General features: G+C 48.1%; 3 protein-coding genes and 4 long non-coding RNA genes across 13 annotated transcripts in view; 3 read left to right on the forward strand and 4 right to left on the reverse strand.

Moving 5' to 3' along the window:
• The first annotated feature begins 7,687 nt into the window (after positions 1–7,687).
• LIN9 (lin-9 DREAM MuvB core complex component) lies at positions 7,688–72,125 on the forward strand. 5 transcript variants are annotated; one of them, XM_045453256.1, is made up of 15 exons: positions 7,688–7,835; positions 14,920–14,952; positions 16,874–16,968; positions 18,211–18,315; positions 28,166–28,299; positions 29,853–29,978; positions 38,236–38,393; positions 42,307–42,440; positions 44,808–44,927; positions 45,213–45,314; positions 49,537–49,617; positions 65,295–65,420; positions 69,831–70,010; positions 70,169–70,266; positions 70,722–72,125. In XM_045453256.1, the coding sequence occupies exons 1-15, from the start codon at positions 7,757–7,759 to the stop codon at positions 70,825–70,827; spliced, it is 1,677 nt and encodes a 558-aa protein (XP_045309212.1). In that variant the 5' UTR covers positions 7,688–7,756; the 3' UTR covers positions 70,828–72,125. The 5 variants fall into 5 exon arrangements, with proteins under 5 accessions (XP_045309212.1, XP_045309216.1, XP_045309214.1 ...); XM_045453257.1 differs by lacking the exon at positions 7,688–7,835 and adding an exon at positions 8,425–8,682; XM_045453258.1 differs by lacking the exon at positions 16,874–16,968 and having other exon boundaries at positions 7,753–7,835.
• A 3,112-nt stretch (positions 72,126–75,237) lies between these two features.
• On the reverse strand, positions 75,238–77,411 carry MIXL1 (Mix paired-like homeobox). Of its 2 annotated transcripts, none has more exons than XM_045455780.1 (2): positions 77,127–77,411; positions 75,238–75,937 (listed from the first exon to the last, which is right to left on the reverse strand). In XM_045455780.1, exons 1-2 carry the CDS (start codon positions 77,409–77,411, stop codon positions 75,632–75,634), a joined length of 591 nt encoding a protein of 196 aa, XP_045311736.1. In that variant the 3' UTR covers positions 75,238–75,631. The 2 variants fall into 2 exon arrangements, with proteins under 2 accessions (XP_045311736.1, XP_045311735.1); XM_045455779.1 differs by having other exon boundaries at positions 75,238–75,961.
• Positions 77,412–96,276: 18,865 nt separating this feature from the next.
• Positions 96,277–104,686, reverse strand: LOC123585274. The gene is made up of 2 exons (XR_006706029.1): positions 104,466–104,686; positions 96,277–96,486 (listed from the first exon to the last, which is right to left on the reverse strand). It is a non-coding gene; the product is annotated as an uncharacterized LOC123585274 (long non-coding RNA).
• Positions 103,612–136,555, forward strand: ACBD3 (acyl-CoA binding domain containing 3). 2 transcript variants are annotated; one of them, XM_045453261.1, is made up of 8 exons: positions 103,612–103,980; positions 120,276–120,417; positions 121,072–121,212; positions 124,003–124,161; positions 125,655–125,829; positions 128,601–128,787; positions 130,793–131,077; positions 134,397–136,555. In XM_045453261.1, exons 1-8 carry the CDS (start codon positions 103,695–103,697, stop codon positions 134,606–134,608), a joined length of 1,587 nt encoding a protein of 528 aa, XP_045309217.1. In that variant the 5' UTR covers positions 103,612–103,694; the 3' UTR covers positions 134,609–136,555. The 2 variants fall into 2 exon arrangements, with proteins under 2 accessions (XP_045309217.1, XP_045309218.1); XM_045453262.1 differs by lacking the exon at positions 103,612–103,980 and adding an exon at positions 108,880–109,341.
• LOC123585277 overlaps positions 122,695–140,699 on the reverse strand; it is a 28,952-nt gene continuing 10,947 nt past the window's right edge. Inside the window, exons 2-3 of the long non-coding RNA XR_006706032.1 lie at positions 139,706–139,718; positions 122,695–122,705 (exon numbers count right to left, since the gene is read on the reverse strand). This is a non-coding gene — a long non-coding RNA (uncharacterized LOC123585277). The remainder of the gene's footprint in view (positions 122,706–139,705; positions 139,719–140,699) is intronic.
• On the forward strand, positions 125,887–127,820 carry LOC123585275. Its single transcript, XR_006706030.1, has 2 exons — positions 125,887–127,089; positions 127,330–127,820. It is a non-coding gene; the product is annotated as an uncharacterized LOC123585275 (long non-coding RNA).
• Positions 135,379–139,387, reverse strand: LOC123585278. Its single transcript, XR_006706033.1, has 2 exons — positions 139,337–139,387; positions 135,379–139,092 (listed from the first exon to the last, which is right to left on the reverse strand). It is a non-coding gene; the product is annotated as an uncharacterized LOC123585278 (long non-coding RNA).

The following is a 140,699-nucleotide window of genomic DNA, read 5'->3' on the forward strand; positions in this document are numbered from 1 at the left end:
TCTGTCTCTCTCTTGTTCTCTCTCTCAAAAACAAACATTAAAAAAAGAATCTTTTTTTTTTCAAAGAAATCTGCCTCCTGCTGGAGAGGCCCAGTGTGGAGACTACCAGGAGGGGGAGAGGCTCTGAGCCTGAGCCTGCCTGGAAAGAGGGTGGGGGTCTCATAATTCGATAATCGAATGTACTGCAACATGATTTTACTTAACTCTACTAGAAACATCGACCAGAGAGCCTCAGCTCTGAATTACAAGAAAACCCAGACGTAGGATCCTCATTCTACTAGATCAGTGAGCTGAGGACCACCCAGCGCCCCTGCTGATGTGACAGCAGGTGTATCTACCTGGGGGGCAGCGAATAACGGATACGGTCAGTGTTTACTCAGGAAGAACAGAATTATCCAAAAGCCAAGCGGAGACCTGACACATTCCGGGAAAGGTGATCTCAACAGAAACAAAGTCATGTTTACTGGAGTTGTCTTTTTTTGTTTCGCTCACTGATCGAGGGTGTCCTTGCACGCCGGGGACACATACGTGACCTGAAGGGATAGTCCTTCTGGGTTAGAATCCAAAAGCCACTGGGTTGAGCCGTCCAGTCCTTCCGGTTTGGAAGCTGTGGTGACAAGAAACTCCTCCTTGGGTCGCTGTGGTCTCGTGGGCTCCCCTCGTGGAGGTCCCCCGATTCCTGTAGAAAATTCTGGACAATGACAGTGTGTTCGTGTGTGTAGAGGGAGTAGGTCTTTCCACTTTCCCTCCCTGTGGGATAACCTATCATAACGTCTTCATAGTCTGTTACACGAGGTACCTGGTGGAAGAGATTGTGTTATTCCACGTTATTCCTTCGAGGAAGTGTTGTTTTTCCTTAGTCCGGGCTCCATGTCACAGACTGAGAAACAGAGACCTTCGTAAGTCCCCTGGGGTCCACTGAGCATAGCCTTTAGAAGTCGTGTCTCAGAAACACGGCAAACACCATGTGGCTCCTTCTGGGTACAATTTAGGGGAAGGGGACACAGGAGAGGGGGCAGGGGGCTGGTCTGCGTGCTGGGATGTGGGCCTGCTGTCTTACCTGTGTGGCCTCACGCAGAGCTCACTTCAGCCCTGGGAAATGGCTTTAATGATCCCTTCTCTGTTGTGTTTCGTTTTGTTTGAACCAAACAACACTTGGGGCACCTGGGGGGCTCTGTCGGTTGAGGGTCCGACTCTTGATTTCAGCTCAGGTCATGATCTCAGGGTCGTGGGATCGAGCCCTGAGTTGGGCTCTGCGCTGAGCACGGAGCCTGCTTGGGAAACTCTCTCTCTCCTTCCCTCTGCACCTCCCCCATTCACGCTCTCCAGTGAAATAAACTTAAAAAAATAATAGTCAAATAAAGTTGCCCAGCAGAGTGTCTTTGACTTTGCATTTCCATTAAGTGGCTTAGAAAAGCATTCCATAAAAAGTGACCACCAAAGATTTTCAGTGGCAAAAAAAGCCAAAAAGTCCAAAATTAAGGTTTTTCTTCTAACAGCCTTATTGAGATAGAATTCGTATACAAGTCGCCTGTTTACGAGGTACAATTTTAAACAGTTCAATGGTTTTTGGTAGAGTTGTGCCAACATCACTACAATTTTAGACCCTCCTCGTCACTCCCAGAAGAAACCGTATTCCCTTTACCAGTTATTCTGTTCTACCTCCCCACCCCCGCCCAGCACCCATCCCATCAACGATCTGCTGTCTCTGTAGATTTACTTATTCTGGACATTTCTTATAAATGGAGTCATACAGGGACGCCTGGGTGGCTCAGTCAGTTAAGTGTCTGACTCTTGGTTTCGGCTCGGGTCCCGATCTTGCGGTTTGTTGAGTTCGAGCCCCGTATCGGGCTCTCTGCTGTCAACACAGAACCCGCTTTGGATCCTCTGTCCCTCTCTCTCTCGGCCCCTCCCCCACACATTCTCAATCAAAAATAAATGAATAAATTTAATATAAATATATGGAGTCGTGTAATATGTGGTCTTTTGTGACTGCCTTCTTTCACTTAGCATGTTTTTAAGGTTCAGCCATGTTGTAGTACGTACTAGTACTGAATTTCTGAATAATATTCATTATATGGACATAGCTTTTAAAAATAGCTGCTTTTATTATAAAGTAAGAATTTCACTGTAGAAAAGTGATAACAGATATAAAGAAAATAAAAATCACCCATAATTCCACCATCCAGGGACAACCACCATTGGATACCTGTTGTTCTGGATTTTAGTTTATGCATATATATTTGTAAATGGAATCACACTGCGTGCACTGTTTCTGCAACATGGTTTTTTTTTATCGTTGTAAAGTGTGCATAATCTACACTTTACCATTGTAACCTTTTTTTAATTTGTTTTTTAAAAATGCTTATTTGTTTACTTTTGAGAGACAGAGCATAAGCAAGGGGGATGGGGCAGAGAGAGAGAGAGAGAGAGAGAGAGAGAGAGAGAGAGAGAGGCACAGAATCTGAAACAGGCTCCAGGCTCTGAACTGTGAGCACAGAGTCCGACATGGGGCTCAAACCCACAAACTGTGAGATCGTGACCGGAGCCGAAGTTGGACACTTAACCGACTAAGCCACCCGACTAAGCCAGCCCCAAGATTTAATTTTTTTAATGTTTATGTGTTTATTTGTGAGAGGGGGGAGGGGCAGAGAGTGAGAGAGAGGGAGGGAGAGAGAGAATCCCAAGCAGGCTCTGCGCCATCAGCACAGAGCCCGACATGGGGCTCGAACTCACGAACTGTGAGATCAAGACCCGAGCCGAAACCAAGAGCTGGACGCTTAATCGACTGAGCCACCTGGGCGCCCATAAAGATTTTAAGTAATCTCTATGCCGAACGTGGGGTTCGAACTCACAACCCCCGAGACCAAGAGTCGCACATTCCACGAACTGAGCCCCCACTTGAACCACTTTTAGGTGCACGGCTCAGTGGCGTTCTGCAGTCACACTGCCCTGCGACCGTCACCGCCGCCATCCACTTCCAGAACTTTCTCATCGTTCCAAACTGACACTCAGTACCCGCTGCACGCCAACCCCGATTCCTCCCTCTCCCTGGCAACCACAGTTCTCCCTCCTGTCTCTGTGAACGTGTCGACTCTAGGTACTTCGTAGAAGGAAATCCTCCAATATTTGTCTTTTCGCAACTGGCTTATTTTACGCAGCAGAATGTCTTCAAAGTTCATCCCCGTGGTAGCATAAGTGAGAACTTCTCTGCTTGTGGATATCGATATTCCATTTTGTGTCCACGCCACGTTGTTTATCCACCCGCCATCGACGGACCGTTGGCTCGCTTCTGCCTCCGGACTACTGTCTTGACTACTGTGAACAGAGCCGCTATGAACACGGCGTACAAGTACCTCCGGTCTTTTGGGGGTACGCCCAGACGTGGAACTACAGGATCATACGGAAATTGTGTGTGTAATCTTTTAAGCAACGACCACAGAGGCCGCGCCATTGTACATTCCCCTCCACCGCGGACAGGAGTTCGAATTTCTCCACGACTTTGCCGGCACGTTTTATCTTTTTGGTCCTAGTCACCCTGGTGGGTGTGGAGGGGTATCTCATTGTGATTTTGACTCGCATTTCCCTAATGACTATGCAGTTGAGCATCTTTTCATGTGCTTATTGGTCTGTTGTATCTCTTTTTGGATCCTTTGCCAGTTTGGAATTGGGTTGTCATTTTATTATCAAGCTGTAAGGCTTCTTTATACATGGTTTGGATGTACGATTTGCAATTATTATCTGCCACTCTGAGGATTGTCTTTTTGTATTCTTGATCCTGCCTTTTTTTAAGTTTTTATTTATTTATTGGCGGGGGAGGGGCAGAGAGAGAAGGCAAGAGACAGAATCCCAAGCAGGTTCTGCACTGTCAGAGCAGAGCCCAATGTGGGGCTCGATCCCAGGAATCACGAGACCATGACCTGAGCCGCAATCAAGAGTCGGACGCTCAACTCACTGAGCCCCTCGGGTGCCCCGCGATAGTGCCCTCTGAAGCATACGAGTTTACACAGCAATCACTCAGTGTTTGATAAATGGGTGATGGGACTGGAAAGACTCAAACCCGGTAAGTCTAAAATGTAGCTCTATTGACTTTTCTTGTGTTGTATTTTTACCCAGAGTTTTTGATGAGTTTAGTGTCCTTGTCCGAATGTTAGTTTTTCTGTTTCTAATGGAGGCAATGACAGCCTTGTGATGGGTGTGTTACCGTCACACCCCAGAGGGAGAAACTGAGGCAGGGAGAGAGTGGACCAGACTCCTGATTCCCTCACCTGGATGTTGTCCTTGAGCAACTTTCCAGCTTGTTGGGAAAACTGAGCAAGCCGATGACTACAAACTCTCTTTCATAAATATCCAATACAGAAGCTCACTGAGAATAATAGTTTAGTGCCTTGCTTGTGGTCACGCAGCTAATACGGGTAGATCTGGGACTGGGATATAGCTTCAGGCTTCAGAGTATGAGGAGACTCATTTACGGCTTTTGTTTAAAATGCAGATTATGGGGCGCCTGGGTGGCTCAGTCGGTTGAGCTTCCGACTTCGGCTCAGGTCATGATCCCACGGTCTGTGAGCTCGAGCCCTGCGTCGGGCTCTGTGCTGACAGCTCGGAGCCTGGAGCCTGCTTCGGATTCTGGGTCTCCCTCTCTCTCTGCCCCTCCCCCGTTCATGCTCTGTCTCTCTCTGTCCCCAAAAAAATAAATAAACGTTGAAAAAATAAATAAATAAATAAATAAATAAAAGTAAATACACATTAAAAAATTTTTTTAAATAAATAAAATACGGATATGTCTTTATTGAAAACACAAAGAAATAGACTTTCCATGCTCATGGAAGAACAAATATTGTTAAAATGTCTATATGTCCCAAAGCAATCTACACATTTCATGCTATCACGAAAATACCAGCAGCATTTTTCACAGAGCTAGAACTAACAATCCTAAACCTTGTATGGAACCACAAAAGCCAAAGTAATGTACGAAAAGAAGAGCAAAGCAGGAGGCGTCACGATTTCGGACTTCGAGCTGTGTTACAAGGCTGTAGTCATCGAAACTGTATGGTACCGACACAAAAACAGACACAAGGAACAGGACAGAAAACCCAGAAGTAGACCCACAACTATATGGTCAACTAATCTTCGACACAGCAGAAAAGAATATTCAGTGGGAAAAAGACCGACTCTTCAGCAAATGGTGCTGGGAAAACTGGACAGCGACACGCAGAAGAATGAATCTGGACCAGTTTCTTACCCCACATACAAAAATAAATTCACAATGGACTGAAGACCTAAACGTGAGACCCGAAACCATAACATCCTATCAGAGAACACAGGCAGTAGTGTCTCTGACATCGGCTGTAGCAACGCTTTTCTAGATGTTTCCTGAAGCAACAGAAATAAAAGCAAAAATAAGCTATGGGACTACGTCAAAATAAAGAGCTTCTGCACAGCGAAGGAAACAACAAAACTGAAAGGCAGCCTAGGGAATGGGAGAGGATATTTGCAAATGACATATGAGATAAAGGATATTCACATACACACACCATGGAATATTATTCAGCCATAAATAAAGAATGAAGACTTACCATTTGCGATAACGTGGAAGGAGCTAGAGTGTATTATGCTGAACAAGTCAGAGAAAAAAAAATACCATATGCTTTCACTCATTTGTGCAATTTAAGAAACAAAACAAACAGGAAAAGGGACAAACCAAGAAATAGACTCTTAACTACCGAGAGCATACTACTGGTCACCAGAGGGGAGGTGGTGGGGGACGGGGGAGATAGGACATGGGGATTAAAGAGGGCACTTGTGATGAGCACTGGGTGATGTCCGGAAGCATTGAATCACTATGCTGTAGGTCTGAAACTATATAACACTGTACGTTCGCTATACTGGAATTTTTCAAAATGATAGTAAATAAAGTTTGAAAAACAAGAACTCGGGCGCCTGGGTGGCTCAGTCGGTTAAGCGTCGGACTTTGGCTCAGGTCCCCATCTCCAGGCTCGTGAGTTCGAGCCCCCTGTCGGGTTCTGTCCTGACAACCTAGAGCCTGCTTCGGATTCTGTGTCTCTGTCTCTCTCTGCCCCTTCCCCACTCTCGCTCTCCCTCTCAAAAATAAATTAAAAAATAAACATTAAAAAAAATAAAAAACAAACACCAAACTGCAGATTATCAGAGGCAGGGCCTCAAGTTACTTAAACAGCAGCCTTGCTTTGGTCCAATGATACTCTGACCACAGGTTTACTTTCCCAAAGGTGGTTTCCCTCACTCCTCTACCTGCCTGCTCTTCCCTTCTCAGATCTGACGTCTTAAGCTCCTCTCCACACTGACATGACTTTGACAAATAGGGATGCACGCCTTTCGACTTCTTAGAGGGCCCATCAGAACGTGTCTAAGAAGGCACAGGAGGGGTTAAATCAGTGACCTAAGGATTATTTTCTAAAACTGAATTTTTCACCCTGTCTGCTCACACTCTGCCCCCTTCCTCCCCCCCCCCGCAAGCCGGCAGCACCCGGTTTCTAAGGCACAGGCTGGTGGTGATACTCAACCAAAGTGGCAGCGACAGCTAACATTGGAGTCAAAATGTGTCACCAACTACGAGAATGCCTTTATCTACCAGCTCATTTAATCCGCAAAGCAACCTTGTTATTATCTGCACTTGTCAGGGGCGAGTGTGACTGCACAGAGATTTAAGGTAAGAAACAAACCCGCCGGGGATTATACAACTAGCAGCCGGAACCCCAAGCAGGTTTTCAGGGCTCCGGAGCCCATCCTCTGAACCTCTAGCGGGACTCGTGCAGGCAGGCATCTCTCCCCTCTTTGGCCGGCCTGCCCCACTGAGCGTTTCACCACCACCACCGCCCCCCCCCCCCCCCCAACGAGACTGGACTGGTTTCCAAGACTGTCACCTTGTCACAGGGCCATCCATCGCCCCCATTTTTGTTCTTCAACACAAATGCAAGCATGTCACCCCTATCTTTGCCAAGCCGACTCCCCCATTGCCCCAGTGCAAGTCCGAGGGCTTCCTCGGCCCGGCCTCCGAGCGCTGATCCGGCTTCACCTGTCTACCACGCCTCCGCTTCTAGTTCCTGGAAGTCACCCGTGTCGTCTTTCCATTACCCCTTCTGCCCACCCCTCCCCCACCCCCACGACCCCCGGAGGGAAAGGCTCGGGGCTCGTTAACTTCTGTTAAATGCGCTGTGCACCGGCCACGGTGGCGTATCGCTGGACCGTGAAACGTGTCCCCCAGCGGGGCGGGCTCTCATCGGTGTCCCGGGCACACTCCCGGACAGCGGCCCCGCCACCCTGCCGCGTCGCCGCCGCCGCCGCCGCCGCCGCCTCGGGTCGCCAGGCCGGCGATGCCCTCCGCGCTCGCCGCGCGGTGTCGCGGCGAGCAGAGCAGCCGCCCTGCGGCGGCGGCGGCGGCCCGAGCGCCCAACGTGGCCACCCGGCCGGGGCTGTCCCGCAGGTCCCCGCCGCCACCCCGCGGGCCCCTCGGGCCCGCCTGCCCCGCCGCGCCCCCCTCCGTCCGCAGCCGCGCCCGCGGCGGGGGCCCCGGGAGGGCCGGGCGGGACGCGGCCGCTTCCCCGCGCGCCCCGGCGCCGGGCCGGGCCGCGGCCGCCTCCCCCGCCTCTCCCCCCCCCTCCTCCCCAGGCCCGCGCCCGCTCGGCCGCACCCCTCCCCGGCCCGCCTCAGCCGGCCGCGCCGCGGGCAGCGAGCGCCGCATTCGAACCTCCCTCGCAAAGACAGTCTCCGCCCCACAATGCACCGCGGCGGGCAGCCTTTGAAAAAGCGGCGCGGCTCGTTCAAGATGGCGGAGCTCGACCAGTTGCCTGACGAGAGTGAGTAGCGCCTCCGAGCGCGCCCCTGCCTCCCGCCGGCCGCCCGCCCCCCCCCGCCCCAGGCCGCGCCGGCCGGGGCGGGCGGCCGTGCACTCCGCCGGGCAGGCGGGGCCGGCCGCCGGCCCCGGCGCGCTCCCCCAGGGCTCCCGCCGCCGTGTTGCCGCCGCGTCGCCGCCTTTGTTATGGTGCCTGTGTGTGTGGGTTTCTGGGGTGGTGTGAGCGCCGGGGCCGGAAACCGAAAGCCCGGGGGGCAGCGGCGCGCGCCGGCCGGGGCGGGGGGTGGGGGTGGGGGCGGGGGCCGCCGCCCCCGGGCCGCACGCGGGCCCCGGGCCGGGTGGGGGAGGAGCGGCCCCGGGCCGCGGGGGGCCGTCCTCGCCGCCCGCCCCGCTCGCCCGGCGGGGTTATGTAACTCGCCCGGCCGCGGCCGCGAGGGCCCGGGGCCGGGGAGGGGGCCGCCCCGGCCGGGCCGGGCGTCCTGTGGCGGCTCCTGCCTCTGCGGGCGCCGGGGGATCCCCCGCTGCCCGCTCCCCCCCTCCCCCCGCCTCCTCCTCCGGCGTGTCCACCCCTGGAAGTGTTTCCGTGTCACAGCGCTGGCCCCTTCCCCCGGGACCACAGGTGGCCGTGGACCTTCCCGGGGGCGGGGGGGCGGGGAGGACCCGGGCCGCCCCCACCCCGCACACTTCCCCGTGCGCGCGCGTGCCCTCCTCCACGGCCGAGAGCATCGCGGCGCGCACCGCCCGTGCCCTTCCTGGCTCGCCTCCCTCCGCCCCCGTGACCCGGGTGGTGCTCGCCCGCGGCCAGCGCCGGAGGGCGCCAGGCCCCTGCTCCGGGCGCCGTGGGACGCGAGGTGGGAATCCGCAGCGCCGTCGTCTGAAGTCGGGGGGAGGCGGTCGCTCGAGTCGGTCGCAGAAGGGCCCCCGCTCCCCGTCCGGTGCGTGCGTGCCCGCCCGTCAGTCGCGAGGGTCCCGGCGGAACGGAAGCGGGTCCCCGTCGCCGTGCGCTCCCGCCGGGCGCGCGGGACACGTGGACACTTGTCCCAGGAGGGCGGCGCGCAGCCTCCTCCGTGCTCTTCGTGGGGGTCGCGGCCTCCGACCGCGTCGCGGAGTTAGGAAAGTTCGAGTTGCCCAACGGGCGGAAAGTTGTGTGGGCAGAGTCGGAGTTGTGGGTTTGTTGTGGGCCCAGAACCGAGTGCCCGCGGGGTCGTCGGGGTGCTGGCCCCCGCCACGGGGGGCCGGGGAACCCTCACGTGGGGCTGGAGTGACTGGGGAGCGGGGTTTTCAATGTTAACGTTTGCTAATTGCAGCAGGTGGTCAGGTGTGGCTGCCGCCCCCCCCCCCCCCCCCCCGCGTTGGACGTGGCGCAAGGGTAGACCTGCCGTGAGCGTTGTTTCCGGTTTGGAGAGGACAGGGATTGTGGCGACGGACGTCCCCAGGTGAGGGTGGGCCTGCACGCCACGTGCCGGCCACCCGGGAGTCCTTGCTCTCTTGGGGACGGGGGTGGTCAGCGCGTGTCAGGAGTCACCACCACCGGACCTGTGCTTTTGAAGGCCGGTCCTTCTGTTGACATGAGATGAGGGGTGTTTGAAGCGGCTTTCTTGTAACTGTCATTTGGAATATTTGCTCGTCACCGTTAAGTATTTATTGAGGACCTACTAGGATTCTTGGTAGAGACTTGCGGGCCGTGGGTACCAGGATTCAAACGCCAGCGACGCTCTCAGGCTGCGTCACCATCGTTTGTGTCACGTTGTGACCTCTCCTGGTCGCAGGGGTGCACATGGGCCGTGCACCTGTGTGCGTGCAGGGACGTCTTGTTTAGCGAGACCACAACTTGCTGCGAGCAGGGACTGCCGCCCTCGTTGGTCACACGCGGTGCCACGTGTCAGGTGGATGTGAACACTTGATTTATGTTGAATTGACACGCTACTAACGAACCTGGAGAAGATTGGTGGGAAGTGATTTTCAGTTTGATGCTGGAAATAGCAGGTTTCTTTGCCAATTTGAGTCGAAGGGACTGGCCAATGCATTAGCCAGGAGCCAGTGTAACGTTACCAATAATGAAAGCTGCCATACGCGTACTTGCTGTGACCCAGATGCTCCTTAAGTGCTCGTTTCGGTTGACGGAAGTCCTCTCGCCAGTTCCTGTGTACGAGGAAACCCAGGCCTCTCCTTGCAGCCGCTGCATATCTCACATCTGCTGTCGGGTGTGAAATCCTCAACTTCAGGGGTTCAGGACCGACCTCATAGTCCCCCGCCCAGGATGAAGTCCTCCCAGTAGTTCCTGCCTTAATGAACAGCTCCCCCCAGCGCTCATGAAAACTTGGGCACTTGCGTCTTCCACCTCCCGTGACAAGGACCTGACCACGTCTTGTAACTTTCACCTTCTCCCCATCACCCGACACCCCCGTGCACCAATCCCTTCGGCCTCCCGGCCTCCCATTAACCCACTGCCCGCCCCTACCCTGTAACTTCCAAGGAGTCAGAGCAGTCCTTCTAGAGGGCATGTGTCATCCTGCTGCTGGGGACACTATCACAGCCACGGGGGCCTTTGGACTCTGGCCACGCCCACCTCTCCAGCTTCGTTTGGTACCACTCTTCTTCTCCTACTGTCCCTTTTTTTTTTTTTTAAGTTTATTTATTTTGAGAAAGAGAATGAATGGGAGAGGGGCAGAGAGAGAGAATACCAAGCAGGCTCTGAACTGCCAGCTCGGAGCCTGGCTCAAGGCTTGAACCCATGAACTGTGAGATCATGACCTGAGCCAAAATCAGGAGTTGGATGTTTAACCAGCTGAGTCACCCAGGAGCCCCTCATCCTGTCCCTTTGAGCTAAATTTGACCTTTTTCAGTCCCTGTACTCACCAGGCTTTCTTTTTTTTGCAAGGCCTTTGCACATGCTCTTCTCACCATCTGGAATGTTCTTCCTTTTCCTCGCTTGCAGTTGATGTCTGTTTATCCTTTACATCCTTTACCCCCAAGCTTCTTTAGAAAGTTATTTTCCATCCTCCCGGACAAGGTGACACCTTCTTATGAAATCTTTTTATTCGGTCTTGTAACTTCTTGCTGGCAGTGGTCACAGCTGTGGCTTTGCGTCTGTCCATGAGATTGGTTGGAAGCCCCCCGGAGAAGGCACCGGTTCTGGTTTTCTTCCTGCTTGCCTTTCCGGTTCATGCCTGACACCTGCCTTACTTCTCTGACCCTTTCCCATGACCTGCTCCCTGAGCACAATGGCCTTTGCCCTGCTGCTCCTTGAATGCTCTAAACGCCCTATCTCAGGGTTTTTGTACCTGGTATTTCTTCTGCCCAGACCCACTGCTTTGACCTCCTGCTCCCTCAAGACTAGTCCTTTTTAGATGTTACCTCCTCAGAGAAGACTTCCCTCAGCACCCTATGTGAAGTACCCCCCCACACACACACACACAGTGAGATCACTTCGTTTGTTTCCTTTATGACAGCTGCACATACCATTATCATTTCCTGTACTTGTTTATTGTGTGTCTCTTCCCACTAGACTGTAAGCCTGCTGAGAGCAGAGGCTCTGTCTCTTCCGGCAGCTGATCCCAGCCCCTGGAATGGTGCTGCAGGAGGCATTCGGTGAATACTTTGTTGAATGAACGAGCGAACGAACATATTCAGCACATAGCACATATACACACGTACAGCCCGTGTCCTAACTTCTGTGCACCAGCCTGTAAAATCCATGTGCTTAGCCTAGAAGTTTTTTTTTTTCTTATTGATCAAAGTAATACTAATGATAAACACGATATAAAAATTAGCCATGTGCTATGGGCACTGTTCTCTGAGCACTTTCACATACGGTAACTCGTTTAATCCCTGTTTCACAAATGAATCAGCAGCACAGAGAAATTAAGTAAATTGTTTAAGGTAACACAGCAAAAAAGTGGCAGAACCAGGATTCAAATATAGCTAGTCTCGATGTGTGCCCTTAACCATTATGCTATGTGGTCCCTCGAAAAAGAAAAAAAAGGCTAAAAGGGGTAGGTCAGAATCCCTAGGACAGAGTCTTACCTTCACGGAGCAGGAATGGATATCCTTGAGGCTCGCACCTCTTCCTTCAGATCTCTGCTCAGATATCACCTTCCAGAGCAGCTAACTGATCATGAGCACCTCATGGAAACAGTCTTCCCGCTCCCACCCCCTGCCCACGTTCCTGATATCCTGCCGCCCCCCCCCCCCCCCCCCGTCCCTGCCCAGTGCTTATCACCACTCGATGTATCTGTTCATCTCCCCTCCTTAGAATGTGAAGTGCATGACAGTGGGGCCTTTGGCTCTTCTGCGTTGCTGTTGAAGCCCCAGTGCCTCGAGCAGGGACCGGGGGTGCAGTCAGCACTCTGCGTATTCGCCGGGAGAGTGAATGCTCACTGCTCTTTCCAAAACCAACCAGATTCTCTTGGCAGCCAGGTGGATACGTGCCCTGTCCGCCAGCTGCTTCCCCGTCATGTTGTGCTGCGTGAGGCTTTTTAGCTAGCCTTTATGGCCTCGCTCCCTCACTTCTCCCCCATGCTTCTACTTCCGCTGTCATTAAACCCGGCTGCTGTTTGGAGGCTGTTAAGGTGTCCTGTTACCCACCCGTTCTCCACATCGAGGCAAGAGAGTCGAGTGAGAGCAAGAGTGGCTTTGGTGTTGATGGCTTGTCTGTTTCTACAAGCCTCTCTCATCCTGCCTGCGGAGGAAAAGTCGGCTGAAGTTCGGGATCTGAGCTGCGTGAGAACGTTTCGTAGCCAGAACTGCCGTACCTTATCCATGGCTTTTCATTTCAAGTCTGTTGTCCATTCGTACGAGTTGTGAATCATGGCTGCTTCTTTCTGTTAAACAACAAGGAGAATGACTCTGCCTTCTCTGATTTTTTACCTAGTTCATAGTCCTCTTTCTTACTTTATCCCCCGAGATCATCCTGTATTTGTTTTTGTGTTTTAGGAAATGCCGTAACGGATTGGCTCCTTAAAGATGTTTATACACATTTTGAACATGCCATTTAAAATTTTGTCTTTTCTCAGTGCAGGTAAATGACCAAACTTTTGAATAACTTAACTGCTGCCTGATTGTAGATTATATTCCATCAAACATAAATGGATGTCACAGTAACTGAGATGAGAAGTAGCTGGTTCTAAAATAAAACAGACTTATGGGCGCCTGGGTTGCTCGGTTAAGCGTCCGACTTCGGCTCAGGTCATGATCTCGCGGTCTGTGAGTTCGAGCCCCGTGTCTGGCTCTGTGCTGACAGCTCAGAGCCTGGAGCCTGCTTTGGATTCTGTGGCTCCCTCTCTCTCTGTCCCTCCCCCACTCCTGCTCTGTCTCTCTCTCTCTCTCTCTCAAAAATAAATATTAAAAAAAATTTTTTTAATGAAACAGACTTAAAAATGAGGAATGATATGTAATAATTTGACTATGACTATAGTAACAGAAAAAAAAAGGTGTTCTCAACAGTTTTGTTTTTGTTTTTAAAGTTAAAAGAGGGAGTTTTTGCTCATCGGAATTCTGTGAACAGTTTCTATTCTGGAGCACAGAAAGGGTTTTCCTGTTGATTTTTCAACATTGAGATAAAATTGATACTTAACATTGTGTTAGTTTCAGGAGTGCAACATCATGACTTGATACATGTGAAGTGATCATCTCACATGGGTTAGTCAACATCCATCACCACCCATGGTTACGCTTTTTTCTCCCACCACGAGCACTTTTCAGATCTGCTTTCTTAGCAGCGTTCATGTTGCTGTGCTGTGCATCACATCTCCAGCGTTTATTTCTCTTATAGCCGGAAGTTAGTGCCTTTTTGATACTTCTGCCCATTTTGCCCACACCCCCAGCCCTCGCTTTTGGCAACCACCAAACTGTTCGCTGTGTCTGTGAGTTCGGGTGTGACTTTTTGTTTGTTTTTAATTTTTTTAATGTTTATTTATTTTGGGGGGGGGGGGCAGAGAGAGAGGGAGACACAGAATCCGAAGCAGGCTCCAGGCTCCGAGCTGTCGGCACAGAGCCTGATGCGGGCTCGAAATCACGAACCGAGAGATCGTGACCTGAACCGAAGTCAGACACTCAACTGAGCCACCCAGGTGCCCCTATTATTTTGCAAGTGACCCGGACTTCTTTGCAATATACGCATCCAGTTCTGATACTTTCAATGTAGCGCGCTCCCTGCCTCATCAACATGTACTTCCCTGTGGTTTCTCCGCTTCCGCTCGCCCCCAGCGCCCGCAGGACAGCGACCAGAGCCTGGAGGCCGGCTGTTTAGAGGGGGGCTGAGGGTTCCCCGCGACAGAGCCCCTCGGACCTTTGTTAGCAACAGATTCTGGGTGTGTGAGGAGCCTCCGGGTTACTCAAATACACACGAAGGCGTGTTTTCGTCAGAGAGCCCTCCAACTGTGTGCCAGCCCCTCTGGGCTGCTCTGACTCACACACCTGGATTCTAGACTCCCAGGGGACCCCCTGCCTGATTGACAGTCCCGCTGGATCCTTTTCACCTTCTCTTTTCTCCACTCCGCTGCCACTGCTGATCTTTGCTTCAGTAAATGGCCGTGTTCCTTTCTCTTTTCCTTCTCCAGCACCAGGACACTTCTGGGTGAGGATCCCAAATCCCTCTGTGCCGACGCTTCCCTGCCTTCCCTCCCCCAACTCTCACAACTTCCACAGGACTCCCGATAGCTCTCTCTAGCTTGTCCTTACTTTGCCTGAGTTCTGGCCTGCAGCTGGGATGGCCCGCTGGTTCTTTCTTTCTATTTTTTTAATGTGTGTTTATTTTCGAGAGAGAGGAGCGCAAACGGAGGAGGGACAGAGAGGGAGGGAGGGGGGAAGAGAGAGAATGCCAAGCAGGCTCTGAGCTGTCAGCGCAAAGCCCGCTGTGGGGCTCCATCCCAGGAGCTGTGAGATCACGACCTGAGCTGAAATTGAGAGTCAGACGCTTACCCGACTGAGCCCCCCAGGTGCCCCAGCTCTGGTTACCTCTGATCGCACACCCCCCTGCCACTTCAGTCTCTACGCCCCTAAAACCAGATGGGCCACTTTCGCCCTGTAGCCAAGTTCTGTTTCTCTCATGTCGATTCTGAAATAACACTGAGTTGTTTTCCTTGCAGGCTCTTCAGCAAAAGCCCTTGTCAGTTTAAAAGGTAAGATCATAGCGCGATCCTTCAGGTATGGCATAAGGTGGAAATTTAATTCATTAAATTAATGGGGATACAATGTTTCTCTTTTCTTTCTAAATTAGGCTTCATTCTAACTTTTAAGTATTGGTTTTCACTGATGAAATTTTAAATTCATAGACTGTTATAGGAGAATTGGTCCTTGGTTGTTGGAAATTACTAAGAAATCTTTTCCCCTGGGGTGCCCGGCTGGCTCAGTCAGTAGAGCATGCGACTCTTGATCTCAGGGTTGTGAGTTTGAGCCCCACAGTGGGTGTAGAGATTACTTATGAATAATAAAATCTTAAAAAGACATAGAAAAATTTTCTCTAGAATTATTGATTAAATAACTTTTTTATAATTTGCAGGTAATCTCTACCCCCAATGTGGGGCCCAAACTTATGACCCCCAGATCAGGAATCACACACTCTACCGACTGAGCCAGCCAGGTGCCCCAAACCCCAAGAACTTTTTAACTAAACATTGCAGACATCATAGTAGAATGAAAGCATTTTTTAATTAAGGCTTTTAAAAAATGCTTATTTATTTTTGAGAGAGAGAGAGCACAAGTGGGGTAGGGTCAGAGAGAGGGAGACAGAGAATCCAAAGCAGGCTCTGAGCTGTCAGCACAAAGCCTGACACGGGGCTCGAACCCACGAACTGTGAGATCATGACCCCAGCCAAAGTCGGGTGCTCAACCCATTGAGCCACCCAGGCGCCCCTAGAGTGAAAGCATTTTATTGAACAGCTGTGCTCAGCTGTATTTTTGCATGAGTTTATTTTTTAGGAATCTTGCCTTAAAAGTAATAATGTAAGTCTCTTGAAATAAAAGAATGATAGTACTTTTCTCGGAAGAAAAGCTGTACATGTTCCTTGGTCTTGATCTTTCTTTCTGCACGTACACTGGCCACCCCTCTTACTGTAGTTTGTTTTGAGATTTTGCTTGAGCAGGATTCTGCTGGGTAAGTAAATCCTGAACCAGGCTGTGCTCAGAGTACTTTTAGTACTTGTTCAGTACTTTTAGTTTTTAGAGCTACTGTGTTGTGTGTTGCGTCGGTGATTTTCCACATTAAGTCCCGGCTTGAGAACGCTTGTGTCTACGACTGCCCTGATGTGTTTGCCTGGCAGGGTCAGCCCCACTCTGCCTTTTTTGTGCTTCTTAAAATGTACACCTGAAAAAAGTATTCCGTTATTCTTTTCCTCCCAATATTAAAACCATTTCGCTTTCAAAAAGTACATGTACAAGTGATATATTTCTTACAGAAAACGGTTAGAAAATGCTGATGAGCACCTAGAAGGAAATAAAAATAACTGTCTTGTGTGTATTCATCCTAGTTTTCTGTGTCTTTATATAAACATATCCTTTTTATAAAAATTGAACTCGCTCTCTTTATTTTCATAATATCTCTAATCAGTTACCTGATCGGATTGTTTCCAGTTGCAGATAGCTCTGAAGACATTTCTTTGAATCAAGGAAAACAGAAACACCCACACGTTTTATTTTTGTATAGCCAGGGTTTCACATATCGAAGCAGGAAACGTTTAGAAATATACTCTAAATTCAAAGTCAGAAGCTTTTTCCATTTTTCCACTGCCTGTTTTCAATCAGATTGTGCTTCTTAGCAAATTAGAATGAAGGAATTACTAAAACACAAAGAAAGAAACCACACATATTTTAATAGGAGAATTTAATACTTTCAAGATTCAGTGCTTTGTCCAATTACGTAGCGCTTGACAAAAAAAAATACGGAAGAGATTTTTCATTTGTAATAAACCAAAATTACTATGCTCAGTATATTTTTTCCATATTGGTAAATATTTCAGATATATTGCTGTTAATAAAAAGGCAATGTTTGTAGTATAAAATCCTTTGAACTTAAATCTTATTAGTAATAATTACTTATTACAGAGGGAAGCTTATCTAACACACGGAATGAAAAGTACAGCTCTTTACAAAAAACACCTGTTTGGAAAGGCAGGAACACGGGGTCTACTGTGGAAATGGTAAGGAATTAGTGTTTCTTACTCTTTAGAATATGATAGCTAAATTGTCTGTATTATTGTCATGTGCAGATTCCTACAGGACAGCAAGAGTTTCCCAAGGTTTTCCCCATCTCCAGGCATTTGAGTCTTTAAGTGTCATTGAGTAGTATACGATCATACGCCATCAGTAGCCTTTGATAATCTGGTCATCAGGCATTTGTTAAGCAATTGCAGTGTCTTTAGTAGGCAAGACGAAAAACAAACAAACAAAAAACCACACACACCAACCTCTGATCACTCCAAATCATACTTTATTTAGAATACAGAAAATTTCACATGCTGCCTGCAAAAAGATATAGAAGTAAGTGGTAAGATCTCAAAATCTCACGTAGGTCAAGGGTAAGTACAGGTATGATAGAAGGGACTTCCTGCCAGGGCTATGGAGTGTCAAGACTCTCGGTGGGTTTAATTTCAAGGCCCGGCACCTCTAGCCTTGACTCTGTTGGATGCTGGCCATATGCTGTGAACCCTCTGTGCCTACCTCCCTTCCAGCTGGGCGGGAGACCGTGTCCAGTGCTGGGACAAGGATTTGAAACAGGATGTGGGTACGATTGGGATTTACTTCTGTTGTCCTTCTCTGTTGCTGAGGCCTCCGAACCCAGGGTGGACTGTAAAATTGTTCGTATTACTGACCCTTAAGCGTATGATGTCTTTTGGGCACTTAAGCCAGTTAGTTCTGGTTCTGTGGTCTAGTTCGGTTCTCCGGGCACTTATCAGATACCTGAGATAGGAATCCTGTGCTTTTGTTCACAAATGGAAATTCGGGTAACAGTTCTCGACAGAGTGTCTAGTATGTTATTACACGTTTCAGTTGAGTCTCTCGCGTGATCTAGTAACTTTGTCCAGCCCAGCCCTGTGCGGCGGACGCCGTATGATACACCCCCTGCTGTCGGTCTGAGCACTGACACGACGAGGTCTGGAATTGTCAGAGCTTACTTTCCTCTTGCACGTTCGAGGCTTCTAAGGCCACTTGGGTTCCAGTTTTACTCATCAGCTAGGTGTTTGAATTGTAAACAGATTGCATCAGTGTGCACGTCACTGCTTTGTAAATCTAAGATCAGTCACGCCTGACTTTGAGCGCTTGGTATCACCGACACTCCATCCTTCCAGCCTCAGCTGGATCACCCAGGTACAGGATTAGATTTTGGAAGAAAAATGAGAAGTGTTCGGTCTTTTTATTAAAGAAACAAATTTCTATCCTAGCCTTTCAGAAACTCAAAGCGAAGTCGACTCTTTTCTGACGAAGACGACAGACAAATAAATACCAGGTCCCCTAAAAGAAACCAGAGAGTGGCGATGGTCCCGCAGGTACGTGTGTCACAAGCATTTTGTTCCACGGGAAGGGAGGTGAGCACGTGCTCACGTGATCAGGTTTATTTTTATTATTCTGTTACGTCTCAAGTAACAAGTTCTTCTTAAGTCAGTGCTCCAACTCAGCTCCTGTATTAGTGACCTAGAAAGGCCATTATTTTATTGGTGGACTTTTTCCCAGCGTAGAAAGCCAGACCTGTCTCACAAATGCACACTTGCAAGCATGGAGAGGAGAGTGGACTGAAAACAGGTAGGATTTGGTAATAGGGAGTCAGTTCGGAGTTTTGTAAGGAAATGAGAGGGGAGAAAACATTTTACTTAATGACTGGAAAGTATGTTTTGTGTGTGTGTGTGTGTGTGTTTAAACATTTATTTTTGAGAGAGAGAGCACTCACAGGCAAAGGGCAGAGAGAGAGAATCCCAAGCAGGCTCCACGCTGTCAGCCCAGAGCCTGATGTGGGGCTCAATCTCACGAACCATGAGCTCATGACCTGAGCTGAAACCAAGAGTCAGGTGATGAACCGACTGAGCCACCCAGGCACCCCAAAAAGTTCATTTTTTAAAGTATGATGTGCTATCCCGAATTGGATTCTGGGACAGGAAAAGGACATTAGTGGTAAAGTCTGTAGTTTAGTTAATACTGTTGTGCCACTACTAATGTCTTAGTTTTGACAAACCATGGTTATGGAAGGTGTTAACATTAGGGAGAGCTGGGTGAGGGGCATATCTTTGCAACTTTTCTGTAAATTTACAATTTTTCCAATCGTTAATTTTTACCTCTACCCGTTCCCTAGGTCTGCTTCCCTCAGTAACTAGTGACTGCTGTAATGAGTTTGATTATCCTTTTAGGTCTTTATAGGGCTTTTCTAAAACTTTAAATAGGTGTTCACAGAAAATATGTGGTATTCTTTAATGTTTCTGGTTTTAAAATTCTATTTGTAGTATTATTTTCATGATAACATACACATCATTCTGTAATTTAGTTTTTCATTTAAAAGTCTGTTTTGGGGGTGCGTAGGTGGCTCAGTCAGTAAAGCGTCTGACATTGGCTCAGTTCATGCTCTCATGGTTCACGAGTTCAAGCCCCTGCATCGGCTCGCTGATATCAGCACAGAGCCTGCTTTGGATCCTCTGACCCTCTCTCTTTGCCCCTCCCCAACTTGCGTGCGCTCCCTGTCTCTCTTTCTCTCTGAAAAATAAACAACCGTTTAAAAAAAAAAATGGGGGCACCTGGGTGGCTCAGTTGGTTAAGCATCTGACTTCGGCTCAGGTCGTGATCTCACCATCTGTGAGTTCAAGCCCCACATGGGGCTCTGTGCTGACAGCTCAGAGCCTGGAGCCTGCTTCGGATTCTGTGTCTCCCTCTCTCTGCCCCTCCCTTGCTCACGCTCTTTCTCTCTCTCTCTCAAAAATAAATAAAGATTAAAACAAAAAATTTTTTTAATTAAGTCTGTTTTTGAGATTTGGCCATGCTGATTGATTGAGGTAGATGATAGGTAGACTTCAGTGTTTGGTTTCTTTTTACCGTTATATGTTATTGAGCCTTACGATACCGTAGTTTGTACGTTCTCTGGCTTACGGGCATTTAATTGGTTTCTAAGTTTTTACTAGTACAGATAATGGTGTCGTGAACACCCCAGGCCTGTCTGTATAAACTTGCAGGTGTTTTTCTAGGACAGATGCCTGACATGTGAAACTGCCAGATCACAGGATGTGCACATTTAAACGTTTTGTTTTATTTGCTTTTAATTTATCTCCAAGTTACTTAGCATCTAGTGCAATAATGATTTCAGGAGTAGATTCCAGTGATTCACCCCCCACGTATAACACCCAGTGCTCATGCCAGCAAGTGCCCTCCCTAATGCCCCTTCCCCGTTTAGCCCACCCCCCGGCCACAGCCCCTCCAGCAGCCCTCAGTTTGTTCTCCGTATTTAAGAGTCTCTTCTGTTTTGTCCCCCTCCATTTTTATATTCTTTTTGCTTCCCTTCCCTTGTGTTCATCTGTTTTGTCTCTTAAAGGCCTCATATGAGTGAAGTCATACGGTATCTGTCTTTCTCTGACTAATTTCACTTAGCATAACACCCTCCAGCCCCATCCCCGTGGTTGCAGCAGTTAAACATTGCACAGCAGTCCCACCTCGTCCTCAGAGGCCCCGTGCTGGCTGCTGTGCTCTCCCCACAGCCCGTCCCGGTGCCTGTTTCCCCATCGTTTGCTGCTCCGCACGGAACCAAGCGTCTGATTTTTGCCGATCCGATAATAGCATCTTCCTGGTTTTCGTTGCCATTTCATCTGTGAGTGACCTCGAGTACTTTTCACATAGGTTTAAAAATGATTTCTTGGGGCCTCCTGGGTGGCTCAGTTGGTTAAGCATCCGACTCTTGATCTCAGCTCAGGTCTTGATCCCAGGGTCATGAGTTCAAGCCCCGTGTGGAGCTTGGTGCTGGATGTGAAGCCTACTTTTATAAATTTTTTTTTTTTCAACGTTTATTTATTTTTGGGACAGAGAGAGACAGAGCATGAACGGGGGAGGGGCAGAGAGAGAGAGGGAGACACAGAATCGGAAACAGGCTCCAGGCTCCGAGCCATCAGCCCAGAGCCTGATGCGGGGCTCGAACTCACGGACCACGAGATCATGACCTGGCTGAAGTCGGACGCTTAACCGACTGCGCCACCCAGGCGCCCCTGAAGCCTACTTTTAAAGATAAATAAATGAATAATCAAAGAAGAGAAGAGAAAAACGATTTCTTTCCCGTAAACTGTTTATGTCTTTTTTCCTATTTTCTGTTAGACTGTTGATCATTTTCTTACTCGTTCATAAGAATTTTTTATACGTTAAGAATATTAGCCGTTTGGCCTGTTTATATTGATTGTAATTTTTCTGTTTGTAGCTTGTTTTTTGACTCTGTTTCTGCATTTTTTACCATGCAGGACTGAAAAAATTTGAAGGGTCAAATACAACTCTTTCCTTTTAGGACTCCCTGGGTTTATACTTACTCGGAAAGATCTTCCTTAGTCTGACATTTATAGTTTTTGAATTCACGTGTATTTAATTCATTTTTTTTTTAATGCTTCAATTTTCACTTCATCTGGGATTTATTTTAGAGTAAGGGATTAGGTGAGACTGCAACCTTGATTTTTCCCAGAGGACTACTTAGTGGTCCTGGTCTCATTGACTGAGTGGTCCATCACGATTTAAAATGCTGCCTGCATCCGGCTCTTCACCGGCTCAGGTCATGATCTCGAGGTCGTGTGATCCAGCCCCCTGTCGGGCTCCTCGCTGGGTGTGTTGGGATTCTCTTTTCTTCCTCTGCCCCTTCCCTGCTCGCGCTCACTCTCAAAATAAATAAATATACGTTAAAAAATTAAAAAAAATTAAGATGCTGCCTGCATCACAAGCTACATTCCTGTATATACATTCCTGTATATATTTGGGATTATTTCTAGACTTTGCATCTCTTTCTGTCTAGTATGTCCCTGTATGTGCCAGTGTCAAATTGTTTAATATGCTTTTACATAGTGTTTTCTTATCTGGTAAGATATTATTACATATCCTTTTCTTAGGTTCTCAAAAGTATCCTTGCACGTTTTTTTTTTTTAAGTTTGCTTTTTTTTTTTTTTTTTTTTGCAACGTTTTTATTTATTTTTGGGACAGAGAGAGACAGAGCATGAACGGGGGAGGGGCAGAGAGAGAGGGAGACACAGAATCGGAAACAGGCTCCAGGCTCTGAGCCATCAGCCCAGAGCCCGACGCGGGGCTCGAACTCATGAACCGTGAGATCGTGACCTGGCTGAAGTCGGACGCCCAACCGACTGCGCCACCCAGGCGCCCCAAGTTTGCTTATTGTGTGAGAGAGAGAGAGAGGGAGAGCATGAGAGGGGGAGGGGCAGAGAGAGAGGGAGAGAGAATCCCAAGCAGGCACTGCACTGTCAGCGTGGAGCCCGATGTGGGGCTCGAACTCACGAACCGGGAGACCATGACCGGAGCTGAAATCAAGAGTCGGACGCTTAACCAATCGAGCCACCCAGGTGCCCCTTCTTGCACAATTATTTTTCCATAGGAACTTTAGAGTCACCCCAACTAGGAGAAAAATTTTGTTGGGATTTTTATTGGTTTCCCACTAATATGAATTACTTTATGTCCTATGACGTGTTTGTAACACTGAGACCGTCCATCCGAGAACTGCTGGTAGGTTCCACTTATTCGGGCCGTGGTGTTCCTCTGTAGACTTTACAGACTTTTCCATGTTGATCTTGTACATTTCTTCATGGTATTCCTAAGTATTTAATACTGTTGTGCTGGTCATTTTTGCTTTCATAAACAGGATATTTCCCATGTTTTATTATCTAACTGATTCTCACTTATGCAGAGAAAAGTACTGATTTTTTTTTTTTTAAGATACTGATTTTTCAGAAATGTTTATTCAGAGAGAGAGGGCGAGCGAGCGCAAGCATGAGTGGGGGAGGGGCAGAGAGAGGAAGAGCGAGAATCCCAAGCAGGCTCCGCACTATCAGCGCAGAGCCCAACACAGGGCTTGAATCCACGAACTGTGACATCATGACCTGAGCCAAGACCAAGAGCCGGTTTTTTAACCTACTGAGTCACCCAGGCACCCCTTGTTTTGTTTTTCTGTTTATCTATTTTGAGAGAGAGCTGCAAGCGGGGGAGGGAGAGAGAGAGAATCCCAAACAGGCCCCGTGTTACCAGTGCCAAGCCCAGTGTAGGGCTCGATCCCACAAACTGTGAGATCATGACCTGAGCCAAAGTCAAGAGTTGGACGCTCAACCGACTGAGCCAGCCCCCCAGGCGCCCCTAGGATACTGATTTTTGCACGTCAACTTTGTATTCGCCCACTTCGTTAGATTCTCTTACTATTGTCAGTGACTACAGTTGATTTTCTTGAGTTTGCTAGGACAGCCATATCACCTACAAATAACGATTTTTGTCTTCTCCTTTACAGTTTTTATTCCTCTTACTGGGTAATTCCATCAAAACAACGTTAAAAAATAGTGATAGTCAATACCTTGGTCTTATCTCCCATGTTAGTGACCGTGGTTTTAGTACTTTGACGTTGACTGTGATGATGACTTTTGGGTTGGAATGAGGAGAAATAAGTTTTACAGGTTCAGAAGGTGTCCATCTATGTTTATTTTCTTGGTCAGTAGAGCTAAAGGTTTGTCCGTTTTGTTGATCTGTTCAAAGAACTTTGGTTTCATCATTTTGTCTCTTATTTTTCTATTTCATTTATTTCTGCTCTAATCTTTTTTTTCCTTGTTTTTTTTAACTTGTTTTATTTTTTATTTTTTAAAATTTACATCCAAATTAGTTCGCATATCGTGCAACAGTGGTATCGGGAGTAGATTCCTTAGTGCCCTGACCCATTTAGCCCATCCCCCCTCCCATAACCCTCCCGTAACCCTCAGTTTGTTCTCCATATTTATGAGTCTCTTCTGTTTTGTCCCCCTCCCTGTTTTTATATTATTTTTGTTTCCCTTCCCTATGTTCATCTGTTTTGCCTCTTAAATTCCTCATATGAGTGAAGTCATAGAATTTTTGTCTTTCTCTGACTAATTTCACTTAGCATAATACCCTCCAGTTCCACCCACATAGTTGCAAATGGGAAGATTTCATTCTTTTTGATTGCCGAGCAATACTCCATTGTATATATATACCACATCTTTATCCATTCATCCATCGATGGACATTCGGGCTCTTTCCATACTTTGGCTATTGTTGATAGTGCTGCTATAAACATGGGGGTGCATGCATCCCTTCGAAACAGCACCCCTGTATCCCTTGGATAAATGCCTAGTTGTGCAATTGCTGGGTCGTAGGGTAGTTCTACTTTTAGTTTTTTGAGGAGCTTCCATACTGTTTTCCAGAGTGGCTGCACCAGCTTGCGTTCCCATAATCTTTTTTTTAAATCTTTTTTTCATGTTTATTTATTTTTGAGAGAGAGAGAGACAGAGTGTGAGCAGGGGAGGGGCACAGAAAGAGGGAGACACAGAATCTGAAGCAGGCTTCAGGCTCCGAGCTGTCTAGCACAGAGCCCGACGTGGGGCTTGAACCCACAAACCGTGACATCATGACCTGAGCTAAAGTCAGACGCTTAACCGACCGAGGCACCCAGGCGCCCCTCTGTTCTAATCTTTACTTAATTTTTTTCTTTCTGCTTGCTTTGGGTTTTCTTTGCTCTTCTTTTTCTAGCCTAAGGTGGAAGAATAGATTATTATTATTATTTTTTTAGACCTTTCTTCTCTTCTAATATAGGCATTTATTCTATAAATTAACCCCCAACCACTGCTTTAGCTGTATCACTTATTTAACTATTGGTACGTTGTGTATTTTCATTCTGTCTACTTCTACTGAGATTTTTTTTTAGCGAATGTTGAACTTTATCAAATATCTTTAGCACCAATAGAGGTGATCATATGATTTTTATTGTTTTAATTCATTAATAATGGCAGACTGTGTTAATAGTTTTCTTATACTGGACCGTCCCCACATTCCACTTGATTGTGTTGTTCCATTCTTTTGATATTGTGATGTCATATCTGGCAACCTTTTTTTTTTTTTACGCTTTGAGAAAATTGAGATGTCATTGATGTATAATGTTATATAAGTTTCAGGCACACAACATAATGATTTGATATTTGTGTACATGGCAAAACGATTACCACAATAAGAATAGTTAACACATCTGTCACTGTAGTTCCAAATTTTGTTTCTTGTGATGAGAACTTTTGTTTAAGTTTTATTTATTTATTTTGAGAGAAGGAGAGTGCTTGTGTATGTGTGTGCATGGGAAGGGCAGGGGCGGAGAGAGAATCCCAAGCAGGCTCTGTGTTGTCAGCACAGAGCCTGATGTGGGGCTCGACCTCACAAATCAGGAGATCACGACCTGAGCCGAAATCAAGAGTCAGACACTTAACCGACTGAGCCACCCAGGCGCCCCTCTTGTGATGAGAACTTTTAAAATCTCTTCTGTTAGAACCTTTCAATACTCAGGACACTATTTACTACAGTCACCACACTGTACGTACATGCCCACGAGCACTGACTTCATAACTGGAAGTTTGTGTCTTTTGACCCCTCTCCCCTATTTCAGTCCCCCCCGCCCCTCCCAGCAACCACCAGTCTTTCTGTATTTATGAGTTTGGTTTTTGGTTTTTTGTGTTTTTTTGGTCTGTTTTGTTTTTCAGGGAGTTTTTTTTTTAGATTTCACATATGCGTGAGATCATACGGTGTTTGTCTTTCTCTGACTTACTTCACTGAGCATAATTCCCTCAAGGCCCATACGTGTTATTGCAGGTGGCAAAGTTTCATTCTGTTTTTTATGCCTGAGTAATATTCCTCTGTGTGTGTGTGTGTGTGTGTGTGTGTGTGTGCGTGTGCGCACACGTGCATGTGAATGTGCATACCCACCACATCTTCATTACCCTTCATCCATTGGTGGACACTTAGGTAGCTTCCGTGTTTTGGCTGTTATAAATAATACTACAGTGAGCATCGGTGCAAATATCTTTTCAAGGTAGTGTTTTCGTTTTCTTCAGATAAATACCCAGAAGTGGAATTACTGAATAAGGTTCTATTTTTTTTTAATTTTTTTAATGTTTATTTATTTTTGAGAGAGAGAGAGAGAGACAGAACACAACTGGATGAGTAGCAGAGAGAGAGAGGGAGACATAGAATCTGAAGCAGGCTCCAGGCTCTGAGCTGTCAGCACAAAGCCCGACGCGGGGCTCGAATGCACGAACCATGAGATGATGACCTGAGCCGAAGTTGGACACTCAACCGACTGAGCCCCCCAGGAGCCCCAAGGTTGTTTTCAAATTTTTTGAGGAACCTCCGTGTTTCTCATAGTGGCCGCACCAGTTCGCATTCCCACCCACAGTGCAAGAGGGTTCCTTTCTCTCCACATCCTCACCAACACCTGTTGTTTCTTGTCTTTTTTATAATATTGGCCACTTTGATAGATGGGAGGTGATGCCCCATTGTGGATTTGCCTTTCCCTGACAATGACTCCTGTTGACCTTTTTGTGTACCTCTTGGCCATCTGTATGTCTCTGGGAAAATGTCTCTTCATATCGTCTGCTTGGTTTTTTTTTTGTTTTTTTTTTTTAAACATTTTATTTATTTTTGAGACAGAGAGAGACAGAGCATGAACGGGGGAGGGGCAGAGAGAGAGGGAGACACAGAATCGGAAACAGGCTCCAGGCTCTGAGCCATCAGCCCAGAGCCTGATGCGGGGCTCGAACTCACGGACCGCGAGATCGTGACCTGAGCTGAAGTCGGATGCTTAACCGACTGAGCCACCCAGGCGCCCCACGTCTGCTCATTTTTTAATTGGATTGGTTTTTTGCTGTTGAGTTGCATGAACTTTTTATATATTTTGGATATTGACCCTTGATCAGATACACAATTTGCAAATATTTGCACCCATTCTGCAGGCTGCCTTTTCATTTTGTTGATGGTTTCCTTTGCTGTAAGGAAGCTTTTTAGTCTGATGTGGTCCCACTTGTTAATTTTTGCTTTTGCTGCCTTTGCTTTTGGTATTAAATTAAAAAAAAAAAAAATCCTCACCAAGACCAAGCTCTAGGAGCTTACCGCTGACGTGTTTTCCTAGGAATTTTATGGTTTCAAATCTTACATTCAAGTCTTTAATCTGTTTTGAGTTTGTTTTTGTGTGTGGTGTAAGAAAGACAGTGGTCCAGATTCATTCTTTGACACGTGGCTGTCTAGTTTTCCCAACACCATTTGTTGAAGAGACTGTCCTTTCCGCATTGTACATTCTTGCCTCCTTTGTTGTAAATTAATTGGCCATATGTGCACACATTTATTTCTGGGCTCTCTATTCTGTTTTATTGATCTACGTGCTTTTATGCCAGTATGATACTGTTTTGATTACTGTAGCTCATAGTATAGTGTGAAATTAGGGAATGTGATGTCTCCAGCTTTGTTTTTGTTCTTCCTTCTCAAGATTGCTTTGGCTACTCTGGATCTTTTGTGATTCCATAACATTTTCAGATTGTTATACTTCTGGGGAAAATGCCATTGGAGTTTTCATAGGGATTGCATTGAATTTTAGATTGCTTTAGATACAATGGACATCTTTTTTAAGTTTATTTATCTTGGAGAGAGAACGAGTCAGGGAAGGGCGGAGAGCGAGAATCCCAAGCAGGCTCCTCGCTGACAGCATGGCGCCCGATGCAGGGCTTGATCCCATGAACCGTGAGGTCATGACCTGAGCCGAAACCAAGAGTTGACGCATAAATTGACTGAGCCACCCAGGTGCCCCCATAGTATGAACGTTTCAACTAATATTAATTCTCCCAGTCCATGAGCACGGAAGGTCTTTCCAAGCACTTTTAACATTCTTGCAAATGAGTGATATTTTTTGAGATTTCCTTTTGTTATACTTTGGCAGATTTTATTGTTACGCTGTCTACATAAAAATAGTTGGGAAGCTCTTTCTTCCTTGAGTTGAAGCATTTTGATAGCACTGGTGCTGTGGTTTGATCGAGATTCACCGGTGAACCTTCTGGGCCTAGTGCTGTGTGCTTGCATTTTCTCTCTGTGTCACACTTCTCTTCTTCCTGTATGTAGTGCAGTGCTAACATGATGGGGACGATCACGTCAACTTCCTTATCAGAATAGGTTATGAAACTGGAGGTTTTACCTTTGTAAGAAATAATCAGAGTGCTTATTTTATTAAGTAATAACAGAAAATGTTGTTGTTGAACCTTTTCGAGTACTTAACCATAATCTGCCTTCTTACACGTGTCTTTGATGTTACAGATGTTCGTTTTTATTTGATGGACCTGTAATTAATCTCTTTTTATTGTGTAGAAATTTACAGCAACAATGTCAACACCGGATAAGAAAGCCTCACAGAAGATTGGTTTTCGATTACGTAACCTACTCAAGCTTCCCAAAGCACATAAATGGTGCATATATGAATGGTTCTACTCAAATATAGATAAGTATGTATCTGGCTTACATCGTGAATATCACTTGAACCAGAAATTGAACTTTTTCAAATGTTATAAGCCATCCTCTTTCCTATAGGTCTGTTTTGATTCTATTTTTTCTGATTTCCTTTTTCTATTCTCCATTCTAGTTTCCCCCCCCCCCTTTTACAGAAGTTGTTACACATTTTTATGAAAAGTCAAATGAAAGTATAATTTCTATATCATAATTTACAAAGACTGTGGAGTGGATACCCTAAAACAGAGCTCCCTTATTTGTAATGAACCAGATGTGGTTTATAAATCTTGAGATTTTTTCTTTTTTTAGAGAGTGAGAGAGAGAGAAAGAGAGAGCGGGAGAGGGGCAGAGAGAGAGAGAGAGAGAGAGAGAGAGAGAATCCCAAGCAGGCTCTGTGCCCAGCTCAGAGCCCAATGCGGGGCTCATCCCACGACTGTGGGATCATGACCTGAGCTGAAATCAAGAGTTGACACTTAACTGACTGTGCCACTCAGGCGCCCCAGATCTTGAGATTTTTAAATGCTAGTATATTGGGGCACTCCCGCCTGACTCAGTCAGGAGAGCATCCGACTCTTGATCTCAGGGTTGTGAGTTCAAGCCCCATTGGGTGTGCTACTTAAAAAACATGCTAGTATATTGGTAGAGAAGCAGTTACTAATGGTAGAAATGATTCAGTGAGATTTTTAAGATAAGCTTTTTATTTGGGACATAGTATTTATATACTTTAATTATACATAAATGTTTAAATAGAACATAGAGATCCGGGCGAAATCCAATTATTCACCAATAGTAACAATAGAAACAATTCTGAATTCTTATCCATCCTAATCGAATCGGATCTGTGCTAATCACTGATGCTTGCTCTGCTGGCTACTTATCTTGACTTCCCCTTCCTGGTTTCTAAACCAGTTGCCTACACTGCAGTGACTCTCATGGATGGTCGTATCTGACCCTGAAACTCGTGTGATTTGATTGCTAAGTCTGGTTCCTGGTTTCCCAAACTCATGAATGATTGTTGTATTTTTGTCCACAGCTTTTTCCATAGGCTTATGACACTCCCAGGGTGTCCTGGTGTGATCTGAGTTCTTCTGGAATTTCCAGGAACTGGTCTAACCCTCTCGAGTCCTCCAGTTTTCTAAAAATGATTTCATCTCCAAGAGGACTCCTTGGTGTTGGCATTGCCTTTGGGGCGGAGATACTTTGTAGCCGACGTTCATCCTCCCAAGATATAATGACAAATGCGAGGCTGCTTCCCAAAGGATACACTCTCCTGTGAGATCTCACAAAAAGCAGTGTCTCCTAGAACCTCAGGCACAGACCTGTTTCACAAGTAGCTTGTAGCACTCGTGGTTTCCCAGACTTTCACAAACACCACTTTTGGTTTTAGCGCTTTGAATCTGTGCCCATTTTATACGTGTTCTGGGTAGAAGCGTAAGATGGCATTTGGTGATTAGTATAATGTTGAAAATTGGAAAGCATATTTTGAAATTTATGCGTCTGAAGCAGCTTGTTGTATGTTAACCTTTAAAATCCCATTTCTGTTTTACAGACCACTTTTTGAAGGCGATAATGACTTCTGTGTATGTCTGAAGGAATCTTTTCCCAATCTGAAAACAAGAAAGTTAACAAGAGTAGAATGGGGAAAAATCAGGCGGCTTATGGGAAAACCACGGAGGTAAAAATAACATTTTTATTTAAAATAAAATCAATAAATTACTCGATAGTATCATTACACATTGGTTTTTTTTTTCATCTTCACAAGGACTGATACTGGAAACCTAACTTTTCAAAATAATTGTATGTTAAATATATCCTGTTAACCAGCCTTTGTTCAGATGACAGGCTTTGAACACACTTTTTTTTTTTTTTTTTTTTTTTTTTTTGATTATTTTCTTAACTATTTGGCAGGGGGGCTGTTATTTGGGGAGCGAGCTCTAGTGGGGGAGGGGCAAAGAGAGAGGGACACAGAGGATCGAAAGCAGGCTCTGTGCTGACAGCAGAGAACCCGATGTGGGGCTTGAACTCCGAAGCCATGAGATCATGACCTGAGCTGAAGTCTGATGCTTAACCAACTGAGCCACCCAGGTGCCCCTAATTGTTTTGCTTTTTAAAAAACATTTATTTTGAGAGAACACAAGGGCGGGAGAGGGGCAGAAAGAGAGGGAGAGAGAGAGAGAATCCCAAGTAGGCTCTGGGTGCCCGATTTGGGGGTCGATCTCAGGAACACTGAGATCATGACCTGAGCTGAAATCAAGAGCTGGATGCTTAACCAACTAAGCCACCCAGGTGCCCCCATCTGACTCTTGATCTCTGCCCAGGTTGTGATCTCAGGGTCATGAGTTAGAACCCCATGATGTTGGGCTGCCCACAGTAGAAAAAAAAAAAAAATTGCTGACACATCTTAAGAGTTCTCTTCAACAAGAAAAAATTTTAACTGTATATGGTGACAGATGTTGACTAGGTTTATTGTGGCAATATTTTTTGCAATATATACAAATATCGAACCATTCTGAGAGCACCCCCGAGCGGGGGAGGGGCAGAGAGAGAGAGAGAGAGAGAGAGAGAGAGAGAGAGAGGGGCAGAGAGAGAGAGAGAGAGAATCCCAAGCAGGTTCTGTGCTGTCAGGGCAGAGCCTGATGTGGGGCTCGATCTCATGAACTGTGAGATCATGACCTGACATCAAGTGTCAGACATTTAACCACCTGAGCCACGCAGGTGCCCCAAATTCCCACTTTCTGTACAAAATTTGAAATAATGTGGTTCTCCCAATTTTTCCCTTGTACACCTAAAAGTTATATAAGGTGTTATATGTCTGTTATAACTCACTAAAATAAGTGAAAGCACATTCTATCTCAAAAAAACAAAACCCCAGAAGGAAAAATCAAGTGAATCTATCTGTTATTTTCTGAAAATTGCTTAAAAAACTTTTTTTTTAGGGGCGCCTGGGTGGCTCAGTCGGTTAAGCATCCAACTTCAGCTCAGGTCATGATCTCACGGTCTGTGACTTCCAGCCCCACGTTGGGCTCTGAGCTGGCAGCACAGAGCCCTACATGGGGCTTGGACTCCAGAACTGAGAGATCATGACCTGAGCCAAAGTTGGACACTTAACTGACTGAGCCACCCCATCACCCTAAAACTTACTTTTCATGTGACATTACTTCTCCTTTTCCAGTTTTATCTTTCTTTCTAACACATTGGAAAACCTTGTATTACTTTTTTTTTTTTAAGTTTATTTATTTTTGAGAAGGGGAGAGAGCACGAGCCAAGGAGGGGCAGAGAGAGAGGGAGACACAGAATCCGAAGCAACTCCAGGCTCCGAGCTGTTAGCACAGACCCCGACACGGGGCTGGAACTCACGAACCGTGAGATCACGACCTGAGCCAAAGTCAGACGCTCAACCGACTGAGCCACCCAGGCACTCCGGAAAACCTTATGTTACTTTTGAGTGAAATTTTGAAATTTGGGGCACCTGGCTGGCTTAGAGGAGCACGTGGCTCTTGATCTTGAGGTGGTGAGTTCGAGCCCCGATGCAGTATAGAGATTACTTAAATAAATGAAACTTTAAAAATTTTTTGAAATGTTAGGTCATGAGTTCTGATATTCTCTGCCTATTAGAGGCACGTACAAGATTTTTTTCACTTTATTTTTTAAGTTTATTTTGAGACAGAGCGAGAGGACATGCATGCATACGCAGGGGAGGGGCAGAGAGAGAGGGAGAAAGAGAGAGTCCCAAGCAGGCTCTTCACTGGCAGTGTGGAGCCCACCGCGGGGCTCGAACCCACTAACTGCGAGATCATGACCTGAACTGAAGTCAGACACTTAACCAACTGAGCCACCCAGACGCCCCAAGACTTTTTCACCTTAAATGGTGGGAAAGTTCAGGGAAGGCATGGAAATATAAAGTGACTTGAGCAAGTAGAAACAGAATTTAGTTTCAATGATTTTTTAAAAAAAAATTTTAATGTTTATTTTTGAGAGAGAGAGAGAGAGACAGTGCAAGCAGGGGAAGAACAGAGAGAGAGGGGGACACAGAATCCAAAGCAGGCTCCAGGCTCTGAGCTGTCAGCACAGAGCCTGATGTGGGGCTCAAATTCATGAACTGTGAGATCATAACCTGAGCCAAAGCTGGGCACTTAACCGACTGAGCCACCCAGGGGTCCCAGTTTTAATGATTTCTATAGTTAGCAATGAAACACAAGGAGAACTTTTAATGGAACTGGTAGGATTTCATCTATGTATTGAAAGATCACATTGCTGATATGTCTTTAAAATTTCCCTCCTTTGTAAGAACAGAATTAAAATGAGATGGACCCGTGTGTTTCACCCTGGTAGTTTTTGGTCTTTGGTAATTAATTCCTTTAGGCCATTTTGGTACAAAACTGTGACTTTACATGTTTGCGTAAATTGAGGTTCTTGTTTCTAATTATTGTCCATCAGGATCATATGTTAGTCACTTTTTCATTGTTTTCTTATAATTCTGTAGCTTAAGAGTGTCGGGGCGCCTGGGTGGCGCAGTCGGTTAAGCGTCTGACTTCAGCCAGGTCACGATCTCGCGGTCCGTGAGTTCGAGCCCCGCATCAGGCTCTGGGCTGATGGCTCAGAGCCTGGAGCCTGCTTCCGATTCTGTGTCTCCCTCTCTCTCTGCCCCTCCCCCGTTCACGCTCTGTCTCTCTCTGTCCCAAAAATAAATAAATATTGAAAAAAAAATTAAAAAAAAAAAAAAAGTGTCGTTGAAATATTTCTCATTAACTTATTCCGCTACCTTTCTATAACATTGCTTAATGGTTTAGTTCTTTATCTTTACTTCATCAAAGTTAATTTACAGTTGAAATGAAGTCTTTATTTTCAACAAAAGTTTGTAGTTTTTCTTTTCTCTGAGGAAGTCAAGGTACAATACATATTATTGCTACAATATACTTCTTAAAATACCCTAAAAAAATGATAAAATGCCAGGAAGAAAATGTGCAATATACAGATGGTGAAATGGGAAGATGTATTTGAGGTTTGATAAGAAGACTTAAGGTTCTAAGTTAATCTGTAAATTCAAATCAGTCTCAATAAAAATATCAGTAGAACTGGGGCGCCCAGGTGGCTCAGTTGGTTGAGCGTCCGACTTTGGCTCTGGTCATGATCTCACAGGTCGTGAGTTCGAGCCCCACGTCAGGCTCTGTGCTGGCAGCTCAGAGCCTGGAGCCTGCTTCGGATTCTGTGTCTCCCTCTCTCTCTCTGCCCCTCCCCTGCTCATGTTCTGTCTCTCTCAAAAATAAATAAACATTAAAACAAACAAAATCATTGGGACTTTTTTTTTTAAACTAGATGAACTAATTCTCAAATTCAGATTTAAGAGAGGTGAAATCAAGCAAAAAGATCTAGGAAAAATCTGAAGCAGCAAAGTAACTATGCTTACCAGATATTGAAGTCGATTACAAAGTGATCATCATTAACAAAGTATAGTAATGGCACGTAAATAGATGGATTAAGAAAAGAGAATCCAGATAGTGTCACAGATGTCTCTGGGAATTTAATGCATAATAGCAGTGGTTGCCTCTCAAATACATGGAGGGAGGAAGAGGCTAAATTATTTACTTCATGGATATTGAGACCACTCTAGAAACCTAGAGAGAAAAGAAGCCGGTTTCATAATTTTTATTTTATTTTATTTTTTGAGAGAGACAGAGCATGAGCAGGGGCGGGGCAGAGAGAGAGGGAGACACAGAATCCAAAGCAGGCTCAGGGCCCTGAGGTGTCAGCACAGAGCTGGACGCGTAGCTCGAACCCATGAAGCGCGGGATCATACCCGGGGCTGAAGTCAGATGCTCAACCGACTGAGCCACCCAGGCACCCCTAGATGATTTAAATATTTTTAAAATGAGGGGCGCCTGGCTGGCTCAGTCAGTAGAGCATGCGACTCTGGATCTTGGAGTTGTAAGTTCAAGCCCCAGCTTGGGTGTAAACATGACTAAAAAATTAAAAAATCTTAAAAAATGAAACAGTAAAACCGGTAGAGAAATTTATGGGAGAGTTTTGCTTAATCTTGAGTGGGAAAGGTCTTTCTAAGAGTCCACAAAGCTAGGCATCATAAAGGAAAATATCAACAAATTTAGCTGCATAAAAATAACATTTCAGGACCACCTTGGTGGCTCAGTTGGTTAGGCGTCTGACTTCGGCTCAGGTCATGATTTCATGTTTCTGTGAGTTTGAGTCCCGCGTCGGGCTCTGTGCCGACAGCTCAGATCCTGGAGCCTGCTTCGGATTCTGTGTCTCCCTCTCTCTCTGCCCCTCTCTCACTTGTGCGTGCGCACACTCTCTCTCTCTCTCTCTCTCTCCCTCTCTCAAAAATAAACATTAAAAATAATAATAACATTTTGCATCACCCTCTCCAAAAGAAACATGAAATCAAAAGACAGTGACAAATATTTATAATTCTTATCCACAAAGCCCAATTTCCTAATATGTAAATAACTCCTGTGAGTCCATAAGAAAAAGTCAAAAAATCCATGATAAAAATGATTATAAACAGTACATAGGAAAGAAGAAAAAATGGATCTTGTAAACACATGAAAAGAGGTCAGTCTTACTCATAGTAAGAAATGGAAAAATCAGAGTATGCTAGGATACCGGTTTTTAGTTCATAAAGCTTTAATATGTTATGTTGGCAGGGGTATGGTGAGTGGTCACGCTTGCTGGTGAGAGTAAATTTAGATAACCTCTGTGGAGGGCAATTTGATAATCTCTCTCAGATTTACAAATGTCCATACCCTTTGACCTAGTAATTCTACAACGTTAGGTTACAGAAAAGTCTGTACCTGGGTGTTACTAATTACAGTATTACTTCCAGTAGCAAAAGATTGGCAAAACGTGAATGGCCAATAATAGGGGAATGATTCATTCAAATGTGGTATCTCAATATAGTAAACAACTTGGAAACCACTTAATGTAAACCAAAACAAAATCAGAGATCATTCCTTGTGTGCTGACTTGGAACAGATTGCTAAGATACATTAAGAAAAGAAGGCAGAGGGGCACCTGGGTGGCTCAGTTGGTTGAGTGCCCAACTTCGGCCCAGGTCATGATCTCACGGTTTGTGGGTTCGAGCCCCGCGTGGGGCTCGGTGCTGACAGCTCGGAGCCGGGAGCCCGCTTCGGATTCTGGGTCTCCCTCTCTCTCTGCCCCTCCCCCGCTCATGTTCTGGCTCTCTCCGTCAAAAATAAATAAACATTAAAAAAATTTTTTTTAAAACTTACGAGATTAAGCTTACCAAGTGTTTGTGAGGCTCTGGGGAAACTTGGAATCCTCTGTGCTGTTGATGGGAACATAAAATGGTGCAACCACTTTGGAAAACCGTCTGATAGTTTGAAGACCTCTTTAGAGAATTTAGGTTCACAACCGAATCAGGAGGAAGGTATAGAGATTTTCCCATATACCCCCGGCCCCCACAGAGATGCAGCCTCCCCCGTCCTCAGTATCTCCCACCAGAGTGGGTTGATGGGTTCACTCCCGGTTTTGTACAGTCTACGGGTTTTGAAAAACGTACACTGACATATCTACCATCAGGATGTCGTAGAGCATTTGCTCTGCTCTAAAAATCTCTCGCACTTCAATTAGTCATTCCTCCCCCCACAGTCCTGGCTACTGGCAACTGATCTTTTGATTGTCTCCAGAGGTCTCCATTTTCCAGAGTGTCATATGTTGGAATCACACGGCATGTAGCCTTTTCAGATTGGCTGCTTTCACTTAGTGGTATGCATTTCAGGTCCCTCTGTATCTTTTCTTGGCTTGACAGTTCATCCTTTTTGTTGGTTTATTTTTTAATTTTTAAATCAAAAAAATTTTTTGAGAGCGCGTGGGTGGGGGAGGGGCAAAGGGAGAGGGAGGGAAAGAATCTTAAGCAGGCTCCACGGTCAGCGCGGAGCCCGACGTGGGCCTCGATCTCCCAACTGAGATCGTGACCCGAGCCGAAATCCAGAGTCTGACGCTTCACTGGCTGAGCCACCCAGGTGCCCCAATCGTTCATCCTTGTTAGGACGTCTCGGTTGCTTCAAGTTCTGGCAGTTGTGAGTAAAGCTGCCATAAGCGTCTGTGTTGAAGTTTTGGTGCGGATGGAAGTTTCCATCTCATCCGGGTAGATACGAAGGAGTGTGGTTACTTGAGGGTATGGTAAGAGGGTGCGTCGTTTCGTGAGAAACCATCTAACCGTCTTCCAAAGCGGCCGTGCCATTTTGCGTCCCCACCTGAAGGAAGGAGGGTTTCTGTTCCCCATCCTTGCCGGCATTGGGTGTTGTCTGCGTTCCAGGTCTTGGTCGTTTTAATAGGTGTGTACTAGTGTCTCATTTAATTTGCATTTCCCCGATGACACACGATGTGGAGCATCAAATAGGCTTATTTGTCATCTGTATGTCTTCTTGGGCGATAGTTGGCTTCTTTTGTTTTTCGTTTCTTTTTTTTTTTTTTTAAACGTTTATTTCTTTTTGAGACAGAGAGAGACAGAGCATGAACGGGGGAGGGTCAGAGAGAGGGAGACACAGGATCCGAAACAGGCTCCAGGCTCTGAGCTGTCAGCACCGAGCCCGACGCGGGGCTCGAACTCACGGACCGCGAGATCGTGACCTGAGTTGAAGTCGGACGCTTAACCGACTGAGCCACCCAGGCGCCCCATGGTTTTCGTTTCTTGAAAGGTTAAGCAGACACTGACCATCTGACCCAGCCATTCCACTCCTAGGTATTTAGTGAAGAGAAATTAAAGCAAAAATGTATACAAAAACCTATCCACAGATGTTCGTGTCACCTAAGTTGTAATCGCCCCAAAGTGGAAACAGCCCGACTGTCCACCACTAGGTGAACAGATAAACGAGTTATGACACACTCGTGGAGCAGGATACTGTTCTCCAGTAAAAAGAATGAACCATCGACGCCTGCAACAACATGGATTACTCTTGGGGTAATTAGGCTGAGTGAAGGAAGCCTGACAAAAAGAGTTGGTACCAGATGATTTCGTTTATATGGAATTTTAGAAGATAGAAACTACAATGACAGAAAGCAACTTGGTGATTGCTTGAGAAGTGCAGTGTAGAAGGAGGGATAGTAGAGTACCACGAGGAGACTTTGGGGAGTGATTGACGTCTGGAAATGTTCATTATCTTGTCTGTGGTGATGGTTTCGTGGATCTATATTTTGTGGCATGAAAGCTGTGTTGAAGTCACTTTGGTTCATCCCAGTATTTGAGAATAGAAGTATGACAGGCCTGTGGGGCTCTGTTGGTTGAGCGTCCGACCCTTGATTTCAGCTCAGGTCGTGTTCTCGCAGTCATGGGACTGAGCCCCGTGTTGAACTCTGCGCCGACAGCAGGGAGCCTGCTTGGGATTCTGTCTCCCTCTCTCTCTGCCCCTCCCCTGCTCGTGCATGCGTGTGATCCTCCCCCCCCCCCACTCAAAATAAATAAACATTAAAAAAAAAAAAGAAGAGGAAGTAAGGCCCTAAAGATAAGAGTAAATTCAGTGTTTATGCTTCAAGGCAGGAAGTATGATTAAACATTTACACAGTGGTAAGCCTCATCTTTAATTCTGTATTGGTATGCTCACTGGGTCACAAGGAAGATATCTTGTTCTTCTGAATAGAATATTGTAATTGAATTTGGTCCCAGGAGGAGACCTGGGATCCAGATGCCGTGGTGTCAAAGGATAGTGAACCAATCCTCCTCCTTTGTAGGAAAGGACGATCTAGACTTGCTTGTATGTCTTTGAGTCTTGCAAGGTCCTGTTTTTAAAAAGATCTAGATAATTTACTTTGAAGAGAAACAATGACTATTTCTAAGAGCCTGTTTCTGAACAAATTCCTCAAGAGAGGAAAAGAGGGCACGGTGAGGTGGATGGTCTGATGTCAAGTTTCCCTATAGGATGGTTATCAGTTTATATGGTTTTTGTAATTTATTCCAGATGTTCTTCTGCATTTTTTGAGGAAGAGAGATCAGCATTAAAACAGAAACGGCAGAAAATAAGACTTTTACAACAAAGGAAAGTTGCAGACGTTTCCCAGTTCAAAGATCTCCCAGACGAAATCCCTTTGCCCCTGGTTATCGGAACCAAAGTTACAGGTGAGTGAGCACAAGTTCATTACTGATTTGATTTGTAAGGTTTCACCATGCCGACTGCTAGCCACTAGACACGTGGTTTTAAATTGAGAAGCTTACGCTGTAGCTCTGTAGTAACATGCGGTACAAGGTACTGTTTGTTCGTCTATGACATCCCGTTTTAAACTACTTAGGGAAAAGCGTACCGGTTCGAAGCAATGTCTACTACGACGTAAGCCGGAGCAAACTGACACAAAGACGAAATCGACAGTTCACTGGGGTCCCTGCAGCTGTACATTGTTTACATTTTGAATTTTTAAATTATTCCGTCTTTGGCTTTCACATCATTTACTTGCCTTTCTAACCGCTCTTCAGTGGTTAGCTCACAAACACATTGTTCTTGCGCTCTTTGGCTTTGGGGTAGTCCATTTCTAAGGACTGAATAAATGAAATTATTCAGTAGGTAGTTGGTTCAAAGTTTTATTTAAGGATATAAATTCTGTCAGTTGGTGGATATGATTCTGTGTATTCTTTTTGGTTACAACGTGGAAGGAAAGTAGCACCAAAGCCTCAAGTTTAAGGTAATTCTTCATAATGTGGTAAACTAAAATCATAACTTATGTAATATAAAAAAATAACAAGGTGTTGAGTGGGTAGACAGATTAGTAACTGTACTGAAAGTGTTTTAAAAATGGTTGGATTTATCAAGGAACGTTTTCTGGAGGAAGGGTAACCTCGAGTTACGTTAATATCACTTTTTCTAGTTGTAGAAGTGGTACGTATTTCCATGACGCCGTAGAGAGGAGTAATTCCAAGGAAAGGTGGATAATAGAGAAGAGCCTATGTGGTGCATATGAGATGCGTACAAGGAGGTGAACGGATTTGGTCACGACTTGCCACGACAACTTACCACATACAAAACTTACCAATGACCTCTCTCCTGACAAAATTGGTCTGGGGGTGAGGCTGGCAATGAAGTGAGGGATCTCAAAAAGTCTTGAAAAGATACATTAGTTCTAGGGGTGCTTGGGTGGCTCAGGCAATTGAGCGTCCGACTTTGGCTCAGGTCGTGATCTCGTGGTCCATGAGTTCGAGCCCCGCGTCGGGCTCTGTGCTGACAGTTCGGAGCCTGGGGCCGGCTCCGGATTCTGTGTCTCCCTCTCTCTCTGACCCTCCCCGTTCATGCTCTGTCTCTCTCTGTCTCAAAAATAAATAAACATTAAAAAGCTGCTTGATGGGGCGCCTGGGTGGCGCAGTCGGTTAAGCGTCCGACTTCAGCCAGGTCACGATCTCACAGTCCATGAGTTCGAGCCCCGCGTCAGGCTCTGGGCTGATGGCTCAGAGCCTGGAGCCTGTTTCCGATTCTGTGTCTCCCTCTCTCTCTGCCCCTCCCCCGTTCATGCTCTGTCTCTCTCTGTCCCAAAAATAATAATCGTTGAAAAAATAAATAAATAAATAAATAAATAAATAAATAAAAAGCTGCTTGAATAAAAAAAAAAAAAGAAAAGATACATTGGTTCTAAAAACCCCATATAAAAAAGCACAGATACAAAATCTACAGGGTAACTACAAATCAGAGAAGCGTTGAAAAGAATAGAGAACACAGAAACACAGGACTTTTTTTTTTTTTCAGTGTATTTCTTTAGAGAGAGAGTGTGCACACACGTGTGCAAGCAGGAGAGGAGCAGAGGCAAAGAGGGAGAGAGAGAATCCTGAGCGGGCTGTGTGCTGAGAGCAAAGAGCCCATTGTGGGACTTGATCTCACACATAAACCAGGAGAACATGACCTGAGCTGAAACTAAGAGTCAGATGGACACTCACCCCAGCCACCCAGGTGCCCCCCAGTTAGGAAATTTGTAAAAGTCAGTTGCTTCAAAATTTTAAGGACTGGCAGTATTATTTGAAGAGACTGAGAATTTTATAGAGGGTCTATGAGTAGGTGTTCTCATGACAGTGGAGAATAGGTTGGACTGGATGTATGAAGATATGAGAAAAGTGTGTAGGAATCCATTGCTGGGGCTCTTTTTTTTAATGTTTATTTTTTATTTGAGAGAGAGAGAGAGACATGTACACAGGTTGGGGAGGAGCAGAGAGACGGGGAGAGAGAGGATCCAAGGCAGGCTCTGCACAGATCCTCTCTCTCCCTGCCTCTCTCCCACTTGAGCGCACACTCATTCTCTCTCTCTCTGCCCCTCCCCTGTGTGCTCTCTTTCTCCCTTTCTCTTAAAATAAATAAACTAAAAAAAAATAAAAACTGCTAAAAGGCATACCTGAAAAACCAATAAAGAAGTTAGTTTGGGGAGTGCCTGGGTGGCTCATTTGGTTAAGCATCCGACTTCGGCTCAGGTCGTGATCTCGCGGTTCGTGGGTTCGAGCCCCGCATCAGGCTCTGTGCTGACAGCTCGGAGCCTGGAGCCTGCTTCAGATTCTGTGTCTCCCTCTCTCTCTCTGCCCCTCCCCAGCTCACACTCTCTCTCTCAAAAATAAATTAACATTAAAAAAATTTTTAAAAAGAAGTTAATTTTGAAATTGTAACAAGTAATTGAATGAAAAGATGACGGGAAAGAAAGACAGGGAAAGAAAAAACACGGGATAACTAGAAAATAAAGAGCAAGATGGTAGGCTCAAGTCTAGTCCTATTTTCATTATTTTAAATGTCAATGAACTGAACACTATACTTAAAAAGTAGAGACTATCAAACTGGGTTTAAGAAAAAGAAATGCCCGGGGCGCCTGGGTGGCTCAGTCAGTTAAGCGTCTGACTTCACCTCAGGTCATGATCTCACAGTTCATGGGTTTGAGCCCCGCGTTGGGCTCGAGCCTGCTTGGCATTCTCTCTCTCCTTCTCTCTCTGCCCCTCCCCTGCTCACTCTCTATCTCTGTCTCATTCTCTCTCTCTCAAAATAACTAAATAAACATTAAGAGAAAGAAAGAAAACAAGAAAGAGACTCAGCAGTCACCGTGACCAAGGGTTTACATAGGTGCCCGCTACCTAGCATGTTCTGGAACTGGACCCCCTGAACGAAAGGAGGTATGCCACATCAACCACGTTGTTGGCGCACACGGTGTAGGTCCAGTAAACCATCTTTGTTAGTGTGGGAACAGTGGGAACGCTGGACATTCAAGTTCCCGGATGCTAACCTTGCAGACAGGCCTTTCTAAGGAGAGCAGTCTTAGGCCTGGTGGATTAATCTTTTCTGAACAGCATCGTTGTCTTTTTTTTTTTTTTTTTTTTTTAGTTAAACGGCTCCAAGTGTTTCACTTGTGTATAATAACCAAAGTTCTTCTGTTGACTTTTTTTTTTTTTTAATTTGGGGTTCAAAGCAAGACTTAAAAATATTTCCCCCTGGTAGGGGCACCCGGCTGGCTCAGTTGGTAGAGCATGTGACTCTTGGTCTTGGGGTCGTGAGTTTGAGCCCCACGTTAGGGGTAGAGATTATATACATACATACATACATAAATTTTCCCATGGTAGATCTAGGATTTCGTTCATGTATCAAATTAGTGATCATCATTATAGGTGTTCTTTAAAATTTTTTTGTTTCTCTCAACCTAAAATGCATGCTTTGTGTGATACTATAATAGACGATAAAATAATACTATACTTCCTACGTTAAAAAAAATTTTTTTTAAGTTTATTTATTTTTGAGAGCAAGAGAGACAGAGCATAAGCTGGGGAGGGGCAGAGAGAGAGGGAAACACAGAATCTGAAGCAGCTCCAGGCTCCGAGCTGTCAGCACAGAGCCCGACGCAGGGCTCGAACCCACGAACCACGAGATCATGACCTGAGCCGAAGTTGGACGCTTTACCGACTGAGCCCCCCAGGCACCCCCCTGTACACTTCCTACATTTTAAATCACATGTTTAGAGCAGTTTTATATTTGACAGTTTGTTGTATCCTTCCAAACAGTGTGATGCCTTTTCGTCTCTTTTCCCAGCACGATTACGTGGTGTTCATGATGGTCTCTTCACTGGACAAATAGATGCCGTGGATACTTTTAATGCCACTTATCGAGTCACTTTTGATAGGGCAGGGCTCGGGACCCACACCGTCCCTGACTATGAAGTCCTGGTGAGTATTTCGTAATACACGCACATTTATGCCTTTAAGGACGCTCTGTAGAATCTTCTTACAGGCCATTTTGTGAGGGACTCCAGATTCCAGGTTACAGAGGAAGAGATCCCGGGGGGTTTGGCACCTGGAGCAGAACGATATCAAAGTCTTTGACGTTCCCAGAGCTAACGTCCTTCCCCACGCAGCATTCGAGTGTGACAGCACTAATCACTCCTCACTGAACAGTCTCGGCCACAGAGCACTCTTGGTCCGGCTGCTTCACTAAAGTCTACTCCTCTTGCAAGAGGATTTGAAAAACATGAAGTAATGTCTTGCACTTTAACATTTGTTCTCCTCTTTTAGCCTCAGAATTGTGTGCTTTTTGCATGGTGAAATTAAGATGGAAGTACGTGAAGTAACTTACTCAAGACCCTAGAGTGGGCCCTGCCAGGCTGAGACCAGGATGCAGGCCTTTTGAATTCGTGATACAGTCCTTTCTACTACTAGACCACTACTTCCTGATCGTGCTTGATTTAGCAATGCCTTGAGAGTTCTACACCTTTCTGATCAGTCAACATAATTTTAAGAACTCAGACAACTCTGCAATCCGATAAAGTTTTTATAAAGTGAATAATTAACTGTTCATAACAGTTGGTTTCCTCTGAGCCTCATGGGAATTAAATTATTCACTCTCAACCTCCCTTTTTTTCATTTCTATTATAAACGTGATTTTTAGGGATTATGAACTTAAATTTCAGAGCACCTGAGTGGCTCAGTCATGTGAGCGTCTGACTGTTGATTTTGGCCCAGGTCAGGATCTCACAGTCATGGATTGAGCCCCATGTTGCTTCTGTGCTGAGCTTGGAGCCTGTTTGGGATTCTCTCTCTGTCTCTCTCTCTCTCTCTGTCTCCCTCCCCCTTCCCGTCTGCCCCCTCCTCTGTTTGTGCACTCTACCTCTCTTTCTCTAAAAAAAAAAAAAAAAAAAAATCAAAATTTCTTTGTCTCCTTAGTGCAAAGAGAGAAGAATCTTCCTTTTCTGATTTCTACTTTTTTTTTTTTTTAATTTTTTTTAACGTTTATTTATTTTTGAGACAGAGAGAGACAGAGCACGAACAGGGGAGGGTCAGAGAGAGGGAGACACAGAATCTGAAACAGGCTCCAGGCTCTGAGCTGTCAGTACAGAGCCCGACGCGGGGCTTGAACTCACAGACCGTGAGATCATGACCTGAGCCAAAGTTGGCTGCTTAACCGACTGAGCCACCCCGGCGCCCCTGATTTGTACTTTTTTTTTTTTTTTTTTTTTTTTTAATTTTTTTTTTTTCAACGTTTATTTATTTTTGGGACAGAGAGAGACACAGCATGAATGGGGGAAGGGCAGAGAGAGAGGGAGACACAGAATTGGAAACAGGCTCCAGGCTCTGAGCCATCAGCCCAGAGCCCGACGCGGGGCTCGAACTCACGGACCGCGAGATCGTGACCTGGCTGAAGTCGGACGCTTAACCAACTGCGCCACCCAGGCGCCCCTGATTTGTACTTTTTAAAAAAAATTATGACTGTTTATCTTGAGGACTTCCTTATCAAACATACTTTTTAGAAAGGAGAAATACGAGAGAGAGAAAGTTTGGACTATCCATAGAGCAACGTGCCCCAGCCTTCAGGTTTTTGTTTTTGTTTTTGTTTTTTTCTTTAAAGGATGCAATCTTTCAACCTGTCCTTTCAAAAAAGGAAAATTGCCTGTCTGGTTCATTAATGTAATTTGTAATGTGCTTTATGAGATCACCCACACATTTCTCCCTGGCCAGATAAGAGTGGACTGGACTGGCAGTGGGTGGCAGGGAGACCGCCTGCGGCACTCAGCAAGCACAGGTGGCCACAGGACACTTTCATATTAATCTGGGATTTTCTGTTTTGATCCTTTGGTCTTTTCCTTAATTGTTTTTTCCGTTCAGCCTTTTGATAGCAAAGTCGTTTTTTTTTTGTTTTTTTTTTTAATGTTTTAATTATTTTTGAGGCAGAGACAGAGCACAACTGGGGGAGGAGCAGAGGGGGAGGGAGGGAGGGAGGGAGAGAGAGAGAGAGAGAGAGAGAGAGAGAGAATCCCAAGCAGGCTCCTTGCTGTCAGTACAGAGCCCAACGCGGGGCTTGAACTTACAAAGTGTGAGATCATGACCTGAGCTGATCTGAGCCACCCAGGTGCCCCAGCAACGTAGTATTTTCACACTATGACTTAAGGTTTAGCCCCCTGACCTCTGTAGGATAAAATATTCTGTGATGAATCCTGGCATATGGGCTAGTGCGTCTCTCCAGCTGAAACGTAATGTTTTTAAAGCCGAAACAATTGGTAAAGTTATTTGAGTCTTGTGGATTTCTCTCTTTTCTCAAAGAGTAATGAGCCTCACGAGACGATGCCAATTGCTGCCTTTGGACAAAAACAGCGGCCTTCTCGGTTTTTTATGACGCCACCACGGTTACATTATACTCCTCCTCTCCAGTCACCGATTACGGTAAATATTTTTTAAATGGCATCTGTAAGTGATGCCATCATAAATGATTCTTACGCATGTGAGTTGCATTTGTATGAAATACACATCTGTGACGGCACCTTCAGGAGGTGGCTGCGTTATCTTAAGTCGTCAGTTAAATGAGTACATAGTTGCTTCAGCTCTGTATTTTCCTTTTTGTAAGATTTGTAACGTAATATCCATTAAAATAGGAATTACTTTTATCTAAAAATAAAATGCTTTCTTTTGAACCGTCAGTGGTTAAATGATTCCCTTTTGTTCCCGTAGGATAATGACCCTTTACTAGGACAGTCACCGTGGAGAAGTAAAATTTCCGGCTCTGACACTGAGACGTTAGGCGGTTTCCCCGTGGAGTTCCTGATCCAAGTGGTAAGAATTGCTCAGAGTAGCTTGGTGTGCTTCTGAAAAAAACTCAGTGTCTTCTGTGTTGTTAAAGCTGAAAATTTGTCAATGACCAAATACTTTTACTTTTTTTTTTTTTTTAATCATTGTGTTGTTTTTAAGAACTCTTGTTATTTCCAACAAAGCTTGAAAGTAAAAGTCACAACAGGCAAAAAAAGACTTAGAAGTCTTCTTTGTTGAGCTTTTCTTAGGTTTGGTTCTTACTATTTTGCTGTGTTAGGACCTCTAACATTACAGCATATGCTCTGTCACATTCTGAATGGTTACCTTAATAACTTGTTAAGTATGAGGGGTTTTTTGTTGTTGTTTATTTATTTTGAGAGAGAAAGAGTGCAAACGGGGTAGGGGCGGAGAGAGAGGGAGAGGGAGGGAGAGAATCCCAAGCAGCCTCCGTGCTGTCAGCACGCAGCCCGACACGGGGCTCGATCCCATGAACCATGAGATTCATGATCTGAGCCGAAATCAAGAGTTGGACACTTAACTTCCTGAGCCACCCAGGCACCCCAGAAGAAGAGGGCTGCCTGACTCTTGATCTCAGGGTTGTGAGTTACAAGCCCCATGTGGGGCATAGAGATTACTGAAAAATAAAATCTTAAAAAATAATAATAAAAGAAGCGGTTAGGAAACCAAGAGTCCGACGCTTAACCACTGAGCCGTCCAGGTGCTCCTGAAGGCTTGTATTTAGTGACCTCAGCGCATCCCGCCGCCGTCAGCTGAGCTGTCCTGATGCATCAGGTTGCTAAGTAGCGATCAGACACTGAGCCATGCAAGCCCCACCTGAAGCGAGTGTAGAATCTTCTGTAGAACAAGATCCCCGAAGAGCCTGATTCAGAAGAATGCAATGAGCTGTTTTCTTTGAATATGCCGTTAAATAAATGATTTACTTTTAATCATAGTCTAATAATGTTTGATTTGTTTCTCTTCCTTTTGTGAAAAGAAAAACCACTTTGGCTGGGTGGGGGTAGAGTAAAAAAAAAAAAAAAAATGTCCATAACATAATTTGTTAAAATATTCAGTGTTCCCACTTGCAAAATTGATGTTATTTTAAGGGAAAATTGTGTCATTTATGTGGGTATGTATAAGAGTTAGTATTCCTTGATCATATGTTCACAAATAGGACACGTCATTTTTTAAAGAACTTCTTTCTTTTAAATAGTGGAAGTAAAAGCAAAGCTAATATGTCCTATTTGGACAAGTGTGTGTGTGTGTGTGTGTGTGTGTGTGTGTGTGTGTGTGTGTGTGTGAGAGAGAGAGAGAGAGAGAGACAGAGAGAGACAGAGAGACACTGACCAGCAGAGGGAGCCAGAAGCTAAGTACTACTGCACTACTTCTAAAGCATTGATATTTTTAGTAATGCTTAGATGTTTGGTTTCAGTGCTTAATCTTAAAATTCAAAAACTAGGTGTAAACCTCCATTAAAACACTAATTTCATTATTATTTTAAGCTATCTAAAAGGTAAAAGTTCTTTTATGTACTAGTCTTTTGTGTTATGTAAGGTTCCATGAAACGCAGGTTGCTCTTGTTAATATTAAGCTTTGAAATACATACATATTTAAGTAATCTCTCTGCCCAAAGTGGGCTTGAACTCATGACCTTGAGATTAAGAGTTGCACCCTCTACTGACTGAGTCAGCCAGACACCTCTGAAGTAGATCTATTTTTATCTTCTTCTGTTCTGAATATTTTTTCTTATGACAAAATAAATACTAAAAACTTTGGCAAGTTTTCATAATTCATAGTTTACAATGAATTTTCTTTTCGAGGGAACTTTTTTTAATGTTTTTTTTTAATGTTTATTTTTGAGAGACAGAGCATGAGTGGGGGAGGGGTAGAGAGAGAGGGAGACACAGAATCCAAAGCAGGTTCCAGGCTCCGAGCCGGCAGCACAGAGCCCAAAGTGAGGCTCAAACCCACAGTGAGATCATGACCTGAGCTGAAATCGGGCACTTAACCGACTGAGCCCCCCAGGCGTCCCTCGAGGAAACTTTTTATTTCCTGGGGTTAGGGATTTTGAGGAATCTAAAGAGACTGGTCTGCTTTTTCAGAGAAGACTCAGTTTTGAAAAGAATTCAAAGGAAACGTCATGATTTTCTATCAAAAGCAAACACCACAAAACTGAAATAGAAACAAAAAAGGGACCCTTGCCATCTTTTACTGCTTCCAACTCTAAAAAATCACACATAGTTCCATGAAAATCCAGCACCTTGGAGGAGAAGGGAGGCCTGTCCAGAGATCTAAATACAGTCACTAAATACAGTCTGTCCCGTGACAGTCCTGGGGCATGTCTTACCAGCACCTCTGCCCGGATCAGCTTAGAGGCCAATTTCTTAGGGCGCCTTAATGTTGAAAATGTACAGACTTAAAAGCAGTAGCTTCGGGGCGCCTGGGTGACGCAGTCGGTTAAGCGTCCGACTTCAGCCAGGTCACGATCTCGCGGTCTGCGAGTTCAAGCCCCGCATCGGGCTCTGGGCTGATGGCTCAGAGCCTGGAGCCTGTTTCTGATTCTGTGTCTCCCTCTCTCTCTGCCCCTCCCCCGTTCATGCTCTGTCTCTCTCTGTCCCAAAAATAAATAAAAACGTTGAAAAAAAAAATTAAAAAAAAAAAAAAGCATTAGCTTCGTTTACTACGTCTCCATGTGCCCGTCCACCAGCTGGCTGGTCCGATATCATTGCTGCTCCCACCTCCGTCTCCCTTTTGCATTATTGAGAAGCAGACACTAAACATCATATCCTTTATATGTAAATGTATTCGTTTATCTCTAAGAGATAAAGGCTCTTTTTTTCTTTTTTTTATAAAAAAATTTTTTTTAACATTTATTTGTTATTGAGAGACAGCATGAGCAGGGGAAGGGCAGAGAGAGAGAGGGAGACACAGAATCCGAAGCAGGCTCCAGCTTCTGAGCGGTCAGCACAGAGCCCAACTCGGGGCTGGAACTCACAACCCACGAGATCATGACCTGAGCCGAAGTCGGACGCTCACCCACCTGAGCCACCCAGGTGCCCCGTTGTTTTCTTTTTTTTAAAGAAACACAACTAAGTTGTGTGAGCTCAGTTGGGTGACCGACCAACTTCGGCTCAAGTCGTGATCTAATGGGTTGTGAGTTCGAGCCCCGTGTCAGGCTCACTGCTGTCAGAGCAGAGTCCACTTCGGATCCCCTATCCCTCTCTCTCTCTCTCTGCCCCCTCCCCCTCTCTCTCGCACGCACGCACATGCTCTCTCTCTTTCAAAAATAAACATTAAAAAAATAATAACAATTAAAAGACAGAAAAAGAGGGGCGCCTGGGCTGCTCGGTCAGTGAAGTGTCCGACATCGGCTCAGGCCGTGATCTCACGGTTTGTGGGTTTGAGCCCCGCATCAGACCCTGTGCTGACAGCCCGGAGCCTGCTTGAGATTCTCTCTCTCTGCGCTTTGTCCTTGCGTGCGCGTGTGTTCTCTCTCTCGCAAAATAAATACACTTTAAGGTCGTCGAGTGTTCTTTTTCCCATACGACTTACTTGTTGAAGAAACTACTTTTGTGGGAATTTTTTGTTCTGACAGGAGACCTGCACATTTTCTATGTTCCTTTATGTGACGTGGCCCCGGTGACGATCAGTGCCTCGATGTAACCGTTCATTAGCATCACAGCGTGGCACTGCTCTCGTTCTGTCAGTCCTTCTTTGTTTATTAACTGAAATAGCTTTATAAAGAAAAACTTCCCCTAACCTATTATCTGGTTACCCGATGATCTGGTTTATATGGTTTGTATAGGAAGAAAGGGTAAACACAGGATTCTTTCTCTTTGTCTTCCAGCTTATAAAATAATGAGTTTGGTCACTAGCATTCTCCAGTAATGATTAATGGTTTTACGGCATCGGTTTGAACTCCTAAGTTTCAACATATTTGTGCTTCCATCCATTGAAGGGGTTATTCTTATTGGTCCCTGAATTGCCCCATGTTGGGCCAGTGAAAGCTTGTTCAGGCTGACTGCTTAGTCCTTTTGACATGTCCTGGTTACAGTGGATTTTTTTTTTTTTAATATTTTGCTGCCAGCCAATCAGATTTATAAAATAAAAACGCCTGTGCTACATTTATTTACTTTGAAACGCTAAAATCTGCTAAAATATCATAGTTGAGAAATTGGTAATTTGATGTCTCTTTTACTTAAATGCTGCTATTTATTCCAAAACATTTCTTTGTCTTTGTCCGTAGACCAAATTATCAAAAATCCTCATGATTAAAAAGGAACATATCAAAAAATTAAGGGAAATGAACACCGAAGCAGAAAAATTGGTAAGGATGTTTCTCTTTTTTGTTTGCTTGTCTAATTTTCAAATGGTGGGGACTTCTGTTATCTGAGGATGTACAAATTTTTTACAGATGAAAACCTTGAGATAAATGTTATTGTTAAATCCTCATTTGCTATCTTTATCTCTCGTTGTACTGAACACAGCCGAGCAAATTGTCAGTGCAATGCAGTTCGTTACCCCAGACCTCATTATGCCACCGAGTGTCCGGTTGAACGGGATTAATGGGTTTGCTGGGTTCGTTGACAGTTTGCGTGAAGGTAGGCCCCCTAGCGTTGGCACCTCTGACTAAGGAAGTCGTGTTAACAGTGGTTATGAAAAGTGAGTGATCCGGAATGAATAAAATCCAGAAATACATAAATTGGCATATTCAGATTATCTTGACACTGTTTATATCCTATTCTGTTCATCTAATCGGTCCAAAAACGTGAGAGTCCCCATTTTATTCATAGGAGAGAATTATCAGAGTTTCTTTAAAAATGTAAAAACTTCGCTAGGAAAGTGTTTGAAGTATACTGGAAGTCATAACTTGCTTATGGATTTATAGGGTGGCAAATAGATTTCATCCCAAGCGCTGTCTCCACGTGATTGCACATGGTCTTGTGGGAATTTGGACGTAACGGCGAGCTCGTGACCGGCCTGGGCGAGCACTGTAGCTAGTTACCCACCTCTGCAGGAGAGGGAGTCAGCGTTACCCATCCGTCTCTAGTGTGTGCGGGCAAACGCATGGACAAGCGATACCCGAGTGAGAGGGGAACAGTCTTCTTTTAGGATGATGGGATTTTTTTTATCTGAACTTGACTTCGAATTTTCTAAGTTGAACCTCCGTTTTATGGAATTGGAAACTGAAGACCGAAGACGTCAAGGGATTTCAGTCTAAGATCATCTGCTGTTTGGTAGTACAAATACCAAAACAGGCTTCTGGGTCCCAGCTTAACTCACTTAGGTGCAATATGACGTTAGTATCGACAGAACAGAGACAGGGCTTATCAAAGAGAGCAGAAAATTAACCGTAACATTTTGCCGTGACACGTCCTAAACATAAAAATACGTGTACCTGCTTCTTTCCTGCTGGACTCTTAATTCTTAGTCTTGGTTTCCAGCAGCTCTACCCCTGCCCTTTTCGCTACGCTCCCCCACTGCACCTCCTCTGATCACTTCGTCATCTCTTCCGTCTTTATGCACAATCAAGTCACTTCACTTCCGTGTCACCAGCTAGGACTTTCCCTGCGTCTGCGCTCCACACCTTGAACTAACTACTGGGCTCGCCTTAGCCTGCTTAGCGCTCCCTACTTCGAATGGAGGCCCGATTGGATGTTGGCTTGCTTCTTGGCATGAGAGAACTTTTTAGAAGTCTAGATGACTTGATATGTTTTATCGTTAGTTTTGTTTGATTTATGATTAAAAACAGTTCCCATTATAAAAATCCAATTATTGTAAGACTGATGACAAAAACCGTGGTTCTTTGGGGCGCCTGGGTGGCACAGTCGGTTAAGCGTCCGACTTCAGCCAGGTCACGATCTCGCGGTCCGGGAGTTCGAGCCCCACGTCAGGCTCTGGGCTGATGGCTCAGAGCCTGGAGCCTGTTTCCGATTCTGTGTCTCCCTCTCTCTCTGCCCCTCCCCTGTTCATGCTCTGTCTCTCTCTGTCCCAAAAATAAATAAACGTTGAAAAAAAAAAAAATTAAAAAAAAAAAAAAAAAAACGTGGTTCTTTTATTAAAAGAATTTTTTTAATGTTTATTTTTGAGATACAAAGAAACAGAGCATGAGAAGGGACAGGGCAGAGAGAGAGGGAGACACAGAATCCGAAGCAAGCGCCAGGCTCTGAGCTGTCAGCACAGAGCCCGACTTGGGGCTCGAACTCACAAACTGTGAGATCATATCCTGAGCCGAAGTTGGACACTTAACCAACTGAGCCACCCAAGTGCTCCAAGATTTTATTGTTTTATTCCCCCCCCCCCCAAGATTTTATTGTTTTAAATGATCTCTCCACCCAATGTGGGGTTTGAACATACAACCCCAAGATCAAGAGTTGAATACTCTACCGACGGAGCCAGCCAGGTGCCCCAAATGAGTAGTTATATTTAACATTAATAAAGTTCAAGCCCTGCATCAGGCTCACTGCTGTCAGCGTGGAGCCCACTTCGGGCTCTTTTGAATAAAGGCAAAGACTGCCAAACTGGATGAAAAATAAAACCCCAACTCTATGATGAACGCAAGAGACACATTTAATATTAAAGGATCCTGAAAATATAAAGTTTTAAATGTATGAAAAGATATACAGGGCAAAGTTTTAAAATAACAGAAGGTCTGACAGCTATATTAATATCTGACAGTAAAATTCAGGGCAACAGATACTGGATATAAAGAAGTTTACTTCTTAATGATGAAAAGTTATAATTTCAAGATAATAATTTGAAACTTATATGTACCTGATGATGACTTCCAAGTACATAAAGCAAAAATTGACAAAATTCAAAGGAAAAGATAATCCCACTCTGTAGAAGGACAGTTTCCATAGCCCTCTTAGTAACTAATAAAACAAGTAGTCTATTCAGGAGGGGTTCCTGGCTGACTCGGTTGATAGACCACGTGACTCTTGATCTTGGGTTGTGAGTTCAGGCCCCACGTTGGGCATAGAGCTTACCCTGCATCGGGCTCTCTGCTGTCAGCTTTAAAATATATCTAATAAGGATATAGATTTTAACAACACAGTTAACAAACTCGATCATGCTGGCATGTATAGAATATTATACCTACCAGCTATAGGGTACCTATTATTTTCAAGTTCACATAGAATATTTACAAAATTTCGGGACTTCTGGGTGGCTCAGTCGGTTAAGCATCCACCTTCGGCTCAGGTCACAGTTCTTTGTGTTCAAGCCCCACGTCGGGCTCTTTGCTGACAGCTCAGAGCCTGGAACCTGCTTCTGATTCTGTGTCTCCTTCTCTCTCTCTGCCCTTCCTCTCCTTGTGCTCTGTCTGTCTCTCTCTCTCAAAAATAAACATTAAAAAACTTTTAAAAAATCATTAAAACTAAATTCTGTTTCGACTTGCCCAAGTCACTTTATATTTCCATGCCTTCCCTGAACTTTCCCACCATTTAAAGTGAAAAAGTCTTGGGATACCTGGTGGCTCAGTCAGTCTGACTTCGGTTCAGGTTATGATCTCATAGTTAGTGGGTTCGAGCCCCGCGTCGAGCTTCACTCTGCCAGTGAGGAGCCTGCTTGGGATTCTCTCTCTCACCCTTTCTCTTTGCCCCTCTCCCACTCTTGCTCACTCTCCTGCTCTCAAAATAAATAAATAAACTTTTTTTAATTTTATTTATTTACTTATTTATTTATTTTAAAGTTTATTTATTTTTGACAGAGAGAGAGGCAGAGAATTGAGCAGGAGAGAGGCAGAGAGAGATGGAGACACAGACTCGGAAGCAGGCTCCAGGCTCTGAATTGTCAGCACAGAGCCCGACGTGGGGCTCGAACTCCCAAACTGCGAGATCGTGACCTGAGCTGAAGTCAGATGCTCAACCGAGCCACCCAGGCGCCCCAATAAACTTTTTTTAAAAAGTTATTGGAAAAAAGCCCAGAAGCTCGAATTGTTACCAAGAGGGAGATGGGAAAGGAAAGAGGCCTCGGTTCTTTTCTCTGCCACAATGAAGAATTGGAGGACGGCAGAGCACAGGTAGAGCAGACAGGGTTTTATGAAAGTCCGTTCGTGGGGAGGAGCACGCCAGTCGACAGAGCCCACAGCCTGACAGGCCCTGATAATGTAATAATCAGCCGACTCCTCCTGTCCTTTCCCGGGATGTACTCGAGGGGCGCCTGGGTGGCTCAGGTTAAGCATCCGACTTCAGCTCAAGTCGTGATCTCACGGTTCGGGAGTCCGAGCCCCTCATCGGGCCTACTGCTGTGAGCGTGGAGCCCACTTCGGATCCTCTGTCCCGCTCTTTCTGCCTGTCGCCTGCTTGCGCTCTCTCAAAAATAAATTCAAAAACCAAAACCAAACCCAAGATGTAGGGGAAGTGCCTGCATGGAGTAGGAAACCACGTCATTTCTATTCTAGAGGTGCAGGTCAGGTAAGGACAAGCGCTGCTGTCTGCACAAGGGCAAGAAGCTTAACAGACAGCTCTTCCTCTGCTAGGATGTTGTAACCGCACACCGACTCCTAGGTGGCTGCACTGGGGTGCTCCCTGGGCGGCCCTCGGCCGGGGCTCCGTCAGGAACGTCTCAGGCCCGCCCTCCCGTCGCCCGTGCCTAGCTTCCTGCCTCACAGAATGAACTACATATCCAGAGGCTCCTCCATTACGTATCCAAGAAAATTTAATATGGATACGATATTAACGACATACCAGAGTTGACAAAATGGCAAAACTCCTTAAACATTAAAACATTCCTTGAAGGGGTGTCTGGGTGGCCCAGTTGGTTTAGTGTCCGACTTCAGCTCAGGTCATGATCTCACAGTCTGTGGGTTCACGCCCCATGTCTGGGCTCTCTACTGTCAGTACGGAGCCTGCTTCGGATCCTCTGTCACCCTCTCTCTGCCCCTCCCCTGTTCTCGTGCTTGCTCGCTCGCTCTCTCAAAAAAAAATTAAAAAAAGAAATTTAAAAAAAAGAACATTACTCAAACACCCAGGAAGTCTGATGATGTCCAAAGAAAATATGGCACTTCCATGGGCATAAAAAGATGAAGCAGACAGTGACTGATTTTAGGGGATCTCCAAGTGGTAACAGATCGACAGTCTACTCACGTTAATATCTTGATTGAGTCTCACAATGCAACACTCTCAAAACATTTAGTAAAATCATTCCAACTGGTAAACATAACCTGGGCATCGGTAATAATATGTTTCAAACACACTCACTCAGGATTCCCGGCTGGCCCAGTCTGTGGAGCGTTCGGCTCTTGATCTCAGAGTCGTGAGTTTGAGCCCCACGTTGGGCATAGAGATTACTTAAAAATAAAATCTTCAAAAATAAATAAAACGTATTCACTCATTATGTTAATGTTACAAAAGCACTAGCATTTAAACATAAACCTGGCATTCAGGTTCATGGGATAAGATCAAGGCACGACGTATCAGATTACTGTAGAATGATACGTTTCCCAAGGAAGGAAAAGCCTAAATCACGTGTTTACTTAGAGAATCGAACCTTAAATTGTTTAGGGGCGCTTGGGTGGCTCTGTCGGTTAAGCATCCGACTTCGGCTCAGGTCATGATCTTGCAATTCATGGGTTCGAGACTCACGTCGGGCTCTGTGCTGACAGCTCAGAGCCTGGAGCCTGTTTCGGATTCTGTGTCTCCCTCTCTCTCTGCTCCTCCCCCGCTCGTGCTCTGTCTTTCAAAAATAAACATTTAAAAAAAAATTTTTATAAAGAAAAACTTCAATGAATGCTATTGCAAATTGTGTTGATTTTTGGAGAGATGCGAACTATAAATAGTATCAGAAGTATGTTCGGGAGTGTTTTTGATGCCCGGGAGTGTTTTTGATGCCCGTCTTTGTCACAGACAGATGGATTTATACGCAAAGTACCTCCTTTGTGGGGTGCCTGGGTGGCTCAGTCAGTTAAGCTTCCTGCTTTGGCTCAGGTCATGATCTCATGGGTCTTGAGTTCAAGCCCCGCATCGGGCTCGCTGTCATCAGCACAGAGACCGCTTCAGATCCTCTGTTCCGCCCCACCCCGCCCCTCCCCCACGTGCATGCTCTTTCTCTGTGAATCTCAAAAAGCAGTAAATAAAACAGAAGAGCTGTTCTTCAAAAGAAAGGGAATATAGCAATTTTTCCAGAATTATGAGTTACAAATTTTCTGAGTATACGTTCCATTTATGCCATGTAACTTTTTTCTTTATTTTTCTCTAAAGCTTCAAGTTAACAACGTTAAACTAACTGAACATTTGCTAACCCCTCCTGTTTTTAGCACCAGTGACGGGTAATTTTATCTTCCCTATCCCCACCCATCCTCCACCTTAACAAATATTTAATTTCATTAATTTAATTTGGAAGTTGGAAGCTAACTTAAGTTATTTTTACCAAAATATCCCGAGTAGCTTGCTGTTTCTCACCTCAAAGGACTGGATATACTATTTTGTTCAAAGTATATTTTCTTATGGAATTTACAAGGAAAATAGAATATTGGTCTGAGAAAGTCTCCTTTGATGTTGGAAAGCTTAATCTTTTATCTCAGACTTTACTCAGCAAAAATATGAACTCAGAAGTTCAAACTTTCTATTTGTAAAGTGATTGAGATTATTATTTTTATTACTTTATTTTTGTTATTATTTATTTTAGATTATAATAAAATATTTAGTCACTTTTATTTTTTAATGTTTTATTATTTATTGTTGAGAGGGAGGAGGGATAGAGATGGACAGAGAGAGGATCCCAAGCAGGCTCCATGCTGTTAGCACAGAGCCTAATGTGGGGTTTGAACTCACAAACAGATCGTGGCTTGAGGTGAAATCAAGAATCCGACACTTAACTGACTGAGCCACCCAGGCGCCCCAAAATATTTAGTCACTTTCATAATCCAACAAGGACAAATTTTTCAATCATATACCTTGCTCAAATTATGTAGTATATTAACTCGGGGAAAATTTGTCTGAGGTTGTTCATTTCAATATGCCTTTTCTGTTTTGGGTTCTTTGAATATCTTAAAAATATACAGAGCATTCACAAGCTAATAGTGCACATGGAATTTATTAAAATAGGTTTGAATTGCTTCAGCATATATAAAAGTGGATGTTGAACCAACAGTCCCACTTTGAAAAGATGCCTTACCCTACATGAGTAAAGATGCGTAATAATCCAAGGAGGTCCAGGAAAAGGCGTCTGTCCCTGAGAATTCTGTCGGAACCGTAGTTAAAACCTTGTATTAGTGGTTCGCCGAGTGATACGCCCTCCGTGCTGCTTCCGGCTCTCTTTTCCACCAACTTTGGAAGTTGGTTTTCCTGCCCAGAATATGTTGTCGGAACTGTCTTGCCATGCTTTAGTCCTCTTTATTTGGGGGATTGGGGACCTCTGCAGAAATCTGCTTCCCAGTTAACCAGCCTTCAAAGTATAATCCATTTTGCACGTCACACCCAACCTGCATGTGGCAGCCTGACTGATTGATTATGGGAGCCGTTGGTAGAAAACCATGTCTGATTATAGTAAATATTTAAAAGGTCAGGGTTTGTTTTTTTTTTTTTTTTTTTTTAATGCAGCTTTACTGATACCTTGCATACACCCATTTACAGGAAGTGGACAACTGGTTTTCAGTTCATAGTTCAGTTCATGGCTTGTACAGACATTCTCACAGTCCGTTTCAGAATATCTTCATCACTCCCAAAAGAAACCCCATTTATTTTTTAGCAGTAACTCCTCATTTCCCGTCAAAAGCCGCACCCCCCGTACCTCGGCAACCGCTAATCTGATTTCCGTCCACCCGTTCTGGACGTTGACCGTGAACGAATCATGCGACGTGTGGTCTTTGGGGACTGGATTCTTTGCTGTGGGCCCATGTTGTGAAGGCCCATCCGCCTGGTTTGTGCGTTACCGGTACTTCTTTTGTTGACAAATAACATTCCGTTGTGTAGACTCACCCCGTCTTCCTTATCTGTTCCTCGGTCGCTGCCACTCTCAGGCTGTTACGAGTAAGGCTGCCTGAAAGCTTATGTATAAGGCTTCACGTAGACGTGTGTTGTCGTTTCCATTGGGTCTTTGCCTAGAAGTGGAGTCGCTGAGCCACGCGGTAGCTCATTTAAGCTTTTGAGGAAGTGCCAGGCTACTTTCCAAAAAGAAGACCGATTGCGACGCAGTTTTTCTTTTATCTGTCCGGAAAGCGGACAAGGTTGTAAGAGTGTATGTTATCAACCTTTAAATTAGAAAGTCGCCTTAGATGTTTGTTTAAAAGACTAGCAGGTCCGACTCTTGAAGATGATCATTTATTCAGAAAAAAATTTAAATGTGATTTACCACATTAAGAGAGAAAAGAGAATCCCTAAGAGCATCTCGATAGATGCAGAAAAGCTGTCTTACAAAATTAATCCCTCCCTGGGAGAAAAATAAATACTGTTATCAAACTGGGAATAGAAAGGATATCCCCAAATCGAACGGAGTATTTACCAAAAAAATTTAAAGCAGATATTATACTTACTAGTGAAGTGTTAAAAACTTTCTCTTTGGGGAGAAAAAAAACTTTGGTGTCTGGCTGGCTCAGTCTGTAGAGCACGTGACTCTTGATCTTGAGGTCATGAGTTCAAGCTCCACATGGGGCATAGAGACTACCTAAAAAAATAAACAAAAAACCTTTCTCTTTAAAACTGGTAAGGGGGTAGGTGGGGGTGCCTGGGTGGCTCAGTTGGTTAAGCTTCTGACTTTGGCTCAGGTCATGATCTTGTGGTCTGTGGGTTCGAGCCCTGCATCAGGCTCTGTGCTGACAGCTCAGAGCCTGGCGCCTGCTTCGGATTCTGTGTCTCCCTCTCTCTCTCTCTCTGCCCCTCCCCTGCTCTCTCTCTCTCTCTCTCTCTCTCAAAAATAAATAAACATTAAAAAAAAAAAGATACAACTACAAGAAAATAAAAGGCAAGCCACAGAATGGAAAGAAATACTTACAGCACATATAATTGACCAAAAGCTTGCATCCAGAATATATGAAGAACTATAAGTCAATAAAAAAAAAAAGACAGAAATAGAAAACAGGAAAGAGAATTGAATAGAGAATATTCAAACGTACAAAAGATATTTGAAAAGGTAATAGAGAAAATGCAGATTAATACCACAAAGAGAGACGACTCACAACCCCTAAAGTGGCTAATATTCAAACACTTAAAATACCAAAGATCGGAAAATACGTGAAGCAACTAGAACTTTCTTATTCCATCACTTTGGGAAACTCTTCGGCTCTGTTTACGAAAACCAAACCTAGCAGCACTATTATCAGCCAAGAACTAGAAGCATCCCTTTTGCCCAGCACCAGATGGAACGAGTCGAACGGCTGAATGCCTCCTATTTCTACAAAGGAATACTGTGCCGCGGCGAACGAACTAACTAGGGAGATACACAGCCCGTGGATAAATCCCACGGTGTTGATGGAAAGAAGCTGGGAACAAAAGTATATACTGTGTAACTGTGTTTTCTATAAAGTTCAAAAGTCAAACTGTGATGTTTGCTGTCAAGGTTAGGTTGCTTTGGAGAGAAAAGAGAAGGGATTGTCAGGTGACGTGGGTCGGGGGCTTCTGGGGTGTTAGTGGTTTCTGTGGCTGATCTGGGTGGGTTTTTCCCATTACTTCCCCAACTTTGTTGAGGTATAATTAGCATACAGTGAGCTGTACCTGTTTAAAAAATGTGTGTTTGATCAGATATATGTGTGTGTGTGCATATACACACATACCCATGAAACCATCGCCACAGAGGGGATTACAACTCCCCTCCCACCAGATTTCCCCACGTCCTTTGTGATCTATCCCTCCTGCTACCCCAGGCTCCAGGCAACCACCGGTCTGCCTTCTGTTACACAGATTAGGTTGCATTTTCTAGAATTGTACGTAAACGGAATCATTCAGTATATGTGCTTTTCTTTTTTTTTTTTTTTTTTTGCCTGCCGTCTTTCATTGGGTGTAATGATCTTGATTCACCCACCTGGTTGTGTGTTCCATAGTTCGTGCAACATTCCGTAATTCTTTTTATTGCTAAGTAGGATCTCACTGTGTAGATACAGCACAATTGTTTCTCCATTTGCCTGTTGAGGGGTGTTTGGATAGTTTACATTTTTTAGCTATTACAAATTAAATTGAACCTTCTCGCGAACTGTGAAATCGAGCCCCCCAGCTATCAGCACAGAGCCTGCTTGGGAGTCCCCCTCTCTGCCCCTCCCCCACTCTCATATATTCATTCTCTCTCTCTCTCTCTCTCTCTCTCTTTCTCTCTCTCAAAATAAGATAAACTTGAAAAGAAATGCTGAGTTTTATATAGCATGAAGTTGTAACTGAAAGGTCTCGTTCTGGCAGTCAGGGAGCCCTCAGCCTGATGTACAATCTAACAGTTGATACATCCCGTTACATACACAGACTTGCAAATGTATTTTCTGTTCCAAAAAGAATTTTAAATATTTTCAATAGACCGTTAAGAAGAAAAAGTTGAACTCTCCCACAGTGTGTGATTGAAAAATAGAGGTGCAGGGGCGCCTGGCTGGCTCAGTCGGTGGAGCACATGACTCTTGACTCTTGAGTTCAGGCCCCATGTTGGGCGTAGAGATTATGTAGAAATGAAATAAATATTTAAAAAAGAAAAACAGAGATGGAAAACACGAGAGAAAAATTAAGAGACGGCCAACCAGAAGGCCCGTGGAACATCAGAAGAGCACAGAGAACATGGAGGGTAGTGAGCTATCCACACAGGGACAGAAGAAGACTTCCCCTTCTTCTGGGAGAGGAAGACAGCCAACTCGTTTTTTTTTTTTTTTTTTTTAAGTTTATTTACTTTGAGAGAGACTGAGAGTGTACAAGCAGTGGAGGAACAGAGAGAGAGGGAGAGAATAAATCCCACGCTGTCAGCGTAGAGCCCGACACGGGGCTCGATCCGACGAAACCAGGAGATCATGACCCGAGCTGAAAGCAAGAGTCAGATGCCCACTCGACTGAGCCCGCCGGGCGCCCCTCGTCGTGAGGTCTTCACGTTGACTCTGTGGCTTTCCTCCCATAGCCGCAGTTGTAGGCTCAAAGATTCCGCATCTTCTGTGTGGTAACTGTTTCGATATTTGGAGGCAGCTTACACCTCTTCTGTCTTCCTGGTCCTTTGCAGACTGAAGAGTCTCCCATCAGATTTGTAAACACTTCACGTAAACGTTGGCAAATGTGTGCAGAAGTAGGCAGACCGCTCTACACCGTAGGTGGGGGCGTAAGTTCCAGTTCTGGGGCGTCATCGCGGAGGACAGTCAGGTGCACAGAGATGCGCATACAAGAGTGTTCTCCGAAGGATAGCTCGTAAGAGCAACAAAAGAAGAAAATGTAAATGCCCGTCTGAAGGCCATCTGTCAGATGAATCCTGACACGGTTTCCCTACCCGAGCACTGTGTAACTCCTAAAAGGAGCGAGTTAGATCTGCCTATATCCACATGGAAAGCTCTCCAAGACGCATTACATTGGACAGACTGTAGGACAATATTCCATTTTTATCGGATTCCATTTTTGTAAAAAAGCTGTGCATATGTGTGTATGAAACGCCTCGAAAAAGTGACTGGAAAGCCACACGCCAAATTTGACGGGGTCCACCGCGGAGGGCAGCGTGGGGTGGGTGGGCACAGATAAGCGACGGGGTCTTTCTTGTTACGTTCTATTTTTGTATTGTTCTGTTCTGTCCCAATGAGATGTATTGATGAACTACTTGTGTAATAAATATTTGCCAGTTTATTTTAAAAGATCCTTTTCCCGGGCACCTGGGTGGCTCAGTCAGTTAAGCGTCTGACTTTGGCTCAGGCCATGATCTCCTGGTTCGCGAGTTTGAACCCTGCGTCAGGCTCTCCACTGTCTGGGCAGAGCCCACTTTAGACCCTCTGTCCCACTCTCTCTCCCCCCCGCCCCCCCCCCCCCCCCGCTTGCACATGCGCTCTCAAAAATAAGTAAAATGAAAAGATAATAAATAAAAGATCCCTTTCCCTTGAGCCTTTTTTTATACAATATGATTTTGGATTCTTTCACAATTCTGCTTCCTCTCCTCTGGATATTCCAGTTTGCCTTATGATGTGGGGCCCAGATAGGCTATAATATTCCAGATTAAGTCACACTGGTACCATATGCTTGCTGTGCAGGTTGACATTAGCCTTATCACAGGAGCGGCTTATATAAATTTATGGCCAAAACTCCCACACCCTTACACACGAACTGCTCTGTCTGCTATCTTATCCCCTAAAACATTCTGCGTCTCTAGACGGTTGCCTTGGGCCTCAGCTCATAAGCCACACAAGAAAATCATTCATTCCTTTGTTACCAGACCTTGTTTTTGACCAAAAGTTGCATTAGGTATTATTTTATATAGTTCAACTTAATATCTGACTCTATGCCTCACTTTATTCATGTAGACCTAACTCAATGTCAAATTTGTGATTAAAAAAATTTTGCATTGTAGGAGGCACCTGGGTGGCTCAGTTGGTTAGGTGTCCAACTTGGGCTCAGGTCATGATCTCTCAGTTCGTGGGTTCGAGCCCCGCATCCGGCTCTGTGCTGACAGTTTGGAGCCTGGAGCCTGCTTGGGATTCTGTGTCTCCCTCTCTTTCTGCCCCTTCCCAGCTTGCACTCTCTCTCTCTCTCTCTCAAAACTCAATAAACATTAAAAAAAATTTTTTTTAATTTGAATTGTATGTGTAAAACCTGAGTAAATGTATTCTATTTAAAAAATTACCACTCTTCTTGAATTTGATGTTTTTTCTTCTTTTTGTTTTTGTACATCTAAGCACATATAGTGTATATACTATTGAGCATTTGGGGGTGGGTATATTTTGAAATAACTGTTATACTGCATCGTATTCTGCTCTCACTTCATAATACCAGGGAATGTGGGCTGTCCTCTCCAATGCCAGCTATTGTAGGATTCTGACATTGATTCTTACATGGTTTAGTCTTTGTGGCTGAAACACAAATAGCTCATTGACTTCAGCTCAGGTCAAACCTAGCGGTTTGTGAATTTGAGCCCCGCGTAGGGCTCTGTGCTGGCAGCTCCGGGCCTGGAGCCTGCTTCGGATTCTGTGTCTCCCTCTCTCTTGGCCCCTCCCCTGCTCATGCTCTGTCTCTGTCTCTGTCTCAAAAATAAATAAAACATTAAAAAAAATTTTTTTTTAATCTTTTAAAGTAGGCTCCTGTCCAACGTGGAGCTTGAACTCATGGCCCTGAGACAAGAGTCACACGCTCTGTGGGCTGAGCCAGCCAGCCACTCCTGTGTACATTTTGGTGTATGTATGTAAAGTCCTCGTATGTCTGTATTTAAATGGCTCATAAATACACTGAACACCGAAGTTGAGGATCAAGGCCTTTGACATCCTGCAGTGAATTCTGTGCAAGAAGATACAGAGCCTTTAATAATTCTGATATAGATTAACTAGCTCTGAGTCTGCCAGAATACACTCTTCCCCTCAAGAAGAGACTGGGTCAGGTGCTTGGCGAAACCCCACACCGTGTCCTCGGTCACCCCCAGTCCGCCCCGACAAGGAGATGCAGTTAAATTTACCGCGGCCCGTTGACCCTTGTATTCTGTTAAGTGCGGGCTCTGGGGGTCGTTCACTGGGCCTAACTGCACAAAACCGGAAGCTGAGGAAGGCGACGCGGTTCAGGAGGCACCAGGGGTAAACTGAGTCGGAGGTCCTGCCGAGGCCTCGAAGCTCGCCTCCACAGTGCTCCCTTCCCTGCTCTCCCTGCAACATTCGCCCCCCGTCCCCCGCCGCACAGGTCCTCCGGGGGGGGGGCGGGGGGTTCACCCCCACCCCCGCAGTCGCCTTCGGGTCCCGCATGCTTGCCACTTACTGGCTGTGCACACGGGGGGCGCAGAGTCCTCCATCTGCGGGATGCGGCTAAGCACGGTGCCCTGCGGGGGGGCGGGGGGTGCTGTTGTGAGGATCCAGGGAGACCCCACTGGACACCTAGGGCAGCGTCCGGCGCGTCGTCATGGTCACTACGCACACGTCACCATCTTCCGCGTCATGTCACATCACCCGCACGTTACTCGCATGGGCTTCCTTCCGCCTCGGGTCTCTCATCGGTAACGTGGCGGGGTCGCGCGGCTGGCCTCTGCGGTTTCTGTCTCCCGGACCATTGTAGTTCTGCGATCTGGGCCTCGTGGGCGGCCCGGGCCTGCTTCCCGCCTTCCCTGTGCTGCCGGGACGGGACGCGAGGTCCGCCCTCCGGGAAGTCCTGGAGGAGACGCGGCTGCCTCGGCCTGGCCGGAGGGGCCCGTCGAAGCACCTGCGGCCGGTCCAGCGGGCGGGGGACGGAGCAAAGCCCACGGCGGCTCACGCTTCCGGGCGGGGGGCAAACACGGACGAGGGCACGGCGATTGCACCTGCCGCTCCGAGCATTTTCTGTGTGCGAGGCGGTGCGCGGGCACGCGCTTTCCCGTCATCGCCGCGTCCTCCCGTTAGGTAAGTATTCGTGTGGTCCCCGTTTGGCACACGAGGAAAACAGCACAGAGAGGTTAAGGAGCATGCCTGAGGCCGCACAGCGAGCAGGTGACAGTTGCGATTTGAACCTCTGTGGTGTGATTCCGGCTCCCGTGCTCTTAACCGGTGTGCTACATTCAGTTGATTCCAGATGGAGAAGAATGGTGTTCCCGTAACCACAATACTTCAAATGAGTACATGTGGGTTTTGTTTTTTTTTTTTTTTTTTTTTTTTTTTACCAACTTTTTTATTTTGAAAAGTGGCAAACTTAGGAGAAAATTGGAAGACTAATGAAATGAACAGGTATACAGATTCAACAATTCTGCTTCATATAACTTATTCTCTGTCTTGGGGCACCTGGATGGCTCAGAAGGTTAAGCATCCAACTCTTGATTTCGGCTCAGGGCATGATCTCTCAGTTTGTGAGTTCGAGCCCTGCGCCAGGCTCTGTGGTGATAAAATAACAACAACAACAACAACAAACAAAAACAAAACCCCTCTCTCTCTCTGTAAGATCTCCTTTAAAAAAAAAAAAAAAGGTAAAATCTTGTCATTTGCAACAATGTGGATGGAACTAGAATGTATTATGCTAAGCAAAATAAGTCAGGCAGAGAAAGACCTACAGTTTTACTCATATGTGGAATTTAAGAAACATAACAGATGAACGTAGAGCAAGGGAAGGAAAAATTAGATAAAAACAGAGAAGGAGGCAAACCATAAGAGACTCTTAAATACAGAGAACAAACTGAGGGTTGCAGGCAGGGTTTGGGGCCGGGAGGGATGGGCTAAATGGGTGCCGGGCAGGAGGGAGGACACTTGTTGGGATGAGCACTGGGCGTTGTATGCAAACTGATCAATCACTGGTTTCTATTCCTGAAATCAACACTACACTGTGTATTAACTAACTTGAATTTAAATAAGTAAAATTTTTTAAAAAGTAAATGGCAGGGGAACCTGGATGGCTCAGTTGGTTAAGCGTCTGACTCTTGGTTTCTGCTCAGGTCATAATCTCACAGTCGTGGGATCGGGTCGCGAGTCCATGCAGAGCCTGCTTGAGATTCTCTCTCTCTCCCTCTCTCTCTGGCCCCTCGTGCACGTGCTCTCTCATTTTCTCTCTCAAAACAAACTTAAAAAAAGTAAATGGCAGATTTACTCATAAGAGGAGTCTCCTAAATAACGATAATGCCGCCGTCACACACGAGAGGTACGATGTCAAGGAAAGAAAATGTTAATAAACCTTAGTTTGGGATCAGTCAGATCTCCTACTACATCAGCGAAACTGCGCTGCTCAAGAGCGCCTGGGTGGCTCCAGTCGGCCAAGTGTCCGACTCTCGATTTCGGCTCAGGGCCCAGCATCGGACTCCACACTGAGCAAGGAGCCAGCTTAAGATTCTCTCTCCCTCTCCCTCTGCCCCTACCCAGATCTCTCATTCTTTCTCGTGCCCCGCCCGCCCCCACCCCCGTCTCAGAAAGGAAAGGAAAGGAAGAAATTGCACCGCTCAAAAAAATCCTTACCAGAACCTGATTTTCGTTTCTTGCAGAAGTCCTACTCCATGCCCATCGGCATCGAGTTTCAGCGGCGGTACGCGACCATCGTCCTGGAGCTCGAGCAGCTGAACAAGGACCTCAACAAAGTCTTGCACAAAGTCCAGCAGTACTGCTATGAGGTGGGGACTTTGTAGGAAATCGCTGAGGGGCCCCCCTGCGCTCTTTTACTTGAAGCTTAACGCGGGTTACCTTCACATTTTCGAAAACTCAGACTAAGCCGTTACCTTTATGAGGCCCGTTAGCAAAACCACGTTTATGTATGTTTTTACTTGTTCCGGAGTTGGTTTGAAGAGCTCTACGCACAGGGAGCTATCAGTTCTGTTGGTTTTTGTTTGAGTCACAAATGTTAGAGCTCTTGAAAAAAAATTCAGGAAAATCAAGAAAAATGATTACTGAATTCTGCTATCCCAATACTATATTTTGGTTTATTTCCCCTTTGTCTTGTGTATATACCTCTGCCTCTTCTCACAAGGTTATGGTCCTGCTGTGTATACAATTTTGTTTCCTCCTTTCAGCTTTGCATTAGAACTGTGGATTCTCGAACTTCCAGTATAGAGAGCATAGGGTTATTTGTGAATTGTTACCACGTATGTAAATTCATGCATATGAAGGCAGTTCAACAGCGTCACCTAAAATTTGATTTTCTTTTAAAAACTTTTTTTAGAGTTTATTTATTTATTTTGAGAGAGAGCACACGACCAGGAGGGATTGAGAGAGGGAGAGAGAGAGAACCCCAAACAGACACCGAGCTGACAGCACGGAGCCGGATGCAGGGCTCGAACTCACGAACCATGAGATCATGACCTGAGCCGAAACCAAGAGTTGCTTAACACACTGAGCACCCCAGGCGCTCCTTAATTTTGATTTTCTTACCACACAGTAGGAATTAAACGAGATGAGTTTGGAATGCTCCCGCAGTCGCATTTTTATGTTTCCAGTGAGCCTCCTCCACTTGTGATGTGAGATTCTGCACCACTTAGCCCTTTATCGTGCCGGCCTCCAGCAAAGTCCCACAGACCCGCCTCGGGCCATGTTACCAATCCCCCTGCACCGACCGTAGGGACATGCTCAGTGGTTGCCTATAACCGACCTCAGTACATTTTGCTCGTTCCTCTAGCCCTCCGTTACCATTTAGTTTTATTTTCCTGCTAGTTGTCACCTATGTGACACCGCTCTTTAGTTTCGTGATGTGTGCCAGGCCTCTTGTGATAGGCTCGTTTTTCCAGGGAAGCAGACTGATTTAATTTTCACAAAGCTCTTGAGGACATACAGTATTGATTTTAAAATAAGAACAGAGAGCACTATGATTAAGCAATTCTATTCCCAGTATATACCAAACAGATTTGTGAACTTGTATCTACCCAAAAGATCTGCGCTGGAACGTTCAGAGCATCTAAAAACGTTAGAATTTTTTTTATTAGAGACAAGGTTACTCGTTGCGGCACTCCTGGTAATTGCCAAATATTAGGAGAAAACGTAAATGCCCGTACACAGGGATTTGGCTGAAGGACTTAGGGCACGTCTGCACCGTGGAGTGCCTACCATAAGAACAGACCAGGAAGCTTCCTGTTCACCCACATGGATGATTTCCAGGCTACGCTACGTGAAAAAAGGAAAGTACGTGAAAGTTACTAAGTGTTACCCTTGGAATCAGAAACACGCAGGAGTAGAATCTACGAGTAACGGCCTAGTTTTTCAAGAATAAATGCAGGAAGGACAGACCGGAAACCGATTTGGGGATGGGGTAGGGGTTGGGGAGGGAGGAGCGGTGACATTTCTTTGCGTGTCTGTTTCCTCAGCAAACACAGATGAGCTCAGCTCTAAAATGGACTAGAAAAAGAAATAAACGAACCTAACTATATTCCAGAGGAGAAACAGAAACACTGATGGGGGCCAAAACGAATCCACATAACCTGAACATAGTATTTTGACTATATATACTCTTAGTCTGAAGGTAAACCGAACTTTAAATAAATACTGAACTCCAGTTAGTAAGGTTTTTTCTCGTGGCGGTATGGGTTCGCAGTTCTCAAACTCTGCATTCCAATGGAGCAGATGAGTAACAAGGTGTATTGTGGGTGACAGAAGCCCACTGTCCCACCTGCAGAGAAGGCGGCCAAGACGGAAAGGCTACAGCGAACCCTGTGGCGTTAAATTAGAAGAGGAAGAATCGGTCTGACTCCGTGGTTCCTTTTATTTATATGACATGGATGTAAGTGTGCATGTGTGTGCGCACACGCACTGAGAGAGCCCGGAGGCAGACACCCTGACAGCAGCGAGCACCCCCAGCACCCGATCTTGGGTTCCAAACGCTACTGTCCACAAATAGCGCTCCTTGAAAAAGAGCCTGCTTCCAGAGCGTGGGCAGAGAAGGTAGACGAGCCCGGACCATCTTAGCGGGCAAGGAAGTAAAATGCGCCCCGTGGGGTAAGGGAACATGTCCAGCGGAACCAGCCGGACAGGGTCCCCACTGGCCAAATCTGGGACAGTTTGGGCTTCGGCATAAGTAATTATACTGAGAGATTATAACCTTTTGAAGAAAGTAAGAATCTGTGAGTTCATACTAATATTAACTAATTAACCAATTAACTTTTAAGGGAAAGTTCTTGTAGGCAAATGCCACCCGATAAATGTAGAAGGAACAGTGAGAGGAGAAGGGTATCGCTCGGCAGCCGTCCTGGTAATAACCGTTAAAGGCGAGAATCGTCCATAGACGCGAAAACTGGAGGGTGAAAGTTTGCCGAGGAACAGGGTCTTTACGTAGCCTCAGAATCCCTCTTCACAAGTACTTACTGATCACACAGGGGAAATCCTGTGCCGCGGGGAAGTCTGGCAGACCCCTAACTACCTTAGCCAAGTGTTCGGAGGTAACACCACCAGCAGTTGGACACACCCACGTCCAACCGTGACGCCTCCTAACCGTGATGCCCTGCGTGGGAACTCGGTGCCACTTTCGTGGTTCTCCTCCCCAAAGTGCGTAACTTCCGTCCAATCATGAGAAAACGGACAGACCCAAGGTGAGGGACCGTGTACAAGATAATTGGCCGCTACTCTTCAAAAATGTCAAGGTCATGGGGCGCCTGGGTGGCGCAGTCGGTTGAGCGTCCCGACTTCAGCCAGGTCACGATCGAGCCCCGCGTCAGGCTCTGGGCTGATGGCTCAGAGCCTGGAGCCTGTTTCCGATTCTGTGTCTCCCTCTCTCTCTGCCCCTCCCCCGTTCATGCTGTGTCTCTCTCTGTCCCAAAAATAAATAAACGTTGAAAAAAAAAAAAAATGTCAAGGTCATGAGAGAGAAACTGGTCCAGAATAAAGGAACCTGCAGAGACATGACGACCACATGTCTTCGGGGCGGGGGGGAACAGCCACATGTAGGACACTTGAGACAGTTGAAATTTGAATGTGTTCTGTTAGGAGTATGGCCTCACATCAACATTGAATTTCCTGATTGTGGGGTGCCTGGGGGGCTCAGTCGGCTTAGCGTCTGACTCTTGATTTCAGCTCAGGTCAGGTTTTCACGGTTCGTGAGTTCGAGCCCTGTGTCGGGCTCTGCGCTGACAGCTCAGAGCCTCCTTGGGATACTCTCTCTGCTGTTCACCTGCTGCTGCTCTCTCTCAAAATAAATAAATAAACGTTAAAAAAAAGTCCTGATAGTGATAGTTGCACTATGGGTATGTAATAGAATATCCTTTACTTACAAAATACAAACTGGGAGTGCTTTGGGGCAAAGAGGCACAGTGTTTGCAGGTTATTCTCAAATAGTTACAGGGAAAAAAAATTACACATTACACGGAGAGAGACCAAATAAATGTCAAACAGAATAAACCACAAACAGCGTCTCTGGGTAAAAGGTTCTCAAGGCTTTTCTATTCTATTCCTTCTTAGAAGTTTGAAATCATATCAATTAAGTTACCAAGAATATAAAAGAAATTGGGGGGGGGGACTGTTAGAGAAGAAAAATTTCTAAGGTAGGAGTAAGGACCATTTTCGTTATAAATGCTAGTTTTACAAAAATCCGAATCAGAGGGTGCCTGGGGTGCTCAGCTGGTTAAGCATCTGACTCTTGATTTCAGCTCAGGTCATGATCTCACGGTCCCAAGCAGGCTGACGGCGTGGAGCCTGCTTGGGATCCTCTCTCTCCCTCCCACTGCCCTTCTCCCACTCATTTGCACGCCCTCTCTCTCAAGATAAATGAATAAAGTTTATAAAAAAACCATCCGGGGGCGCCTGGGTGGCGCAGTCGGTTAAGCGTCCGACTTTGGCCAGGTCACGATCTCGCGGTCCGTGAGTTCGAGCCCCGCGTTGGGCTCTGGGCTGATGGCTCGGAGCCTGGAGCCTGTTTCCAATTCTGTGTCTCCTTCTCTCTCTGCCCCTCCCCCGTTCATGCTATGTCTCTCTCTGTCCCAAAAATAAATAAAAACGTTGAAAAAAAAAAATTAAAAAAAAAAAAAAACCATCCGACTCTGAAAACGGCACAAACACAGATTATGGCCTTATGAACAACGTCTTCTGCTTGAACCCTCGGTTCTCAGCTCGCTCCGGACCAGGGCCTCCAGCCCGCAGATCAGCCAACAGACATGCGGCGAAGGTGCGAGGAGGAAGCCCAGGAGATCGTGAGGCACGCCAACTCCGCCACCGGACAGCCCTGTGTCGAAAATGAAAACCTGACGGACTTGATCTCCAGGCTGACGGCTATCTTATTACAAATTAAGGTAACTTTGGGAGATGACATGTCCTAAATTTTGACAGCTACACAAACAACTCTGCTGATCTGTTGCTGAAAAATTATAATCTACAGATTATATCCGATGTCTATTTGTCTGTCTTTGAACCGTGATTCAATTAAATTTTGAAATATCTTTCCTTTTAGTGTCTAGCAGAAGGAGGAGACCTGAACTCCTTTGAATTCAAATCACTCACAGATTCACTAAATGACATCAAGAGGACAATAGATGCTTCTAACATCAGGTAATTTGTTAGGCCCGAATCCCTCTTGTAAGTCCACGGTGTCTTCCAGCGCAGGTTTTAAGAATTAGGCGTGTAAGTTTTGGCCTTTAAATAAATTATAAAAGAGCTCGTCAGTTCTGTGCCATCTATTGACGGAACAGAAATGGGACGTGGCGTTTTGCAGACGAAGGAATCCGAAGACGTGCACCGTGTGGACCTGGGCGGGGTGGAGGCGCCTCTGAGGCGATGGTCCCCAGAGAGAGCGCCTTCGCTCCCCCTTCCCTCCTACCTTTTCACTTCGTCCTGCAGTGGGGGTGGGGCCGCTGGGGTCGAAGCCCGTCAAGGGGAGATTTAGTCCTTCCTCGGGGCCATTTCCACAGCCCACTCTTCAACTCCAGTTCAGCCCTTCCTTCTCTCAGAAGTCTTTTTCCGACGTAGTGAGATGGCGCAGCTCACCGCGTTTCTTCCTTCCTCAGCTGCTTCCAGAACAACGTGGAGATCCACGTCGCGCACATCCAGAGCGGCCTCAGCCAGATGGGGAACCTGCACGCCTTCGCCGCCAATGACACCAACAGGGACTGAGCCGAAGACGTCGCGGCTCCGGCCGCGGGGGACCCGCTTCGGAGTGTTCCCGCCCCCGGCTCCCAACCCCGAGTTACGGGTCCCGGAACGCGGGGGAGGCCGAAGCTCCAAACGAGGCACTTGAGGACACTGGGCCGCCTGGCCCCGCGCCGCTGACCAGCTTCGTGCTTATTTGCCTCTTACCGTCCGGCTGCGGCAGCATCGCTTACGGCACCTGCTCGGGGGCGGGTATCTTTCAGCTGAAAACGCATGAACTCAGCCCGACACACGCAGGCGGCGCCCGCAGCGGAGAGCAAGAGACACGGCCTTGTGGCGGGTGGCCCGTGGCCGTGTGGCAGCGCCAGCGGGGAAGTGACGGCCCCGGGCTCCCCCAGCCGCGCACCCTTCGGTCGTTGACAGAGCGCGCCCTCGAGGCGCGGAGGCCCGGTCTGCAGGAAGCCGCTGGAACACGGGTGGGAGACGCGGGCTCGACCAGCAGACGTGATAGACGGAGCGCGACCTGGGCCTGCACGTCATTTTCTAGTAGTAAATATTTTAATTTATCATAATTTATAAAAGAAACCTCTGTTGTTTGTCGAAAGAAAATGAAGGAGCAGGAAACAAAAGTACTCGCAAAATGGCTACATTTCGGCAAGTGGATTTGGTAGGCCTTTTCCCCTCACGTCAGGGCAAAAAGTGCTGTGATGAAATGTATTTAAGAAGACTGACGACACACTATTTTCATATTTTGTTTATTTGCACAACTCGAACCAGATTACTGGTTAAAATCCAACCGTACACAATTTATAAAGTCAAAAGATTTTATAAGGAAAACGAATATAATAACCAGTGCAACGAAATGCAGAAAAAAAAAGGTTTGTATTCGGTCGTGGGGTTTTTTTTGGTTGTTTTTTGTTGTTTTTAAAGGAAAACCCTGCCTACGATGTTAATCTTGTACAAAGTGTGTATTTGGAATTTTCTTTGTTTTAATATAGAATATTATAAAGTCAAAATATAATAAAATTGTTTTCAGATTTGGAGTTTAAGGTATAGCTGTAGAGGTGACTTTGATTCTTTTAGCTGTCCCATAAAATAGGACTTTTTATATGTTGATGTATAATAAAACTAAAACAAGGTTATTTTCCATTTGAAAGTTTTGTATAGTTTAAAAATGCTTCCCTATTCTTTGTTGGTCTTGTGCCACTGCAAACCTTTAGTGCAGAGTTTATATTTAGCTAAACAGTTATGTTAATTAAGAAATGCATAAATCCTTTATTCTTAATATTTGTAATTCTAAATAAATTGATCTATGAAAAGTAGTATTGGCTACCATTTTCACTTAACTGATACAAGTTGATAAGTATTCCTTCTATTTCAAAAGTTTTGGGGCACCTGGGTGGCTGTCAGTTAACTCTTGATTTCAGCTCATGATCTCCCGAGTCATGAGATCGAGCCCTGCATCGGGCTCTGTGATGACAGCTGGGAGCCCTGTTTGGGATTCTCTGTCTCCCTCTCTTTCTCTCTCTGCCCCTCCCCCACTCATTCTCTCTCTCTCTCTCTCTCTCTCTCTCTCTCTCTCTCAAAAATAAACATTTAATTTTTTTTAATGTTATTTATTTTTGACAGAGAGAGACACAGCATAAGTGGGGGAGGGGCAGAGAGAGAGGGAGACACAGAATCTGAAGCAGGCTCCAGGCTCCCAGCTGTCAGCACAGAGCCCAACGCGGGTCTCGAACTCACAGACGGCAAGATCGTGACCTGAGCCGAAGTCGGATGCTCAACCGACTGAGCCCCACCAGGCGCCCCTCAAAAATAAACATTTAAAAAATTTTTAATAAAAATAAATTTTAAAGAATTGTAATTCGCACGAAGTTACATTTTCGGGGAATCAGTGCAGATTAATTACCAAGTCCTTTTGAATTTCGACTCTGTCCAATAAGACTTCAAGGGAGGGGTTTTTCCATATCTGCAAATCTTTGAAAAACATTAAGCAAGCAAGTTCTTGGCTTACTGTAGACCTAGTGAATGGTTGGTTTTGACCTATCCTGCCTAGAATTATGTAAAACATTTTTTACTTGTTTCCCCCGTGCTACATAAGACTGGTCACACGTAAATCCCACCTGGTCGTAAACGCGCGTATCTAGGGGTGCCTGGGTGGCTCAGTCGGTTAAGCATCCGCCTTTGGCTCAGATCATGATCTAGCAGTTAGTTCATGAGTTCGAGCCCCGAGTCCGGCTCTGTGCTGACAGCTCGGAGCCTGGAACCTACTTTGGATTCTGTGTCTCCCTTTCTCTCTGCTCCTCCCCCACTTGTTCTCTCTCGCTCTCTCTCTCTCAAAAATAAATAAATAAACATTAAAAAGACCGCACGTAACTAATTAAGCAGTGCCCAAGTTAAGCAGTGCCCAAGTGCTGGTGGCAGGAACTGTGCCTGAGATCGTATTTGAATTTGATTTCTGTTTCGGGAAGAAGAAACGTCAATCAATCAGAGTAGTCATTTGGGGTCCGTTGTACATGAATTTGCGCAACGCCGCTGCCGCTGAGCACGAGCTCCGAAGAGAGCCGTGGAAGCCGGAGGGAGCCCACAAGCCGGCACACCACGTGCTTGCGGGCTCGGTTCTGAGCTCCCCCTGGTTGAGTTCTGGAAACCACATTCCCTTGCTACCCTTGAGAATCTATCAAAAGATGCACCCACTGAATCCTTTCCCTCGAGGGGCGCCTGGGTGGCTCAGTCGCTTAAACGTCCAACTCTTGATCTCAGCTCGGGTCTCGATCTCGGGGTCATGAGTTCAAGCCCTGCACTGGGCTCCACGTGTAACACGGCGGGGGGGGCGGGGGGCGGGGGGAGGGGGAGTCTTTCTCTCGAACGCACGCACTTTCTGAATCCTCGCCATTACCACTTGTCTCGCCCTGCCCAGCCACCGTCCCCACCAGCCCGGAACCGGGAGGTCACCCCCTACCTTCTCTAGCATTCCACTCTGCCCCCTCAACTGCAGCTTTCACCAGGTAGGAGTCTTAAAACACAGAACTGGTCATTTTCTCTCCATCTAAAGGCTCAGGGCTCTCTAGACAAACTCAGAACTCTTTTATAAGCCGCCAAAAGTCACGGTTGGTCTGACCTCTAACAACTTCTCCTGCTCCTTACCCCGCAGGGCCTTTGCACGCGCAGGTCCCCCTCCTCACCCTGCTAACTCCTGACCATCCTACACTTCAGTTTCTCACGGAAGATTTCCTTGACCACCACGCACCCGTCTCCGGGGCCCTCGCATTTCCAGGCCCTCATAAAGCACCTGTTCGTAGCCAGCAAGTGTCTGTGCAGTGAACAGACAAGTTTCAAAAGCGCTCGAAACGACATGAGTGTCACTAGAGAATAAGCATACGGTTTTCCGTGAGGATGGCTTTGCAAGAGGAGACTACTCAGGAGCAGAAATTCTGCATGGGTGGGGTGGGGGGGGGGGGCCTTTAAGCCTATCACGTGATCATTAGTCCTGACGGAAAAGGCCAGGCCGACACAGGAGGCATTATTCGGTGGTGGACAGATGGGTGGACTGAGTCCTGGCCCAGTTCCTTGCTCTTTCAAATATAGTCCCTACCAGGGTGCCGGGGGGGGAGGGGGGGGGGGCGGCGGGGGGCTCAGAGGGTTGAGCATCCGACTTCAGCTCAGGTCACAATCTCATGGTGCGTGGGTTCAAGCCCCGCGTCGGGCTCTGTGCAGACAGCTCAGAGCCTGCTTCGGATTCTGCGTCTCCCTCTCTCTCTGCCCCTCCCCTGCTCGTGCTGTCTCTCTCTCAAAAATAAACATTAAAAATTGCTTTAAGTCATTTGAAAAAATAAAATTAAAGTAAAATATAGTCCCTACCTTGCATGACAGTTGGAAGTCAGTCTCATAATGCCCGTAACACAGCAGCTAGGGTCTCATAAGAGTTCGAGAGATACAGACTAATGTTCTTAGAGGTCCTAGGCTAAGCATCCGACTTCGGCTCAGGTCACGTTCTCCCGGTCCGTGACCGAGCCTCACATCGGGCTCTGCGCCGATAGCATGGAGCCTGCTTCCGGTTCTCTGTCCCTCTCTGCCCCTCCCCTGCGCTCACTCGCTCGCTCTTAAAAAAAAAAAATAATAAACATTAAAAAAAAAAAAAAAAAAACTCAAGTCTGCCACCAAAGCCTGAACTGTCTCCTGATTGCTTCTCGGAGGGGATGTGCTGCTCGGAAAAGCGCAAGTCATTTGAATAACACCTCTGAAAATTAGGGCAACTGGCGTAAAGACGCTGAACACAGCTCAGACTATTCTAGTAACGTCGAGACTGCACAGCCTACACACAGACCTCACCCCCGGCCACCGCCTATACGGTCTCCATCGGCCCTCAGGAGGGCGCAAAGCCTCCACGTACCAAGACGAGGTTTTGATTTATCTCAGGCTAACTTGCAAACGGTAATTTGCACGCATTTCTTTTAATATTTACTTATCTTTGAGAGAAAGAGAGACACAGCGTGGGGGCAGGAAGAGGTACAGAATCAAGATCAGGGGAAGGTTCAGATTTGGGGGGGAGGGGGCCTCGAGCGTTTAAGAGAGAGAGGGGGGCTCATTTGGTCCCCCACGGACAGGAGCAGCCCCGAGAAGGTCGCGCACTGTCCGGGGGTGACCTTCGGATCCGCACAACCGCCCTGCTGGCCAGAGACGTCGCCTGCTAGTCTGGGAAGGTCAGTGGAAGGTCTTTCCCGTCTGGTGGCCCTGGAGGCTTCTCCAGGCTTCTAGGGAGAGTGAGGTGTGTCCCCTTTGCCTCCAGCCTCCAGCTCCTGTGGGCTCGGCCCGAGTCTGCCTGTGCTCAAGAGTTTCCAAAGGCAGAAAAGATGTGTTCCTCCCAGGAGTCCAGCTTTGAACCGGGGCCTTCAGAGAGGGGGCAATAGGTTTCAAAACGCTGACCCTGGCAGTGAGGGACAGAGATGCCCTCTCCCAGCCTGTGGGGATCGGGCGGGCAGGTCCCATCGGTTTCAAGAGGCAGCTGGGGCTTTAGGCATTTCGCTTCGCTCCCCTGGGCAGAGCGGAGGAGGAACAGCTCCGGCCTGGCCGAGGGGTGACAGGGTTTCCCGCTCTGACGCCGCGACTTGGCCCGTCTGTTCTGGAACCACACCTGGAATCGGGGAGACAAGAGGGGCTTTGGGCTGGAGTCCTTGTGCCACGATGGCCTCCACCGTCCCCACGTTCCAGGGCGGCGGGCCCTAGCTCCCTGCTCTGGGACCCCCTGGGTTTCAGAAAGCACTGGCCACCATACGGGGATATTTGCAATGAGAAATAGGGTCACAGAAACAGAAGGGCTCAGAATTTGAGGATAAGATGCTTCTAGGCTTAAAGAGGAGAAGAATTGGGGGCCCCTGGGAGGCTCAGTCGGTTAAGCCTCCAACTCTTTGATTTCAGCTGGGGTCACGATCCCAGGGTTGCAGGATCGAGCCTCACCTGGGACTCCGTGCTGAGTGTGGGGCCTGCTTAAGATTCTCTCTCTCTCTCTCTCTCTCTCTCTCTCTCTCTCTCTCTCTGCCCCCTCCCCCCTTCATGCTCTGTCTCCCTCTCTCTCCCTCTCAAAATTAAAAAAATTAAAAGATAGGCATTAAAATAACTTAGCAAATCAATTCCTGAAAAGTACAGCCCCTCATCAAATCAATCAAGAAGGCACTTTGCTCTGCGGACTCCACCGCTGTGGACAAATTGGCTGCTCACGGTGTCCCAACCAATCCTGAGGGTGTCCTGCTTAGGAAGCCTCCGGGGCGAACTGCTGAGACCCACAGATCATTCCCACCCCCCCACCCACCCCCACCTCCCCGGGATGCGCAAAAGCAAATCCGCTCCTCCCAGCGCTGAGATGAGGGCTCCCGCTTAGACCTGCGTTTGGACACAGGCCGAAGGGCAGGGGCCTCATCACCTCCGAGCCCCCGGGGTTCTGATCTAAATGTGCAGTAAGCGCAGCCGGCTCCAGGGAGCCGCCGGGGCTTCAGGCTTTACCCCGAGATTCCAGACCCAGTACCGGCCCAGAGCGTGGCCTCGGGGCTCCTGGGGGTGACTCGGAGAGTCACCTGGCCCTGTCCCAAGGGGCCTTCTCCCAGCGGGGGGAACCCCAGCCGGGCCTCATCGGTCTCTTCCCGAAGAACCGGAGAAAGAAAAAGTATCCAAGGGCTCCTTCTCCCCCTCCCGCTGAGGACTCGGCTTTGACCGTTTCGAGGGGCCCCGAGCGTACCCGACGCCCGAGGCAGGCGCTCCGCCGCACGCCCGCCCCGGCTCGCCGCCCGGGACCCCGAGGCTCCCCGTCCCCAGCCCCCCCCCCTCACCTGGATCCGGGACTCGGGGAGCAGCGTGAGCGCGGCCAGGCGCTCGCGCAGGTGGATGTCGGGGTACATGGTCCGGCGGAACACGAGCTCCAGCAGCTGCAGCTGCTCGGCGCTGAACGACGTGCGCTTGCGGCGCTGCGACGGGGCGGGCGGCGCGGGGTCCCCGCCCGGGAAGCCCGCGAAGGGGCCGGAGCGTGGGGGCGGCGCGGCGGCGGGGCCGGGCGGGGGCGCGGGGAACGCAGCGCCCGCCCCGAAGCCGAGCTCCCGGGACCCCGCCGCGGCCATCGCTGCGCCAGCCTGTGCGCCGCCGGGGGGCGCGGGCCGCGGATATAGGGCGGGGGCCGGGGGAGGGGCGGCGGCGGCCTCAAAGGGCCGGGCGCGCGGAGGCCCGTGTCCCCCCGGGGGGGCGGCCCCGCCAGACGCCGTGGGAACCGCCGCTTCCGCCGCCGCCGCGCGCGCGGGGGGAGGGGAGGCGCGAACTCGGGCCGGGACCCCCGGAGACCCCCGCCCGCGCGCCGGCCCGCCGCCCCTACCCCTGCGATCCCCGCCCGCTGGGCCCCCTCCACCCTGGCGACACCCCCGCAGCCCTCTGGCCCGCCCCCCGCTCCGGCGACTCCCACCCGCACCCCGGCGACCCCCGCCCCCCCAACCCTGCGACCCACCCCGCCGGCGACCCCCGCTCTCCCGCCCGTCGCCGCAATCCACATCCCCCGGGGCGGGCCTCCCACTCGGCGGCGGGTCCTGGGGTCGGCCTCCGTCCCGCCCCGCGAGTCCCGGGCAGCGACCCTTGGCCGCCGTCCGGCCCGCCGCCTGGGACGTATTTATTTACCAACCCCCCCACCCCCCCCCACCCCCAGCCCGCGATGTGCGAGACCCTGTGCCAGGTGGGCCAAGCAGCCCAGCCCCTCGCTCCCCAACGCGCCCTGCATCCGCCGGCGGCGCGGATTAGGGGGCCGCACGCCCACCCCTTGGGCGGCGGGGGAACCAGGGACGCTGGTGGACGCGGGACCCCGCCTTCCCGGACGTGCCCGCGGGGCCCTCGCGGGAGGCGGGAGGCGGGCCGGCCCGGTGGGCCCCGTTAGAAGAGGCCGTTTCACCCGGACTTGCGCTGTGGTCGTGGGTGGGTGCCTCCCCTGCAGGGTGAGGGGCGCAGGGCCCCCACGCTGTGCCAGGCGCTCCGCGAACTCAGGTCGCCCTGTGGGAAGAGACAGGCGTGGGCCCCGGGCCTCCTGCCCCCGCCGTCCGAGCCCTGATCCCACCAGGACCGCTCTCTGTGGGCAGGGTCCTTCAGGGCCCCGTGAGGCCACCCCCGGAAGACCTTGGGCGTCCCGGACCTTGGGCGTCCCGGACCTTGGATGTCCCGGACGGGCTTTCCAGGTGTCCGGGCAGAAAGACAGATTGCGGGGAGGGACGGAAGCCCTGGGCCCGATTCGCTCTTGGTGGGCGGATGGGGAGGCAGGGACTGTGTGTCCAACCCTTTGGGCTCTCCCGGGCAGCCCGCTTCTCCACCTACCTGCCCCACCCCTCCTCTCTCGGTCTCCCTCCCCCGCCCTTCCTCTCCCTTCCTTTCCTGGATCTTGGAGTCTTCAGGCAGAGGGCGAGTGGGACGGGAGGTCAGACCCTCTGTCTGACTGTGCTCGGTCCTTCTTTCCTGAATCGTGGGAGGCTATGCTCTAGTGAGTTCCTATGCCGGGTTTACAGATCAGGAGATAGTTCCAGAATCCAGAGAGGCCCCAAGCCGGCCTCCACAAGAGACTCGGGTGCTCACTGGTCAGTTCCCCCGCACCCTCCCACGGGAGGCCGACACCACCGTCTCCTCCAGTCTTGGGGGTCGTCTTTCAGGCCCCTTGGGCTCATTAGGTTCCCGGTGATGATGGAGCCAGATCCCAGTAGCCCCAAAGTGCCCTGGGTGTAGCCCCCCCCCCCCCCCCCCCCCCCCCCCGCCACGGGACCGGGAGGCCAGCCTCCGAGGAAGGCCGAGTTTGCTGGCTGTGTGGCTGCCGAGGTGAGGTTTTACAGTCCCAGGTGGCCCAGCCAGAAACTCTGCCCAGCGTCAGGAGTCACAGAGATCCCGGGCTGTGTGGACGCCCCCACAGTCCTGTGTCACAGCCCCAACCGTCTGAGGCACCTGCTCCCTGTGCACGGAGGACAGACCCGCCCAGAGAGACGTGGGCGGTCTTTTCTGCTTTTTGAACTGGCGGTAAGAAATGCCAGCATTCGGGCCGCCTGGGGGGACTCAAGTTGGCTCAGCGTCCGACTTGGTCGTGACCTCACAGCTGGTGGGTTCAAGCCCCTCCGTCCATCTGGGAGCCTGGAGGTTGCTCCGGATTCTGTGTCTGCCCCTCCCCTGCTTATATATGCCTTCAAGCGCTCTCTCTCTCTCTCTCTCTCTCTCTGTCTCTGTCTCTTTTTGTCTCTCTCTCTCACAAATAAATAAACATTAAAAAAAAAGAAAAGAAAAGAAATGCCAGCATTCAGTTTGCAGCCTGGTCATCCCGCACACTGACTAAACAATCATTTTCCTTCATGACTTTTCTGGAAGGCTCGCGGTATATCCCCCGTGTTGAAACAAGATGGCAGCCTTTCCCTCTCTCCTCCCTCTGCTCTCGATGAGGTTTTAATTGTGTGTGCTGGTATTTACCTGAGAAATAACCTCGGTGGGGACACAGTGGAAACCCGGGATCGTGATCGGGAATGAGGGATTGCGGAGGGAGACTTTATTTTACACCTGCTGGTGCTGCTGTATTTTTGTTTTTGAACTGTGCATATGTTGGTGTTATACGTATATTTTGAAAACCTAGGTTTTTTTGAAGGTATTTTATTTATTTTTTCAAATGTGTCACTTATTTTTGAGAGAGCACAAACCGGGGGTGGGGGACAGAGGGCGGGGGACAGAGGATCCAAAGGGGACTCTGCACTGAGCAGTAAGCCTGATGTGGGGCTCGAACTAATGAATGGAGAGATCAAGACCTGAACTGAAGTCAGACACTCCACCAACTGAGCCACCCAGGGGCCCCAAAATGAAGTTTTTGATGAGTAAGTGGCAATGTGGTATTCCGGGTTGGATCTGGGTTTTTTTGTTTTGTTGTTGTTTTTTTTTAATCAAGTCTACACCTGGGGCGCCTGGGTGGCTCGGTTAAGCGCCCGACTTCGGCTCAGCTCCTAATCTCACAGTCTGTGAGTTCGAGCCCTGTGTCGGGCTCTGTGCTGACAGCTCAGAGCCTGGAGCCTGTTTCAGATTCTGTGTCTCCCTCTCTGCCCCTCCCCTGCTCTTGTCCTGTCTCTCTCTCTCTCTCTCTCTCTCTCTCTCTCTCAAAGATAAATGAACATTGAAAACATTTTTAGAAAATAAAAAAAGTAAAGTCTACACCCAACGGGGCTGGAACTCACAACCCAAGATCAAGAGTCACATGCTCCACACCGACCGAGCCAGCCGGGTGCCCTGGGTTGGATCCTTAGAAAAGACGAAGGACATTAGTGGGAAAAACTGGTAAAATCTGAATGTTTTTATAAAACTGTTAGAACACGGAAGCAGAGGATACACATAATGTATCTGGAACGAGATACTGTTTCACCGTGGGAATAGATTTCCCGGTTCGGGATTTGCACTGACCAGCGTTAGGAAGCTAGAAGCTTCTACACATCTCATCTGATGTGTATCCGTTCGCTGAAAATTACAGGCTTCCCTCTCCCCTTTTGTTTGCCAGACACGTCTAAACTCCTAAGTGGTTTTTGCCAACCCCGAGGTCGGGATCCCCTACCCAGTTATCCTGTTGGAAGCATACGATGAGTGTTTTTGTTAATTCTTCTATCCCCGTTTTTGGAAAACAGAGAGAGCCCCATCGCTGGCAGTATCTTTAAAAAAAATCATTCTGGTGGGGTTCCTGTGGGGCTCAGTTGGTTAAGCGTCCGACTTTGGCTCGGGTCATGATCTCGTGGCTCGTGGGTTCGAGCCCCGCGTCAGGCTCTGTGCCGACAGCTCAGAGCCTGGAGCCTCCTTTGGAATCTGTGTCTCCCTCTCTCTCTGCCCCCCTCCCCTGCTCACACTCTGTCTCTCTCTCTCTCTCTCAAAAATAAATACACGTTAAAAAACTTTTGGGGCGCCTGGGTGGCGCAGTCGGTTAAGCGTCCGACTTCAGCCAGGTCACAATCTCGCGGTCCGTGAGTTAGAGCCCCGTGTCAGGCTCTGGGCTGATGGCTCAGAGCCTGGAGCCTGTTTCAGATTCTGTGTCTCCCTCTCTCTCTGACCCTCCCCCGTTCATGCTCTGTCTCTCTCTGTCCCAAAAATAAAAATAAACGTTGAAAAAAAAAAATTTAAAAAAACTTTTTTGAAAAACAAAATCATTCCGGCAAGTTATGTGCTCGAGGCTCCGCAAGGCACTTTCCTCTACTAAAGCCAGTCAGTTTACCAGTTTCTTGGCATGGCTACCCTGAAGTTCAGGGTTAGCCCAAGGCAAGGGCCACGGAGATCCGGGGTCGCGGTCCCCCCTCATCCACACCTGGGCTCCGCCCACTCACCACCTGGCCTGCTCAGGGCTTGGGCCTTTATTTGCATTTGGTGTGTCGGTCACCAGAAGGGGTGGGCAAGGGGAAATAGACCACGCACATCCAGGAAAGAGAAGTGAAGAAGAAAGAGAAAAGCAATGAGCTAAAACAAAACAAGAAAGGATTGCGATCTGCAGCAGCCCCAGCGGGCAGGCAGGAGCCACTCGGGGTCACTGTCCTTCCTTTGCATCCTTAACCTTTCCCCCCACGGCTCCTGTCCTTGACGCCCCCAACATCACAGACGCCTGCCTTTCCTCTCCAAGTGCTAAGTACCCTCTTCCCGGCTTTGTTGTTCAAGTCAGGCCCTCCACGCGGCCCTGAGAGCCGCCCCCGCCCTGCTGGGGGGGGGGGGGGGGGCTGGTGTTTATTGATCAGAGACCCAGGAAAAGGAGGGTCGATGGCTTCTGCTTCCACCCTGAGTCCCTTTGATCCTGGCCTCGCTTTGATTTCCCCTCCTCTCACTGCCCTGCCCGGTCTCTTCAGTTCCTGAAGTGTATTCTGGAAACAGAGGTTACAAGAGATTGAGAGACGACACCCCCCCCCCCCCAAAGGTATTAATGCGCCAGGAAAGTGATAAAAGGTTAAGGAGCCTCTTTTGTCGTTTGGCGCCAAACACATTCCAATCACAACCTCCAAATCGCTTTTGAACTCGACACACACGTTGAGTTGTTTTGTTTTTTGTTTTTTTTTCCTTTCTTTCAGTTATTCCCACCCAAATCCTCTGGGTAACGTCTTTCTCCACCCAGACTCACAGAAGCAAGTGAAGTTAAAAAGAACCCCTCCACGCCGGAGACAGAGAACCGTAGGTTTTCCAGGTTTCTGTCCACACGCTTGATAACAAAGAACAGAAAAGACCGGCAGCAGATTTGGCCCTCGCACCCGACATTTGTCTACACCTGTCCCTGCAACATGCCTGTTGAGCGCTTTGAATGGGGCCTGGTGCCCCTGAGCTGGTATCTTGCTTAATTTCATGGTAACTGATTTCAATAGAAGCGGCCTCTCGTGGCTACGGCAGCTGACAGGACGGCTCTAAATCATCACCCAGCAAATTCCTCTTCCCTGAGAACTGTTTACAAAGATGTATGTAGGTGGCTCAGAATCACCCACTGGATTTGAATTCTAGACTCTCCTTTTACGTGGCTGGAACAGAACTCTGCATCGTCGAAATGACTACCTCGGTTTCGTCACGGACAGTCTCATACAGATTTGGCTGAACGGTGTGTTGAATATCTCTGTAGCATCCGTGCACGGTCTTCGTTTTATTACTGTTGTTTTTTCTTTGTTTTTTGAGACAGAGACAGAGAGCCAGTGGGGGAGGGGCAGAGAGAGAGGGAGACACGGACTCCGAAGCAGGCTCCGGGCTCCGAGCCATCAGCACAGAGCCCGATGCGGGGCTCGAGCTCCCCAGAGTAACCGAGGACCCACTCTGGCCTTGGTGTCCTGGCCGGCAAGAGTGTTGGGTGTGTGTTCCCAAAATGCTTCCTTTTGCTGGATATTTTTGCCTCTAACAGAGGAGAGACATCGTGCGGGTAAAATACAAAGCCAAGTTGGTCCAGTCAGACGCAGGCTCCCGGTGGGTGTGGGAGATGAGCCGCTTTCCAGTAGGTACTGTTCCATTTTCGTTGGTCCCGGGAGGGACCTCTCGGCCTGTGGGCGTGTAGCTGTCACGGGCACATGAACTTCCCACACTCTCTCGGGGAGGAGCTATCGACACAGGCCCCTTCTTTCCGATTGATTGCGCTCAGCAAGCCCCGAGCGCCAACCCTGAGCCGGGCACTGCGCTCCAGGAGGGAGAGGAAGCTCTCCTCGCCGCTGGGCCTTCCTGGTTAGCAGCCGGGCTGCCTGGCCAGTGGGCCAAGTTAATCCTGCATTAATAAAGCCCACCCAAGCGCCACTGACCCAGAGCAAACTCACCCTGGGGAGCGGGCGGTAGAGACTCAGCCCGCTCCCTCATAATGCCCAAAATGTGCTTTCGCTTCGGGCGTATCACCTGAACAAAAACCCTGCCAGAGGGGCGCCTGGGTGGCGCAGTCGGTTAAGCGTCCGACTTCAGCCAGGTCACGATCTCGCGGTCCGTGAGTTCGAGCCCCGCTTCAGGCTCTGGGCTGATGGCTCAGAGCCTGGAGCCTGTTTCCGATTCTGTGTCTCCCTCTCTCTCTGCCCCTCCCCCGTTCATGCTCTGTCTCTCTCTGTCCCAAAAATAAATAAACGTTGAAAAAAAAAATTAAAAAAAAAAAAAAAAAACCCTGCCAGAGAGGGCCCTGCTTTGAACTTGGTTGACCATTCCGGGATTCTTTAAACTCATCCACGGGCAGACTGTGGTCTCCCCGCGCCACTTCCCGTGCAAAGGAAAAAGAAAAAGAAAAAAATGCTCTGTGGAGAAATGGCACATTCCAGGCCAGTATTCCAGAGTCTGGAATATTTAGTCATATCTGCAGAGGACAAAAGTATTCAACACTACTGAGGCATTCTCTCGAGGAAGAAGTCGAAGAGGCCCCCGCCGGTCAAATAGGACAAGTGGAGCGCCAACAAGAATAACAAAAGCAATAGGTTGCAACACATCGAACATGTTAAAGTCCATTCTTTCGTGATGGTCATAAAAAACGAAACTGATCACGTTCGGCCGGTTCTAGGGAACAATCCCTTTATCTAAGAGCTGGCAGGCAGGGCGCCTGGGTGGCTCGTCGGTCGAGCGCCCGGCTTCGGCTCAGGTCATGATCTCGCAGTTCATAGGTCCGAGCTCGGTGGGTTCTGTGCTGATGGCTCGAAGCCCGGAGCCTGCTTCGGATTCCGTGTCTCCCTCTCTCTTGTCCCTCCTCCGCTCCCACTCTGTCTCTCAAGAATAAATAACACGTGTAAAAACGGTTAACAACAACAAAAACAACAACCTGGTACACAAAGTGTTTATCCTGCCTTTTCTGTACGACTGTAACTCAAGGTACACAGTGGATAAAGAGAAGGCCCTCGGGACGCAAGCGCTCTGCCGACACCCAGACGTGGAAGTGCTCTGATCAGCGGAGAAGGAATGACAGAGGTACACAATCCTCATTTTGCAACCTTTAATGAAGGCGTGAGCCTGACAGCGATCCTCATGGCTGCTAGCTGTCCTTCCTTGTAGAAATATACACCACCACCTCGGAGTGAGTCATTCTCCCCAAAATAGAGATCCGGAACGTAAGCCGGCAATTGGAGCTCGCCACCGGGTCAACAGAAGAACGGGGAGCAGTAGCAGGTCACGAAGCACCACAGGGACACCGTCAACAAAGCCCAGACTGTGGGAAATTCAGGACAAACGTCAGCCTCTTCATCAAGTACATTGGAGAGAGAGAAAAAGAGAGAGAGAGGGAGAACCATCTATAGACCAAAAGGGACCAAAGAGCCCTGTCGACTCGATGCAACGCTGGGATCCTGACGTGAACAAACCCCCTGTAAAAATTCACTTCTGGGGCGCCCGGCCGGCTCAGTCGGTGGAGCGTTGGGACTCTGGGTCTCCGGGGTGGTGAGTTTGAGCCCCACATTGGGCACAGAGATGACTTTAAAAAAAAGTTCATTTCTTCGACCAATGAGGCATTTCAACATGAGCTATGAGAAGATGTTAGGAAATCGGGGTTAACTTTTTTTGTGTTATGGTAGCGATTCTGCGTCATATTTTTATCGCCTTTTAGAGACAGGTAGAAATAGTGGCAGGTGAAATCAACAAAACGTTCGGGATTTGCTCCAAAATAATCCAGTTTGGGGGGAGGGGGAAGAGTGGGGAGATACAGAAAAAAGCAAGATTGGATACGAACTGGTAACAGTTGGGGCGGGGGCATGATCACGGACTATACCATTCTCTCTACTTTTGTGTATGTTTAAGATTTTTCCAGAATGAAAAGTTAAAAAAAAAAAAAAAGAATAGCAATAGTCAGTGTCCTTGAAGGACGTGGGAGACACTGAACAGGAGGACAAGAGCCCCGCTCTGGGGGGGGGGGGTAGGGTCTCCCCAGGGAGCTGGGAGCCCAGGCGGAGGAGGAGGGGAGCAGCCCCCTCACTGGGTTTGGGGGGGGGGGCGGAGGAGGGCACCTGTCAGCGTTGAGTGCACCCGTGACAGAGGTGGCCGGGCTGCCCAGCTCTGGGGCACTCCCTGCACGAGAGACCCGAAAATAAATCTACCTGGGGGCAGCCACCCTCAACCCTTTCGTGTAAAACCTCTTCCGTGCTTGTGTGCAATGTACACATATATGTAACTGTGCAGGGAAACTATACACACGTGTTTTTTTTTTTTTTTTTAACGTTTATTTATTTTTGGGACAGAGAGAGACAGAGCATGAACGGGGGAGGGGCAGAGAGAGAGGGAGACACAGAATCGGAAACAGGCTCCAGGCCCTGAGCCATCAGCCTAGAGCCCGACGCGGGGCTCAAACTCCCGGACCGCGAGATCGTGACCTGGCTGAAGTCGGACGCCCAACCGACTGCGCCACCCAGGCGCCCCCACACGTGGTTTTTATACAGACAAATCTTGTTTACCTAACCCGAAAATAATTTTTTTCATGCCTATTTATTTTTGAGAGAGAGAGAGACAGAGTGCAAGCGAGGGAGGGGCAGAGAGAGAGGGAGACAGAGGCCGAAGCAGGCCCCAGGCTCTGAGCTGTCAGCACAGAGCCGGACGCGGGGTTTGAACCCACAAACCACCACATCGTGACCTGAGCCGAAGGCGATGCTGAACCCACTGAGACCCCCAGGCGCCCCGTACCGCAGTTACCCTGAAACTCTTGTAATCTCCCATGGGTTCTAGGCTTGGGAGGACTCAGGATAGGCCCAGGATGCCCCAGGGCATTTCCCCAGCCGCTGCCCTTCTGGGAAAACCCTGCTCTGAGAGCACCTGAGGGGAGGCTGAGTAGGGGGCTGGCCCGGATGAGGAGTTAGTCTCTCTTACTTGGGGTCCGTGAGGTACCTTGGACCTGAGGGCTGGGGTCTCAATCTCAGACTCTAAAAGGCCTCTGTTTCGGCCCCACCGCTGCTCCTGGCACTGAGCCCAGCCCGGTGTCCTCCCCGCGCACATGGCCTCATCCACGCAGCCACCCCAGCTCCGGGCCTGGGGAGGATGGCTCGGGGCTCTGTCCCCACGAAGTGTGGGTGTCAACCCCCAGAAGGAGCCCTGGCCCCCAGACCGGCTGGGGGGTGGGGTGGGGAGGGCTTCTGCGGGGTCCTCCCGGCCCTCCTGCCCGCTGCACCTGACCCGGATGGGGAGCACCTGCCTGCCCTCCCTGGGGACCCTCAGAGGCTGGGTCTGGCTTGTCCCCCCTCCCCCCTCCCCGCCCCCAAGCAGAGGCTCAGCGTGCAGTTCATCATGAATAACAGTCGGGGGTCCGCAGCGTCCCTCGTGAGTGAGCTCGGGCAGGTCCTGCCGTCTCGGGGTCAAGGAACTCCAACAGGAAGCACCGATTCTCAGACTTGTCTTCAGTCAGTCCCTTATCACTTGTCCGATCCGGGGCAGGCCCCCACCCCTCAAAGCTTTGCTTTTCTCCGGCTGCGGTGTCTGGGGGAGCAGAGGGGCTCACCCACCGGGGGGGGGCTTCCTTGGCCGGAAATGCCGGCCAAGGGCAAGAGAGGGCTCTCCAAGCCGGAAGTCCGGGCCAACACGCGCGGTAATGAACACGCACCGGAACACGGCCCTGGGGGTCCCGATGACCCCGACGGCGGTGCTGGAGGGACCCTGTGCGCTCTCTCCGGCTCTGCCCACCACCCCCCCCCCCCGCCCCCGCCCGTCTGTCACGTCTCACCAGCTGCCCTGCAGTGTGTCCTCAGCTGTGTTCACCTGGGCGCCCACCTGGCCTGCGAGCTCCCCGCGGGGCAGGACCCCAGGTGTGCGGGGTGGGGGGCGAGGGGTGCTCTGGGGCCAGCTCAAAGGGTGCAGGAGGGCCGTGAGCCCCGGAGGGTGCTACAGTGAGGATCGCTGAGACAGAGGACACGGGGAGGGGGGGGATCCGTGCAAGAGCAGCCGTGGGGTTCACCGTCTCTTTCTGGAAGGCTCCGTGGGGTCTCTGTCAGCCCCTGTACGTCTGTCTCGCGAGGAGCTGACCCGGGTGGTGGTGGGGGGGGCTCAGCTGGGGTGACTGACAGCCGCCCCCCCCCCCAGCCTCGGTGTTGCCAGCAGGGAAATGGGCGCGGCGGTACCCGCCTGCCACCTTCTTCCTGGAGGTTCTCTGAGGCTGGAAGCTTCTCAGGGCATTTTCAAAGGCTCCGATGAAAGGCGCTGGTGGGATGAAACGTTCTCGGGGCCATAGGAAGTTTCTCGCAGTTTTGAAGCCTTGGAGGCTGCAGGAAGTGGTCAGTGGCGGGTACTTGTGAAGCCCCGGAGGGTGATGAGGGTGGAGAATTAGCAAGCGGATCCGGATTGGATCGGCCACACCTGGGGCGTGAGGGGCCCTTATCTGGGAGGAAAATCTGTCATTTCCCTGGGGGTGGGGGGTTTGGGGTAAGTGTCGAGGCCCCTGGGCCCACAGGGTGGAGGCCAGAAAGGCAGGGCCTTGGACAAGGCCTGCCCCTCCTCGGGGCCTCAGTTTCCCCATGTGTGAAAGGAGAATGGCTTTAAAACCCTGACTGCAGGCTGCGCCCCAGCTCTGCTGCCCTCCCTGGCTTGGAGACCCCAAGTCAACACGCTATCCCCGCCCGGGGTATGCTTGCAGGGGTGCTGGTTTGAGTCTCACCGGGTCCCACGAGGGGCTCTGGACCTGCCCCGGGACCTTGCCGGGCAACAAGCATTCTTTGCTGGGCCACGCTTTAGTCTGGCCCCTGAACCTTCTCCCAGCCCCATCTGGAAACTTCCGGGTAAAAACCCAGTGTTAGAAAGGACGCTGCTGGGTCAGTTTGGCAGGAACACGCCCTCCCTCCCCCCTCCTTGTGCCCCGATGTTCTCCACTGCCCCCAGGTGATCTCTGGCCCCCTTGGCCTGCCTCCGACAAGGATCCTGTTGGGTCATTTCAGCCAGAACCCCCCCGCACCCCGCCCCCTGCTATAATTTAATGTAATTTTAGTAATGACCTTTCAGTAATCTTCCCTGCACTGCCCCACCTGCTCGTTGGCTGTACCCCCACTTGCCCGTGCAGTGTTCCCAGATGAGACCGATCTCTGTCCCTCCCCTGCAAGAGTCTATTGTATCAAGATCGTCCCAGGGAGTCTGAGTGGCTCAGTCAGTTAAGTGTCCGACTCCGGCTCAGGTCATGATCTTGCAGTTCATGAGTTCAAGCCCCGCGTCGGGCTCTGTGCTGACAGCTCGGAGGCTGGAGCCTGCTGCAGATTCTATGGCTCCCTCTCTGTCTGCCCCTCTCCCATGCATGTTCTCTCTCAAAAATAAATAAAGACATTGCAAAAAAAAAAAAAAAAAGATTGTCCCGAATAAAGTCTGCCTTTCCGCTTTTCACAAGTGTCCTGCTAAATTTTTTCTTTAACACAGAGTCTGGCCACTTGGGACACACCGTGCAGGGGCCTCCTGACCCAGAACAGCCCTCAGGCCGTCTGTCCCCACAGCTACAGGAAATGGGAGAAGAGTGAGTGATGTGTTGGGAGTTGCAGGGACAGAAGGGACAGACAGAGGTGGCCAGACACCCAGTGGGTTTTTCTTTTGCACCAAGTCCTTTGGCCCCCGGCCCCTCCTTCCTGTTGCTAGGATCACTGCCTGCCCCTCCTCGTTTTCCAGAATCTTCCCTCCCTTCCCCCCCCCGCACCCCCCCCTGCCCCGCCTCCACATCTGAGGCTCTGTGGCCGGCCCTGAGCGATGCCCCAGGCCTGTGTCACTTCATACAACAAGGCTGCAGTGTGCAGTGGACAGAAGGCGGCCCTCGACTGCCCAGACAGCCACCTCTTAGCTACCTGTGTTGCAGGTGCATTTTCATCCGAGGCCTCAAAACGCTTAGGACTCAATACGTTGAGCTTTTACTCCAAAATCTTTACTTACTTAGTTTAGTTTTATTTTTAAAAAAATTTGTTGGGGCGCCTGGGTGGCGCAGTCGGTTAAGCGTCCGACTTCAGCCAGGTCACGATCTCGCGGTCCGTGAGTTCGAGCCCCGCGTCGGGCTCTGGGCTGATGGCTCAGAGCCTGGAGCCTGTTTCCGATTCTGTGTCTCCCTCTCTCTCTGCCCCTCCCCCGTTCATGCTCTGTCTCTCTCTGTCCCGAAAATAAATAAATGTTGAAAAAAAAAAATTAAAAAAAAAAAAAAATTTGTTAACATTTATGAGAGAGACAGACAGAGCGTGAGCAGAGGAGGGGCAGAGAGAGAGAGAGAGAGAGAAGGAGACACAGAATCTGCAGCAGGCTCCAGGCTCTGAGCTGTCAGCACAGAGCCCGACACGGGGCTCGAACCTACGAACCAGGTCATGGCCTGAGCCAAAGTCGGACGCTCAACTGACCGAGCCACCCAGGTGACCCTACACCTCTCTCAAGCACTCAAGCCTGTAGCCTAAGCCCAGTGCTGACAGCTGGTTAAAGTCCTCGTAAGAATACAGGTGGATCATGGGGCGCCTGGCTGGCTCGGTCGGTTGAGCATCCGACTCTCGATTCCGGCTCAGGTCATGATCTCACAGTGTCCCCCGTGTGCCTGCCTTGAGCCTGGCGCTGGGAGGACCGTGGTGAACATGGCGCTCGTGTTCTGATGGAGAGGAAAGAGAAGAAACAAAATAAGCAATTGATGATACAACAATTTAGCACAGCATACCCACGGCGCTTATTAGAGGTGCTACAAAGAAACAGTGGGAAGGACGAGGGGGTGTGCGGAGCTGATGTTCTTGAACGCAGGGCAGGGCCCCCCGGGGAGAAGGCCACACTGGATAATGACTCTCGGGTGGTGGTGGCCGTGGCCACCTGGGCAGGGACAGCCCGCAGCAGGCCCCGGGGACAGCAGGTCCAGAGTATGAGGTAGGAGGCAGCGGAGAGACAGGTGGGGGGAGGGGGAGGTGACAGCGGGTGGGGTGGGGGCTCCAGGATCCCCCTGGGTGATGATCTGTGACAGCAGCCACTGATTTCGTCCCCTTGTGCTGAGCTCTGTACTCACTGCGGTCCCTACTGGAACATTCTCTACTCGAAGCCCCGAAGCAGCCCCGGGGTGGTAACTACATTCATTGGCCCCGTTTATTGCCCTGCTTTCATGGAGGTGATATTCACGCAGCATGAAATTAACCACTTCTGAGCGTCCGAAACAGTGACGCTTTGTACACGTGCAGCCGTCCGCGGTCACCTGCGTCTGGACACGTGGTGTCCTTGTCCCCGAGGGAGACACTCCCCCCCCCACCCCGGCCCACTCCCCACTCCCCAGTCCCGCTCTTTCCCTCCCCCAGACTCTAACAACCACCAACCGGTCTGTTGTCTTTCTCTGCCGACTTGCCTCTTCTGGGTATTTCATATCACGTGTGACCTTTCGTGACTGGCTTCTTCCACTTGGTGCAACATTTCCAAGGCTCACCTAACGTGTCCCCTACTCCGTTCCCTTTTATGGCTGGGTAATATCCAGTTGTGTGGACATCACTTATTTTACAAGTAAAGAAATTGGGGCTTTGGGGATGGGACAGAATAACTGACTCAGGCCTCGCTCACCCAAGCAGCTTACCGGCAGAGGCTGGACTTGATTCTGTGTCTCCCACTCTCTCTGCCCCTCTCCTGCTCATGCTCTCTCTCTCTCTCTCTTTCTCTCTGTCAAAAATAAATTAAAAAAACATTAAAAGAGGAAAAAGAAATTGTGTTGTGAAATGGCATTTATTGCCATGAGCGAACAATATATTGCTGAGTGGGAAAAGCAATGTTCGTGACAACACAATACGGGAAATACACCAGTTTCTACAAACAAAGAAAATACGCACACGTATATTCGCAGAAAAGCTTCAGGAGGGGGCATCTCCCAAAATATTAACTCTGCTTATTTTTAGATAAGGAAGGTTATAGGTTGCACTCACTTATTAAATCTAGGGTGGGGCGGGGGGGATCCACCGATAAATGCTGCTTTAAAAATCCATCAGTCAGTTGGAGGACTCCCCAGAGAAGCTGCCCCAGAGGCCGCTTGCTGCCCTCACCTGCATTTCTCCTCCGCGGACAAGGAGAAACCGTTGCGAAGCTTCTCCCAGAGCCGGGAGGATCCTTCTCTGCAGGAAATCCGGGAAGGTGGGGCGCGAGGTGGGGACAGTGGGTGGGTCAGCAGAGCTGTGGGGACTTTGGATCCAGTATGGCTCCTCCGGGTGGCTCAGTTGGCTGAGCGTCAGACTTCATCTCAGGTCACGATCTCGCGGTTCATGAGTTCGAGCCCCGCGTCGGGCTCTGCACTGACAGCTCAGAACCTGGAGCCTGTTTCTGATTCTGTGTCTCCCTCGCTCTCTGCTCCTCCCCTACTTGTGCTCTGTCTCTCTCTCTCTCTCAAAAATAAATACATTAAAAAAAAAAGTTAAATGGGGGCACCTGGTGGCTCCGTCAGTTAAGCATCCGACTCCGGCTCAGGTCATGATCTCCCAGTCCGTGAGTTCGAGCCCCGCGTCGGGCTCTGGGCTGACAGCTCAGATTCTGTGTCTCCCTCTTTCTCTGACCCTCCCCCGTTCATGCTCTGTCTCTCTGTCTCAAAAATAAGTAAACATTAAAAAATTTTTTTTTATTTTTTTTTTTTTATTTTTTTTTCAACGTTTATTTATTTTTGGGACAGAGAGACAGAGCATGAACGGGGGAAGGGCAGAGAGAGAGGGAGACACAGAATCGGAAACAGGCTCCAGGCTCTGAGCCATCAGCCCAGAGCCCGACGCGGGGCTCGAACTCACGGACCGCGAGATCGTGACCTGGCTGAAGTCGGACGCTTAACCGACTGCGCCACCCAGGCGCCCCCCCAAAAAATGTTTTTTTAAAGTTAAACGTACTGTCATGGAAAGAAGTCCCCCAGGAGACTGTGGCATGAAGAAAGCCAGTTGCTGAACAGATGTGTACGAGAGGCACATTTGTGTGCAAATACACATATGCCCGTGTATTTGCAGATGCACAGAAAAGAATGCAGGGAAGGAAGGGTGCGTGAGAAACTCGAGTCTCTGGGAAGCAGGCTTTTCAGGTGGGGGAGGGGACTCCTACTCTCCACCTTCCACCCTTCAGTGCCGCGGGAATACATTTTCACCACCGATCCGTGTTATTTTGCGGTTACTTACAAAGTAAAGGCATTAAAGAGACGTTATAGGTATATATTCGTATTTTGCATTTGTTCAGATACAACGTATATGGAGATGTACTACTTGTGCTTAGTATTAGGAAAGACTCACAAGTAAAACGGGCAGGGAATGAAAAGAATGAGCAAAGACTGTCCGTTCCCACAGCCCTGCCTCCCAGACAGCCTAAAAAATTTCTTTTCAAATAAACAGATGACCCTGATATACGGCCCTGTGCCGCGGGGACACTCTTGGTACTTATTTTAAGGTCCTTTATAACAGAGATTTTATTTGATTATCACCCTGATGTCTGCCGGAATCCTGCAGTCTGACACCTAGAAGACAGCCCCCAGGTCCCTGCTCTGGGGGCTCGCTCACCACATTTTCCTGGATATCAGGACATCCTGCTGTTTGAAGATATGCGGTGTGACTGGGGCTGTTCTCGGGACTCTTGGGAGGTTCTGCCTCTGAAGCCTCACAGGCGTTTCTGTTTTTCTCCGCCTTGGGGGACAAGCAGCCTGGGCGGGTGGGGATCCGTGGGCGGGGCTGGGGACACTAGGATGTCTGTCCTGCCAGGCTCAGATCTTTCCCCCAGACTCTCACTTCCTGCGGCTGGACAGCCGTGGAGACCACAGGCCAGTCCGCGATCATCCGAGCCCAGGACCTGAATTTGACCGATAAACACGGTGAGCGGTTTGCACACTTTGAACCCACGCTAAAATTTCCGGGGCGGTATCAACGTCTTCACTAACTTCTCTCGAGTTGTTCGCAATTTCGAAAATCCTATCACCGACCACAGCTCCCCGCGATCCGGCTGCTTTCGTGGCAGATGCTTTCCAGGCGTTTCCGCGCACAGACGAAACCCTGGCCCGCTTGGCTGTTACCCCGGAAGTCACGCTTAAACGTACAGAGTTCTGTTACCAGAAGCTCTGCCTGCCTTTCTGTTTCATATAACAATTAAGACCCGGCGCAAAAATGATTGTGCAGATATGTTCTTTTACCTAGGGATTTTTTTTTTTTTTTCAGATAGTAAACGGGATACCAAAAATGATCCATTTTATAAGACGCTTTGGGTCTCGTAAGGTTGAGATCCACGGCCCTCGGACCTCCAGGCGCATCAGAACAGGACCACGTCTGTCTGCACCCGAAATATATCGCCCACTAAATATTCGTTGAGTGAATATCTCAATTACGGGAATAATTTGGGGAAGTTGCCATCAGCCCCTTGCTCTGTCCTGTGCATGTAGTAAGTGACTGTTACTCTCCCTCCGCAGAGCGGATCCTGGGGATGTGTCCTTGCAACCCCAAGATCAAGAGTTGCACGCTCCACTGACTGAGCCAGCCAAGTATTAAATTCCACTTAGTGGATGTATATATGCCCCTTGTCCCTTATGTTGTAGGGGCGCCCGGGTGGGTCAGTCAGTTAAGTGTCCGACTTCAGCTCAGGTCATGATCTCATAGTTCGTGGGTTCGAGCCCCTCCTCCTCTCATGCTCTGTCTCTGTCTCTGTCTCTCTCTCGGTCTCAAAAATAAATACACATTAAAAATAAATAAAATGCTGTTGTAATAAACATTCCTGGGCCTTTATCTTGGCACCCTCTGAAGGGACTCTCTGTACCGTTGCCAAGAGACTGAAATCAAATGTCGTCCTCACCTGACCAGCCCCAGGCCAAGCCAAGTGAGTGGGGGCGGAGGGGACTTAGTCTCTCAAATAGCAACCTCTGCCTGGCTGGGCCGGGAGGGCGCACAGTTAGGAAACGATGCCCAGATGCTAACAGAACCCCATGTCCACCGTGGCGATCTGGGGGGCAGAATTCTGCATGATGGTTTTTCTTTAGGACTCTGGGAGGCTTCTGTAAAAGCCGTGATACTAAAGAGTGCCTGGGGGGGCTCAATCGGTTAAGCGTCTGGCTCTTGATTTCAGCTCAGGTCATGATCTCATGGTTCGTGGGTTCAAGCCCCGAATGGAGCTCTGTGCTGACAGCGTGGAGCCTGCTTGGGATTCTCTCTCTCTCTGTCTAAAAGTCAATAAAGAAACATTACCAAAAAAGTGATATTAAAAGAACAGACATTTACGAAGAATTTATTGTGCCAGTGTGGTTGTGTGTGTTGACACACGTCTGGTAAGGTACGATTATTGTCACTTTGTGGCTGTGCCACTGAGGCCCAGAGTGGTTATTTAACATGCTCGAGATCACACAGCGAGAATGGTGGGAGAACGGGCTCCAGAATTGTACGGACCGGCTCTAGAGTCTAGCAGTCTATTAGTCTAGAGTCTAAATTTAGTCTAGAGTCTATTTAGTCTAGAGTCTAAATCTCCCTGACCCTCTGTTTCCTCTTCCGTGAAATGGGTTCATAATACCTACTTCATGAGACTTTGAGGACTAGATGAGGCAAGGCACGGGAAGTGCTTGGGGCATGGTATGTGCGAAATAAATTCACCGGCCATCGTGAATATCCCAGGGGAACTGTTTATCCAGATGGGGGTTCCAGGGCCGGGGTGTCTGTGGACAACCAAGGTCTTGCAAGGACACATCGCCTTGAGCAACACCCATGATCCACTCTGCGCAGGGAGAGGGACGGCTGGTGGCGGCTTAGGCTCTGTGGCAGGGACGTTTGGAGCCCCGAGAACCTGTTAGCAGTGTTAGCTGAATGCAGGGGCCCCACAGGCCGCTAAGACTCCGGGGGTACAGGCCGACCGGGGCTGGATACACAGCCAGCCCTTCGGGCTGAGGAGTCGGACAGACCTGACCACACACGGAGACTTCTCCACCGGCTCTGTGACTCAGTTTCCTCGTTTTACTGATTGATTCAAAATTTTAATTTATTTAAGTAATCTCCACACCCAGCGTGGGGCTCAAACTCACGACCCCGAGATCACAAGTCACATGCTCTACCGGTTGAGCCCTCCAGGCATCCCCCAGTTTCCTCGTTTTAATATACGGACAAGGGGACTTATTTCAAACAGCATTTTTTTTTTAATTTTTTTTTCAACGTTTATTTATTTTTGGGACAGAGAGAGACAGAGCATGAACGGGGGAGGGGCAGAGAGAGAGGGAGACACAGAATCTCGGAAACAGGCTCCAGGCTCCGAGCCATCAGCCCAGAGCCCGACGCGGGGCTCGAACTCACGGACCGCGAGATCGTGACCTGGCTGAAGTCGGACGCTTAACCGACTGCGCCACCCAGGCGCCCCTCAAACAGCATTTTTAAAAAAAAAAAGTTTATTTATGTATTTTGGGAAGGAGAGAATGAGAGAGAGGGAGAGAGAGCAGGGGAGGGGCAGAGAGAGGGAGAGAGAGGATCCCAAGCAGGTTCTGCACCGTCAGCGCAGAGCCCGACGCGGGGACTCGAACTCACGAACCGTGAGATCATGACCTGAGCCAAAACCAGGAGTCAGACGCTTAACCGAAGGAGCCACCCCTGAAGGGGAGTTCTTTAGCACAAAGACTAGACAATGAGGTACAGAAACGAGTGTTTACTTAGAAAGAGAAATGACACCCCGATGACTCGCAAATGTTAAAAAGAGCTGACCCGTAGGGCAAAATTCAAACCACACGGGAATTGCGGCTGTCATTCCTGTCGCTTGACTTCCTGAGACACCTCTGTGCTTATTTTTCTTCCGACTTTTCTTTTGGCTGCATGTCCCTTGTCTCCAGGCGATAACAATGTCCTATTGAGAGAAAGGAAAGATAATTCTGTCCTTCCTCCAGCATGGCTGATGGGCTCTTGGTTTTCACATCCTTCATTTAGGGAAGTGTCACCGTGCTCCGTGTCTCGCCCCCGCCCAGAGCAGAGCCCCGGCCTTTATTCTGGTTCTGCGGAGCCCAGGCGGAGCCACAGAGGCCGTCGCCACCGACGCCCCCAACCTCCTGCCCCACCTAGGAGGTGGCCACGGGGCCGCGGGGCTGGGGCCGCAGGGCTGAGTCCGCAGCCGGGAGAGGACGGGAGCGCAGGGAGTCCACCTGCCGCAGCGCTCCCGCCTCCGGCCAGCAGGTGGGGCTGCGGGGCCCTGAAGCTTCAGCATTAGTCTAAGCAGCTTTTTAACGGGTCCTTGAATCAAGGGCCTCCTCTCCTAAACAGCTTCTTCCTACTGTCAGTGGAGGGTACTACTTCGTAATAACTATTTATTACTATTATTATTATTATTATTATTATTGTTATTATTATATGGATTTAGCATTTGCAAGACGGGAAGAATGTACCCCACATTGGTAACGCTGGTTAGATCTCAGTAATGGGGGGGTTGCCTGGATGGCTCAGACAGTTAAGCTCCGACTTCAGCTCAGGTCATGATCTCCCTGTTCGTGAGTTCGAGCCCCGCATTGGCTCTGTGCCGACAGCTCGGAGCCCGGAGCCTGCTTCGGATTCTGGATCTCCCTCTCTCTCTGCCCCTCCCCGGCTCGTGCTCTGTCTCTCAAAAATAAATAAATGTTAGAAAAAAATTTTCAAGCAAAGATCTCAGTAATGGGATTATGGGAGATTTGTTTTTAAAAACACTTAAAAAAATTTTTTTTTAACATTTATTTCTGAGAGACAGAGGGAGACGGAGCATGAGCAGGGGAGGAGGGGCAGAGAGAGAGGGAGACACAGAATCCGAAGCAGGCTCCAGGCTCTGAACTGTCGGCACAGAGCCCGACGCAGGGCTCGAACTCACAGGCTGTGAGATCATGACCTGAGCCGAAGTCGGACATTCAACTGACTGAGCCACGTAGGTGCTCCTAAAAGCACATACTTTTAAAAATATATTTATTTTTATTTATTTTTAAAAGAGAGAATAGGGGAGGAGCAGAGAGAGGCGGACAGAGGATCCGATGCAGGCTCCAGGCTGACAGCCCAGAACAATTTTGACTTTTTTCCAGATAAAGAGACAGAGGTCCGGAAAGTGAGTCTAAGGTCACAACATCTAAAAAGTGACAGATCGAGGGGCACCTGGGTGGCTCCGTCCATTAAGCGTCCGACTTCGGCTCTGGTCATGATCTCACGGTTCGTGAGTTCGAGCCCCGCATCGGGCTCTGTGCTGATGACTCAGAGCCTGGAGCCTGCTTCAGATTCTGTGTCTCCCTCTCTCTCTCTGCCCCTCCGCCGCTCACGCTGACTCTCAAAAATAAACATTAAAAAAATTTTTTTTAAAGAATTATCAATGATCAATCAGAATTATCTCTTTAAACCCTCCAGGCAGGATGCCATTTTCTTTCTTCTGTATTAGGGAGTTACAAACACGAATACATGCCCATGGTGGCCATGCAGGTACCACTGGAAACAGATATTGGTGCAAAATGATCAGTCACAGCAAGGACGGTGTCCCTCACGACTGGCTGGGGCAACTGTTGCAAACTTAGAGCATATGTCCCTCCTCAAGGAGGCAGCCTCCGGTCATGGTCATCCAGCGCCAAGGGCAGGCGCAGATCTGAAGGCGGTAACAACCAATTCAAGCTAACAACCTTGCAAGCCTCATAAAAGGCTTCTATCCTGTGACAGGGGCTGTGGGGCTCCAGAGGGATGACCTTGGTCCTCCCTGTGCTTACAGTCAAGGAGTACAAAATAATTATCCCCACTAAAGCGTTCTGTGTGACTAAAGCGCAACATTTATGGAGTACTGATTATCACAGAGAAAGCAGGAAATACACGGAGTTGAACTCAGTCTCTGGGAATCTAATAACATTTCGCAGAGAAGGTGAATACTGTGTGGAGGGAACAGAGGGAAACGTTGATCTGAGGGAGGAAACTTCTAAAAGAATTTCAGAAATGGTAAAACTGGGACTCCTGGGCAGCTCAGTTGGCTGGGTGTCTGACTCTGGATTTTGGCTCAGGTCATGATCTCATGGTTTGTGGGATCGAGCCCCGTGTTGGGCTCTGGGCTGACATCTCGGATCCTGGAGCCTGCTTCGGATTCTGTGTCTCCTTCTCTCTCTGCCCCCCTTCCCCGCTCACACTCTGTCTCTCCCTCTCAAAAATAAACATTAAAAAATTTTTTTGAAAGAAAAAAAAAAAAGCCTGCTTGGGATTCTATGCCTCTCTCTCTCTCTCTACCCCATGCTCTCTCTCTCTCAAAATAAATAAACATAAAAAAAGATTATTCAATATGTTAGACTCCAAAACAGTAAAAAAAAAAAAAAAAAGTCAATGATTAGTTTATCAGATTTTACCTGTCCATCTTCCTAGGTATGTTCTATAGGTTTTAATACTTATACTGTTTTTTTTAAATCTTTTTTTTTTTTATGTTTATTTTTGAGAGAAAGTGAGAGAGAGCGAGTGCCAGGGGAGGGGGGCAGAAAGAGAGACGGGAACAGAGAATCCAGAGCAGGCTCCGTGCGGACAGCACGGAGCCCGACGCGGGGCTCGATCTCACAAACCCGGAGATCCTGACCTGAGCCGAAGTCCGATGCCTAACCGACTGAGCCACCCAGGCGCCCCTATTTATACTTGTTAAAAAAAAATTTTTTTTTTCAGGTTACGAAAGGAATGCTTATTGCAGAAAACTCAGAAGACGGAATCTGTATTTCCAAGAAGAATTCTATTTACCCGTCGCGTGACAGTTACTGGATACTCAGGCTGGAGCAGTGAGCCTAGCACATCAAGGAAATACAGTTGGGACTTCTTGGAGCTTTGGCCATGTAATATGAATGCGAATAAATATGTAATATGTAATACGAATAAAGATCCAGGCTAAGTGGAAACAAGTCACTGGGGCTCAGAGTAGCAGAATGAGAGTCCCCTACGACTACAGGCGGGTTCACCATCAATTAATGAAGCTCATTCCCAAGCCTGCGCGCACACAGGCCCTTCCAAGGCCGCTGCGGTATTTTCGCCTGGTCCAAAGCTTCTGTCGAAGTTTCTAAAACAAGATACGTAAGACTACTGTCTCTTTGCGTCCTCACTTCCCTCTGTCACTCCTCTGCGTTAGAGGGTTCAGGAATGGGACTTTTTGGCGACCTGGGGACGATGATTAAGGGATACCTTTAACTAGAGCTCTGTTAAATCAGTGCTCACGGTGGGTGTAGGAACGGCTTTCTGAAATACACCTACTGCCCAAAATGCCAACTCAGCCAGCACCGTGTCACAAATGTGCAGGGCCAGGGGGCAAAGGAGCTCTGTGACACCTGGGACAGAAAATACATGGACAGTGGGGGACCGGGGCGGGGGGGGGGGGACAAAATGTGAAAGGAAATGAGAAACTGGTCCACAGGAAATCCTTGCAACTGTCAAGAGGAAAAAATTATTGGTGGAAGAATCAAGTCTCTGAACGCCTAATCTCAAATGCCCAACCAGGGCGCCTGGGGGGCTCAGTCAGTTAAGCGTGTGCAACTCTCAGTTTCAGCTCAGGTCGCGATCTCACGGTTCGTGGGTTTGAGCCCCGTGATGGGCTCTGTGCTGAATGCTGAGCCTGCTTGGGATTCTCTTTCTCTTCTCTCTCTGCCCCTCCCGATTGCACTCAATCGCTCTCTCAAAATAAACATTAAAAAAATAATAATAAGGGGCGCCTGGGTGGCTCAGTCGATCGAGCGTCCGATTTTGGCTCAGGTTATGATCTTGTGGTTCACGAGTTCCAGCCCCACGCCGGGCTCTGTGCTGACAGCTCAGAGCCCGGAGCCTGCTTCAGATTCTGTGTTTCCCTCTCTCTCTGCTCCTCCCCTGCTCACTCTCTCTCTCTCTCAAAAATAAATAAAACATTAAAAAATTGAAAAAAAAATAATGGAACATATTAGAATTCTTGGGTTTATGGGATACAAACTCGTACTCTTTCTTACTACAACGTATCTGTCTGTAGTTGAAGTCACATGTTTTGTTTATCTTAATGAATCAGAACCTGTCTTAACGGAGCAGACAAATCTTGTTCTGAAAAACACTGGGAATCCACCAAAAACCATACATAAAATGGCCATTCAAGCCGCCAAACATCCCTGAAATATTAGAGCTCAGATGTGAAAGAAACTCGATACAAGTTTTTCCAAATTTGACAATAATCTTTAAAACAATACACACTAATAACAGTAATGATGCAGGAAACTAAAACATAAACAATACACTTTTTTTTTTGGCCTGTCAAAGTATCTACGACTTTATTTTTCATTCTCAAGTTAGTTAACATACAGTGTAGTCTTGGCTTCAGGAGTAGAACCCAGTGATTCATCGCATATGACACCTAGGGTTCATCCCAACAAGGGCCCTCCTCAATGCCCATCACCACCCCATCAACCCCCGGTTTGTTCTCTGTATTTAAAAGTTTCTTATGGGGGCGCCTGGGTGGCGCAGTCGGTTGAGCGTCCGACTTCAGGCAGGTCACGATCTCACAGTCCGTGAGTTCGAGCCCCGCGTCGGGCTCTGGGCTGATGGCTCAGAGCCTGGAGCCTGTTTCCGATTCTGTGTCTCCCTCTCTCTCTGCCTCTCCCCCGTTCATGCTCTGTCTCTCTCTGTACCAAAAATAAATAAAAAAACGTTGAAAAAAAAAATTTAAAAAAATAAAAAAATAAAAGTTTCTTATGGTTTGCCTCCCTCTCTGTTTTTATCTTATTTTTCCTTCCCTCCAAATAAAAAGTTTAAAAAAAAAATATTTATTTTTGAAAGACAGTGCGAGTAGGGGAGGGTCAGAGAGAGAAAGGGAGACACAGAATCAGAAGCAGGTTCCAGGCTCTGTGCTGACAGGTTGGGGCTCGAACCCACCAGCTGTGAGGTCATGACCTGAGTCAAAGTCAGACACTTAACCAACTGAGCCATGAGCCACCCAGGGGTCCCCTAATAAAAAGTTTTTGATCACCATGCTGAGAATAAGACTGACCTATTTTCTTTATAGAAACTATTACAAAATGTCATAGGAAAAGGTGATTGAAAGTATGCAGCCTTGGGGCGCCTGGGTGGCTCAGTCGGTTAAGCATCCGACCTCAGCTCAGGTCACGATCTCGCGGTCCGTGAGTTTGAGCCCCGCGTCAGGCTCTGGGCTGATGGCTCAGAGCCTGGAGCCTGCTTCCCATTCTGTGTCTCCCTCTCTCTCTGCCCCTCCCCCGTTCATGCTCTGTCTCTCTCTGTGCCAAATATTAATAAACGTTAAAAAAAAATTAAAAAAAAAAAAGAAAGTATGCGGCCTGAAAATGTGGGGAAAATTATCATAAATGGTGCCCATAAAGTCTAGACACACAGGTAAATATGCATAATGCTGCCAAGGGCATTTTCAATCTTTAAAAAAAATAAACTGTGTTTCTGGGCTTTTGGACACCCTGTAGAAGTGTGTCAGGAAGTTAAATATTTTATGGTCGTGTGTGATGCTTGTGGCTTTTTTCAACTTATCAAAGTGTCATTTGTGATCTCTCTTTCTAAACATATTTACCTACATAATTTTTGGATTTTTTTTTAACTTTTTTTTTTTTGGGGGGGGGACAGAGAGAGGCAGAGCATGAACGGGGGAGGGGCAGAGAGAGAGGGAGACACAGAATCAGAAGCAGGCTCCAGGCTCTGAGCCATCAGCCCAGAGCCTGACGCGGGGCTCGAACTCACGGACCGCGAGATCGTGACCTGGCTGAAGTCGGACGCTTAACCGACTGCGCCACCCAGGCGCCCCTGGATTTTTTTAAAGAAGGGTTTTTTCTTTCTTTCGGATTTTTTTTTATATTTTTTTTTCAATGTTTATTTATTTTTGGAACAGAGAGAGACAGAGCATGAACGGGGGAGGGGCAGAGAGAGAGGGAGACACAGAATCGGAAACAGGCTCCAGGCTCTGAGCCATCAGCCCAGAGCCCGACGCGGGGATCGAACTCACGGACGGTGAGATCGTGACCTGGCTGAAGTCGGACACCCAACCGACTGCGCCACCCAGGCGCCCCTCTTTCGGATTTTTTTAAAGAAGGGTTTTTGTTGTTGTTGTTGTTTTTTTTAAGTTTACTTATTTTGAGACAGAGAGAGAGAATGAATGAGCAGGGGAGAGACAGAGGGTGAGGGACAGAGAATCCCAAGCAGGCTCCTCACTGACAGCCAGCCTGTAGGCGGAGTCTCGAACTCACTAACTAGATCATGACCTGAGCCACAACCAAGTCAGATGCTTAACCAGCCGAGCCCCCCCAGGAGCCCCTTGGGTATTTTTTTAATAGGGGCCCCACAAATCGTATGAGCTCCCGGTCCTGCAAAACCAGCGTCTACCAATTTAATACAACCTCACAGGAGCCCAGGAACTTTCTGCAGCCTCAGTCACCCCTTAAAAAAAAAGGCATTGGCTCAGCATTTCCTTCGGTTTGCGTGGAGACCAAGGCAGAGTGGGGGGCGGTTGTGGGAAGCACACGACCCCGCGGACGGGAGGAGTCTCGGCCGGTAGGGCAGGACACGTGCCCGCAGTCACCCCAGCTCTCCCGTCTGCGACCCCAGCTCCTCTGGCCCCGCCCCCAGTGGCCCCGCCCCTCCGTGACCCGCGCCCCCCTCCGACCGGAACCCCGAGGGCCCCGCTGGCCCCGCCCCTCCGTGACCCGCGCCCCGCTGCGGCGTCAGCCCCCGCGGGCCCCACCGCCTCCACGACCCCGACCCCGTAGGCACATCCCCTCCGCGACCCCCACCCCCATCTCCGACCCGAGCCCCGCGGGCCTCGCTGGCTCCGCCGTTCCCCCGCGACCCCGCCCCGCGGGCCCCTGACCGCCGTGCTGAAGGAGCGGGGTGGGAGAGGGGGGAGGACGACGCCCGCAGGCGGACGCGGGCCGGGGGGGCGGGCCGGGGCTGGCCGGGGCGGGGCCAGCGGGCCTGGGGGTCGCGGAGGGGCGGGGCGCGGGCCTCAGCCCCTCTCACGGAGCCGGAGATCCTTCTCAGCGGCGGAAGTTCCGGCGTCGCCGAGGGTCAGAGGTCAGCAGGAAGTCGATACGTGGCCGCCGCCTGTACCCTGCCGAGGAGGCGCAGCAGCCGGAGATGGCGGCGGTGCTGAACGCAGAGCGGCTCGAGGTCTCGGTCGACGGCCTCACGCTGAGCCCGGACCCGGAGGAGCGGCCCGGCGCGGAGGGCGCCCCGCTGCTGCCGCCGCCGCTGCCGCCGCCCTCTCCTCCCGGGGCGGGCCGGGGGCCGGGCGCCGCAGGGCAGCAACCGGAGCCCGGGGAGGCGGCGGCCGGGGGCGCGGCGGAGGAGGCGCGGCGGCTGGAGCAGCGCTGGGGCTTCGGCCTGGAGGAGCTGTACGGCCTGGCGCTGCGCTTCTTCAAAGGTGAGCCGGCCCGGCCGCACCCCCGCCTCGGCCGCCCCGCGGAGTCCGCCCGGGGCCCGAGCGTGACGGGGCCAGTGCCCGCCTGGCCCGCCCGGGCCGCGGCGACCCGAGCAGGCTGCGTCCTTGGGGGGTCCCCGAAGTTTGTCTCCCCGCTCTGGGCCGCTGGGTCACACACCTCTGACGGGCCCGGAACCTGGGTTTTGCCGTCCTGGTCCTGCCTCCCCGAGGTTACCAGGACGTTTGACCTGATTCAGCTTCTCGGGTTTCCACGGGCCGGGGTGGAAGAATGAGTCCTTTTCTCTCCTGGAGGATCCCGTTCTGGGATGGTTTTTTGTTTGCGGTTGGTCTTGGTTTCGTTTTGTTTTGCTTTGCCTTTTTTTTAACGGTCGTATTCCTTTTCTTGCTTCCTATGGTTTGGTACACCAGGTTCCCCCGATTTTTACCCCTTTTCTGGAGAGGAAGGTGTCTTCGCATCGGTTCCTTACCTTCCTTTTGCAGTCATTTCGGGGAACCGTCAACTCGAATAGGACTTGCACACCTGGCGGTTTTGATGTGGCCGCGAGGAGGAAGTATTAAGCTAATGCGTCCCCTCCGGCTCGTCCACCTCTAAAAGGAAGGGGTGCCCTCAGTGTTCTAGTAACTTCTAGATGGTTAAAATTGTACTTGGAAGCAATGTGCAAGAGTGAGTTCTCAGTTAAGGCCTACAAGTACCCTCTGTTTCTCGCACAATTAATTGTAAGACGTCTCTTGTCTTGGAGCAGGATTGTGGTGTGTGGGTTGTTTTTTTTTTTTTTTTTTTTTTCTTTTTTGGGTGATTCACTGGTGGCGATACCAATCACATGATCTTTTCAGTGGGAAAGACTGATGAGACGCCTGTTAGTTTGATTCTTAGAGATATTTAGATCTTGTGGGGCGGATCCGCGGCCGAATGCAACTTTAAAAGTGGTTGCTAGGTTTCGGGTACATTCCAGAACAGCATATTTATGACACTTTTCCCAGAGGGAGTTCCTTTTGGAGGGCAGGACATACTTGAGTAGCTGAAATTGTGTAGTCCGTGGTAGGGATACGTTCAGAAGTTGCTTGTTTTCTCTCAGCATAACTTTGTGCAAACTAATGGAAGTATTTTATAAGTTTTCTAGAACATTTGGTTATTCCACATTCATTCCATTTTTTTTTTTTTTTTTAATTAAAAAGCTTACCCTTGAAATGTTCATTGTCCTTGCACATTGAGTTCAGCCCTCTGCGCACTGGCCAGCGTGGGGAATTGGTAATGGCTTGAATTTCGTGTTTCCTATGGTGGTGATAGATCACCACTTAGATAAAAATCTGGTGGCTCCTATACAACTCCTATAACTACATTTTACTTCAAACTTTTATTCTTGGAACTTAACTTTTCCAAATGTTCAATAAGCTTCAAGTATATTGTAGCACAAAGGTATTTGAGAATAGGAAAGGGCCAACTTTTAATTCTAGCTTTGGCCGCATGACCAACAACAAAAAAAAGGTAACAATCTTCTGAGCCTGTCTTATTTGAAAATAATATTTTCTTTGTAAGATTAAAACACTGTATAACCTGCAGTAAATTTGGCATTGTTTTGGGGGTCGGGAAGCCCCGGATTCTATTTACCATGTAAATTCCTAGGCAGTTAACTTTTCCAGACTCAGTTTCTGTGTGTGTGTGTGTGTGTGTGTGTGTGTGTGTGTGTATACAGCTGGATTAGATGATGATATTTGACGTCTCCAACTTAAGATTTGGTCTAAAGCTAACATTCTTTTAACATTCTTGTTGAATAGTAGGAGTCCTTGAGGAACCTGTAATTTGGGGGCCTAGTTACCAGTGACCTTGGAGAATAAAAGCTACATTGATAGGTATGGTTCATTTAGTTCCTAAGTTAAGCTCTCAAAGCGGCATTCAAATACTTAAAAGGAGAAATAACATGGCAGTTAAGGTTACCTTTCTGTGTAGATCACTTCGTGGTCAGCAATGATGAGGCTGTTAGGATAGGAGACACCTGGTGGGGGGCGTCTAAAAGCAGTCAGAATTATGGGTGAGTCAACTGTTGCTGCCTTTGTTTTAACATGTAATCCCAGCGCGGTGCTTGGCATTTTTGTCGGTTTTGCAAGGTTTTCTTTAAAAAAAATTTTTAAAGGTTTGTTCAATTTTGAGAGGGAGAGTGCGAGTGAGGAAGGGGCAGAGAGCGAGGGAGACAGAGGATCCAAAGCAGGCTGCATACTGACAGCAGAGAGCCTGATGCGGGGTCTCGAACTCATGAACCATGAGACCATGACCTGAGCCAAGGTCAGACACTGTAACCGACTGAGCCACCCAGGCGCCCTGCAACGTTTTCTAATAGATCGCTGTTTTTTGGTTTTGTACTAGAATCTCAACAAGAATTAGAAATGACATTCCATTTTATCTTCTGCTGTGGAATAAATAGGAACCTTGAGAGTGTGGCTATCTGTTGAAAATAACTTGGATTGGGAGTCACAGACCCCATTTCTCATTCCACCCTGTCACTGTGGTCACAAGCCGGTAACCGGACCCAGTATGTCAACTACCTACTGTCTTAATTTTATGCAGGTAAAAATAAAATCATAGATGAAAATACAGGTAAATGTAAGTTAGCATGTTCCCATCTAAACTTCCGACCTCGTTGGGGCACCCGGCTGGCTCGGTCGGTAGAGCCTGTGTTTCTTGATCTTGGGGTTGTGAGTTCGAGCCCCACACTGGGTGTCAAGATTATTTAAACAAATGAGTTTAAGACTAAATAAACAAACTTCAGACGGTGTTAAGTCCCCAGTACAGATAACGTTCTAAGTAGGTGGATTAGGTCACCAATATAGATGAACAGTACATTCACTTTTGCTGTGAAGGGACTTAGGGTCCAAAAGAGGAGTTAAAGACCCTGTGGCAGTCACATCAGGTACCATTTTGAGAACCCTAGATATGTTATTTTGTTGCCACAGACCTTTGAGTATTTGGGGTATTGTTGAGTATTTGGGGTATTGTTGGGGCTTCCTAGTTGAGAAACTTGATCCAGGCCACTGGGGCGTTAGAGGCAGGGCCGGCTCGCTCTCTGATTCCAGAGAGGTCTCCCCGCTGCAGGAGGTGGAAAGCACACCCTGCTTCTTCTGAAGGTGTGCTGAGGAAAATATTCAGAGTTACTGCCCTGCTGCCTCATCGCTTTTTGGGAACTTTTTAAATATGTTTGCCTGGAAATATTAAGGGCTCATGGAAAGATGCATACGGTTTTTCTCCACATGATCACTTTATGGAGTCTCTTTGGATATCTGGAGGAGTGAAGCATGAGAGAGCCATCTGAATTCCTATGTAATATTGCTATCAGGTTCGAGATTTTGAATGTAATGGGGCAAAAATTGCCTCCAAAGGACTGAAGTAAATGTGCTCATCAAAATATTGACCTGCTAAATCCCATTGCTGCTAATACAGTATTAGATTTTTTGGGAGGCCTGCACTTAGCTAATGTAATGATCTTTTTAAACTCGTGTAAATTGAAAATGGATGTGTTAATTCGTTAGGGATTGAACAATGGTGATAGTCTAATGGTCTTTCTTTCACTGGAATGCTTTTCTTATGTTATTTGGTTTGGAGTAGAAATTCAAACAGGAAAGGAAGAATGCCTCTTTCCCTTTATTAGTTTTCAGAATAATGAGTTCTTTCTCTCGTGGCCTCAACAGGTGACACTTTTTTTTGATGTCATTATGTAGTCATACTTTTACACGTATTTGATTTTTTTTTTTTTAAGCTCTTCTCGATGCTCAATACTGTCTTTAGCAAGTGGGAGCCTTGTCAAATTCGCTCATAAGTTCCTTTGACATGACTAGTAGTTTTTCATAGCTTCCTTGCTATCTGGTATGATGAGATGTTCCAGGTTATTCGTAGACATTTCCTGCCTCAGCAGGAATTAGCCGTTTGTCCAAGGAGACGAGGTTCCAACCTGTTAGTGGGAAACAGCCTTTGAAGAGCCATCATCTCGGTGATAGGAGTGGGTGCTCTTTGCTACTGGATTGGTCATTGTTTCTAGGCCTTTTCAGTAGACAGATCTAGGGATCTGGGGGGTGTGTGTGTGTGTGTGTGTGTGTGAGTGTGAGTGCATGTGTGAGAGTGAGCAAGCGAGCATGACAGTATTTTTGAGGGTATGGTATGTAAAACCTGTAGTCGAATTCGGAAGAACTTAAGTCGTAAGTCTTGGACTCAGTGTCTTTATGGAATTGTTGATGCATTTCCACTAGCATTCCTGTTGATTAGACTTGGTCATACGCTCAGTTATGTTATGGGTCTCAGAGAGGCAATCACGTGGACATGCGGAGATTGTTCCATTCGTTTTGTCATCTTTAAGCACAGGCATTTCCCACCATTTGTATGAATGGCCCCATCAAGGTTTTACAGTGATGTGCAGCTGTCGTTCATTCTTTGGTAGCCTGTGTAATTAGTGTGTGCCTCCTGGACTTGAGTGGTCTAGCCCCAGGTAATTTGAAATTGAATTATTACTATCCAACATCTATTAAATTTTGAATTTATATTTTCCTGCTTTCTTTATTGTCTTCACCTTTAGATGCAAGGGTGTAATAGTGTAAGAGAACATACAGACCTACGAGACCGTCCTAAGAAAGGAACGATAGGGGCGCCTGGGTGGCGCAGTCGGTTAAGCTTCCGACTTCAGCTCAGGTCACGATCTCACGGTCCGTGAGTTTGAGCCCCGCGTCAGGCTCTGGGCTGATGGCTCAGAGCCTGGAGCCTGTTTCCCATTCTGTGTCTCCCTCTCTCTCTGCCCCTCCCCCATTCATGCTCTGTCTCTCTCTGTCCCAAAAATAAATAAAAAAAACGTTGAAAAAAAAATTAAAAAAAAAAAAAAAAAGAAAGGAACGATAGGCGCTGAGAATAGTAATACCTTTCACGCGTCTGATTTTCTTACTGGCTAGTTCATGTTACATTTGAGCTGAACTGAAATTTTCACATGAAGACAGATTCAGGGATATGTGTACGTGTGTGTTTCATGTGAGTTACTTTGACATTCCCCCTGAGGCCTCCCCTTCATTTAATACATATTCAGGAAAGTACACAGCTCATAAGTGTGTGGTGATGACCTTCCACAAGGTGCCCACTCTGGAAACCGTCCCCAAGAGGAGATAGTGTCTGCAGTAGCTCCCCTCACCGCTGGTTTCACCCGCCACGGTGGTCAGCTGGGGTCCGGAAGCTGGTGATCTTCCTGACACCGCGTCAGAAGGTCGTGGTAGCCTTGATGCCGCGTCCCAGCTCCTGCGTCGTTTACCCCACATCACCTCGTTCGTCACCTCATTCATCGCGTGCGTGTTTTATCATCTCCCGTCATCACAAGGGTGAGTACGGGCCAGTAAGGCCACGTCCACATCACTTTTATTACAGTGTATTGTTAGAATTGTTTTATCTTAGTATTCTTGTTCTGTTACCGTGCCTAATTTGATAAATTTAGTTTTATCACGGATGTATATGTATAGGAAAAAGCATTCTATATATAGGGTTCTGTCCTCTCCGTGGTTTCAGTCATCCACAGGGGTCTTGTATTGTGTACCCCACGGATAAGGGAAGGCTACTGTGCTTTTATCTGTTTGCTACATGGGAGCTACTGTGGCTTAATATTTACTAAGTTGAGCTCTGGAGTCAGCACTGTCTAGGGTGCTTTTTCTTATCCTGCCACTCAGTTTTGTAAACCCTGTGTCTTCCTTTATTCAGAGGTTTGTTGTGGGGCACCTGGGGAACTCAGTCGGTTAAGCATCCGACTTGGCTCAGGTCATGATCTCCTGGTTTGTGGGCTGGAGCCCCACATCGGGCTCTGTGCTGGCAGCTCAGAGCCTGGAGCCTGCTTCGGCTTCTGTGTCTCCCTCTCTCTCTGCCCACCCCCCCTCCGCCCCCCAACCAGCACATTAATCTGATCTCGGGCTGGTTTGATGGAAATACAGTATCTAGGGTGAGGGAAGAGAGAGACATGCTGCTCTCTTCTGTGCAGATCCGACCATCCCTGGGTAATGCTTTTTGTTTGAGGCAGCATCCTTTAGGGTTAAAGACAAATCGAGTCTTTCAGAAGAGAGCCACTTGTCCAGGTGTGGGACATCGTTAGCATAATGGCCACTGTCAGTGTGTGCTTTGTGGGCACTCCACCAGCACATTGGAACACGTTGTTTGTAACCCTCACAAGAACCCTATGGAGAAGTCATCTCCATTTTATAGGTGACAATACTGAGGCTCAGAAAGGTTAAATAATTTGTCCCTATTGTATACTTAACAGAGCTGGGATATAAAACGTAGATCTTTAGCAAGTGTGAGGGAATTAGCTACGGATGTTTAGCCTAGAGCGTAGAGAACTCTGGGCAAACATGATGGGTATTTTGTGGCTTTTTTGAGGTCTTATCTGTGAAATGTGTTTTCTTTAATGCCGAGAGCTGGAAATAGACCCTGTGGATAGAAATTTGAGAGATGGAGACGCCTGCGTGGCTCAGTCAGTTAAGCTTCCTGCTCGATCTCAGCTCAGGTCATGATCTCATGATTTGTGAGATCGAGCCCCGTGTCAGGCTCTGCACTGACAGCACGGAGCCTGCTTGAGATTCTCTCTCTTTTCCTTTCTCTGCCGCCCCCTGGTTGCACACACTTGCTCTCTCTCTCTCTCTCTCTCAAAATAAATAAATAAAACAAAAAAAGAAGTGCAAGAGATCGACTCAGTAAAGAACTAAAAACCACAGCCACGCGGAGGTGGAATCGCGTGCCTGGGACAGGGAGTTCCCATCACCTGCACCTGCTCAGGCGTAAGGTAGCAGTTGCTAGGGGGGATATGCTTTGAGTCCCCTTTCTTAATCGTTGGTGAATCTGCTACAGGTGTTTTCTTTGCGGTGACCACGAGACTTAGTGAAATAGTTTCTAGTTCACATTAGTTTAAGCTGTAACCTCCACCGCTTCTCCTCCTCTCACACTTCAGGTTTACTGCTGCTGCTGTTTACATCTTTATTATGTTGTGTATCCAGAGACACGTTGTTGTGGGCCATGGGGAAATGTACAGGGGGTCTGAGCTTTGGTTGCGAGATTCAGTCACTGATCGTTACTATCCTTTCTGGCTCATAGATTGTATGGTTTCGTTTCACAGACAAAGGCCAGAAGGGACATTGAAATAGTTACATCACTCCACCTTTCCCTCCAAAGAAAAGAGAAAAATAGGATTTCTGTGTATAAACCTATTCTTGCAGTCGATGTGTGAGACTAATAACCTTTTGTATAATTAATTTTAGGTGGAAGGGACTTAATTTTTCAGAGCTTTGGGCTTGGTAACTGACTCCAGTACTGTTGTTGTATTAGAACTGTTAAATACTTGTGCGTTTTTTAATATGACACTATTATCAGATTATGTTGTCATATTAGAACTGTCAATACTTGTGAATTTTTTTTAAAGTTTATTTTTTGAGAGAGTGTGTGAGGTGAGCAAGAGCGGGGGAAGGGCAGAGAAAGAATCCCAGATGGGGTCTGCACTGATAGCATGGGGCTCGATCCCACAGTCCGTGAGATCATGACCTGAGCTGAAGACAAGAATCGGATCCCTAACCGACTGAGCCACCCAGGCGCCCCTTGATGAATTTAATAAGAACATAATCTAGAAGCCACTTCTATTTTTAATTGCTTGGGAAAATATGTGTTGTGTATTGTGTTAGTGTCTTATTACCGCTGAAACAAATTACCACAAATTCAGTGGCTTAAAACAACACCTGTTTTATAGTGCTGGGGGTCAAGAGTTCAAATGAGTCCCTTCCCAGAATTTCAAGGTACAATTCCATTGTGTTCTAGCTTTCAGTATTCCAGCTCTAAAGATGTCTGGAGTCTTTCTTATTCCTGATCCTGTGTTGTGACCCGTTTCTCTTCCTACAAGTTTGAGAATTTTCTCTGTCTTCAGCATTTGAGAATTTCTGTTTATCTCCTTTCTGTTTATTTTTTGAATGATTATGTTCAATATTTGATAGTCATCCTAGTCTCAAGCTGCATCCTTCATTTCTGGGAAATTTCCTTATATTATTTCATGATAACTTCCACCCTTTTTTCCTCTGATTTCACTCTATGATAATGTTAATACTGAGTTACTGGAACTTCTGGGGCACCTGGGTGGCTCAGTCAGTTGAGCATCCGACTTTGGCTGAGGTCACGATCTCACAGTTTGTGGGTTCGGGCCTCATGTCAGGCTCTGTGCTGACAGCTCAGAGGCTGGAGCCTGCTTCCGGTTCTGTATCTTCCTCTCTCTGCCCCTCCCCTGCTTGTGCTGTCTCTCTCTCAAAAATAAACGTTAAAAAGAAAAAGATATCGGATCTTCTGAATTGAACTTCTAATTCTCTTATCTTTTCCATCTCTGTCTTTTAGGAGATATTCTCAACTCCATTTTCTAGCCAATGAAATATTTAAAAATATTTTTTTCATGTTTGTTTGGGGGGGTGGGCAGAGAGAGGAGACATAGAATCCGAAGTAGACTCCAGGTTCTGAGCTGTGAGTACAGAGCCAGGCCAGGCTTGAAGTCATCAACTGCGAAATCATGACCTGAGCCAAAGTCGGATGCCCAACTGACTGAGCCACCCAGGCGCCCCGGAAGATTTTTTTTTTTTTTTAATTTGTTTTTACATTTTCCATTTCTAAGAGTTTTTATTCCCTAAATTGTCTTTCTTTCTTGTCCCTCGTTTTGCTTAATGGACACATTAGCTTCTGTCTCTGAGGATATTAAGTGTAAGTTGAAGCAATATTGAAAGTTGAAGGATATTAAGTGTAAGCCTGGGTGGCTCGGTCGGTTAAGCGTCTGACTTCGGCTCAGGTCACGATCTCGCCGTCTGTGAGTTCGAGACCCACCTCGGTCTCTGTGCCGACAGCTTGGAGCCTGGAGCCTGCTTCGGATTCAGTGTCTCCCTCTCTCGCTGCCCCTCCCCTGCTCATGCTCTGTCACCCTCTGTCTCTCAATAATAAATAAATGTTGAAAAAAAAAAAAAAGTTTAGGTGTGGGGGTGTGGGTGTTCCCGTGTTGGAAGCATTCTCAAATATCTGGTGATCGTCAAGTATTCATTCCTGTTGGAGGGTAAGGGACCAAACAGTTACTGTAGCCTTGAGTAGCAGCCTTAATTGTAGGGTGATGAAGCAGAGGTTTCATAGGGGAACCCTCAAACCATCAGTACCTTTCGAATTAGTAATTGTAGGTTGTTTTTTTTTTAATTTTTTTTAACATTTATTTATTTTTGAGACAGAGAGAGAGCATGAACAGGGGAGGGCCAGAGAAAGAGGGAGACAAAGAATCTGAAACAGGCTCCAGGCTCTGAGCTGTCAGCACAGAGCCCGACGCGGGGCTCGAACCCACGGGCCGCGAGATCGTGATCTGAGCCAAAGTCGGACGCTTAACCGACTGAGCCACCCAGGCGCCCCAGTAATTGTAGGTTTTATCTTTGGGGCCAGTTTTTCCCGCAGATACTCCTGGCTGCTTCCTGGGTTGTAGGAACTTAGTTGTCAGCATTCAGGAAGTAGGCTGGAGAAGGGAGGGTGGGGGGAAGTTGTTTACCGTTGATGAGGGTTGATGAGGGCAACTCTCGGTTTTTAGTCCTGCATTTCGCTCCCAGCCTGGTGCTCCCCCATCTGGAGCATGTGTGATTCGGGTTCTCCAGTAAACGTCAGCCCTCTGCTGAAGTAGGGGCCGGGTAGCTGCCTGCCTGCTTGGGGTTGTCGAACACAGTGGGAGGGAGGGGTGCCTCCTTCTTAGTACCCCTAAGAAGCATTACTTTTTCCATCTAGACTCCAGCTTCTTATGAACCTGGAGCCTCAGGAACCCGGTTCCTGAACCTTCCCAGCGTTCTCTGAATTGCCTCCCTTGTTTGTTTGCATGGAGGTTTTTCATCGAGGATCAGAGCTAATGGTGTGTGTTTAATCCATCATGGTTAGCTGGAAGTTTGTAAATACATTCTCTATCCTTTTAATTATACTGGCATTGTTTTTTTTTTTTTTTGAATACCTGGAAGTCATTTGGCTTCTGAGTTTACTTCTTCCTCTAGTCAGGAGTCGGCAAACTTTCCCGATAAAAGGGCCAGATAGGGGGCGCCCCGGTGGCTCAGTCGGTTAAGCGTCTGACTTTGGCTCAGGTTATGATCTCGCGGTTTGTGGGCTCTGCTGACAGCTCAGAGTCTGGAGCCTGCTTCGGATTCTGTGTCTCCTTCTCTGTCTGCCCCTCCCCTGCTCACATTTTGTCTATTTCTGTCACTAAACATCAAAAAAAAAAAAAAAAAAAAAAAAAGAGGGGCGCCTGGGTGGCGCAGTCGGTTAAGCGTCCGACTTCAGCCAGGTCACGATCTCGCGGTCCGTGAGTTCGAGCCCCGCGTCGGGCTCTGGGCTGATGGCTCAGAGCCTGGAGCCTGTTTCCGATTCTGTGTCTCCCTCTCTCTCTGCCCCTCCCCCGTTCATGCTGTGTCTCTCTCTGTCCCAAAAATAAATAAACGTTGAAAAAAAAAATGTTTAAAATAAAAAAAAAAAAAAAAAGGGCTAGATAGTATTTTAGTCTCTAATGGCTACATATGGTCTGTGTTCATTTATATTCTTTGTTTTTGTTTTTCCATTTTTGCTTTTTTGTTGTTGCTTTACAGCCCTTGAAAAACGTAAAAGCCAGGGGCACCTGGCCGGCTCATTCGGTAGAGATGTGACTCTTGATCTCAGGGTCATGAGTTGAAGCCCCACGTTGGGCATAGCGCTTACTTTAAACAAGAAAACTTTACAAAAGCCGTTCTTAGCTCCCAGGTCTTATAAAGACAGCAGTGGGCATGATCGATCCAGATCCTGCTTTAGTCTGTCTCCTTTAGGTAAAACTGATTTGTAACCTTCTATCAGTCTTCAGTTTTATAGAAAATGAACTTTTTAAAATTGTTGTTGCTGGACAGATGCCAACAGGTGATCCCTTTCAGTCCAGTCAGTTAAGAATGACTAGCTTTGCGGGGCGCCTGTGTGGCTCAGTCATTTAGGCATCCAACTTCGGCTCAGGTCATGATCGCCTGGTTTGTGAGTTCGAGCTCCGCATCGGGCTCTGTGCTGACGGCTTGGAGCCTGGAGCCTGCTTCGGATTCTGTGTCTCCCCCTCTCTGTGCCCCTCCCATGCTCTGGGAGCTCTGTCTCGCTCTGTCTCTCAATAATAAATAAACGTAAAAAAAAAAAAAAAAAGAATGACTAGCTTTGCAGTCACACTTCCCTTTGGTGATGGTAGTCGTCTGCTTGTTGCTGTGTCTGTATGCGGTTGTACCTGAAAAATAGCCCTGCCGTTTCTTTCTAAGCGTACTTCACGTTTGTTTTTTGGTTGCCGTAGAAAACAGAGTATAACTTGGTAATAATTAACTGTGTGACTGCAGGAACCTAAGGTGATGCCAGTCTGTATTCCTTTCCGGCAGCACTGAACTAGAACTTCCCTTTAGGAATGTGGTCCTGGTGAGAGATTTTTGAGTTTCATCAAGGCTTTTTCTGTGTAGTTAATGGCGGTTACAACTTCCCTATTAAGCGTATTTAATGCCTGTGGAACCGTAAGTAATTGAGAAGAAAATTATTCTCATATGACTTGGAAAACCGAACAAAACACATCCTGCGTTGAGAGCACGAGCACCGTGTGGGCTGTCTGTACCGAGGGCGGGATTTGCACATCCTCCTGGGTTGTGTCTCTTCCTCCGGGGAGGATAATGGATCTGTTAACCTTGTCCCAAAGGCTGAAAGATGAGTTGTCTTGACTTTTTACAAATGTTTGTTAAAAAAGAAAAAAGTGTATATGTATTTGATATGAAAGTACGTTATGCATATTGAAGAAAATTTGGGAATATAAAAAATGACTAAAGAAAACTCTGTAAGCTGATCTTTCAGAAAGAGGACGTTTCGATGCGTTTCCTTTTCTTTGTCTTGTCGTGCTTGTTTTTGGTTCAGACACATTTGGTCCCCAGCTTGGATGATGCCGATTAATGTGAAGATCCCATAGTAGAATTTAATGAAAGATGATAGAACAGTTCTTGAACAAGTGTGCACATGATTCTGTGGAAATGCCAGTACAGTTGATAAGAACGAATGTACGGTTTTGCTAATTGTTACAGAAATTGACCTGTGAAGTTAATTTTTTCTTTAGTCGGGCATGGGTTAGGTGGTACCCATGAACCAAGCGTGGTGCTGAGTGCTCGGGTTCATGGTGGTGAACAGATTAATTTGACGCTGGGCCAGAGCTAACACTGAAAATGTATTCTTCTTTATTTTTGTGTGTGTGAGATTTTATTTATTTATTTTTTTACATTTTATTTATTTTTGAGAGAGAGAGAGAGAGTGCAAGCAGGGAAGGGGCAGAGAGAGAGAGAGAGAATCCGAAGCAGACTCCAGGCTCCGAGGTGTCCGCACAGAGCCCGACATGGGTCTCGAACCCATGAACCGTGAGATCATGACCCGAGCCGAAGTCAGATGCTTAACCGACTGAGCCCCCCAGGAACCCCTGTGAGATTTTATTTTTAAGTAATCTCTGCACCTAGCCTGGGGCTCAAGCTCACAGACCAGACGTCACAAGTACCATGCTGCTCCAGCTGAGCCAGGCAGTAAAAAGGGCAGATATTAAAACGACATTCAGAAATCCGGAAACTCACCCTGCCTGTGGATGAGTCACTTTTTAGGGCGGGAGGTTAGGCTGACAACTTGCTAATTAATTGTCACAGTTTCGTTGTTTGCCTACCCTCTCCCTTCTTCCCCTGCTCCTAGTTTGCAGGGCTAGGTCTTTGAAATAAAGGAGTAAATTCATTACCTGGTAAGAAATGGACCCTCCCTCCGCTGAAATAACTGTAGTAGTCATAGGCTAGAAAAATTGTGTTGATATCTACTAGACTGTTGGTGTCAAATCCTCTCCCTGCAGCAAGTAGGAATGTGTGTGTGTGTGTGTGTGTGTAGGTTTGAAAATTGCTATATTACATGACTAATCGGGAAAGTGTTTGGTCTTCTAGTGGATAAAGTTTCCATCTGATTTTATCTTTATTTACATTTATTTAGGTCAAAGCAACCACTTCCATACAATTCAGGCTTTTTTTTTTTCCTTAAAGGAGAAAGCGACAAACCCCAGCAATCCTGACTGAACAAAGCAAGGACTTGTACCTCCTGTGTTCCACCCCTGCTGTTTCTTAGGCTCACTTCACCTTGAGTCACCAGCACGTAATTTCTTTTTATAAGGCTCAAAATGGTATCCTTAGAGTAGTTCTTTTTGGCTTTAAAAAACAAAACATGGGGTGCCTGGGTGGCTCAGTCGGTTGAGCGTCCGACTTCGGCTCAGGTCACGATCTCGAAGTCCGTGAGTTCGAGCCCCTTGTCGGCCTCTGTGCTGACAGCTCAGAGCCTGGAGCCTGCTTCGGATTCTGTGTCTCCTTCTCTCTCTGCCCCTTCCCCCACTAGTGCTATCTCTCTCTCTCTCTCTCTTTCTCTCAAAAATAATCATTTTAAAAAAATATTAAAAAAAACAAAAACACCTTCTTTTTTTAGGTTTATTTTTATTTATTTTGAGAGCGAGTGAGAGAGAGAGCACATACGCAAGTGGCGGAGGAGCAGAGAGCGAGAGAGAGAGAGAATATGAGAGAATTCCAAGCAGGCTCCGCACCGTCAGCACAGAGCCTGACCAGGGCTTGAACCAATGAATCGTGAGATCATGACTTGAGCCAAAACCAAGAGTCGGATGCCTAACCGACTGAGACCCCCGGGCACCCTGAAATAGCATTCTAAGAGATTTTGAAGTGGGAATTGCCTCTTACTTGGTAAATAAATAACTCTGATAATCCTGTCCAAAAAGCTTTAGAGGAAGTTCCTCCTTGGTGCTAATTGTCTAGTGATACTGTTTGCTCAGTAGCAAAGACAGATGGCAGGTCCACAGGTTGCTTGAGTTGTTTCGATTTGTATTAAATAAATAAGATCAGTGTCCCAGTGTCTTTTCTTAATATTTTTTTCCAAATACCGCATGAGTTTGTTCTTGCTGGAAAAAAAAGTGCAGGTACATAGAAATATATAAAAGTTCTCTGGGGCTCTTGGGTGGCTCAGTTGATTAAGTGTCTGACTTTGGCTCAGGTCAGGATCTCACGGTTCACGGTTCGTGAGTTCGAGCCCTGTGTTGGGCTCTGTGCTGACAGCTCAGAGCCTGGAGCCTGCTTGGGATTCTGTGTCCCCCTCTCTCTGCCCCTCCCCAGCTCATGTTTTTTCTCTCTCTCGCTCGCTCTCAAAAATAAATAAACGTTAAAAAAAATTAAAAAAAGGAAACTCCTCTTAACAGTTCAGCTTACTCTTCCGCACATTTTCCTTTGAAAGATTACAATGACAAGTAAGGCTTAAATTCCCTGTGAGACTCCTTTGGTTTCCTTTGGTGTGATGTGACTCCTGGATTTTTTTAATTTGCATTTACATTCATGTAAACGTACCTGTAGAAATGTATGTGGGTGTGTTTCCATGCTGTATTGTGTCGACTCTAAGATCCTTTTTTTTCCTGTTTTTTAAAAGTTTATTTTTGAGAGAGCGCGCGAGTACGTGCACGTGGGAGGAGCAGACAGAGAAAGAGAAGGAGACAGAATTCCAAGCGGGCTTTGCGCTATCAGCACAGAGCCCAATGGGCTCGAACTCAACTCTGAAATCGTGACCTCAGCCAAAATCCGGAGTCGTGTACGCTCAACAGAGCTACCCAGGCGCCCCGTTTTTAAAAGCTTTAAGACTCCCTAATATCTTACATGCTATTAAGAAAGAAAACCTGCTTATTTGTAACTTGAAAATGTCAGCTGGTAAAACCAAATCTGATTTTAGAGATGTTCAAGTGTGTGGTTGGGGGAGTGCTTAGGATTGATGAAGCGTGTTGTGTGCTCTGACTGTGTATCATCTTCTGCCGCTTGCGTTTTTCACTTACTACTTCCTATAAGTCACACATGCCACAGTCCAAATATGTTACATTATTTAGCCGTTTCTTTCTCGAAGAACTTTTAGATTGTTTAGGATGGCAAGCACACAGCGGCAGCGAATATCCCTGCACGTGCCTCTGTCCGTATTCGGGACAGTATGAAGGGGAGAGAACGAGAATTGGAAGGACTGGATGGCAGGGTGTGCACCTTTATGATTTTGGAATCTATCGCTAACTTGTCTTCCAAGAAAACTTCTAACATAACCGTTACCTTCCAAGGTAACAGTGTATACTTAACAGCATCGTCCGGGAGCGTGGGTGCCTCTTTGTCCCGGTCTTACCAGCTCTTGATGTTACCTAACTTTTTTTGACCATATCATGGCACAATTTTGGTTATGGTTTGGTATGGTTTTGATTGCCATTTTCGTGACTAGTTGATTGAATATGTTGGGATGCTTATTGGCCGCTTCTGTTTGTTTTTTTTTTTCTGCTGAGTTTCCTGTTAATAAGCTTTAACCCACATTCTTTTCTAATCAGTGATTTTATTTTGGTGACGACTATGTACTAGGATAAAATTTGTAGGCAATACATACTTTTTTTAATTTTTAAAAATTTTCTTTATTTAAAGAGAGAGGGAAAGAGGGAGAGTGCACAGGATGAGGGGGAGAAGCAGAGAATCCCAAAGAGGCTTCGCAGGGTGGAGCCCGAGGAAGGGCTGGAACCCGTGAACCATGAGATCATGACTTGAGCCGAAACCAAGAGTTAGACGCTTAACCGATTGAGCCACCTGGGCTCCCCGAGTGTCCAACCCTTGATTTCGGCTCAGGGGGTGATCCTGGGTTGTGGGATCAAGCCCCGCATTGGGCTCGACACTGAGTATGGAGCCTGCTTGGAATTCATTCACTCTCTCTCTCTTTCTCCCTCCCTCTCTCCCTCCCTCTCTCTCTCTCTCTCTCTCTCTCTCTCTGTCTCTCCCTCTCCTCCACCACCCCTGCCCCTCTCCCCTGCTCCCATGCTCTCTCTCTGAAATGAAGTTAAATAACTATAAAAATGATTGTTGCACAAGTTTTAATATGTGTAAAAGATGTCAGGTGGTATAGTTTGTATGTGTGCCTGTTAGCTTGACAGATTGGGTTCTTCTGTAGAAGTTTTAACATAGATATTGGTGCTTGGCTTCATTAAAAACAAACAACTCTGCATAAAGGGTTTCTGCCTTAGACTCTGTTAAAATTCAGTATATGAAATAAAACGCTCACTGTAAGATCCGTATCTATCGCAGGTAGTTTGTGACTACCTTAGAGAGCGAAACGTCGTCGGATACCAAAGGTACTTTTTTTTTGCCAATTCTGATTGTTTTTGTGTTCCTTTTTCTTGCAGAAAAAGATGGCAAAGCCTTTCATCCAACTTACGAAGAAAAACTGAAGCTTGTGGCACTGCATAAGCAGGTTCTTATGGGTCCATATAATCCAGACACTTGTCCTGAGGTTGGATTCTTTGATGTGTTGGGGAATGACAGGAGGTAACGATGTTTTGTTGTATAACGGATTTAGCGACAGTAATGTTGAGTCGAGTGGAGAGCCAGTTGGTTAAGATGTAAACAGCAGGCTCCTTAGCTTAGAGTCAGACTGAAACAGACATTGCTGCTCGCAGCTTCTGGAATCTTCACGTGTGTGTGTGTGTGTTTGGCGTGGAGATGTGTTTGCATAATAATGTGGAAGAAGTTTACTCCTCTGATTATGAACATAAGACAAGTGCAGCTAAAGTTGATCCTCCCCAAATAACACGAAAAGCAGCCACATAAAGTATACAGTAAGCTATGTCCTTGTGGGACGCGCACAGAGTTGTGGCAGAAAAAGAATGCACCATGGAGCACGTTCAGTTACGACTAAAATGCGGTGACAGGAGGAGAGGGACTCTTCGATACCCCTTTGCTAGCGTGGAAAGGACCCGCAGGGCGTTCAGGCCGCGGTTACGGCTGTGAGTTTGGGCCGCGCGTGGCCTAGCTCGTTCAGTCAACCCCACTTGCTCGTTGAAACTGAGGACTTGAGCCTTTGCCTTATGCTAGGGTCGCTCTCCGATTTAGTTCTGATTGAGAATTGCTCGCGCGTAGGCTTATGTGAAGGCACGTTCCCGCTCTGTGGCGAGGAGGTGACCTGTCCCGCTTTCCCTCCAGGAGAGAGTGGGCGGCCCTGGGAAATACCTCTAAAGAGGACGCCATGGTAGAGTTTGTCGAGCTCCTGAACAGGTGTTGCCATCTCTTCTCCACGTACGTCGCGTCCCACAAAATCGAGAAGGAGGAGCAAGAAAAGAAAAGGTGAGGTTCGAGGGCACGGCGCGTGTCCTCCCGGTGCGGCCCGGCCCGACGCTGCTGCGTGTGGGGTCTGTCCTCCATCGGGCGCCCACTCCTTAGGGCGGTCGTCCAGCTCTGCTGGTGGGAGCGGCCAATTGTCCTGGGAGTTTGGGGGCTGGGCTGCCACTCTCTCCTGGCTGTCCCTTCCGCAGACACCTCCTCCCCGTCGTGGTGGCGTTCCTCCTCCTGGTCATGCTGAGGTTTTGAGCGAGCTCCCCTGTAACCTGTGCCACCGTCCCCACCCTGCGCCCCTGGTCCGACTCACCCTTTGCTGCCTTTTCCCTCTAGCTTCTAGAACAGTGTGCTCCGTAGCACGGCTGTCACCCGTGCTACTCGGTCGGCCTTATGGAGACATTCGTATTGGCTCTGGCTCCCAGATGACCTGTTAGGTATTTGCATAGGTTGGAGGGGGAGTTGCTGAATACGCTGTTTAGGTTTATGGGGTTTTCTGTCGTGGTTGTGAGTCCAGCAGCATTGCGGTGAACGTGTTTATCTACAGGGTATACTTCCGATGACTTTGATTATCTAAAATTTCTGGGTAATGAAAGTGACACCATAAAACCAGTTTTTCCTCAGATTGTATTTACTTTGGAAACAGCTGGTTCTCTGGTGTTCTACCTTAACCTGAATTGGAAACAACAGAAGAGAAAACAGCCTGATAGGAAGAAGACAGAAACCGTGAAAAATAGGCACAAACACTAGACAAGGATAGCTGTCAGGGCCACTTAACGTGAAGGTGAACTTCTCCGTCACAGCACAAGGACGTAGACAGCCCTTATGTCTGTGGTTGTAACCACCGGCTCATCAAGGGACAGCCCTAGGTGCAGTCCGTTCCTGTGTAAGATGATAGGAAATCATTTCGGACGTTTTCAGAAGGCACTTATCCAAAAGAAGATTGTTTTTATCCAAAGGACAAGTTTTGATTTTTTAAAAAACGTTCGTTCATTTGCGTATTTATTTATTTGTTTACTTATTTAGATATTTATTTTTAAATGTTTGTTTATTTTTGAGAGAGCACGCGCAAGCCAGGGAGGGACAGAGAGAAAGGGGGACAGAGGATCCCAAGTGGGTTCTGTGCTGACAGCAGCAAGCCCGATGTGGGGCGCCAGCTCACAAACTGTGAGATCATGACCTGAGCTGAAGTCAGATGCTCAACCGACTGAGCCACTCAGGCGCCCCACGTGTTTGTTTATTCTTAAGAGAGCATGTGCAAGCGGGGGAGGGGCAGAGAGAGAGGGAGACACAGAATCCGAAGCAGGCTCCAGGCTCCGGGCTGTTGGCACAGAGCCCAAGGTGGGGCTCGAACTCTTGAACTTCAAGATCATGACCTGAGCTGAAGTTGGAAGTTTAACCAACTGAGCCACCTAGGCGCCCTGTATTTTTCTTTTTAAAACTGTAGTTCTGTCATGAGATCAAGTTCATCTAGCACTCCTTAAAAGCATTTAAGACTAGAGTTCCTCAGTCCAGAAGTCTCGCTCTGGCCTTGGAACATGTTACCCCCTGCCAGCTGTGACAGGTTACAAGTAAGTCATGTTATCGCTATATTTTGAGCCTTGGCTGTGGCTCAGATGTGTTGTTAATCAATTATAGGAGTTTTGGGAGAAAAGCGGGGTGACCCAAGCAGTTGTCATGGTAAGACCAAGAAGTGTGGTGTCTTCTCAGATCCTCAGAGGTCTTCTGTGTCCCGTCCTCAGCCACCGTGCCGTCCACACCATGCGTAGCCAGAGAGGCACCAGGGGAGGGCGAGAGCTGGATGGGGCGGTGCCTGCATTTCCTGCTGTTCTTTTTCTCTTTTATGTTCAAAGCCTTGTAACTTATTTTTTAAAATAAATTTTTTTAAATGTTAATTTTTGAGAGAGAGAGAGACACATGCAGAGCGTGAAGGAGGGAGGGACAGAGAGAGGGAGGAGACACAGAATCCGAAGCAGACTCCGGGCTCCGAGCTGTCAGCACAGAGCCCATCGCGGGGCTCGAACTCACAAACCGTGAGATCGTGACCTGAGTTGAAGTCAGACACTTAACCAACTGAGCCACCCAGGCGCCCCTTATTTTAATTTTAAGTAGGCTCCACCGCAACGTGGGCCTTGAACTCACAACCCTGAGATTAAGAGTTTCATGCTCTACCGACTAAGCCAGTGGGCGTCTGAAAGCTTTGATATTTTTTAAACTCAGAAGTAACCTACAGATCTGTGCCCTATAAATGTTTTTCATTAGCAACACGTAAAGCACAGGCCAGAGCCCTGTCCCCGCTTTGCTGTCAGTGCCGTCTTCTCTCTGCAGATGGTAACGGACCCAGGAAGGCGTCCTTTGTATTTGCCTGCTCTTCGCATTACACGAGCAGAGTAAACATCAGTACGTTCGGCCACGACTCGTAGTTTTGTGGCTCCGTGGCACTGGAGGGGCAATGTTCACTTCTGTACTGGTGTCGAGAGCACCGTGCCGGGCTGGGAGGGCGCCGGGCTGGGAAACCTTCGGGTGTGGGCGTATGGTAGTGATTGCAGTGGTGTCTTCCCGACGGGCACCTCTCTGTGCTGCCCGGTGGCCGATGTCCCTGCTGTGGTCCTGCGTGCGGTGACGTGGGCTCCGGAGGGGAGATGGCTCCTGGCGGAGCGTGCACGTTTCGCAGTGTGAGAAGACCACCGCGTCCTCTCGGGGCTGAGTCCGTGGTCACTGGGAAAGACGGCCTCGGTTATTTTGAAGCGGGAGCCCTCGTGCGGCGCTCACGCTGTCTGTCCTCCCTGTCCTCCCCTGTAGGAAGGAGGAGGAGGAGCGAAGGCGGCGGGAAGAAGAGGAGCGAGAGCGAGTGCAGAAGGAGGAGGAGAAGCGCAGGAGAGAGGAGGAGGAGCGGCTTCGGCGGGAGGAGGAGGAGCGGCGGCGGCTGGAGGAGGAGCGGTTGCGGCTGGAACAGCAGAAGTGAGCCACCTGTGCCCGCCGTCCGCTCGCTCTGTCTCCGGGTCCCCATGGCCTTGTCTTGCTTCCCTGCTTGTGCGTCCGCTTTGCCCTCTCTGGGTGTTCGTGCATCCGCCAGACCGGCCAGAGTCCGAGAGGCCCAGAGACACGGGCCCGGGACAGAGAATCCGGGCGGTGCGGCCCGTGGCAGGTGCCGTTCTGAGTACGGGGTTTGGGACCCGAAACCGTTTCCTGTTCGGGGCGGTGAGCGCAGCCGTCTCCCAGGGGACCGGCTCTTGCAGAGGGAGCTCTGGGTACAGGCAGGAAGGGCTTAACACTGCAGACGTCGGGGAAGGTCTGCAGAGAACATGAGGGTCCGCTGATGTCTCGTTATTTCTCGGTAGTTCCTCGGAAAGGCATCGGGCTAGTCCCCGACCCACCCCGGGCCTCGTTCCACTTTGGAAAGAGACTAGGAGTACACCCCTCTGGGGGCGGCCAGGCCCAGTGTCATTGTGACATTCTGCTTTATCTGTCATTGGCCTGTTGAGGTCTTTGTGGAGTTGGTCACATAACTGAGTTAAGCACGTGGAGCCTGTCTGGAAGAACACGACAGACATTTATAGTAACAGGTGGTCCCGGAGACTGTTTTCCGTGTTCTTCTTTAAGGCGGCCTTAAAATTTTTTTTTTAATGTTTGTTTATTTTTGAGAGAAAGAGTGCGAGCGGGGGAGGGGCAGAGAGAGAGGGAGACACAGAATCCGAAGTGGCGCTGACAGCTCAGAGCCTGACACAGGGCCCGAACCCACGAACCGTGAGATCACGGCCTGAGCCGAAATCGGCCACTTAACCGACTGAGCCATGCAGGCGCCCTGAGGCGGGCTTTAAATTAGATGCAAGAGACCCTCAGGTTTTCACTGGCTTTCTTTCCACGTCCCAGGGCCCCTCGCGTCCTCTTCTAGTCACTCTTCTGCCCCTCACTGCTGCTCCTCTATTCAGGTCGAGAAGCCGCCGCCCACGGTTCAGTGTCTCCCCTCTGGCCTAGAGGCCAGTCCCCCTCTGACAGCGGCCGGGTCTGAGAGGCCTGCCGGGACTTGAACCCTGGCCCCGGCAGCTCCGGCAGCGTGATCTCGGGCACGTCCCCGGACGCCGCGCCCCGCCTCTCGGCCTCGCCCCGGCCGGGATGCTAAGTGCCGGGCGGCCTCGCGCAGGAACGCTCAGGCCGAGGGGCGCGCACCGGGGGCCGCGGGGTCCGTCCTCGCGGCGGCGGCGGCGCCAGGTCCGGTGGCGCGTAGTACCCTCCGCATCTATGCCGGCTCTTCCTCGGAGAGCCTCCCGACGGACTCGAGGCCGAGCGTGTTTCCCGAGACCTATCCCCTGGGCCCGGGCCCCGGGCCGACGGGTCCGCGTCGGCCGCCCGGAGCCTTCGAGGGGCGACGGCCGGTCGGGACGGAGAGCGGGGACGCGCGGCCCAGCGCGGCGGCCGTGGTGCGACTGGCAGGCGTTCTGTGCGTTTTGCAGGCAGCAGATCATGGCGGCGCTGAACTCGCAGACGGCCGCGCAGTTCCGGCAGTACGCGGCACAGCAGTACCCGGGCAGCTCGGAGCAGCAGCAGCTCCTGGTGCGCCAGCTGCAGGAGCAGCACTACCAGCAGTACATGCAGCAGCTGTACCAGGCGCAGCTGGCCCAGCAGCAGGTGCGCCCACCGCCCGGGGCCAGGGGTGGGGTGGGGGGGTGTGGGGGGTGGGGCAGGGGCGGTGTCTCCCAGGGCGGCCCTGGCAGGCAGGGGTCACGGGCCCGACCACCGCCCGCGGGAGGACCGTCCCCGGAGGCCGTCAGCTGATCCGGCAGAGCCGGGCTGACCGCGTTGACGGCAGCGGCAGGTGCCGTGGCCCCTGGTGCTCCTCCGGCTCCCTGCCCCACGCGGGAGGGGAGAGGCGCGGCAGTGGGGGGGTACATGACACTCGGATCCTGTCCCGGCTCTGCCGTTGTCTTGTTGCCTATCAGACGCATCACCTGCCGTCTGAGTTTCCCGCCCTTTCCCCTGGTCCGCAAGAAGGCGACGAAAGTCCCGGTGCCTGTCCCGTTCCCCTCACAGAGCGAGCTGCCACGTGAAAGTGTCCGGTGCCTCCAGCAGAGGGCCGGTCTGACGCTCGTGTTGCCCATCGGGTCGAGGCGTGACTGCCTCGTGGAGTTAGCCTGGCCAGCTTTACTCATGGAGTTTTCGCTCCTAAAGCACCCGTTGCCGGTCCAAAAATCTGAGCGAGGAGAACGTGGGGCGCGGTGGTGGTTCTGCGTTCCTCATCGTCTTGCCAACCTCTTTAAGTTCTTTGGAAATTCACTCCTTACTTCAAGTACCTCTTCCCTGGGGTCTTCAGCGTTACCGAGAGGGAAAAGGCAGATTTTTGTCGTTCGTGAGAGGATGAAAACGACGTTCACCTAGTTTATTCAAGACAATAAGTGGGAATTCCGAGGGGTTTCTCTGCTGTCCTCGAAAGCCCGTGTCTTGTTTTAGCCTGCCACCCCCGTCCCTGCTTCTGTGATGGGCCTCGAGGTGGTTTTTCAGCAGGGTGGCTCACACACCCCATCCTGTTTAGAGGTTGCTGTCGTTTAAATAAGAGAACAGAATCTTGCAGTCAAGAATCTTGCAAATCAAGATGTCTGCAAACCAAGAATCTTGGAAAGAGAACCAGAAAGAACTGGAATCCGTAATTTGGATTGCAGTGATCGACCATATTGGATGTTGTTGGGAATGGAGAAGGAAAGGGGTTGGGGAAGGATCAGAGGAAACCTCAGCCCTCATAAAGTGTTAATTTTCTTTATAAATACTGAGCAAAGAGACAGAATGCTAAGACTTGTTCGTGTGGAGGTGTAGTTATGTGGGCGATTGTTCCTATACCTTCCTGTGCTTTTAAAACTTCTCAAAGTACAGATGAGAGATGATATAAAGAAAGAGGTATGATCTGGGGCGCCTGGGTGGCGCAGTCGGTTAAGTGTCCGACTTCAGCCAGGTCACGATCTCGCGGTCCGTGAGTTCGAGCCCCGCGTCGGGCTCTGGGCTGATGGCTCAGAGCCTGGAGCCTGTTTCCGATTCTGTGTCTCCCTCTCTCTCTGCCCCTCCCCCATTCATGCTCTGTCTCTCTCTGTCCCAAAAAATAAATAAACGTTGAAAAAAAAAAAAAAAATAAAGAGAGAGGCATGATCTGTTCTACGTGATAGTTAGAATCCGCTGGTGGACAGTGGGATCCCCAAGGGGGTTCGCTCTGCTGGAAGAATTCAAGCGTGGCCTCCTGGACAGCGACCGTGTGAGCCGGGCCTGCTGATCACCAACAGAAATGCTTTCTTTTGCTTGTCTGTCATTCACTGAATGTTCTGGGTTTGGTTGCATGCCACTTGGGTTGGTTGCATGCTCTTTTTCTGGACGCTGGTACTCTTTCTGGAGACTGATGGGGAAAGACTGAGAATCCGGGCCTCGGAAGAAGGTATTCTGAAGTCTTCCATGTATCACTCGCCTGCGTTAGCACCGGAGAAAGTGTCGCTGTTAGTTGAAGTAGTCGGTTTGCAGGTGACACGTTAAATGTTAATACAGATACGCTAAACTGCGTCGCTGTCCTGAACCGTGAGATTACCGACGCTTTTTCCCCCGTGCTTTATTTTCTACTTTCATAAACATACGCTCACTTATGACTTCTTGTTTTAGTTTAAAGTTACTTAAATGCCCAAGGGCTCACCAACAGTAAAACAGATGAATTTTGTAATTTCACAATGAAATGTCCTAGCAGCACAAACAAAATACAATTGCTTATGACTCTGTGGATGAACCTTACAGAAATAATGTTTAGTAAAAGATGCCAGACACGAAAAAGAGCATTTATTATACATTCCAAGTGGATAATGTTGACACACAGGCAAAGCACATCTGCAGTGTTCTAGGTGAGGCTGGTCGTGGCGCTTACAGCGGGGGGAGGGGGAGGGAAGGCCCGGAAGGGAGCTTTTACCAATGATAGTTTCTGCCTTTGTGAGTTTTCCTTTGTGATCATTTATTTCTACCCAGTGTAATTTTCCTGATTCAGGTTGTAGGTTTCTGAATCTGATCGAGATCTTCTTCTGTCCGTTTTAAGAACAAACGTTACTGTGTTCAGTGTTTACCTTCGGTTGTATTTGGGGTTGATTATTTCTCTCTATTTTAATTTTTCCTGGTCAGTTTTTCTAGTGATCCTCAGGTCATGCAAACGTGACTTTCTGTTGCAGGTTTTTGTCCATGATAATTTGGATCATTTTTAGCTTTTACTCCAATGTCACGTCTGTAATATTCATCACAGATGGGATACAGTGGATGAAGTCTATTAGTAATTTCTTGGAGCGGAGTGCTTTGGTAGGACCCAGACATGGGCCAGAGTCTGCCCCAGGGCTCTCGTGTTGTGTGCTGGCCCAGTCAGCAGATCTTCACTCTTTCTCCACTCGCAGGCGGCGCTCCAGAAGCAGCAGGAGGTAGCGGTTGGGGGAGCCGCTTTGCCTTCACCGGCAAAGGTGAACGCAGCTGTGCCGAGTGATAGGACGTCGGTTAACGGACAGGCCAAAGCCCACACGGACAGCTCCGAGAAAGACCTCGAACCAGAAGCTGCAGAAGAAGCCGTGGAGAATGGACCAAAAGGTATGGTTTGGCCTCTGTGTTGATCTGTCCAGAGGTCGTAATTGAGTTCACGGAAGGCATGTCGGGAGTCCAGCTAACTAGCTTTGGAGAGCAGTTACCTATTTGTGAGAGTTGGATGCTTTTTTACCCTTTACGTCAGAATCTGATGCTTCTGGTGACCGTTAGGACAGCATGGAAGGAAGGGCAGGTCGGATGTCTTTTGGACACTTGGGGTTGTGTATTGGTTGTCTACTGCTGTGTAACAAATAGGACCCAAATTTCACAGCTCACGGGTAACCAGTGGTCGTCTCACACGGTGGGTGAGGGATTATGGGGGGGTTCAGGAACAGAGGCGCGGCTCAGCCGAGCGGTGGTCGTCCTGGTCCCGTGAGTCAGGATGCTGCCAGGGGGCAGAGGTTCTGCCCAGGGTGGTTCCTTCTCCCGACCGGCAAGTCGGGGCTACCTCTTGGCGGGAGACCTCGGTTCCTTGCCCCATGAAGCCTCTCCTCCAGGGAACACGGTCCAAGAGATCAACGCAGAGGTGGCACATCTCTTACATTCTGACTTTGGAAATCACGTGTCCGCGCTTCTGCTGTATTCTCTTGGTCCCACATACCGGCCCCAGGACATGGTGGCTGGCGACCTCCCAAGTGCGTGAGTCCCCAGAGGTGAGGCTCACGGGGTGGGGTGCGTCTCGGAGGCTGCCTGTCACGCGTTACCGTGTGGTTTTGAAACTGGAGTACCGCAGTTGTAGGTGGAGAGTGTGTGATGAGGGGACTGTGACCTAGTCGCAGAGGTCAGCAGAGGCTTCCTGGGGAAGAGACGACTGAGCCGTGAGAGCCGAAGCCAGAGTAGGAGCTAACTGAGGAAGGAAGGGAGAGCGTGTCAGGGACACGGCCTGGGCGGTGGTGTGGTTCACAAGAAAGGCGGTTTCAGACATCTGCCTTGTCTTGTTAGAGTAAGTAACAGAAAACAGCTTGGAAAAGACCTGATGTCCTGTGGTTTTTTCAAGTAATCTCTACACCCGATGTGGGGCTCGAACTCATGATCCCAAGATCAGGAGTCAGATGCTCTACCGACTGAGCCAGTCAGGCGCCCCACGTTTGTCAGTATTTTCAAATGAACCTTTGTCAAAGATTCTGTGACCACATCTGGAAAACCTGAGTAGTCTGGTGCACATAAACGCTGCTCAGCGACAAGACTTAATCCTGTCTGTTCAGTCCCTGGCGGGGCCAGTCCTGTCCGAGTTTTTCTGTTTCTTTGAACTCCTTTAGAATAGCCCCTAGAACTTGACTTCAGAGGTCAAGAGTGTTGTTGTTGTTGTTGTTGTTTTTGTTTGTTTTTGACAGAGTGATTGAAGTCAAAGCCCGGTTTTCTTTGTCCAGATCCAAAAGTGAATTTATTCCTAAATCCAGATCTCCCTTCTTTTTCTTCTTTTTTTTTTTTAAGTTTGTTATTTTGAGAGAGAACATGTGTGCACATGAGTGGGGGAGGGGTAGAGAGAGAGGGGAAAGAGAATCCCAAGCAGACTCCACACTTCCAGTGTAGAGCCCAACATAGGGCTCGAACCCATGAACTGTGAGATCATGACCTGAGCCGGTCAAGAGCTGGATGCGTAACCGACTGAACCATCCGGGGCCCCCGGGTCTCCCTTCTTTATTAGAATATTTTCCTGGGTCCAGCTACAAGTTTTCCAGGGTCAGTCTTAAATCCCCATACATAATCGGAGTGTTGGAAAAAAAAAAAAAAATCACTTCTTAGATTGTGGATTGCATTTGTCCCCTGAAGTAGTGTGGTGGCCTCTGGATAGCTGGTGACATTGGCAGATGTAGCCAGTCGGGGGGAGACTTCCACGGGAAGCCCGTATGTTCCTCGGAGTCCTCAACCCCAAGTACAACTGAGGTAGACCAGATGGCCCTTGGTGTGCCTGCCTGGGGCGGGCAGGGGTGGTGTGCGGGTTCGGTGCCTGCAGGTGAAGGCTCGTCCTCTTCAGCGTGTGTCATTCCTGCATTCCTGTTGTCTTTAGAATCTCTTCCAGTAATAGCAGCTCCATCCATGTGGACACGACCCCAGATCAAAGACTTCAAAGAGAAGATTCGGCAGGACGCGGACTCCGTGATTACAGTGGGCCGAGGAGAAGTGGTCACCGTTCGCGTCCCCACCCACGAAGAGGGATCGTATCTCTTTTGGGAATTTGCTACAGACAATTATGACATTGGATTTGGGGTGTACTTTGAATGGACAGACTCTCCAAACACTGCTGTCAGCGTGCACGTCAGCGAGTCCAGTGATGACGACGAGGAGGAGGAAGGTAAAGCCGTGGGTCCGCAGTGGCAGGTGCCAGAGGGGGGTGGGGGTGTCACGCGTCAGCCCGCCTCGTGCTTCTTGGTTAACACTTTTGCGACAGGGATTCGTGTCTTCATTAGTGTGACCTTAGCCATAAAGGCTGAGGGACGGGCCAGCCTCCCGGAAGGGACTGGGGCCTGAACGGAACATTGTTGTAGTGCCCAGCAGGGCTGTCTGGCAGGGGGCTGTTTTACTGCCTCCTGAATAGTGTTTTACGTCGAGCATTTTGTGTTGAAAAGCCAAATGTGCAAGATGATTCTGAAAATTTTTTAAAGAGTAAGCAAGAAATTCTGCCAACTCTGGAATTTACTTAAATTTACATTTCTGATCGTTCGCTTTTTTGATTTTACTCTAAAGACTTTGTTTTTACATAGATACAGAAGCTCATGCCAGAATATCGTAGCTAAAGAAAAATTTCAGCCGTTCTTCCCCATTTTACAGGAAAGTAATTTTTTATTTTCTCTAAGTAAGCAAAATGGAATGTTTCCAAGAGCAGTGTAAACTCTCTCGTCTGGGAGGTAGGTTATAAGATACACGCTTACTAATTGAGAAGATGGTCTCCTTGGTTTTGTTTGCATGGAAGTGAGAGCCTGGGGCTTGTGCGCGTACTAGTTGGGCGCTTGGGTCCGTATGTCAGCTCAGTGGAGGGCGGCATGGGAGGAATGTCCTGACCGTGACAGTGGAGAGGCACCTCCTCCATCCTGGGGCCCAGCTCACCTTTCGGCTGACTTGTGAACAGACCGTTTGTCCTGGAGAGGGTTGGCGGTGTTTCACGGAGATCCCGCTGGGGTAGATTAAAAGAGGTAGTTGTAGGGAGGCTAAAAGTTGAGTCGGCTTTCGAGGTGGGCAGTGGGACCGCATCACTGCACGTGCGCACGCCTGGCCCTCAGGTCACTTACGGAAGCACACGCGTGGGCCCGGGGCCTGGAGGGGGAGCTCTGTCTTCACGTGGCATTCTGTTCGCGGCAGCCTTGTCTCGGGGTGGAGGGGGGCAGCAGCGAGAGAAAGCATTGCCCGTGCACGCTGCTGCCTGCACCAGAGGGACGGGCATCGCAGGAGTCTGGGAAGGGGAGCTTGTGTGCGGACGGTTGTGATTCTGAAGGGCTTTGTGAATCAGAGAGAGGCATTCTCGGTTCAGAAGGAGACAGATTTCTCCAGGCCTGCCTGCTGGAGCCTCTTAGAGGGAGGTCGCTTCCCGGTGTGAGCCCTCCGCTGAGTCGTTTGGGGGCTTTCGATTTTGGGAAGGGCGCTGGTAAAAAGGGCTGGGGTCTGGTGCCTGTCCAGAGGTGGGACCGTGACCCCGGACCTTTGCCCTAGCATTCAGTGCCCCTCGGGTGGGAATGGAGTCCCCGGTGCCTGTGCTGTTCCCAGTCATGAGATGGTTGCCATCTGCAGCTAATCCATTCGTCCCTCTGTGTGGACAGAGACCGCAGTGAGGATTTCCGGCTCCCAGGAGACGTTTGCCAGGAGAGAGCCTGTCTCCTTCGGGAGATGAGCTCCCAGGCCGCGTTTGTCCGCGTGCCCCCTTGCAAAGGCCACTGCGCTTTTGATGGGGGTCCTCGTAGCTTGGTTTAAGGGGGAAGGGCCGGCCAGTCCTCCCGTTCGTTGTCTTGGTTTTTCTCCACTCGGGCTTGAAAGCCAGAGGGGTTGGTTTCCTCTGTGGCCGGTAACTCCTTCCTGTCCAGATTCGTCACTGGCATTAGTGTTGCCAGGTCCCGAGTCTTTGCTTAACTGACGAAAGGTGCACTGCTCATGTATCCCAGCGGCCTCCAGTTTTACAGATTTTGAACAGAATCGGGATCCTGGGTTAATGGACCAATAATCCATGGGTATCCTTATAGGCAAGGGTTTGCATTTTGTTTTGTTCTTTTTTATTTTTATTTTTTTTAACGTTTATTTATTTTTGAGACAGAGACAGAGCATGAATGGGGGAGGGTCAGAGAGAGGGAGAGACAGAATCTGAAATAGGTTCCAGGCTCTGAGCTGTCCACACAGAGCCCGACGCGGGGCTCGAACTCACGGACCATGAGATCATGACCTGAGCCGAAGTCGGCCGCTTAACCAACTGAGCCACCCAGGCGCCCCAAGGGTTTGCATTTTGAATGACTCTGTATTTCCCATTTGCAAACACTTCAGTATTGCTGCGATAAAGCAAATTGGATTTGGGCCTATTTTATCAGAGTGTCGTTTGCTCTTTTTTTTTTTTTTTCAATTTTTTATTTTAAAACAGTCTTAGACTTACAGAGAAAAGTTGCAGATAGTACAAAGAGTTCCTGTATACGCACACCCAGCTTCCCCTGTTGCTAGCATCCGTGTTGTACTGTGGTACGTTCATCGTCACCGATGGACCCATGTGGCTACGTCGTCATGAGCTCAAGGCCGTTATGTATTCAGATTTCCCTAGTTTTTGTCTAACGTTCCAGGATCCCATCCGGGATGCCGCATTACATTGAGTCACCCTGTCTCATTCAGTTCCTCTGGACCAGAAGACTTTCTCAGACTTGCCTGGTTTAAATTCCTGATGACAGCCCTTGCGCGGTTCACTGCCGTGGCCAGAATTCACCGTGCCGAGTTAGGAACCTGCATGTTCCTCTGACCTGCTTTCCCGACAGTGTTTATGTTCAATACGTGAAACCGATTTTAAGCTGGTTCTACGTTGTTCTCGCTCGCTCTTTTTTCGTAACCTCATCTCATTACAGTTCGGGAACTATTCCCAGGGACAAACCCAGAATCAGAGCTCGTGTTTTGCCACTGGGATCATCCCTGGGTTACACGGGCCTGTGATGACAGTAATGGGCTTTCAGAGTATCTCTCGGTGCCTACCTCTACTGTGGCTTCCCCATTTTACTCTTTATATCTAAGATCGACAGAAGGTAACAGTCCTTCGGTCCCCCTTCCCGAAACGGGGTTTTCATATTATCGAGGAGGGAGAGAACGAGAGCTTGGTTTCCCTTGGTGTCGCTCGGACAGCGAGATGCCGCCCACCTGGAGGAAGAGGAGGCTGGCTGGGTGCGGACAGGGAGGGAGGACCAGGGCTCCGAAGCAGGAGCGGTTGTCAGAGTCCAGGGGGAGAGAGGGCGCCGGCCGCCCGCACCCCCCGATTGTGGCTGCTCAGGGAGAGGAGTGAGCGAACCAAGGAAGGCGGGAATAAGCCCGCGTGCGAAAGTCACAGATGGCTCCAGAGAGTTCCTGATGAGCAGTTTCTCGAAGGATGGGGTTTCGGTGCTGGACGCACGTGGCTTTCCCGGACCCGTTCACTGACGTGCCTCCGTTCTTTCCCACAGAGAACGTCAGCAGTGAGGAGAAAGCCAGAAAGAACGCCACCAAGCCCCTGCTGGACGAGGTCGTGCCTGTGTACCGGCGGGACTGTCACGAGGAGGTGTATGCCGGCAGCCACCAATACCCAGGGAGAGGAGTCTACCTCCTCAAGTTTGACAACTCCTACTCTTTGTGGAGGTCAAAGTCGGTCTACTACAGAGTCTATTATACTAGATAAAGATGGTGTCGCAGAGTCTGGAGTCTAGGGTTGGGCAGAAGACGGCACTTGGTTCGGAATTTCTTTTGACTTTTGTGGAGCATTGCAGTCAGCGTCTCCCCTTTTGATTTTGGTCTGATGGTCCGTGAACTCTCGTCGGGACTCAGGGTTTCCTTGAGACTCTAGCATTAATCCTCTGGGGTTAGAGGGAGTCCTCGGACCCATCTGGCCCTTGGGTGCCGACCGGCAGGGTCGCTAGTGGATGCAGAAGTTACGCGAGCTACGTGTGAAATCTATAAGGTCTCCGAAATAAAACCTCCCCACGTTGACCCCACCCGGCTGACGGTGAGTCCGTTGCTGCCCGCCGCATGCGGTTGACGAGAGCCCGTGGTCACGGTGACCTCGGATCGGAAATCCTTACGTTCTCAGTCTGCCTGAGGTGCAGCTAACTTGGACGAAGGTCATCGTTTTGAAATGAAGGTCATCGTTTTGAAAACTTACAGACTCAAGACCCCACAGGTTATAATAGAAAAGTTGCCTCGATTCGCTTTTGTTCTGAACGACCCAGATTGTCTTTGCATTGAGTACGGCCGTCTAGTTCAGAGGCCTATGACAGAGAATTATTTTCCGAGATAATCTTAAGAACGTTCAAAGCCGATTGGTATTTGAACCGTCAAGACACACAACACCTCAGAGGTCCATGTTGTTAGCAGGCCTCTGCAAACTCGGGTCCTTTTCTCTCCCTCCGGGACTCCCCCCTACCGGTGACAAAGCAGAATTAATTCATTTTGGTCTCGATTTGGCTTTATAGAGCATCTCAAATTGAACCTGTTTTCTACACGAGCATATAGTTAGGGGGTTTTGTAAACTCAAATTGACACCTACTGAATTAAAGTATGTAAAATCACTTCAGTACAATTGAGTGTATGGGGAATAACGTTGCACTAAAAGGAAATCACTGCCAGAGACCGTCCATTTTCCTTTCCTGTGTTCATGCTTAGGCACAAACCCTACCCGGTTCCGGTGGGGAATTGCGTACTGGAGAGAATTGGAAAAACAGATGCCCATGCTTAAATTGTTTTATAGCTTTAATCTGCATTATGTCTTTGTAGATGGGAAGAGGACATCTTCGTGTCCCTTACCGAGAACATATATGGATAAACAGCCGCAAGTTGGTAGAAGTGATAGACTAGCGTAGAGACTCTTGTTTTCAGGAGGGAGGGTGGTGTGGATAGAACGTGACCGAGACGGCACTACACACGAAACGTTACTGGATGTTGTTACTGAAATACTTAGATTTTTAGATTTTTAAAACTTCAGATCTTAAATCACTTCTTGTAGGAGGGTCTCTGTTGATTAAGCTGCGTTCTATACAGTTCACTACACGAGGGGCTGTTTGTCGTGTGTGCGTTTCTTTTCTGGTTTTTAATACCTGGTTTTGTACATACCTAACCCTCTTCTCTTTTGGTTATTCGGAAACTGGATTATTTTCTCCTCTGAGCAGTGCTTGATTTGTGTTCTTTAATTTGGATTCACTGGTTCCAGCTCAAAGATGTCCACACCGTTCTGTCCAGAACACGTTCAGGCTGTCCATGCGCGTGCGCGTACGTACGGTAGAGGAACCATGGGGTTAGGCGCTTCTTGGCTTTTTTTTTTTAACGAGAAAATACTGTATTTAAAATGTAAAATAAACTTTTAAAAAGCAGGCACTAATATATATTTCTTCCAGCCTTTGAGTACAGATTTGTTCTTGCCCATGTTAAGATAAATCGTCTTCTGAAAAGACCCTCGTTCTCGGGAGCAGTTTATGTCACTTTACGTAGCGGTGGTTCGTCATGTGCTCACGTCAGAACATTTTTGGTTTTAGACTTTTCTATTGCCTTTGGCTGTTGATTAGTACAGTACAAGTGCGATTTCAAAAAGATCTTGAAAATAATATATTTAATCAATTAAAATGTTTATCTGTAACCTGTTGACGTTTCATTGATACCGTTACTCTCGGAAGCGTTAGTTCCGTATTGCCTCATTTTAGACGGACTAGAAGAGATGTTCTAAATGATCTTTCCCGTTTTAAGAAGTTAAAAACCAACAACAAACTCTTTCTGACTGATTATTGATAGTTTTTGCCATAAATTATCCCGGTGAGTGAAAATAGATTTTGAACTTTCCAGACTTATGACGGAAAGACTTCTTGAGGACATATAAAATCGTTTTCCCTGTACAACCACGTGCGTAGCGCATTCCTTGGAGGACGTGGGGACCACCCGCTTTCAAATAGCTCCTGAGGTATGACGCCCGAGAAGTACCCATCAGGGGAGTTCCCCGGTCCGTATCACGCGGAGTGCCAGAAACTCCTCTAAAAATGAGCCCACTGAGACGCAGGGTGACTCGGACCTTAAATTTAAATTCTGTTTGGTTGAAACTTGGAGACACAGAATGAGGTGGTCGTTCTGAGCTGTTGGGGTTCCGGGAAGCCAGACCAGAGAACAGCTGAGAGCTGTTGATGTGTGAGCACATCCTGGACCGTGCCGCTGAGCCTTGACTGTCTGCCTTCCGGAAGAGGAGAAGCAGCCGGTTCGAAATACGCGACTGCTGATAATTCACTGGCAGTCTGCAGCCAAATCTGTCTTTCCCCAAGCTCAATCCAGCACTCCTGTCTGCAGCCCAAATATGTGTGCATGTGATCTACTCGGGGTAGAGCGAATCTTAACTTTATTTCCCTTCACTTAATTTTTCAAAAATGTGTACTAATCAGAGTTGCAGTTTGATCTCGCGTATTATTTGCCTAGGATCCTTTGACCTTCTTATTCAAAGTTTTTGAAATCAAGTTGGTTATCGTCCTTTCGACACCCTTATTTTGAACTTACTACATGATCGCTGTCTCAGGTACTTAACTATTTTGCCCGATTTCTCTTGTAACGAAAGAAGCATTGGCTCCATTTCCATTAGCTGACGTGCCCCTTAGTAGGCTGTGATTTGATTAGGATGCTTAATCTAAGTACCGGGAAACCAGCTGGCTGGCTTCTCCAGAATTGACCTTGGCATTTGGACTCGGGCCATCACACGTGGGATAACAGTATGTAAACCGGAGCACTTAACTCCTTCCTTGTAGTTCTCTAACCAGGCCTTAAGCGTGATTGCCCAGTTCAGCCTGGCGCTGAACTGGCAACTTGCAAGTCTGTGAAGAGAGCAAGTACAAATTTGATTACAAGTGCTGATTTGTTCTAACCTTTCTTTAACATCGTGTCTGTACAAGTCCAAGTTTTTCCCCTTTGCCAAGATCACTGACTTAAATATCTCGTTGAAGGTGACATAACTTTTTTTTTTTTTTTTGGTGTGGCAAAATAGAGAAATGTAAACCTGGTTTTCATCAGGCCTGCATTTTGCAACTTTTAAAATTCCAGTCTGTGTTAATGGGGGATTTTCCTTTCACTAAGTAGGTCTGCCGTGTTCTTGCCGTCGGCTGGGTCTCTTCCACAGAGTGCTTCTTTGGCCATTTTTCTGTGAATTGAACCTTTGAGGTTGCTTCTGATTTTTCCTCCTAAGTGCTGTTCCAGTGAGCACTCTTTTACGTGTCTTTCCGCACATCTGCAGGGGTTTTTCAGTGGATCACTGAGAAGTGAGAACTGCTGCATCATGAGTTCTGTGCATTTTTAATTTTAATACACCCTGCCAGATTGTCCTCCAGAGTGGCTGAACTAATTTCCCCTCCAGCTCCATAGTGTCCGAGAAGATACTGCTTTTTCCAACCCTTGATATCATCAGACTTGAGTCTAAGTCAATCCGACGGGTGAAAGACGAAGTTTCATTTTCATGTGTGTTTCCCTGATAACCAGTAAGGTGAAGCATCAATTTTTATTGGTCCTTTGTATTTCCTCTCCTATAAATTGCCGGTTGTGTCCTTTGACCCATTTTTCAATTAGATCGTTTTTATATGGATTTATTAGCATTAAAAATATAGGCTGTATGCTAATCATTCATTAGATGTAAGTATTTCTTCCAGTTTCTTTCAGGTCTGTTAATTTTGTGGCGTTAGGTGTGTTTATACGTGTCTGTGTTTGGTCGTAGACATTCTAAACCACATTGTTAGTTTTATTCAGCTTTTTCGTTTATGACTTCTGTTTGTGTCCATAGATAATATATATGTATATCTATATATATCTGCTTCTGAGCTCTGTCCCATTTATCTGACAATTCAGTGTGCTAATACTATAAATTACTATAGTTTTAAAATATATTTTCATACAAGGCAACTCTCCCCTGGTTTGTTGTTGTTTTTTTTTTTTTTTTTTTTTTTGATGCTTTTTCTTTACTATTTTTGAACCATTTTTCTGTATGAACATTTAATCATTAGCCTGTCATATGTCATGAAAAACCTTAGTGGGACTTACTTTGGAATATTGTAGTACTTTCTAGGTTGATTGAGAGAGCTTAGATTGCCTTCATAGAAGATTGAGGGGTGCGTGGGTGGCTCAGTTGGTTAAGCGTCTGACTTTTTTTTTCTACTTTATTTATTTATTTATTTATTTTTTTAATTTTTTTTCAACGTTTATTTATTTTTGGGACAGAGAGAGACAGAGCATGAACAGGGGAGGGTCAGAGAGAGAGGGAGACACAGAATCGGAAGCAGGCTCCAGGCTCTGAGCCATCAGCCCAGAGCCTGACGCGGGGCTCGAACTCACGGACCGCGAGATCGTGACCTGGCTGAAGTCGGACGCTTAACCGACTGCGCCACCCAGGCGCCTCTACTTTAAAAAAAAATTTTTTTTTTAACGTTTATTTATTACTGAGAGACAGAGCATGAACAGGGGAGGGCCAGAGAGAGAGGGAGACACAGAATCGGAAGTAGGCTCCAGGCTCTGAACTGTCAGCACAGAGCCCTTTGCAGAGCTTGAACTCACAAACTGCAAGATCATGACCTGAGTCGAAGTCCGGACACTTAACTGACTGAGCCACCCAGGCGGCCCTAAATAAGCATCTGACTTTTGATTTTGGCTCAGGTCATGATCCCCAGGGTCATGAGATCTAGCCCTGTGTTGGGCTCCATTTTGGGCGTGGAGCCTGCTTAAGATTCCCTCCCTCCCTCTCTGCCCCTCCTCTGTTCATGCATACACGCACCCATGTGTGCTCTCTTACTTTTTTTAAGTTTATTTATTTAATAAAATTTTTTTTAATGTTTGTTTATTTTTGAGAGAGACAGAGACAGAATGTGAGTGGGTTAGGAGCAGAGAGAGAGGGAGACACAGAATCGGAAGCAGTCTCCATCCACGCTCGGAGCTGTCAGCACAGAGCCCGACACAGGGCTCAAACTCACGAACCGTGAGATCATGACCTGGGCCGAAGTCGGACGCTTAACCGGCTGAGCCACCCAGGCGCCCCCTTGAATTTTTTTTTTAAACGATAAATAAATAAAAGATTGATAGTTCCGTGTTCTTAGGTGGTATTTTCAGTAGCAGAGATGGAAAACGCAGCCCTGTAGCGGTCTTCCCTGCCGTCATTAGTTATGATGAGGGCTAACCTGGGACAACAGAGGCTCGAAAATAAAGTAGCTCAAATAAGATCATTTGATCTTACGAACAGGCCAGAGGAGGCAGGCAATGCAGGGCGAATCTGTCTGGTACGTCATGAGGTGAGTGAGAGCCCCGAGTTTCTCTTAATTTTATTTTAGAGAGAGTGGGGGAGAGGAACAGAGACAGGTTCAAGCAGGCTCTGTGCTCAGGGCAGAGCCTGACGCAGAGCTCAATCCCGTGACCCTGGGATCGTCCGAAGTCAAGGGCCCGGATGCTCAACCGAGTGAGCCGCCCAGGCGCCGCCCCCAGGTTTCTTTAATCTTGTTTCTCCTCAGCACCATCCCCTGGGATGGTGGTGTTTTGTGTGCATGGTTAGAAGCAGACCTGCCTAGGGGCGCCTGGGGGGCTCAGTGAAGCGTCCAATTCGTGGTCTCGCATAGGCCATGATCTCACGGTTTGGTTTGTGGGATCGAGCCCCATGTCGGGCTCTGTGCTGACAGCGCAGAGCCTGCTTGGGATTCTCTCTCTCGCTCTGTCTCAAATAAATTAAAGAACAAAAAAGCAGGCTTGCCTGGAACACATTTCCACTTTGGGGGTGGGGT

Source organism: Leopardus geoffroyi, chromosome C3 (assembly GCF_018350155.1).
Source record: "Leopardus geoffroyi isolate Oge1 chromosome C3, O.geoffroyi_Oge1_pat1.0, whole genome shotgun sequence".
Classification (NCBI taxonomy): Eukaryota; Metazoa; Chordata; class Mammalia; order Carnivora; family Felidae; genus Leopardus; species Leopardus geoffroyi.

Coding starts and splice junctions, on each gene's coding strand:
- LIN9 (XM_045453256.1), top strand. CDS start 7,757: ATGCACCGCGGCGGGCAGCCTTTGAAAAAGCGGCGCGGCTCGTTCAAG. Junction 14,953..16,873: donor AGCCCTTGTCAGTTTAAAAG/GTAAGATCATAG, acceptor TACTTATTACAG/AGGGAAGCTTATCTAACACA. Junction 28,300..29,852: donor TTCTACTCAAATATAGATAA/GTATGTATCTGG, acceptor TCTGTTTTACAG/ACCACTTTTTGAAGGCGATA.
- MIXL1 (XM_045455779.1), bottom strand. CDS start 77,411: ATGGCCGCGGCGGGGTCCCGGGAGCTCGGCTTCGGGGCGGGCGCTGCG. Junction 75,962..77,126: donor TCCCCGAGTCCCGGATCCAG/GTGAGGGGGGGG, acceptor TCCAGCCCAAAG/CCCCTCTTGTCTCCCCGATT.
- ACBD3 (XM_045453261.1), top strand. CDS start 103,695: ATGGCGGCGGTGCTGAACGCAGAGCGGCTCGAGGTCTCGGTCGACGGC. Junction 121,213..124,002: donor GAGGAGCAAGAAAAGAAAAG/GTGAGGTTCGAG, acceptor CCTCCCCTGTAG/GAAGGAGGAGGAGGAGCGAA. Junction 131,078..134,396: donor TGACGACGAGGAGGAGGAAG/GTAAAGCCGTGG, acceptor TCTTTCCCACAG/AGAACGTCAGCAGTGAGGAG.